Source organism: Artibeus jamaicensis, unplaced genomic scaffold, assembly GCF_021234435.1.
Source record: "Artibeus jamaicensis isolate MK-2021 breed Jamaican fruit bat unplaced genomic scaffold, CSHL_Jam_final scaffold_1964, whole genome shotgun sequence".
In the NCBI taxonomy this organism is placed as follows: Eukaryota; Metazoa; Chordata; class Mammalia; order Chiroptera; family Phyllostomidae; genus Artibeus; species Artibeus jamaicensis.
The window spans coordinates 922,839-1,062,846 of record NW_026522030.1 but is presented as its reverse complement, the minus strand read 5'-3'; the positions used below and the strand labels follow the sequence as shown (position 1 = coordinate 1,062,846).

At 44.8% G+C, this 140,008-nt stretch overlaps 3 protein-coding genes across 3 annotated transcripts; all 3 read right to left on the bottom strand.

Annotated features, from left to right (window-relative positions):
* Positions 1-20,784: 20,784 nt before the first annotated feature.
* Positions 20,785-31,661, bottom strand: LOC119046913 (N-acetyllactosaminide alpha-1,3-galactosyltransferase-like 1). Its single transcript, XM_037142195.2, has 4 exons — positions 31,588-31,661; positions 30,404-30,451; positions 21,874-22,011; positions 20,785-21,451 (listed from the first exon to the last, which is right to left on the bottom strand). The coding sequence occupies exons 1-4, from the start codon at positions 31,659-31,661 to the stop codon at positions 20,785-20,787; spliced, it is 927 nt and encodes a 308-aa protein (XP_036998090.2).
* Positions 31,662-47,179: 15,518 nt separating this feature from the next.
* Positions 47,180-51,827, bottom strand: LOC119046914 (N-acetyllactosaminide alpha-1,3-galactosyltransferase-like). Its single transcript, XM_037142196.2, has 2 exons — positions 51,703-51,827; positions 47,180-47,879 (listed from the first exon to the last, which is right to left on the bottom strand). The coding sequence occupies exons 1-2, from the start codon at positions 51,825-51,827 to the stop codon at positions 47,180-47,182; spliced, it is 825 nt and encodes a 274-aa protein (XP_036998091.2).
* Positions 51,828-76,693: 24,866 nt separating this feature from the next.
* Positions 76,694-128,533, bottom strand: GGTA1 (glycoprotein alpha-galactosyltransferase 1 (inactive)). The gene is made up of 8 exons (XM_037142166.2): positions 128,323-128,533; positions 102,265-102,377; positions 94,309-94,397; positions 91,427-91,462; positions 89,631-89,696; positions 89,018-89,104; positions 83,648-83,785; positions 76,694-79,028 (listed from the first exon to the last, which is right to left on the bottom strand). The coding sequence occupies exons 3-8, from the start codon at positions 94,386-94,388 to the stop codon at positions 78,335-78,337; spliced, it is 1,101 nt and encodes a 366-aa protein (XP_036998061.1). The 5' UTR covers positions 94,389-94,397; positions 102,265-102,377; positions 128,323-128,533; the 3' UTR covers positions 76,694-78,334.
* Between the last annotated feature and the right edge of the window lie 11,475 nt (positions 128,534-140,008).

Genomic DNA, 140,008 nt, shown 5'->3' with positions numbered 1-140,008 from the left:
CCATTGTTCTAGGTGCTTGAGATACATCGGTGAACAAAAATTCCTGCATGGCGGAGCTTATATTCCAGTATTCCTTTTCACATGTATTAGTTTCCTAGGACTTACATAACAAAGGACCACAGATGGGATGGCTTAAACCAATGATTTTAACCCTTTTTTCTTTTTAAAGATTTGATTCATTTATCTTTAGAGGGGAAGAGAAGGAGAGAGGGAGAGAAATATCAATGTATGGTTGCCTCTCGTGCATCCCCCTGCTGGTAACTGACCCACAAACCAGGCTCGTGCCCTGACTGGGAATCGAACTGCAATCATCTGGTTCACAGGCCCGCATTCAGTCCACTGAGCTACACCAGCCAGGGTGATTTTCAACCTTTTTAATCTCAGGGCACACGTGAGCTAATTGCTGAAATTGTGCAGCACACCAAAAAAATATACTTTTGCCCATATGACAAAAAAAGGTATAATTTTTTTCTTTCTTTCCTTTTTAAAAATATATTCATTATGCCATTATAGTTGTCTCATTCCCCCCCTTCATTCCCCTCCACTCTGCACACCACTCCCCGCCATCCCCCCCCCTTTAGTTCATGTCCATGGGTCATAAGTTCTTAAGTTTCTACATTTCCCATACTATTCTTGCCCTCCCCCTGTCTATTTTCTACCTACTGTCTATGCTACTTATTCTCTGTACCTTCTCCCCCCTTCTCCTCCTCCCACTCCCCTGTTTCTAGCCCTCCATGTGATCTCCATTTCTGTGGCTCCACTCCTGATCTAGCTGTCCTCTTAGTTTGTTTTTGTTTTAGGTGTGGTTGTTAATAACTGTGAGTTTGCTGTCCTTTCACTGTTCATTTTTTTTATCTTCTTTCTCTCAGATAAGTCCCTTTAACATTTCATATAAGAATGGCTTGGTGATGATGAACTCCTTGAACTTGACCTTATCTGAAAAGCACTTTATCTACCCTTCTATTCTAAATGAAAGCTTTGTTGGATAGAGCAATCTTGGTTGTAGGTCTTTGGATTTCATGACTTAGAATACTTCTTTTCAGCCCCTTCTTGCCTGTAAGGTCTCTTTTGAGAAATCAGCTGACAGTTTGATGGGAACTCCTTTGTAGGTGACTGTCCCCTTATCTCTTGCTGCTTCTAGAATTCTCTCCATTTTTATCTTGGCTAATATAATTATGATGTGCCTTGGTGTGTTCCTCCTTGGGTCCAACTTCTTTGGGACTCTCTGAGTTTCCTGGACTTCCTGGAAGTCTATTTTCTTTGCCAGATTGGGGAAGTTCTCCTTTATTATTTGTTCAAATAAGTTTTCCACTTGTTGCTGTTCCTCTTCCCCTTCTGGTACTCCTATAATTCAGATGTTGGAACATTTAAAGATGTCCTGTAGGTTCCTAAGCCTCTCCTTATTTTTTTTTTTGCATTCTTATTTCTTCATTCTTTTCTGATTGGATGTTTCTTTCTTCCTTCTGGCCCACTCCATTGATTTGAGTCCCAATTTCCTTTCCATCACTATTGGTTTCCTGTGCATTTTGCTTCATTTCACTTAGTGTAGCCTTCATTTTTTCATGTAATTTACAACTAAGGTCAACCAGTTCAGTGAGCATCCTAATCACCAGTGTTTTGAACTGTGTATCTGATAGGTTGGCTATCTCTTTGTTGCTTAGAAGTATTAGCTCTGGGGCTTCGAGTTGTTCTTCTGCTTGAGCCATAATGTTTTGATCTATTCGCGCCTGTTACGTGTGAGGGGCGAAAGCTTAGGTGTTCACCGGGGTGGGTTTACCCCGCTGGGTTGTGATGCTGTATGTGGGGGCGGGGTTGAGAAGAAGCAGTGGCGTTTGTTCAGCTCTCTCTCAGACTTCGGTCACCTCTGCTGCTTCCCACAAGCCAATTGGGTTCTTCTGGTGCTGGTTCCTGGTTGAGTGGGCTTGTGTACTTTCTAGGACCCTGTGGGTCTCTCCAATAAACTCTCCTGTGAGGCGGGAGCCTCTCCCGGCACCTTAACCCCCAAAAGTTTTTCCAGTTGGTGCTTTTAGGCTTTATTTCCTGTCGCTGGGGCCCTGCGTTGCGTGGTCTGCCTCACTGTCCATTTTTTCACCTGGTTTATCTGTGTGTGAATGTGTGACCATGGTTAGCCAGCCACCTTGTGCCCTCACTGGGTCTGCCCATGCCACCCTGAGCCTGGGATCTGCCAACCGCTGCCTGCGTGCTCCTGAGTTGGTCTGGCAGCCACCACTTTTCCCTGCAGTAACCCAACTCTGCCACTGTGACTCCACCCCTCTTACCGGTCTGTATGAATGGTTCGTTGTTGTTGGACTTCAGTACAGTTCAATTTTCTGTCTGTTTTGGTTGTGTTTTTGTTTCTAAATCTTTGTTGTCCTTAAATTTGGTTGTGCGAGGAGGTACAATATTTCCACCTATGCCTCCATCTTGGCCGGAAGTCAAAAGGTATAATTTTGATTCATTCACACCAGATGGCTATTGTGTTGGCTGTTTTCATTTTTATTTGACAATCTAAGGAAAAGAGGTCAGTGCCCCTGACTAAATAGTCAGGTGTTGCATATTTTAAAAATTAGTACAGTACATTGTTGAAAATCACTGGCTTAAACAACAGAAATTTATTTTTCTTACAGTTCTGGAGGTGAGAAACCCAAATCGAGGTTCAACAGAGTTGGTTTCTTCTAAGGGGTCTGAAGAAGGATCTGTTCCTGGCCTTTCTCCTTGACTTGTAAGTGACCATCTTCTTCCTTCATCTTCATTGTTGTTTTCTGTGTGTCTGTACCCAAATTTTCCCTCCTTATAATATGGATACCAGTCATGTGAAATTAGGGCCCACCCAAATGACCTCATTTTAACTTATTTACCTCTTTAAGGACCCTATCTCCAAATTTAGTCACATTATGAGGTACTGGGAGTTAGGACTTTAACATATGAATTGAGAGAGGGGGCATACAATTCAGCCCATAGTATCACATAAGACTGTGGTGTATCCAAATCTTTGTCTTGCTTGTTTTCTCTTGTCTACATCTCTGAAGTATTCAAACCCATATTTGCTTCCCTGAAAAATGTATCAAGGTAACCTAAAATTATCTGTGATTATTTTCCTAGACGTGATTAATTTTTAAATAAATACTAAAAGTAAGGCCTTGGTTAGTGAATATATTACTCTCTTTGGAATGTTGCTCCATCTAGTGTCCACCATATTCTACTATTTTTGTCAAAATTACATAAATGAATAAAGGGGAACTATGTTGGAGAAGGGGTTCTCTATTCAACAGGCCACAAAGGATTCATGGTAAAAATATATATTTTCCAACCCTATATGTGGGAGGAAAGAGAGGCCTATATAATGATTTTATTTTTAATAATTCAAGTAATATCATTACCATCATTTACCATCACCACCAATTACTGTTTATTTTTATCCCATGAGGAAAACAAGACTAAGTATAATCTCTTGCCTAAGATCTCACAGATTATAAGTGGTGTTTGCCCCAAGTCTTCATGACTCTGAAGTTTAAGTTCTTAACCATTCAGAGTAAAGAAAAAGAAATAAAAAACTCAAGCATTTCATAATGCTATACTCAGTACCCAGGAATAAAACCCAATACTCATTCATCATAAAAACTCTCAAACTAGGAATAAAGGAGAACTTCCTCAACCTGATAAAGAACATGTGCAAAAAACCTACAGTGACCCTGACTGGCGGGACACAGTGGGCTGGGCATCAACCCAAAAGGTTGCTGGTTCAGTTCCTGGTCAGGGCACATACTTGGGTTTCAGGCCAGATCCCTGGTTGGGAGAATGCCAGAGGCAACCAATCAATGTTTCTCTTGAATATCAATATTTCTCTCCCCATCTTTCTTTCTCTCTCCCTTCCCCTCTCTCTAAAAATTAATAAATAAAATATTTTTTAAAAAAACATAACTTAAAAAAAAAACCTAAACTGAACTTCATATTTAATGGTGAGAAACTTGAAGCTTTCCCTTTAAGATCAGTAGCAAGGCAGAGATGATTCCACTCACTACTTTTTTCTTTTTTTAACTATATTTTATTGATTATGCTATTACAGTTGTCCTGATTTTTTCCCCTTTGACCCTTCCACCCAGCACCCCCTACTCCCTCAGGCAATCCCTCCACCATTGTTCATGTCCATGGGTCATGCATTTATGTTCTTTGGCTACTCCATATCCTATACTGTACTTTACACACACACACCCAGCTATTCTATAACTACCTATTTGTATTTCTTAATCTCCTTACCTCTTCATCCATTCTCCCCCTCCCATTTGGCATCTATCTGGTAACTAATTTCTTTTCTCTTGCTGCTTTGGAGAGTCTCTTTTTATCCTTAACCTTTGGCCTTTTAATTATGATGTCTTGGAGTGGGCCTCTTTGCATCCATCATAATTGGGATACTCTGCACTGGCGTGTCTATTTCTTTCACCAAATTAGGGAAGTTTTCTTTCACAATTTTTTCAGATAGATTTCCAATTGCTTGCTCTTTCTTTTCTCCTTCTGGTACCCCTGGCAGGTGAATGTTGGACCTCTTGAAGTTGTCCTAGAGGCTGTTTATACTGTCCTCTTTCTTTTAGATTCTTTTTTCTTGTTGTTCTGCATGGTTTGGTTTGGGTTTTTTTTGCTTCCTTTTGTTCCAAATCATTGATCTGATTCTTGTCTTCATCCACTCTACTGTTGTTTCTGTAACATACCCCAATGCGAGCAAATGTCGGAAGCCTTCAGGAGTTTAAGATGGAACTTTATTGGCCAAAGTTTCAAAGTTTTACCTGTGCAGGGGCGAACTCTCAGGGTGCCTCCAGAGACACACGAGTGCCAAAATGGCTGCAAATGAGAGTCGCCCCGAACGCTTACAGACTAGGGTTCTTGTAGAAGCGAGCCAGCAAGCGATTTCCAGAAGCAAGAGGTGGCCGTTAGCCGTTGGTCAGGGGCTCAAGCTAGGGCTCGTGGTCTTGCTGATGATTGGCCTGCAAGGTGCATGAACAGCTCGTGCTCAGGTTAGCCATTGGCCTAGGGGCTCAGGCTCTACCGACTGAGCTAGCTGGGCTCACGCTAGGGGGTAAAAATCTCCCAGGAGGCTATCCGCTTGACTAGTTCTTATTACTTCATTGTTCTTTTCTTAACTTCTTAACTTCCTGGAGTATCTGCCCGAGGTGGGGTGTGCAGTTTCCCCCACCCAAGCTTGAGCAAGCAGCTAAGGTTGAACAAACAACTTAGTTTTCTTAAGACTATTTCCCTTAGCCCCTAACAGTTTCCCCGTAAATTGTTCTTTATTTCAGTTAGTGTATCCCTCATTTCTAACTGGGTCTTTTTTATGCTCTTGAGGCCTTCACTAAGTTCCTTAAGCATCCTGATAATCAGTGTTTTGAACTCTTCATCTGATAGATTGCTTATCTCCATCTCGTTTAGTTCTTTTTCTGGAGTTTTGACCTGTTCTTTCGGTTGGGCCATGTTTCTTTGTCTCTTTGTTTTGTCAGCCTCCCTGTGTTTGTTTCTATGTATTAGGTAGAGCTGCTTTGACTCTGTGTCTTTGTAGTGTGACCTAATGTAGTAGGTGCCCTGTAGGGTCCAATGGCACAGCCTCTCCTATTGCCCAAGCTGGGTATTCAAGGTGCATCCTTTGTGTGGGCTGAGTACACTCTCCTCTTGTAGTTGAACCTTGGTTGCTGTTGGCAGATCAATGGGAGGGATTTACCCAAGCCAGTAATCTGCAAGGACTGGCTGTCACCACTGACCTCCAACCTCTGCCATCCATGGAGGATCAGCTGTGCAGGGGCAGGTTGGTGGTGCTCTGACATGATCTATAGCTGTCCACTGGGTGCACTGGCCCTGGGGTTTCCTGGATGGTGTAGGCCAAGGTCAGCTTCCCTTTGCATTTTGACTGGGGCACCCTGCCAGAGCTGTAAAGCAATCTAAGATGGCTGCTATTTGTGCTGGGCTTGGAGATTTCCAGGTGAAGCCAAGTTGTGAATCTAATCTGGCTGCCGCTAGGGCTCACTGAAGCCTGTTGTTGCTTGTTTGAGAGGATTTAAGTGCTAAGATCAGCCATTCTTATGGAAAAGCAGCCTGGGTGGACATGTAAATTGGGTGGGGCAGAGCCTCTTCGGATATCTGAGGTGGGTCAAACACTGTTAGCCAGGTTGATGGAGTCTTAGACATGGGCCCAGTTTATTGGCTTTGTGGTGGGAGGGTTTAGCAAGGGACAATGGCCTTTGCTCGCTTTGATGCCAGACACTTCAGTTTTTCCCTGTATACCACTGGTGCCATTTAAGCTGTTGCCCTGGTGCTAGAACTCAGAGGGAGTGAGTCCAAGTAGGTGGGTCCGTTTGGGTTCTTTAGGAGGAACTGTTTTGGGCTCCAGCAATTTCTTCCATGGACTCAATCCCTACTGATTTTTGCAGCCACAAGCTGTAGGGACTTATCTTCCTAGTACTGGAATCCTGGGCTGGGGGGCCTGGTGTAGGTCTGGAACTCCTCGCTCCAAGATATTCCTCCTAAATTTTTATCCATGTGGGTGTCAAACCAGCCCATTCAGCATCTGCAACCCTCCTACCAGTCGGGGACTGATGTGGTTTCTTTAATTCCATAGTTGTCAGACTTCCATTCAACTCGATTTTATAGTTGTCAGACTTCCATTCAACTCGATTTTATAGTTGTCAGACTTCCATTCAGCTCGATTTCTGATGTTCCTGAGTGATGGTTGTTCTATATTTTAGTTGTACTTTTGATGTGGTTGTGTTAAGAGATGAGCCATGTCTCTCCTTGCTGCCATCTTGACTGGAAGTCTTCACTACTTTTTCAATCAATGTCATATTAGAAGTCCTAGCTGATGAATAAGAGAGGAAAAGGAAGTAAAATTTATACAGATTGGGAAAGGAGGAAATGAAACTGTCTTTGCAGAAGACATGATTGTATAGAAAATTGGTATGTGTACTCATGTTATTACTTAAGGTAGCAAAAGAAAGGAGGAAGTTCAATGAATAAAAGGCCTAGAACAAATAGTTGCACATTTAATATGGTGTTTTCTTGTGCAGTTCGTCAATTAATATATGGACATAAGGTCAAATGATTTGATCTGGTATATCATTTGTGACTAGCTGAGCAAAGGTATCTTCAGACTGTCCTTGAAATCTGTTTTCTCGGACCTTCAGACACAAGGGCCTTGGTGCTACTGGATGCAGTTAGTGTATTATTGGGAATTTAAAGGTGCTATTTGTACACTGTGTCTTTATTTTTAAAAAACCTTTTTTCGAGAAGTCAACAATTGTCATTTTAATATCGGCTATTACGTAATGCAAGCATAGTAATGTAGGATTTGATTTTTGTATCTGTTACCTATATTTTTACAGTACTAAATTCTCATAAATCATGACAAATATTCATGTTGCCTTTTTTCATATCAACTAATCTCTTTTTATAGAAATGAGTGACATTAATTACAAAAAATAATAACTATCATGTCTTCAATGCCCACTATATGCCAGGAATCATATTAATTGCTTTACCCAATTATCTCCTTTAATTCTCTTAAAAACCCTGCCTGATAGGTCTCAAATGAGGAAACCGAGACTCAAGCAGGTCAAGTAATTTTGTCAAATTCACACGGGGAGCCAGTGTAGAGTAGTGGTTAAGAGCATAGGCTTTGCGGCCCTGTTGCCTGTAATAGAATCTGTGTTCCACCATTTCCTAGCTCTGTGGCCTTGGGCAAGTGATTTAACCTCTTTTTTTTTTTTTTAATCTGTATAAGAGTTAGTGAAATAATCCATGTAAAATGCTCAGCATGGTGCTTGGTACATGATAAGTACTTCATAAATTATTGGTTACTAAAGTAAATTGTATACTATAAAGTTACATATTATTTTTGTTATTATAATAAACAAGTGACACCAAAGCTCCCTCACTGCTCTCTATTCAATACTGCCTCTGTAAATTTTTAGTCATTGATAAATATATAACTAATTATCTTTAAATTGCTTAGGCTCTGTAAAAAATTTACCAGTTCATCAATCACATTAGAATAGACTCTGCTGCATTAATAAACAACTTTCCTATTTCAATGATATATAACACAAAAAGTTTATTTCTTACTCCCATTTTATGTCTTACATGTCCTCTAACAGTCAAGATAAAGTAGATCATACTACATTAATAAATAGCTTTCAAGCCCTGGCTGGTGTAGCTTAGTGGATTGAGCACAGGCCTGTGAAGCAAAGGGTTGCCAGTTCGATTCCCAGTCAGGGCACATGCCTAGGTTGCGGGCCAGGTCCCAGTGGGGGCCACATGAGAGGCAACCACACATTGATGTTTCTCTCTTCCTCCCTCCCTTTCCCTTTCTCTAAAAAAAGGGGAAAAAAGTTTATTTCTTACTCTCGTTTTATGTCCTTTTTCATCATAGTCACCGAGGCCTCTCAGCTGATGGAGGCTCTATCTTGACACGTGCTTCTATTATCACCAAGGCAGGAAAAAAAAGGGCATGGTGACTTGTACACTGTCTCTTAAAGACTTCTGCTTGGAGGTGACACATGCCACTGCTGCTTATATTTCTTTGACCAAAGCCAATAATATGGCCAGGTCTGACATCAAATGAGCAGGGGAAAGTGCAGTTTCTGGGTTTAGAAAAGGGGAGAAGTAGACACGAGTGAATAGCATTAATGACCTCATACCAGTATGGACCTTTTAGTTTTTTAATTTGATATTTACCCTTTTGATTTCTAAATCTGCCCCCATCCCTTCTTATATATATGAATTCTTCAGGTAAAAACCTAAATATAGTTTCAGAGAAACACCTCTTTCAGAAAGATACATCAGAGTTAGCCGGAGACTGTCTCCCTGTGTGATTCTGACAAAATTACTTGACCTGTTTAAATCTCAGTTTCCTCATTTGAGACCAATTCCCTCTTCTTAGCAACCTAAGCAGTTTCGGCTTTCCACAGCTTTATGCTCCTATGCAGATGAATCTATAAGCCCTTAAGCTTTCATTTATTTCACAGTGTCTCATTTGACCATGGTAGTAGGGTTGTTCGTTCTATTGTTTAAAATATGTATATCTGCGACGGATTCTTCAAAACATCTCAAAGACCCATGTGGACATCCAGGACTCAATTGCCTTCTACAATACAAAATACCAAGTCATGGTATTATCCTTTAACCATTTAGCTTAAAAAAAAAAACATTGGCTATTTAGAAAGAAAAGATACAGTGATTATCTCAATTACAGAAATGTGTTCTGTCCTTCTAGAAATTAAAGTAATTTACGTAATAGGAAAGCTCTCTTTCTGTGGTTTGAAAACACTTTTAAAGTGGTGTCCTGCTTACTTCATGGAGTTCCAGTGATACTTAAAACACTGGGAGAATGTAGCTAATAAATTAATTAAATTGATCTATTTTTCTGGATAATATAAATATTTTATATAAAAATAAAAATGTTACTGCTTTTCTCTTTTTAAATACATGATTGCAGTTGGAGCATAAAAATACTTGCATATTTTGACAAGGAACTATCAATGTTCAGGTCTGTTTATTGATGGAAGCTTACTTCTTAACTTGCCTTGTAAAGAATGTATATTCTGCTGCTTTGGGTGAAATGCTCTGGAGATATTAGTGAAATCCCTCTGATCTAGTGTGCCACTTAAGGCCACTGCTTTCTTGTTGATTTTCTGTCTGGAAGATCTATCTACTGCTGTCAACGGAGTGTTAAAATCCCCTACTATGTCTCTCTTACTGTTGATCTCTCCCTTTATGTCCATTAAGATTTGCTTTATACAATTAGGTGCTCCTATGTTGGGTGTGTAAATGCTAACAGGGGTTATATCCTCTTGTTGGATTGCTCCTTTTATCACTATGTAATGTCCTTCCTTGTCTCTTATTATGGCCTGTATTTTAAGGTCTATATACGTAGAGACTGATATATGTATATAGTATACGTTTACATATAAAGTCTATGTAATACAAAGTATTTTGTCTGATATACGTATTGCTAGCCCAGCTTTTTTCATTTCCACTTGCATGAAATATCTTTTTCCATCCCTTTACTTTTAGTCTGTGCGTATGTTTGTTCTGAGGCGGGTCGTCTATAGACAGCATATTATGTCTTTTTTTTTTTATCCATTCAGCTACCATATGTCTTTTGATTGGAGCATGTGAGCCATTTACATTTAAAGTAGTTATTGATAGGTACATATTTATTGCCATTTTATTCTTTATAACAATGTTCCTCTCTTTTTTCTTCCTTCTTCATGGTTTCTATGTTCTTTTTCATGCTGTTGAAGTTCTTAACTAAGTTCTTTGAGCCACCATTTCATTCAGCTCTTTTTCTGGAGATTTCTCTTATTCTTTCATTTGGGGCATGTTTCTTTGTATCCTCATTTTGGTTACCTCTTTGTGTTTGTTTCTAAGTATTAGGTAAATCTATTAAGTCTCCTAATCTTGGAAGGGTGGCCTTGTGTAGTACATGTCCTGTGGGACCCAATGGTGTGATCTTCTTGATCACCTGAGCTGAATGTTCTAGGAATGTCCCTTGTGTGGGCATGTGAACCCTCTTGTTGTAATTGGATCTTTACTGCTAATGACTCATCCATGCATAGGGTCAATCCTGAGCCTGGCTGATGATGAAGATTGACTCTAACCACAGTGTATGAGCTGCTACACAGGTGCTGACCACGTGAAGCAGAATTTGCCTCAGCAGGGACTGGTGCCTGCTGAGATCTCCCTTTGGATGTGCCACTTGTGCAGCTAACAGATGTTGTCTGAAGTTGACCACTTGGTGTGTCTTTTCTGGGACCTCTTGGGAGGGACTCAAGTGCAGTTCAGTGTCAGATACTGCTTGTGCTAGGCCCTGGGCAACTGTTTGGAGCTACAGAGCAATCCACAGTTTGTGGATTCCTCTGCTGGGCCGTGGTGTGCATGGGAAGGACCAAGATGCACACCAAGGGTGGCTTTTACCAGCACTGAGCCTGGGGTCAGGTCAAGAAAAGGCCCACAGTACCTCAAGATCTACCTCTGCCTGCCTCTGCCTGCTGGCTGCTCATTAGGCTCAGTCTCTCAAAGAGCCTCTGGTGGTACTCCAGTTACATGAGGTAGGTCTCAGTGAGTTTACCAGGAAGGGGCGAGTGGTGTTCACCAGACTGATACAAGTTCAAACTCAGTGCCAGTGCTGGGTCTGAGACCATTCGACAAAACTCGCAAGGTATACCAAGTCTAGCTGCCCACTACCGTGTGCCCTCAGATCTTTGTGGTGTGGTGGGGTCTCAGGGAGTCATCAGGGTGAGGCCAGCAGAGTTTATCAGACCCAAACAGAGCAAGATTCGGCCATGTGAAGGGAAAGCTCTGTACTGGTCAGTCTTGAGAGGGAAAAATGGCCCTCATCCTAGAGCCACATAACTCAGTCTGTCCCAGATTCTGCCAGGAGCCTGATCTCAGCAGGGTGGGGCTGGCAGGAATCAGGAGGATGGGGATGGTGGATCTCCCATGACGGAGAGGCACTGTTCGGGCTTGGGGGAATGTGGGAAGAGTGGCCTCTGCCTCAGAGCCACATGGTTTAGTCTGTCTTGCATTCTGCCCAGATCTCCTGGGGAGCGCATGCTCAGAAGGGCAGTGTCACTGGGATTCAGGAGAGGGTGCTGCCAGCAGCCTAGGAGGGTGGTGATAGGGATCTCCCATGAGTGGGAGGAGGCGTCCATCAGGTTCTTGGGGAAAGTGGTGAGGGAAGATGGCCCACACCCCAAAGCCACAAAACTCAGTCACTGACACTCCCTGAGTCTGCCCAGAGACACATCATGGCCCACTCAGCTGACTCCTCAGGGAGCCCAGAGAGTGGGGCTATTGCATTCCCCCAGGCTAATGCTGTAAGGAGGGGAGTGCTCCACCCAAGAAAGATGGTTTCTGTGGTTTGGGAGAGGGACTCAGCACAAGGGTCCTGGACGCTGTCCCTTCAGCTCTCTCCCCAGAGCCACAGACCCTCAAATGATTCTATTCAGCACTGCCCTCTCTTCACCAGAGCCCAGGGTGAGTGGCTGCAAACAAGATTTTGTGCATTGGCCCTTTAAGAAGACTCCTGTGTCACTCGCAGACTCCAGTCTCTCCCTGGTGGACAGAATCCTTGATGACTTCATGGCCAGGTGTTACGTGGGTGCCTCTTTCCATCTCCGGTGCTCTGGGCTGGGGAACTCGGTGTGGGGCTGAGGCCCCACGCTCCTCGGGGGAAACCTTTGCAGCTGGGATATCCCTCTGGAATCTCAGCCACCGCCTGTGGGAGCAGGGCCAGCCTTTTTCACGTTGCATCTGCCCTTCCTACCACTCTCAATGTGGCTTCATCAGTAAATTCTTGGTTATAAGACTTCTGTTCAGCTACTCTTCAGGTGGTGATTCAGGTTGATTGTTCTATATTCTAGTTGTAATTCTAGTTTAATCCTGGGAGGAGGTGAGTGTACCTACTCTGCTGCCATCTTGGATCTTCTGATGTTGGTTTTATTTTTATGAGTTTGAAAAGTCTTTTTTGTACCTCGGTTACTAGGATCTTTTTTATTATGTTTCTGTCTCAAGAGACTCAGTCAAGGAAAACTGGATGGAGAAAATCATATAATATGCACTATCATAAAAACAAGTTTCTTAGAGGAATTGGCATTCGACTTTGTTAATTCATTCATTAAGTATTAACTAAAAGGGTACTATGGTGCCACGGACAGCCTAGGTGCTGGGGATACAGTGATTAGTAAGACAGACTTATAGTTCCTGCCTCCATGGAGCTTGCTATCTAGTGGTTTCCAGACGGTGGATTGCAGGCAACATGTCCTCAGGGAAACAGTTATTCTATAGTGTTAGGCAAAGCGCAGAGTCCTCCTTTCATACCCGTGATGATAAAGTGGCATTCCATACTACGCAATGTTACAACCGAAACGATGTAATGTATGTATTGAGAATTCTCCCTCCTGTCTCTGTCTGCCTGGTTCTCCATGGCCCTGCCCCTTATTAGTAACCACTTTTATTCGTTTCTTGTGTGTCTGTGGTGCAAGTACAAACATATGTTCTTATTCTTCCCCTTCTGACACAGATCACATTATTTATACTGTTCTGTGCTTCGTTCTTCACTGAATAATAAATATTAGAACATAGAGAATTTCCTTGTTCTTTTTTACAGCTCTGTGGGTGTCTCAATGTTTATTTAACCAGTTCCCTAGAGAGAATGAGTTGGCTTTGTTTGTCACATTTGCCTTTGAATAACCTGTACCACCCTCACTCTGCAGGTGTGTAGGTATATTTGTACATACATTTCCAGAAGTGGGAGAGCTGCAGAATATTGACTTAGTATTACAGTATACCTAAAGTCATCTCTTGTCATCTGTTTTAATAGTCAGGGACAACCAGGAAAATAGCAACCACTTCTAGTAACAGCAACAGAGAAAATTCAGGGGAGTGGTTACCAGTTGATAGAAGAACTGAGTGCCTAATTTAGGAAGGGAAGCAACCCAGAGACTAGTAACAGCAGAGGAGCTACTGCTTATAGCTGGAGAGACAAAAAATAAGGCCGTGTTACTGAATCCCAGAGCTGGGTGTCACCACCTGGAGGCTAGGACCTCTAGTGGGAGCTGGAGCCCCTAAGAAGATGTAGTCACTGTCAGAGAAGGGCCTGAGATCGAAGAGACAGGGAGAGAAGTATCCTGGTGTATTCATTTCCTCCCTTGTCCTCCAATCAGCTGGTAGTGAGCCCATTAATAGAGGTCTGTCCCCTTATAGTACAAAAGAGCAATAGAAGGACAAAAAAATGAATTTCAGGACATATGGTCTCAAAATGTGTATGGTCCACCATGGCTGGTGTGGCTCAATGGATTGAGCACCAGCCTGAGAACCAAAGGGTCGCCAGTTCAATTCCCAGTCAGGGCACATGCCTGGGTTGCAGGCCAGGTCCCCAGTAGGGGGCATGTAAGAGGCAACCACACATTGATGTTTCTCTCCCTTTTTCTCCCTCCCTTTCCTTCTCTCTAAAGAATAAATAAATAAAATACTTTTAAAAAATCTGTATAGTTCACTGCTTTGGCTACTCAGCATTTAAGTTCACCCTCTATTCATGTTTCATACCTTCCTCCTTCTGTCTGAATGTACAAAGACACTCTTTCTCCCCTTCTCCCCAGACAAGTCCTATTAGCCATTGTAACATCAAGTTCAGGATCTACTGGTGATCCTCATTTCTCTTCAGCAGGTCCAGATGTGACTTTTTATGGCCTGAGAACTTATGAACTAAATTGTAAATTAAGTTCCACTAACTAACACTCCATATAAAACTGTAGGAAAAGGGGAAGGAAAAAGAAACTGTTGGTTAAATTGTACATAACGGAAAGGTGCGTCAGTGCTATTATAGTCTTTGTTGCTGTAAGAAGTCACAAGTTGCTATTTATCACTTCCCTCTACCGCGTATTCCATATTTCCTTCATTTTAGCTAGTACTGCAGGTGGTTGGCAGGTTGACTATATTGGGATACATTCAGAACGACAAAAAACACACTTAGTAATTCAACAGAGAGAATTTCGTATAAGGAGTTGGCTTAGCAGTTTTGGAGAGCGGAAAAAGCAAACAAGGAAATACTGAGCTAACCCAGAGATAGGAACTTAAGATGAAGCCACCATGCCTAGGTCAGGGGGAACAAAAGGAAGCTCGTAGGAGGGGCCCCTCAGACCTCTGAGGAGAGGCCACTTATGAACTGTTGCTGATATCTTTGGTTAGGCATGATGAGGCTGATTCCAGAGGGGTCCTCCCCGCAAAAAGCTGAACATTATCATTGATAACCAACAGTCAGGGAAGGAGTGCATGTTTTCTCCCTTATCTGCCTTGCAGAATTGAACAGGAAGTCGACTGGCAAAGCAGAAATGTAGTTCTCATGGTCTGCTGTAGCAACTAGAAGCAGGATATAAACATGGGTTTGGATTAAAGACCTACACTCAGTAAATAGTTGACTAACTGAGACAGCTGATCACTCGGCCTACTCAGTGTCTATACACAACTTTCTACATCTATTTCAACTTCCCAAACAGCATAAACAATTTCCAGCTTTTCTTTAACAAGATGCAATTACCTTTTGTGGAAATAGATACTCTTACCTTTTCCCCCAAAAGAAAAGGTCCCAAATGTTATTACATTAATCTCTGGATGATGTTAATTACTCCTCGAGTTCAGTTAGAGCCCCTTTTGAATATTTGCTAACCTTAAGATGAAATTGTAAAGTTAACCAGTGTTATTGATTCTTAAAATTACAATGGGAAAAGAGAAGAAAAAATTGTTAACATATACACAAATGCATAAACACACATACATTAAATAAAGAAGAAAACAACATTTAGGTATAGACCTTTTTTCTGTCTGGTTGTGAGCCTGTAGTTGATCTTTGTCACTTCCTTCTCCTGCTCATTTCGTGTTCCCTTTGCTCTGAGGTATCACCTGTAGCAGGTGGTGTGATCCAAAGCATCACTCCTGAAGGCTCTGAATCGTGTGGTCTTTTTTTTGTTGTTGTTGTTATAGTAGTTTTCCACTTTTACTGTGAGAATGTGGAGGAGAAAATGAATGTACTTGACACAAAAGAGTTAGATTTGGTGACTGACCACATGTGGAATGGGAGGAGAGAACAAAAGTCTGTATGTGTTAAAATTTTTATGCTATGGGATGCAGCTCTGGTTTGGTTGGAGTGGATCTGGGCTTAATGCAGAGTCCCCAGCTGTCCTGGTTTGCCCCACACTGAGGGATTTCCTGGAACCTGAGACTTCCTATTGCTAAAACTGGGAAAGTACTTGGCAAACTGGGACCAGTTGGTCACCTTAGCCTAAAATAAACTGTCAGGGCAGATTAGCAACAGGAGCTTCTTGGCATGAGCACTGAGCCAGTTACCTCCTGGGATAATCAGTCCTTAGGAAGTGAGCACTAAGATGCCTTTAACATGGCCCAGTAAGAGAGCCCTTAGTGATGCAGGGAAATAGTGAGTCTTACTTAATACTCCATGGTTGCTGCCATTGAAATCTGTCTCCTGCCCTTGGAATCCATGAATCTAGTGTGGTCTAGAGGGAGAGGATGTTGGAATTAAAATCTGTGACTCCCTAAAACAGAGTACAACCCAGAGGGGACATTCTTTCTCACCACACACACCACAGCTCTGGACACATGAGGCTCACACACCACAGCTCTGGACACATGAGGCTTCACTGGGGACTTCAGATGAAGATATGCTGGGGTTGCAAGGGATAGGGAGGAAGAACTGGGTCATGCACCCCACTTACTGCAGCCCTGCAGTAACACTTGGCAGGGCAGAATGACATTTATGCAGGTGGGGCATAAATAGTGAAGTTTGAGGTGTGCAGCAACCTTAATATCAACAGGCTGGGGAGGGCAGAGGAAAGTTGGCAACACTTCCACTTTTCTGGAAGCAATTCCAGTCTGGAAGAAAGGATAGGTTGATTGAAGCGACTTTTTTTGTGATATGGTGCCATCTAGTGTTAACCGTTATGTTCTCCTTTGTCCTAGCTGGATTATTAAATGAAAGCAGATGATTGAAGAATCTGGGAAAGGTTCCAAAGTCATCAATCATTTGTTTGTTTGTTCATTTGATAGGTACTGATTGAACACCTTCTATATGCCAGTTACTTTTCTAGGTACTGGGATTACAGCCGGAAATCTGAATTTGTGGAAGCTTACGTTTTTGTGGGGAGAAAGACAAATCAAATAAGAAAAAATAAGTAAAATATGTACTGTGCTATATAGTCATAAATGTTACAGGGAGAAAATAAATCAAGGAGGGAAGAATTAAGTGTAAAATCGAGGAGGAAGGAGCTTTATAATTTTAGATCATGTGTTCATGTTGGCCTCACTGAGAAGACTACTTCTGAGTAAAAAACAGAGCTAGTGAGGGAGCACCAGGGGAGAGGGAATAGTCAGTGCAAAGGTCCTGGGGTGGAAGTGTGTCTGGTGAGTTGAGGAACAGCGAGGAGGAATGTGCTGAACTAGGGGGAAAGTATTAGGAGGCGAGGGCCTTGGGGATCACAGTGAGCGCTGCCACATTTACTCTGCGTGAGACAGGAAATCATAACTGAGTTTTGAGCAGGGCATGGCTTTACAAAGTAACATACAGGGCAGGAAAAAGTAGGTGCACAGCCCTGAATATGTGAAACAGAGCTTATTCTTGTATCAGTATTTATTAATTATTGTATGTTTTTCATACTGACAACTGGAAACCTATTTTTGCCACACTGTGTATAAATAATGGCCTATGGTATGTGCCTTCCCATAGATGTTTTTATGCTAAATGTTATTCATTCATTTAATAAACATTTTTGCTGAAGTTTTCTATTTTTCATTTATTTTGAGATAATTTGTAATGGCTTGTTGCGACATTTTTTATGATGACTGCTCTAAAAATCTTTGTCAAATCATTTCAGCATCTGATTTCTCTCCATATTAGCATCAGTTGACTGCCTTTTTTTATTTGGGTTGTGACTTTTCTGGTTCTCAGTATGATGAGTGGTTTTTAAATTGTACTCTAGGCATTTTGAGTATTAAGTTTTGAGACTCGGAAACTTGAATCTTTTTTTTTTTCAGCAAGAGAACTCACCTGTTTCTGTTCACTAATGGGGGTTGTGGTTCCAATGACATACAGGTTTCAGAGCCTGTACAACATTATTCTGGTCCACTTCATTTACCTGGTGCCACCAGGGCTCCAGCTTGATCCTGCTGATGCCACCGGCAGGGGTGAAGTGCACATTCCCAGGCATTTCCTGCTAGAAGGATGCTGGGCCATGGGGCAGTGAGTGCTTCCCTGAGCCTCTCTGGGTCACCTGGGCCACCCAGTGCCTGGCTGATCACTGCTGGTACTGCCTAAGGGAAGGTGATTTCCTTGGCTCCCATGCCGGTGCTGCTAGGTGGTGAGTGGAGGATGCTGAGTCTGTGGGACAGAAGCCTTCTCTGTAGGTCGCATGGTATTAAGAGGCTTTTCACTCTATCTCTTTCAGTGCTTCTGAGTGAGGGGAGCATCATCCTGGGCCTTTGTCTCTGCCTCTGGTGGTAGTGGCGGGGGTCACCTTTACCTTTTGCCACTGGGTAGAAGCCCAGGAGATGCTGGACATAGGTCTCCCTGTACTGTTGGGTGGAAGGCCAGGAGACATTGGGCCTGTTGGTGCTTCTAGATAGAATTCTCTGCCAACTCTTGCAGGTGCTCCTGGAGCAGGCAGAGCAGGCCAATCAGTATGGTGTGGGAATGGGGTGCCTCACTTGGTCTCTGCTGGGCTGCCTCTTTCTTGGGTCTTCAACCAGAAAGACCTGACTTTTCCTGGAGAGTTTTTTTTTCACCTATGCCTTTTGATGGTTTTGCATTGTAGGCCACTCCTGCACCCAGTCTGGGATATATAGGAGAAAAAGAAATCCCAGGAAACTCACCTCCATGCTTTCCCTCAAGTACTAAGGTCTCTAGCCAGGCTGCCTTTCTCTTTCCACTCTTCAGAGCCCTTTTATGGTTGTGTCTAATTATGTCCTGGATTCTTACTTGTACTCACAGGGGAGTAACAGGGAAAAGTGAGTCTATGTCATCTTGTCTGAAACCAGAAATCTCAAAAGAGCAGGCTATTTCATTTTATACCTCTCTCCTCGGTCCATCTCTCTCCCTGTATTTTGCTATAAATAACAAGAAGAAAGCTTAGAAGCTTCCTCATCTCCGTAAGGAAGGTACATGCCCTGTTTTCCATATAACCAGAGGAGGCAGTGTTGTCGTGTCTTCTGTCCTTACATAGCAAAGCTTCTCTTCCTCCAGTTTTCAGTAATATGTTCCTTCCTTTTGAGCAGCACCCTCGAAGTCCAGAAGTCTACTAACAGTCTGTTCAAAGAAATTTAGGCTTTCTCCATCCCACTTCAAAATATCTTTTGTTTCCATCCACTTACTGTTTACCTCCAAAACCACTCCCATAGTTTTAGGTATATTTTATGGCATTGTCTCGCTTTCAGGTATGAAGTCTGTATTAGTTATTTATTGCTGCTTAACAAATTATCCTAAATCTTAGTAGTGTAAAACAATGCACATTAATTATCCAACAGTTTCTGTGGGTTGAAATATGGGCATGGCTTAGCTGGGTCTCCTCCAATACTTGTGGTTCTCACAAGGCTGCAATGTAGGCATTGACTTGAGGTGAGGTCTCATCTGAAGACTCAGCTGGGGAAAGATCTGCTTCCAAGGTCACTTAGATGGTTGTTGGCAGTACTTAGTTCCTTGAGAGCTGTTGCTCTGAGAGGATGCAGGTCTCTTCTGTCTGTGGGCTGGTCACTGCCCTTGGTTCCTTGCTAGGAGGGCCTCTCCAACATTTCAACTCGCTTCAGCAAAGGCAGCAAGAAAGAGAGTCTGCTAGGAAGTCAGAAGTCACAATCTTATGTATCCTCCATGATGAAAGTGACTTCCCATCACCTTTGTCATATTCTTAGTTGGAAGCAAGTTGCTACATTCAGCTTACACCCAAAGTGGTGGGGGGAGGGGCATGTAGTTGACACAAGGACATGAGTATCAGGTAGGTGGTCATTGGTGGCCATTGTAAGGTCTGCCTGCCAGTCATTATCAATATTCCTTCTACTTTTCAGTGTTTTAATAGCCAATGACACTTAACTTTTACAGAATGCTTACTAAGCCTTAGTGTTTCTTCCACGGAAGAGTATTAAAATAATAACTTATTGTGACTTCAGACTCTCTAGTTCTTATGATATGCTGTAATTCATCACTAATTTATGAAAATATAGGTGCTATAACTACATAAAGTTTCTCATAGAGGCGATTACTCCCTTTCCCAAACCACCATGATAGTTTAGCCATGTCTTCCTTACAGGTTTAAGCACTTTTAAACTTGCAAAAGAAATATTTATAAATAGTTTTATTTCTCTTGGTAGGCTGTAGGCTGCTTGAGGTCAAATTATGTATATTTTAAAACATTTTTCTATATCTGACTGCACCTAGAAGAATATATTTATCATAAAGTTCAGTAGATACCTATTTTTTTAAGATTTTATTTTTTAGAGAGAAGGGAAGGAAGGTAGAAAGGGGTAGAAACATCAGTTAATTGGTTGCATCTCACACACGACCCAACCAGGGTCCTGGCCTATAGCCCAGGCATGTGCCTTGTCAGGGAATCAAACCTGCAACCTTTCCATTCACAGGCCAGCACTCAGCCCACTAAGCCACACCAGCCAGGATGATATCTATTTTTTTTAAATAAAATTCCTGTAGCATTAAAAAAATGAACTCAATATCTTTGTAACGGTAAAAGTAAGGTACATAGTTGGTAGAATGTCTCTAGTTCACCTTAGTTCAATTCAATATGGACTAGTATACAAATACAAATTGGGGGTATTAATCCCAGGTAGATATTTACCATAACACTGGAAAACAGAGTAGATATTTGATGAGTGAATTAATGAATATTTATCTTTACCCTTACATCTATCCCCTTGACATTTGTGGTTATCTATCTGTATTTTCTGAACTTGAGTCTGGGTGTATTTCTTTATAAAACATTCATTTTGTACCTCCAAAAATATTTCCACATTATTTAAAATACATAGATAATAACATTACTGTACACTAACATTTAATTGTCCATTTATCCAGCATAGGTAGATTTAGATGCTTCAAAATTATGAGGAGAAAAACAACTTATTTTGAAAGATCACACATTTTTGTAAGTTTCTAAAACACTCAAAAATTTAATGTTTGATCTTTAAGTACTCATTGTGATTCACTTATTAACCCATTAAATCTAATGATAATCATCAAATCCCTTTTGACTGCCATGCTATCTTAATATGTCTAATTTGTGGGGGAGTTCTAAAAGTTGGATCCCAATTGTATTCTGGTGATAACAATTTAGTGGGCTTATTGATAAAAAAATACTTGTTTAGGTGACATTCATATGTGCTGATAAGTTCATTTTCTATGTCATCAGTTACTCCCTTTTGATATTCTAAGGTGAAGGTCAAAATCTCATAGGGTGTACCACCAAAAATGGCACTATGATAATAGAAATCTCCCTTTCCAAAAGGGATGAAAGCTGCTGATTTAGATCTTCTTTCATATGGGAAATTTTTAACATTTCTAAAATACCACCATGCATGAAGTTGAGCTACAGATTTGCCCAGGGTTTCCACTCCAAATTCATGCTTGAAGATCTGGTTTACACTCATACTGAAGAGAAAGTCAACTTCATGCTGGATGTATTTTGTGATGTACATATTTAAATTCTTCATGAATATGACATTAAAGTCTTCCCACATCCTATCTTTTAATACAGTCAATAGTTTAAATGTTCGAAGGGGACCGAGCTCTAGGGGAGGTAACCTGGAGAAGTCATCCATCAAGATGTAAAAGATAACATTGTGGCCAATCATAAAGTGCTCATTAGCAGATTGGATGAACTGTTTCAGGTGCTGTCCTGTAAACCTGTGAAACATGAAAAAAAGCAAACAGGAAAAGCTTATTTTGATAAAAATCATCGGGAGAACACATGTCATTTAAACATGCTGTCTAACATATTTGTTATTGTAGGTAAGGGTAGAGAAGGTGGGTCTGTATCTTTATTGGTTAGAGAGAATGTAGTGATCTGGGGGCCTGGGAAGAACCATAAAGTTCATTGTGAAGAAAGAAAAAGAGAGCTAAATGAATATTAATGAAAAGATTCCCAAGTAATGTTAAAGACTTAGCCACAGCAGGAGACAATAACTATGGTAGACAAATAAACATACAGGTCTGCCAGAAATAATGATTGGGGTTAATTATGAGTAGGTCTTTGGGGATAGAAAGTCCTTGGGTGCTTATCGACAATAAACTTTTACAAAATAAAAAAGGCTATTAGTAACACCTACTTTCCAGTAGCCCAAACAACCAAGCCTATGGTAATGTTCAGCCTTTTATAATATTTTTCCAGGACCTGTCTGTTGTAAGTTTCTTCCCAAATGACTGGAGCAAGCCAGTTCGTTGTTGTTATTACATCAGGGCGTTTTCTGTTGAACAAAAAAGAAACAAATTAAGCAGATGCCACTTAATTATGACAGCAGAAATTGTTGTCCAAGTGAATATGCTAATGACTATAAGGTACTTTCTGTGTGCCAGGCAGTTATCGAGTGCTGTACATTTAACCCTTGCAACGTCCTATAGTGTAAGTGCTATTATTATCCTATTTTTCACATGGGCACAGATTGGTTGACTAAATTGCTTAGTATCACACAGCTAATAAATGGCAGAGTCAGGAGTTAAGATCAGCTGGTTGGACTTCAGAATCTGTGCTTTCATCATGGCACCACGTTGCCTTTTGAGCCCGGGGATTTTTTTCTTTGAGCTCTGACTGCAGCTCAAACTTCAGGAGCCCAGGATTTGAACATTTCTCTGATTACTGGCTGACACAGCACAGCTGCCTCCTTATCTCTTCTTTACCACTCCCTTCTTCTCTTTCTTTTCCTCCCTCCTGTTTTCCTAGAAGCTCTAGAGGACTCTCTTTGTCACGTTTTCCCTGATGCTTTAGGCCCATCAATGCAAACTGCAAGAAAGCAATATTAGTCCAAAAAGGGAGAATGACATTAGATTTGGTTCTAATAATAACAATATAACAGCAGAAGTAGCAACATTAGTAGTAATTGTTTTGCTAGAGGCAGGGCATTGAACTAATAAAACAAATTAAGAACTTCATTTTGGAAGGAAATGCGTACAAAGGGAGAAGCCATTTTGCTGTTGGTGATTGCAGGTTTTCATTACAAATCCAGACCCAGATAAGCGTAGGGTTTTGCGATGCTTAGTAGTGTTGATATATTATCAATAATATATAGTAGTTCTCCTTTATCGTCAGGGCATATATTCTAAGACCCCAGTGGATGCCTGGAATTGCAGGTGGTACTGAGCTCTATATGAAGGGGGGGCCCCTCAAAACCCTGAATTTATTTATTAAAAAATTGTGTAGTTATTCTTACATGTTAAAACTTCAGTCATGCCCTGAAACTCATTAGCTCAGTGGATTGAGCACTGGCCTGTGAACCAGAGCATTGCCAGTTTGATTCCCTGACAGGGCACATGCCTGGGTTGTGGGCCAGGTCCCCATTACTAGAGGCAGGGGTGCGCTAGAGAACCACGCACTGATGTTTCTCTACCTCTCTTTCTCCCTCCCTTCCCCTCTCTCTAAAAATAAATAAAAATCTTAAAAAAAAAAAAACCTTCAGTCACCTTCCAAGTCCTCTCCATTTGATGGAATACACCTATTGAGTTGTTTTTTCCCACTGCTCAAAACAGTTTTGAACTCCTCAGTTTTGATGTCTTTAAAATGTTCTTGCCCCTTTTTCTTTCACCTGTTCCACATTGACAAAAGTGTTTTTCTTTGAGGACTTGTTTTTCATCCAGGGAATGTAGCTCTGGGGCAGATCGGGTGAACAGTAGGGTGAGGCACAGAGCAGGTGGGCAAGCTGGTTTTGGGTAAAACTGCTGAACACTCAGCATGTGTGAGCAGGTAAGCTCATAAATCACCTGTGATGAAACAGGCAAACACATTGAAAGTCTCCAAAAACAACATTCACTGAAGCCGAATGCAGCCTCTCACAGCAGCGCTGGGTGGTGCACTGATACTTGGGGGAGTGTGGGGGCGGGGAGGGGGGAGCCTGCACTACAAGGGGCCCGCCCTGCAGAAGACAATTCCAAGTTTTTTTGGTCCTTCATTGTATTTGACTCACAGCTCTTAAACTCTATTTTAAAACTGGCCAGATGTATCCTTGCCTTGGTGATGATACTTAGAAATTACGTACACTACCGATACAAATCAGTGTCTATTTGAGAAGATGAAAGGGTTTGAAGATTGTCCCTCTTTCCTCATTAGATCAGATTAAGGATTTGTTTCCAGAGTGAAAGAAAAAGTCTCTGAAAGCAGAAGGCAATTAAAAACCCATGTTTAGAGCTTGTTTGATAAATGGAAGAGGGAGAAATAGTCCACTGAGAGTCATTAGACTTACATGCTGACCAGAAGTCATCTTCTGCAAAGGAGGCCCTCAGAAATAAGGTGGACAAGATGGCCCACGCTGTGGATGCCTTGTCTACCCCCCTTGTTGGCTTAGTGTCTAATACAAAGTGTCCCTAGCTCCTTGGTGTCCAATGGGGATTGCACATGGGCCCAATGACATGGACATCCCTGTACTAAGATGGAGCGATTAGCCAGTGCTGAGTGCTGAATGTGCCAACAGCAGGGGCCAACTCTGAGCCTAAATATGTCACTGTGTCCCAGGGGGACCAGACAGCCAAGTGATGGCTGCTTGATTATATTAGGCTCCATAATGAAAGGGGCAGCATCTTTGCCTTGGGGGTATGTCTCATGTTCTGGGTGGGGATTTGCTTTCCCTGCCTTCAGATCTGCCAGCTTTGTTGACTTGCAGAATAGCTGACTTATTGGTATTGTATCAAACATGACGTTGCTTCCCCCAGGGTACACATTTCATGGTGAAAGTAGTGTGTCAATTGGCTCTCTTCCATAAAGTTTTCTGGTCTGAATACATGCATCACTGTCTAGAGGCAGCTGGTCTGGTAAAAACCGGAATGGCTAAGAAAAGTCTCAGTTTTGGTGTTAGTTCAGAGATGAAACATAGAAGTAGTGTTCTATAGTACACTGTTAATGCTTTGAGTCAGTGAACGGTGTGAGATGCCATTTCTCCCAAAACTGAAAGACACAGTTCACAAAGCAAGATGGATATTCCTACTCATGGTCATATCTAATAACTACCATATAGAATGTTCACCTGCCATTGTTGTGACCTTGGGTTCAGTGGGTTTGGAGTTCCTAGTTCTCAGTGGAAAAGGTCCTTCCTATAGTAGGAAGTCTTCCTCCACTTCCTGTCTACCTGGCTTGATCACCATATTACCAGCCTAGTTTGTGCCCTTTTCTTTTTCCCTCTGTATTCATGTAATTCTATGGATAATACATATACAATACATACACACACACACACATAAATATACATATATAGCCAGGCTTTTAAAATCCTATTTATTTTAAAGTAATGAGACAATGCACACACTTCTGCACCTTGATTTTCTCACTCAGCACAACCCTATGGAAATCTTCCAGATGATCTGTACTAGTTCTTACTCATTCTTTCTAAAGGCTGAATAATTTTGGACAGCTTGTTTAGCCAGTTCCTTATGAATGGGCATTCATTTTATTTCTGGGATTTTTTTTGTCACTATGAGAAGTGATACAATAAACTTTCTTAATCTTGTATCCTTATGTATCATTACTGTTGTTTTTGCTGGATAATCCCAGGAATGGGATTGCTTGCTATGTGTGTTCATTTTTAATAGGGCTTACCTATTACTCAGTGACTTTTTAAATGGCTGTAACACTTCACATTTCCTTGATTATTTTCACTACACTGTCAGACTGTAGCTCTTTAAAAATTACAGTGTAACGTGTATAACAGCTCATTATTTTTATTACATTTCTCTAATTTTCAGTGAATTTAAGCATCTTTTCATATGCTTGTTGGTTATCTCAATTTGCTTTACTGTGAGTTTCATATTTTTCTATTGAATTGTTGATTTTTTCAGCAGTTCATAGGAGTTCCTTGTGTTTAATTACATTTGTATTACAAACAATTTTTCCCAGGTGATTTTCTCATTTAAATTTTTGATTCTTTTTAAACCAAATAAAAGCTTTTAAATTTTATGTAGATAACTGTAATAGCATAATCAATAAAATACAATTAAAAAATAAATTGTATGTAGTGAAAGGTGTCTTCTTAAGTACCTAGTATGTTTCCAGCATTTTAATTACTGCCCTGGCTGGTATGGCTCAGTGGATTAAGCACCAGCCTGCAAAAAAAAAGGGTTGCTGGTTCGATTCCCAGTCAGGGCACATGGCTGGGTTGGGGGCCAGGTGCCCAGTGGGGAGCGTGTGAGAGGCAACCACACATTGATGTTTCTCTCCCTTTCTCTCTTGTTTCCCCTCTGTCTAAAAATAAATAACTAAATAATCTTAAAAAAAAGATTTCCTTCTTACCTATATTTTACATGTTTTCTTATTGACTTTATAATACGATTTGTTTTTGCCTTTTTACATTTAAGCCTTTAATCTATAGGAATTTATTTTTATATGTGACATAGGATAGGGGCTCCACATTTTTCCCACTTAGATCACCAGGGGTACCAACATCACTTATGAAATATCTATTCTCCCCTCACAGATTTTTTTTAGCTACAAGTATTTATTTAAATAGAAAATGTCAATCCCCCCTCCCCAGATGAAGTAAATGTGTAATGTGTATTCTGAACAGTGAATTTTGGTCATAACTTGGGAAGCTTCACATAAGAGCTCTCTCAAGTGTCTGGAGGACTAGGATCAGACCTCTGTCTTTGGGAATTCTTTTTGTAACTCTCTTCACTGATTTCTAAAAGGCCATCTTTATTATACATCAATTTTCATACAGTGTACACTATGCTCTAATTCTGGACTTACCATGCTTATAATCTATTCCATGTTGATTTGATCACAGTGGTGTTAGGCAAAATTCTCTTATTTTTCACACTTTCTCTGGCTGTTCTGAGATGTTCTTTTATATTTACTTGAAAAACTTACAGGTTTTTTCTAATTAATAAAAACAACAAACGAACTTCTTCCCTGATATCTCCATATTGAAGAGGTCATTTTATTTCAAACTAAAAGCCAACATGATGCTTAATAATAAAGCATAAGCCTTCCAATTAAGAATGCCTTCTACCACAATTCATTGTTATGAAAGTGTTATCATTTCCATTAGATCAAGTGTTTTACGCATCTATTTATTCTACAAATATTGAGCCTCTAATATTTTTAGGCTCTTTTTAAAGCACATTCTAGTGAGGAGAGGTAAATAATAAATGAAGAAACCAGCAAATATATAGCATGTTGGGTGTTTATGAGCACAATGGAGAAAAATAAACTGAAGAGGGAAGAAAGGCAGTGCGGGTGCCATTTTACATGGGGCAGTTGGAGTCTTGAGGGGAGTGAAAGAGTGAGCCATTTGGCTGTTGAAGGATGGATGATACATGCAGAAAGAACAGCAGATGCAAATGCCCTGCGGTGAGAGCATGTGTGGCGTATCTGAGGAGCACCAAGGAGGCCATTGTGATTAGAGTGGGGTGAGGTCAGAGATAGATATGAGGTGGCTATTTTGTCTATAATTATTTCTCACATTTTAAACTCTTTGAATGCCTTAGAAAGCATCTTAGAACAGCAGAGGGTCTAAATATCCATAACAGCAAAACTTAGAAACAGTTTAAGTGCCCATTAACAGGGCAATGGATGAACAAACTGTGGTATAATTCCACAGACAGTTATTATGCAGCCATCAGAATGAATGATTGTAATATGCAATATTTGGATGATGCTTAGCAATCTAATACTGAGGAAAAAAATAAGTCCCTGCAGATGACATACAGCCTGATTCACTCTTTATAAAGTTATAAACAACTGAAATTTAAAAACAGACTTTTCCAAGAATATATGTAGAAGATATGTATTTTTAAAAGAAAGCAAGGAGATGATAAATCAGGATTCCGAGTGGTGGTTGTTACAGGGCAGAGAAGCAGAGTGGGAGTCTTGGAAAGAACACAAAGCTAGATGTTGAAGTTATTGAAGGTGGTAATGTTTTTTTCATTAAAAATAAGTAAGAAAGCATACAAATCAATAATATAAGTAGATTTTGCATGGAATAATGAGATGAATCATGAAGCAAGGATTATTACTGATATAATTCTGTGTATCTAAAATCTGTTTTAAAAATATAAATATGAAAAGAATTCATAGATGTGAAATACATATAAAAAGATGCTGAAATTTAATAGTTACAGAAATGAAATTGAATTGAGATATTTTCAGTAATAGTTTTTCCATTAATAACATACTTGATACTACATGTTTATAATTACATATGTAAAACAAATAAAATTTTACTAACATTTGTCCCCTGTTGATTGGAAAATAAATGGTATAATCATTAAAGGGCATTTTAACCACCCTTTAATCAAAATTTTAAATGTTTGATGACTTCCAGCCAAGATGGAGGCGTAGGTAGACACCCTGTGCCTCCTCACACAACCAAAATAAGGACGATAAAAATTTAGGAACAAAAAAACAACCAGAACTGACAGAAAATTGAACTGAATGGAAGTCTGACAACCAAGGAGTTAAAATAGACACATTCATCCACACCGATAAACCAGATGAGACTGGGGAGTGAGACAGACCGTTCAACCCAGGGTGCCAGCGTGGAGAAACAAAACCTCAAAACACCAATTGAAAACACCTGTGCGGGTTGAGGTGCCAGGAGAGACTCCCAGACTCACAGGAGAGTTTGTTGGAGAGACCCATGGGGTCCTAGAATGTACACAAGGCCACCCACATGGAAATCAACACCAGAAAGACCCAGGTTGCTTGGGGGAAGTGACAGAAGGGACTGAAATTCGACAGAGAGCAGAGCAGGCACCATTGTTCACTCTCTGACCCCTGCCCCACATGCAGCATCATAACCCAGCCACTGGGTTGCCCCGCCCTGGTAAACATCTAAGGCTCTGCCCCCTCATATGTAACAGGCGCATTAAGACACACACACAAAAATGGCCCAAATTAAAGAACAGATCAAAGCTCCAGAACAAATACAACTGAGGAACGAAGAGATAGCCAACCTATCAGGTGCACAGTTCAAAACACTGGTGATCAAGATGCTCACAGAATTGATTGAATTTGGTCACAAATTAGGTGAAAAAATGAAGGCTACGCTAAGTGAAATGAAGCAAAATGTACAGGGAACCAATAGTGATAGGAAGGAAAGTGGGACTCAAATCAACAGTGTGGACCAGAGGGAATAAAGAAACATCCAACCAGGAAAGAATGAAGAAACAAGAATTCAAAAAAATGAGGCGAGGCTTAGGAACCTCCAGGACATTTTTAAACATTCCAACATTTGAATTATAAGGGTACCAGAAGGAGAAGAGAAAGGGCAACAAGTGGAAAACTTATCTGAACAAATAATAAAGGAGAACTTCCCCATTCTGGCAAAGAAAATAGACTTCCAGGAAGTCCGGGAAGCTCAGAGTCCCAGAGAAGGTGGACCCATGGAGAAACATGCCAAGGGACATCATAATTACATTACCCAAGATGAAAGATAAGGAGGGAATCTTAAAAGCAGCAAGAGATAAGGAGATAGCTACCTACAAAGGACTTCCCATCAGACTGTCAGCTGATTTCTTAAAAGAGACCTTGCAGGCAAGAAGGGGCTGGAAAGAAGTATTCCAAGTCATGAAAGGCAAGGACCTAAATCCAAGATTGGTCTATCCAGCAAAGCTTTCATTTAGAATGGAAGGACAGATTAAGTACTTCTCAGATAAGGTCAAGTTCAAGGAGTTCATCATCACCAAGCCCTTACTATATGAAATGTTAAAGGGTATTATCTAAGAAAATGAAGATAAGAAATATGAACAGTGAAAGGACAGCAAACTCACAGTTATTAACAACCACACCTGAAATAGAAGCAAACTAAGAGGATAGCTAGATCAGGAGCAGAACCGTAGAAATGGAGATCACATGGAGGGCTAGCAACAGGGGAGTGGGAGGAGGAGAAGGGGGGAGAAGGTACAGAGAATAAGTAGCATAGATGGTAGGTAGAAAATAGATAGGGGGAGGGCAAGAGTAGTGTGGGAAATGTAGAAGCTAAAGAACTTATGACCCATGGACATGAACTAAAGTGGAGGATGTGGGTGAGGGAGGGTGTGCAGGGTGGAGGGGAATCAAGGGGGGGAATGGGGCAACTGTAATAGCATAATCAATAAAATATGTTTAAAATGTTTTTTAAATATTTATTTCCTCTTAAATTAACGATAGGAATTTATCCTGCAGATAAATTCGTACAACCATGCACAAAAAACAACAACACCTGAACAAGGATATTCATTAAAATATTACTACAATAGCCACCAAATTGCACACAATATAATACCAATAGGGAATTGGCTGAAATAATTATGCTGTATAGCCACAAAATAGGATACTAGATAGTTATTAAAAAGAAAGAGCTTCTCCCCTGAGTGTTAATGCCAAAATCAAGAGAAGTCATTAATGGCATTTTGGGGGCTGCTTATAAAGTGATTTTTTTCTTCCCCTAATAAAACTGGGGATGTTAAACCAGGTGATAGCTTTCTTATTATGACCCGTAATTACCTGACTTTCTGTAAATAAATCCTAGTTTGCTACATAAGAGCCTTAAAAGTAAGAACTCTTAAGTCCTGAAATTCTCTCAGGATAGCTACAATTTGGTGATAGGGGAAAAAATTTCCCCCATTCAAATTGAGTTATACTATTATTACTACATTGTGAGCCGAATTTTTTGTTCTTACTTGGGATTAAACCAGTCTGAGAGCCGAGGTTCTTCTGCTTCATGTTCCCTGGGTACAAAGAGAAAAGCAAGTTAAGAGTAATCCACTCATTCTGCAAACATATATTGCACCCCTATAATGTGACAGGCACTATTTGGTGCTGGTTTGGTAACTTTGAACATAGCTAATAAACTAGTAGGAAAGGCAAGATTAAATAGATAATTATAGTAGAGAGAAATAAGGGCTAATAGGGAAAAACAGATCTCCATGGGAGCATATACATGTAAATGGGGCATCCAACCTAAATTTGGGGTCAGGGGAAACCAACTGGAAAAGAAATATGTAAACCGGGTCTGGAAGGATAAGGACTAAAGACACAGAGCGTGAAGAGGTCATGACCAAAGGCAGGAAGGAAGTGACAGTGTGGTTTGGGTTGGGAGAGCACATATTTTTTTAAATTAACAGAACAGGAAAAATAATGTATATTCAGAGAAAATGCAGATTTAATTCATTTATCAAACATTAGTAGCTTACTATGTGATAGATACTCTGTTATGTGTTGAAATGAAAAGGCTGAAGTAGGGCCCAAATGATTTTTATTAAGAAGGAGCCAGCCAAGGTTTTGTTGTTAACTTTTAAGTTAATTATTTAATTAAGAAGGTTATGAGGGAATTTCCCTTTTGTCGACCCAGGACATTTTGTAAAATAAGAATAACTTTAAGCAACTCCTGCTTCCAGAAAGATGGAATAATACTGATTTTCCCTATTCCTATTGCTAAGTATAGCTGAGACTCCTGCACATTGTACATAAAGACTCTGGAAGATGGAGAGAAGGCAGATCAGATGGACACTGTGGGTCTCAAAAACGGACACGGCAGTGACTTCCCACAGATATCCCAGAATGGGTGTTAGGGAAGCCAGCAGCCCAGGAATGCCAATGGGCAGGCACAGAAAGAGCCTGAAAAAAAGCATGCTCTTCATAGCTAGAGGACCAGGAAAAGAGCAACCTCACAAGACAGAAAAGTTGTAAACATTGCTCGCTGTAGTCCAGCCCAATACCACAGAACAATGGTGGCCCCATGCCCATCCCTCTAGAAACAGCCACGTGGAGAGCTTAGCTTTCCATCTTTACAGACTGTAATGAGGTTGCCTCACCTCCTCACTGGTGTGGAGTTAGAGGAAGCTAGCGGGGTTAGAACTCCCACTGCTGCCGAGCACTCCCAGCCATCCTCCTGCGGTCCGTGTCGGTGGAGACCATGTGGGGAGCCTGGACTCTCATCCCCGCTGTTGTAACAAGGAGCCCCCCGCCCCAGGGTTCAGTGGAGGCAGAGGTGAGCACCTGAAGTTTGACCCCCTGGACTGACCCAGTTGAGTAGGTGCCACTCATGTCCCAGCTTGAGTGATATAAGAGGATACCTGTTAAAACACAGATTTAAATAAGATGCAGTCTCCTAATACCCAAAATGTCCAAGTTTCAATAAAAAAAAAATCACTCATTTTTACCAAGAATCAGGAAGGGCTCATACCAAAAATCAAGAAGATCTCTGAATGAAAAAGGACGATCTGCAGATGTCATGGTCACACAGATGTTAGAGTTATCTGAGAAGGATTTTAAAGCGGCCATTGTAAAACTGCTTCAAGGAGCAATTACAAACACTTGAAACAAATGGAAAAAATAGGAAGTGACAGCAAAGAAATAGAAAGTCTAATCAGAGGTATAGAGGATATAAAGAAGAACCAAAAATAAAATTTTAGAATTTAAAAATACAATGTAAGTAAAAACTCAGTGAAAAAGCTTAACAGTGTAATGGAGAGGATGGAGGGGGAAAATCAGCGAACTTAGAGATGGAATAATAGAAATAAGTCTGAACAACAGAGAAAAGGAAGGAAGAGATGAACAGAGCCTCAGGGAAATGTGGGCCTATAACTAAAGATTTAACATTCATGCGCTTAGACGACCAGAAGGAGAAAAAAAGGATGGAGCTGAAAAAGTGTTTTAAAAAATGGCAGAACACTCCCCAAAATTTGATGAAAGACACAAACATGCAGATTCAAGAAACTGAGTGAACCCCAAACAGCATAAACCTAAAGAAATCCAGGATAAAGCACATGATAGTCAAATTTCTGAGAGCTAAAGGTGAAAAAAATCTTGAAAGCAGTCAGAGAAAAATGATTCCCCTATAGGGAAAGATAATTGATGGACAGTGGGTTTCTCATCAGAAATCATGGACCCAAAAGGGAGTGGAACAGTGTTTTCCAGGTGCTGTAACAAAAGAACTGTCAACCAAAATGTCCCTCGTCAGGTGAATGGTTAAACAAGCGTTGGTACATCCCTTCGTGGAATGTTACACAGCAATAAAAAGAAACGACCTATTGATGTACAGGACAGCATGGCTGGATCTCAAGAGCATTATGCTGAGTGAAAAAAGCTTATCTCAATAGGTTGTATACTGTATTGACTTGGCCCAAAACTCCAAGACACCTTTTTCATTTTCACCAATAACTTTATTGCTTTGGATATTTTGAGTATGTCACCTATCTCCTGCTATTGACTTCTAGTGGTAGAGGCCAGGGGTGCTGCTAAACATCTTCCAATACATGAGACAGTCCCACAACAAAGAATCCTTTGGCCAGAATGTCAATTGTACCAAGAAATTTTGCAAACCACTTCTGATATGGTCCATCAGTCACAGCACCTTCTCCATACATTGCATAAATGCTTTGTGTGTTGCATTTTTATCTTTCTTGAAATAGTAAATCCTAAAATGCCAAAAATATTGCATATTTTCTTCTATTTTCAATATTAAAATGGCTGCACAAAAATTCATCAATTTTGACAAGTTTCTTTAATGCACACTGATATGACAGCTGTCACAGTACAATCTAACAAAATCATTTCAAGTGAAGTTAACAACTAAGCCCCACTAGAGCCATCCTACAGAAAAAGCTAAACAAACTTTTTGGCTGACCCAACATGATTCCATTTATAAACTTTGTCAAAGTGACAAAATTATAGAGAAAAATAGATTACTGGTACTAAGGAGGGTGAGGGGAAATGGTTGATGTGTGTATAAATGCTAGCTCAGAGGAGGGCTTTGTGTTAAAGGAATAGTTTGTACCTTGATTACTGCAGGGGTTACAAAAATCTGCACATGTGATAAAATGTTATATAACTTTCCACATACATTGTTTTAAGATAACGATTTTCTGTTTTGGTATTGTGCAATAATTATGTAATACGTAACATTGGGGAAAATTGGGTGAAAGGTATATGTGACTTTGTACTATCTTTGCAACTTCCTGAGAATCTATATTTCAAATAAAATATTTTTAAATTTATTTATATATTTTATTGATTATGCCATTACAGTTGTCCCATTTCCCCCCTTCATTCTCCTCCACCCTGCACACCCCTCCCTCACCATTCTCCCTCCTTTAGTTTATGTCCATGTGTCACAAGTTCTTTAGATTCTATATTTCCCCTACTATTCTTGCCCTCCCCCTGTCTATTTTCTACCTACTGTCTATGCTACTTATTCTCTTCACCTTCTCCCCCCTTCTCCTCCTCCCACTTCCCTGTTGCTAACCCTCCATGTGATCTCCATTTCTATGGTTCTGCTCCTGATCTAGCTAGCCTCTTAGTTTGCTTCTGTTTCAGATGTGGTTGTTAATAACTGTGAGTTTGCTGTCCTTTCACTGTTCATTTTTTTATCTTCTTTTTCTCAGATAAGTCCCTTTAACATTTCATATAGTAAGGGCTTGGTGATGATGAACTCCTTGAACTTGACCTTATCTGAAAAGCACTTTATCTGTCCTTCCATTCTAAATGAAAGCTTTGCTGGATAGAGCAATCATGGATATAGGTCTTTGGATTTCATGACTTGGAATACCTCTTTCCAGCCCCTTCTTGCCTGTAAGGTCTCTCTTGAGAAATCAGCTGACAGTCTGATGGGAACTCCTTTGTAGGTGACTGTCCCCTTATCTTTTGCTGCTTCTAGGATTCTCTCCTTCATTTTAATCTTGGCTAATATAATTATGATGTGCCTTGCTGTGTTCCTTCTTGGGTCCAACTTCTTTGGGACTCTCTGAGCTTCCTAGATTTCCTGGAAGTCTATTTCCTTTGCCAGATTTGGGAAGTTCTCCTCTATTATTTGTTCAAATAAGTTTTCCACTTGTTGCTCTTCCTTTTCCCCTTCTGCTACTCCTATAATTTGGATGTTGGAACATTTAAAGATGTCCTGAAAGTTCCTTAGCCTCTCCTCATTTTTTTGAATTCTTGTTTCTTCATTTTTTTCTGTTTGGTCATTTTTTTCTTCCTTCTGGTCCACTCCATTGATTTGAGTCCCAGTTTCCTTCCCATCACTATTGGTTTTCTGTGCATTTCCCTTCATTTCATTTAGTGAAGCCTTCATTTTTTTCATCTAATTTGTGACTAAAATCAACCAGTTCAGTGAGCATCCTAATCACCAGTGTTTTGAACTGTGCATCTGTTAGGTCGGCTATCTCTTGGTCACTTAGAAGTATTGGCTCTAGGGCTTTGAGTTGTTCTTCTTCTTGAGCCATAATGTTTTGGTCTGTTCCTGCCCATTGTGTATGAGGGGTGGATCCTTAGATGTTCACCAGGTCGGGGTGACACAGTCGCTGAGTTGTGATGCTGAATGTGGAGGCAGGGCCAGAGAGGGGCAATGGAGCTTGTTCCACACTCTCTCTCAGATTTTGGTGCCCTCTGCTGCTTCCCACAAGCAAATTGGGCCCTGCTGGTGCTGGTTCCTGAATGTGTGGGCTTGTGCACCCTCCAGGACCCTATGGGTCTCTCCAACGAACTCTCCACGAGCCTGGGAGCCTCTCCCAGCACCTCAACCCCCCAACATTTTTCCAATTGGTGCTTTTAGGTTTTAATTCCTGGTGCTAGGGCCCTGGGTTGCGCAGTCTGTCTCACTGCTTGTATTTTTGCCTGGTTTATCCGCATGTGAATGTGTGGCTTCAGTCAGCCAGCTGCCTTGTGCTCTCACTGGGTCTGCCCATTGCCACCCTGCACCTGGGATCTGCCAACTACTGCCTGTGCACCTGGGTCTGTCTGGCCACTTTCTCCTGCACAGCCCTGCTCACCAGCTGCTGACTCCGCCCCTCTTACCAATTTGGCTGAAAGGTTCATTATTTTCAGACTTCCATACAGTTCAATTTTCTGTCTGTTTTGGTTGTGTTTTTTTTTAATTATTAAATTTATTTATTTTTTGAATTGATTATGCTGTTACGGTTGTTCTATTCCCCCCTCCATTCCCCTCCACCCTGCCCCCCCAACCCCACCATTATCCCCCTTTAGTTTATGTCCATGTGTCTCAAGTCCTTTAGGTTCTATATTTCCCAAACTATTCTCGCCCCCCCCATCTATTTTCTATCTACTGTCTATGCTACTTGTTTTCTGTACCTTCTCCCCCCATCTCCTCCTCCCACTCCCCTGTTGCTAACCCTCCTTGAGATCTTCATTTCTATGTTTCCACTCCTGATCTAGCTGTCCTTTTAGTTTGCTTTAGTTTTAGGTGTGGTTGTTAATAACTGTGAGTTTGTTGTCCTTTCACTGTTCATGTTTCTTTAACTTCTTTTTCTTAGATAAGTCCCTTTAACATTTCATATAATAAGGGCTTGGTGATGATGAACTCCTTGAATTTGGTCTTATCTGAGAAGCACCTTATCTGTCCTTCCGTTCTAAATGAAAGTTTTGCTGGGTAGAGCAATCTTGGTTGTAGGTCTTTAGATTTCATGACTTGGAATATTTCTTTCCAGCCCCTTCTTGCCTGTAAGGTCTCTTTTGAGAAATCTGCTGACAGCCTGATGGGGACTCCTTTGTAGGTGATTGTCCCCTTAGCTCTTGCTGCTTCCAGGATTCTTTCCTTCATTTTAATTTTGGCTAATGTAATTATGATATGCCTTGGTGTGTTTCTTCTTGAGTCCAACTTTTTTGGTACTCTCTGGGCTTCTTGGATTTCTTGGAAGTCTATTTCCTTTGCCAGATTGGGGAAATTTTCTTTTATTATTTGTTCAAATAGTTTTTCCACTGATGGTTGTGTCTTTCCCCCTTCTGGTACCCCTATAATTCGGATATTGGAGCGTTTAAAGATGTCCTGGAGGTTCCTAAGACTCTCCTCATTTCTTTGAATTCTTGCTCCTTGACTCTTTTCTGTTTGTCCATTATTTGCTTTCTTCTGGTCCACTGCATTGATTTGAGTCCCAGTTTCCTTTTCATCTCTATGGGATTCCTGTGGAATTCCATTCATTTCCCTTAATTTAGCCTCCATATGTTTCTCTAATTTGTGGCTGTAATCCACCAGATCTGTGAGGAAGGTGATGACCAGTGTTTTAAACTGTGCGTCTGAGAGTTTTGCTATTTCTTCGTCATTTAGATTTATCTCTGGGGCTTTGAGTTCTGCCTGCGACATTTTTGGTCTGTTCTGGCCCTTTAAGTGGGACAAGCGGTGCCTTGGAGTCCCAGGTCGCTGGGTTGTGACGCTGTATGTGGGGGCGTGGTCAGAGCGGGAAATGGCGCGCCACCGCGCCGCCGCCGCCACCACCGCGCCGGTCCAACCGCTCACTCCCTCACTCGTGCGCAACCAGGCAACCACAGTCAACTCGCTGCCACCGCCTCCCCACTGTGTCCTCTGTAGTCGCTCCCCCGGTGGGCTGCTCGGTGGCTCCCTAGGTCCAATCCTGGGTTTGGAACCCGCGCGACTGGATTCGCGCGTCTGGATTCCGCGCCCGGTCCGACCGAGCCCTCCTTTGTAAGTCCTCACCCGACGCCGGTTTCGCCCCTTACCGGTCGGGCTGAAGAATTTGTTGTTAGCGGACTTCCGAAAAGTTCAGTTTTCCGTGTTCTGGTTGTGTTTTCTGATGCTAATATTTAGTTGTCCCTAAACTTGGTTGTGTGAGGAGGCAGGCACATCCAGCTAAACCTCCATCTTGGCGGAAGTCTGGTTGTGTTTTTGTTACTAAAACTTTGTTGTCTCTAAACTTGGTTGTGTGAGGAGGCCCATTGTTTCCACCTACGCCTTCATCTTGGCCAGACGTCCCTCAAGCCTCTCAAATAAAATATTTTTTAAAACCTTTCAAAGTACATCCCTTTTTGACATTTCAGAGGCTTTTTTTAGCCAAAGATATTTCATTATAAGATTTCCCAGGCCTCACATTTATTCAAAATCAAAATTGTCCTAAGGGGGCGGCGGGGGGCTAAGGGGAGAAAAAAATGGGTCAACTGTAATAGCATAATCAATAAAATATACTTAAAAACAAACAAACAAACAAACAAAAAACAATGAAAATTGTACATGCCGAACTTTATTAAAAATATACAGGGACAGGTGAAAAAATTTTTCAAAGTTTATTTTTTATGGTTGATTTCACTAATTTCTCAAGTTTTACATGATTGTCTCTAGTAGAAAACATGGTTGACTAATGAGGCTATCAATCTGAAAAAAAATATATCATCCTGGACAGAGACATTTAAACTATAGCAAATGTCAAAAACTTGTTTGGTGTAAGCAGGTGAATGTGTCGAGTGAGCCAAATTTGGAGATGTACATGAACACACTCACATACGTGTGTGTGCATGGTAGAATGTTTTTGAAGTGATACCCAAGAAATGTGTCAGTGGCTGCCTCTAGTTTTCCATCCTTTCTGATTGCCACCACATTAGAACCTACTTGACTCCAGCCAGTTTGCCCTCAGTGCAGTTTATAAAATACTTATGAAACCCAGATTCTTACCAGCAGAGACTTATCTTCTGTAGCTGCTTCTTTATTCTTTATAAAAGTGAAAAAAAATGCATTTAGTGTGAAATCTAGACAAATCCCCATTGCAGTTAGAATAACAGAAAATCTAGAATTCAGATTTCTTCATTTACTCACTTGTTAGCCAGATAGTTACTAAACTCCTACTATATGCCAGCCATAAAGCTACAGTTCTGTAACTCATGGCATCCAGTTCTGACATGACATTGGCTTTTTTTCTATTAAGGTACAATACCCCAGAGGGAAAATAACATATAGAACATGATATCAAAGCAATGGGGTTAACTATAAAAGTCATCAGCTCCCACAATATTGCTAATTTTTAAATAGCATTCAGTAACAATGCATGACTTTTTTTTTCTAAAAAAAAAAGACTATATGGAGGAAGGCATGGTTGAAATAAGAATTTGAACTTATTTAGGTAAGAAATTTTAGAAGGCTAACAAATTTGTTCCCTAGTACAGCTGTGTTTCTAGGGTAGGTTACTTCGAGTCTTGTTCCTATCAGATGGATCTTTGATGTAGTCTAAAGTACATCTAAAATAGCCCCCAACACTCTCCTTTCTGTTATCTTGCTTTATTTGTTTTTTCATAACATGATTATATAAAATACAGTGCTCCCGACATTATAGTGTAGATATTTTTTTGCTTATTGTCCATCTTCTCCACCTAGAATATAAAGTTTCCTAAGAGAAGTCACTTTGTTTGGGTTACTACTGTTTTCCCACCACCTAGAACAAGGGCCGGTACCAAGAAGGTGCTTGAGAAATATTTGTTGAATGTTGAAAAATGAAAGAATTAGTATATTTATTATTTCATTTGTTTCCCAAAGAGGAGATAATTTTTTAGATTAATTAAGGGAGTGTTTATTAATACTTTTTGGATGAAACACAGTATTTTAGATCAACTCTGCTAATCACTAAAGATAATGACTCATTAATTTTTTATATTTACCGGAAAAGATGCTTAATCAGTGTGATTGATACAGCAAATGAAATCAATAACAGTATTTTCCTTTTAGAATTCATTCTCTGCTAGAAACAAAGAGGAGAAAAGAGGGTTTTTTTTAGAAAGTAAAAGCCAATTTCCTTGCCATCTTCTAATAACAAATTAATTTATGGAAATTTGGCCACCAGGTGAAGTGTCTTATTCTAGGATGCTCAGCCTTAGGAAGAAGGCAGACTTGAGTTAGGGAAACCACCTGTCTCATTGGAAGTACCTATAAAAATCTCCCTTAGGATGCCATCCGATCCTTTCAAGATTAGGTACAAAGTGTTGGTGACGTTCCTTTTGTGTTCCTTTATCAAAGTCCACCAAGATTTGTGGGGGTGACTTTCCCCACAAGTACCCCCATGTACCACAGATGAGAGTAAACATGACTGAGACATGATGTAATCTACTTGGGGAGAAGAGGTGACCAGTTTCCCAGAGGAAAAAGGCCTTGAGCAGTGGCAAGTTTCTCAGGGGAAAAAGGCATTGAGCCCCTCCTCCAAAGGCTTTTATTGGATTGTAATACACAGGAATACAGAGCGGCAAGGACCAAACAGCAGATAACATTTCAAAGAAATCTGAGGGTTTAGTCTGAGTTAGAGTCCATCAGGAAGAGTTTTAGGTTTCTTGCTCGAACCCTTAACATATGAATGAAAGCACTCTTAGCAGAGTAGACTTCACAGGTTTATCAGGAAGTCTTCGTGATGCCAGATTTTCCCCTGGGACACACTCTAGCAAGGGCAGGAGCTGAACCTCTCCCTATCAGGTATTTAGGCTTAAGGGGATTAGAGTCAGGAAGTGCTTCTCCCAGAGGGCATGGGGACTCAAGCTATCTCAAAGCCAGGGGTCGAGAGTCTATTATTCTTTGTTGCAGCCCCCCAAGTCCTTCCATAATGGCCTCCCAAGTGATCATGTCTGGCTTAGGTTGCCCCCACTCTGAGGGGTTGTACTCATCATCAACCATTGGACCATGCTTTGAGGGCAGGGAGGCAACTGAGGCAGCATTTGCTGCCAGAGATAAGCTTTGTTTCTTGAGGCTCGAATTCCAAAGGTCACTGACTCATCCTTAGCCAGAGGGGGTAGAGAGTTACAATTCCTGAAACTAAGCAGAGCAGTCTACAACAATGATTGATTTTATAAAGGAAATTTTTTTGGAAGTTCTACTTCATTTGTGCTTCTGTAAAAATAAAAAGAGGCACTTAATGAAGACATCCTTATGCACTGGGATGTATTCTTTCCCCAGGTTACTGTTTATATATATTTTTTCCCCACAAAGATATTAAGACTAATAATTTATTCAAAGACTATAAGAGTAGTAACTTAAAAATATATGACCCGTCTTAAAGGTATATCCTTGTAAACAGTGATTAAAAGTCCGAATTAAAGGCATTAAGCTCTAAAATGGAGTATTTGGCTCCAGCCAATACACCTTGTGTTGAAGGTGTCAGGATTTCTGTTTACAAGTATAAACTGGTGTTTAGTAGGCATCATCCAAGAACAGGTGCTGCTTTTGGATTATGTATTGGAGTAAATTGAGGTCTCTGATACCTACTTTTTGAGCACTTATAATTAATTAATGAGCAAGGTGTTTTAGATCTGTACCTTCCAATATGGTGGCCATTAGCAATAAGTGACTAGTGAACACTTGAAATGTTGCTTGTTCAAACAGTGGAGTTTGAAGACTCAGCATGAAAACAAAAAGTAAGATATCTCATTGTTTATATTTATTGCATGTTGAAATAAAATTTTGGGTACAGTGGATTAAATGAAATACGTTACTAAAATGAATGTCATCCCTCCCAAATGTCTTTTTAAAGACATTTCTTTAAAGCCCTGGCTTGTGTGACTCAGTGGATTGAGCACCAGCCTGCAAACCACAGAACTGCCAGTTCGATTACCAGTCAGGGCACATGCCTGGGTTGTGGGCCAGGTCCCCAGTGGAGGGTGTGCAAGAGGCAACCACACATTGATATTTCTCTTCCTCTCTTTCTCCCTCTCTTCCCCTCTGTCTAAAAATAAATAAATAAAATCATTAAAAAATAAAAAGACATTTCTTTAAGAAGAAGAAGAGCCCTGGCATGTGTGGCTCAGTTGGTTGGAGCACCATCCTGTAACCAAAAGGTTGTGGGCTTGACACCATCAGGGCACATGCCCAGGTTGCAGGTTCCGTCTCCAGTCTAGGTGTGTACCATCCTGAATCAGGGTGCAAAAGGGTGGCAACTGATCGGTGTTTCTCTCTTGCATCACTGTTTCTCTCTCTTCCTCCCTCTCTAAAAAGCAATGAAAAATGTGCTTGGTGAAAATTAAAAAAAAAAAAAGAAGAAAAATATACAAAATATTAATAATAAAATTGCAGTAAATCCATACCTATCAATAATTGCTTTAAATGTAAATGGATTAAATGCTCCCAGACCCACTTCAGATTGAAAGACACAATCTGAAAGTAAAGGAATGAAAAAAGGTATTTCATGCAAATGGAAATGAAAAAAAAGGCTGAGTTGCTTCTATATCTTGGCTATTGTAAATAATGAACATTTTGATGGTTGCCATATGGAGGGGTGTGGGGATGGGTGAAAAAGGTGAAGGGGGTAAGAAGCACAAATCAGTGGCTACAGAATAGTCACAGGGGTGTAAAGTACAGCACAGGGAATATAGTAAATAATATTGTCATAACTATGGTGTCAGATGGGTACTAGATTTATTGGGGTGATCACTTCATAAGTTATAAATGTCTGATCACTGGGTTGTACAACTGAAACTAAAGTAATATTGTATATCAACTGTAACTGAAAAATAAAAAATACTAAAAATGAAAGGGGGAGGAAAAAAGCTGGGGTAGTAATACTTAAATCAGACAAAATAGACTTTGAAATAAAGACTATAACCAGAAATAAGGAATAATATTTCATGTGCAATAGCCAAGATGTGGAAGCAACCCAAGTGTCCTTCGATAGACCATTGGATAGGAAGACCATTGGATAGACAATTGGTGAACACAAGTGAACCCAGGGAGTATCATGCTAATGGAAATAAGTCAGACAGAGAAAACAAATACCATATGATGATACTTACATGTGGAATCTAAGAAACAAAATAAATAATCAGAAGAAACCCATAGTTATAGAGAACAAACTGATTGTTGCCAGATATGAGGGGAGCTGGGCTGGGTGGAAAAAGCGAACAGCCTAGGAAGTACAAATTTGTCAGTTACAAAATTATCCTGGGAATGTAAAGTACAGCATCAGGAATATAGTCAATAATGTTATAATAAATATGTATGGGGCCAGGGGGTGCTAAACTAATTGGGGAGAGCACTTCAAAGGTTATATAAATGTCTAACCACTATACTGTACATGTGAAACTAATATGATGTTGAATGTCAACTGTAACAGAAAATGTTTAAAAGAATTTAAAAAATAAGCATATTTTAAGCTGAAATAAAACTACGTAATTTGAAATTCAAAAAACATAAAGGTCGGCTGTTTCTTTTTATACTTTTGCAATGGGGTTACTAGAATATTTAAAGTTACAATGCGACTTGTGCTATATTCCTTTAGGCAGCTCTCCTCTAGATAATACCAGACTGGGAAGGCTTCAAGTGGGTGTAATTTTAGTGTCCAGAAATGTGAAATGACCAACTTTTAAATTCAAGAACATTAGAAATCCCCTGTGAATGAGGCAAGATTCCATTTAACCAGATTGCTTCTGACGATACACCCTCAATGACATTTTTTTTAAAGATTTTATTTATTTATCTTTAGAGGGGAAGGGAAGGAGAAAGGGAGAGAAATATCAACGTATGGTTGCCTCTCATGAGTCCCCTCCTGAGAACTAGCCTGCAACCCAGGCATATGCCCTGACAGGGAATCAAACCACGATCCTCGGTTTGCAGGCCCGCACTCAATCCACTGAGCTACACCAGCCAGGGCTCAATGACATTATTCTTAAAGGCCAGAAATCTCTTTATGTGTCACCTACTATACATTTGGAAGGCCCAGGTTTGAGGATGAGCCCTCCTACGATCTCACCAATTTCATCATCTGAACTTTCATACAGTCTTTTCCCAAGAGCCTTACCTTCAGTTGTTGTCTCAGGATGTTTTCTGAGCATTATATGTTTGGGTCTTTAGAAAAAATATAAGAAGATATCATCTAATACTCTCCTGGTGTTCAAATCTTCTGCTAGTGGTGATGTCACCAGACTCTTGGTGATGAAAGCATTAGAAAGTCATAATGATACATTTGGTAACAAGTTCTTCTCATGGTTACCAGATGGTAGAACTTTGTCTCATTTGAAAAAGTAAAGGATTTAAAATATTTTGCTTTTAGGGTTTTATTGTTGTTTTTGTACTTCCTTACCTGTCTCAATGACTGGTTTTTACTTACAGAAGTGAACAGTGTGCTGGGGGGGGGGGGTGTGTGTGTGTATGGACACCACAAAAGTGAAACTTTTTTTATTCTTCAGCCTCTGTTAGGCATTGTCCAATTACCCCAGGTAAAGCTAATCCTTCTTAAGTTTCCTTAGGATGTTTGTTTCTTTTCAAAATTAATCAATCAATTAATTAATTATTTAAAGAGAGGGAGAGAAACATCAATGTATGGTTGCCTCTCACTTGGCCCTCACAGGGGACCTGGCGCATAGCCCAGGCATGAGCCCTGATGGGGAATCAAAGCAATGACCCCTTGGTTCACAGCCCATGCTCAATTCACTGAGCCACACGAGCCAGGGCAGAATTTTTTAAAATACTTATTTTCTCATTATAGAAGTAACACATTTCCACATTATGACATTTGTCATGTGCATAAAAGCTCAAAGAAGAAAATGACACTCAAATATAATCACACTGTCCTGAGATAACCGCCCTTAATTTGAGATGACAGTCACCTTTGTTTTGCCCTTCCTCCTTAAAAATAAATTTGTTTTTTATATTGAAAAAAGAGACACTCAGAGTAAAAAAGCTGTAACAGAAAAAAGTTTACATTAGTGCACCTGACTCTTTCCCATATCCCCATCTCCAGTGGCAACTACTGTTAGTGGTTTGTTGGGTTTTATTTATATTTTATACATATAGAATATGTATATTCCCCCTTCTTTGCACAAATGGCAGTATATTAAAACCACTCTTCAGTACTTTGAATTTCTCACTCCTCAGTGAATATTTTGAAGATCCTTACATTCCATCTCATACACTTAACATTCTAGTGAACTGTATTTCATTACATGACCATATCGTAATTTAAACAGCTTTTTATAGTCAGAAATTTTGGTTGATTATTGTCTTTGATGTTGTAAGGAATGCCACAGTAGACATACTTGACTATGTTCTATGAGCACATAGTGAACTATATTATAGGATGAATTCCCAGAAATGGAATTGCTGGATCAAAGGTTATACCCATTTAAAACTTAAGTAAATGTTGCTAAATTGTTTTTCATAGTGGTTGTTCCAGTTTAACTCATAGAATCAGTGGATGAAAGTACATATCCATTTCCTCACACCCTTATCAATATAGTGCATTGTTAAAACTTTGGTGTTTGACATCTGAAAGGTGTATATTGTATCTTAGTGTAGTTTTAATTTGCATTTATTTTACTATGGCTGATATTGAGCATCCTTTTGCGTGTTTAACAGTCATTGCAGCCCTGGCTGGTAGATTGAGTGTCAGCCTGTGAGCCAAAAGGCCCCCAGTTTGATTCCCAGCTGGGGCACATGCCTGGGTTGAAGGCCAGGTCCCCAGTGGGGCATGAGAGGCAACCGCACCTTGATGTTTCTCTTCTTCTCTTTCTCTCTCTCTTCCCTCTCTCTAAAAATAAATAATATCTTTAAAAAATAAAATGAAGAGCAGAATTTAAAAAAAGCAATGTGGCAGTTAATCACAATTTAAGCACACACCATACAATCTGGCAATTCCACTTCTAGATATTTACCCAAGAGGAAGGAAAACATCAAAAATGTTTATGGTTTTTCATAGCAGTTTTATTGGCAGTGGCCAAAAGGTGGAAACAACCCAAATGCTTGTCAACAAGTGACTGGATAAACAAACTGGGGTAGTGCTCAGAGATAAAAAGAACAAAGTATTGATACGTGCAAGAACACAGATGGACCTCAAAGTCATTATATTGTAAAACAAGCCAGGCCAAAATAAAGAGCAAATGCTCTATGCTTTTATTTATATAAAACCTTAAATATGCCCGTTTTTATGTTTTGGCTACATCAATCCTAAATTCAAGGAGCACCGGTATCATCTGTCCAGTATGGAAGGTGAAATAGGAAGGAATTTCCTCTCCTTACCCCTTGGAGCTAAAACACGGGCACATGTTCTAAACTATCTGGCGTGCTTATTAGATTCTTCTTTCTACCTGGGACTTCAAACCTTAAGGGAGGTCACTTAATGAGAATATTTGTAATATAGTCAAGAACTAACATTATGGCAGATGTTTCCAGCTACAGCAATCAGGACTGCATCAGGCACACATATCATAAATATAAACGTAACTACTATAAGTGTGCATTGTTACATAAAGCGTATATCTTTATATGTAAACTGATGATTTGTCCTTTTCCTCCCCCTACTTACTTTAATGAGAGGTGTTCTTTTCCTTTTCAGTTTAGATCGCTGCTCGCCACGCTGAAGAGCCACGTAGTCCTGAGGGAGAGGACCTCCTGTCATCTGATGTTCCTGGACGTGGTGAGGGAAACTACTTTGGGTTTCACTTTTTGGCAATAGAGTGATTCTTTGTTTGTACATAAGTTAGTTAAATTCTGCAAGATGGAAACATGTTTTATGAGTTAGGTATGAGTAGAAGGGGGAGAATGGGAGCTTCCTGGCAAGATGGGTGGACGGGCAGCCATTCATTTGCTGTACTCTCAGATGGATCTCTGTTTTTCCCCACCCTCTGCTCAGTGTGGCAGAGCCTACAACTCCCAGACTCCCTTGCATCAGGCAATGAAAGTCACTGGCAGAAGAGAGCAGAATAGAAGAAAAGCCTCTGTCTCCTAATCTCTCTCTCTCTCTCTTTCTGCTCACTTGAATGGCATCTTTAGCAGTGACTAGAATTTCTCTTGTCCCAGCTCACGTCAGGCAACTCATGCTGCATTTGAGTCCTTTTTGGGCACTTTACGATGTGTCCTGAAGCCCTAGAAGGGTTATTGCCTTCATTTAAAAGAAACAGTTATGAGTTACCCCACTCTCGCTTGTTGATCCTCTGTGCTTTGATCATCTGTGTGTCCAGTTCACTGTCTCAATTCCCACTGTTTGGAACACTGACAGTAGTAGTTTCCATTTTCCTACCTGGACCCTGACTACCGATGAGTGTGTATGTGCATTTGTGTGATAACTCAGTTTGTGTAAAATATTACATAAGCATACAGCACATGTGTGTATGTGTGTGTATTCATGTGGTAGGCATATAAGTGCATATAAAAGGAATTTGAAGGGCAGGGTTTCAAAGAGAGAGTAAAGGGATACTTTTAATTTTCCCTCTATATTATTTTTATTTTATTTTCATTAGTTTTTACAATAAACAACTTTGTAGTTTTAAAACACATGGTTCTCTTTGAATGACTCAAAGTTTCCTACCTGTCTGTCCACCTGGTGGCAGCTTTAATGTCCTCAAAGTTTTAACGTAGCTTCTTAGTATAGTCCCATGACTTTCCCTTATCCACACCTCTAGACAGTCCATATCCTCAAGTGATGTGAGAAATGTTTATCTACTTGGATCAATGAAAATATTTCAGGTTTCACTTTCTTGTGGAAGGTTCTATTTTGTTCAGTGTGACCCAGTAAATAACATATTTTCAACATTCACAGAGGATATAAAGTCGCTATATCATCATCTGATGTAAATGCATGCATTCTGCTACATCACATGTTAGACGATTCAAATGAATGTGAGAAGTATGAGCATGTTGTGTTGGTGAGCTTGCCATCTCGTTAGTGGTTTTTTTACTGCTAAAGTTTGAAAAGTGCTAATCATCTAAGACAAAGCGACGCTCTTAAATTCATAACTGGTAAGGAAGGAAGGGCTTATTCATTATGTGTTGCTCTAACAATTTTATAATACTTAAGAGCCCAAATTATTTTGATGGCTCTAATTTCACCAGTACGTTGTACACGACGGTCCCAGCTATATTCTGGAGATAAGAGTTTAGTGGGTTTATGGAGAAAGAAATACTTGTTCAAGTGACTCTCATCATGCCACACCGCTTCAATGTTATTTTTCTTATCAGTCATGATTCCTTTGAAGCACTCCCTGGCAATGTTGAGAACCTGAACGGGAGTACCACCAAATATAGCAGCATGGTAATAAAAGTCTCCCTGACCAATAGGTATATATGCTTCCGATAACTGATTTCTCTCATAAGGAACCTGTACAGGATGTGCCTTATACCAGTAACAATGTAACTGAGCTACTGACTGCCCCAGGGTCTCCAACCCATATTTCTGCGTGAAGACTTGGTCCACGTCCATGCAGAAGAGAAAGTCGACTTCGTATTGGATATGATCTACAACATGTTCGCTGATGGTCTTCATGCGCATCATGCTAACATCTTGCCATCTCTTCTCTCGCTTAATTTCGAAAACTTTGATTGTACGGAGGGGACTCAGCTCTATCCAAGGCACCTTGGAGAAGTTGTCTGTCAGGACATAAATTATGACTCTCTGGCCAACCATAAAATAATTATTAGCAGATAACATAAAGTTGAACAAATAGGTTTCAATATATCTGTGAAGTAAAAAAAAAGAAACAATTAAGTTTATTTTCTTATATTTTAGGTCAAGGGTGTCAAACTCGTTTTCACAGGGGGCCACATCAGCCACACCATTACCTTCAAAGGGCTGAATGCAATTTTAGGGCTGTATAAATGTAACTACCCCTTAACAGTTAAGCGACTTAACAGTCGGCACTGCCACCAGGTAGAAACAGGGTGCCAAGTGGGATAAAACAAGGTGGAGGGTCGGATTTGGCCCTCAGGCCTTGTGTGTACCACCTGTGTTTTAGTGGGACACACACTATTTAAATTACACTGACTATAGTTTATCCGAAAATGCTACTAAGCAACCAAATGTTAAATATGCTTCTTGAGCTGCATTTAAGCAGTGTAAAGGAAAGTGAAATTATCCACCTTTCCTCTCCCCAGCGGGGTTCCAAGGATCATGGGAGAGGAGTTCCTCACAAGAGCGAATGAAAGTTGGTGAGATCAGGAAACTGCACGGAGCCAGAGTTTTCAGAGTTATCAGAGCACCAGGACCTTGCTTTGGAGGTTGTAGGCAAGAACAGTCTTGGGTCATTGCATTGATACCTGTGGCTTGCTCCAGGAGCAGTCAGGTATGCATAAAGGGTCAGAGGTGGGGTGATTCATACCCCACTGTCTGCACTGACTTCCTTATTTTGCAGTGTAGCCTTTAATGTGGTGCTAAGATTACTGGATTGGAAAATAAACTTTCTCATTTCCAGTCTCTCAAGCCAGGAAAAGAGTCTCAGGGTAATAAATAATCTCAGGTAAATTTTAGAAAGAAAAGGTAATCATATGTGGCTCAGCTTCAAATAATGTTTATATAATCTTTAAAATCAAGTTCTGGGAATTTATCTAAAGAAAACAAAGACACTAATTGGAAGAGATATATGTACCCCATGTTCACTGCAGCACTATTTGCAATAGCCAAGCCTAAGCGTCTGTCAACAGATGGACGCATAAGGAAGATGTGGTTTATATTCATATACAATGGACTATTATTCAGTAATAAAAAGAATGAAATCTAGGAAGCTAGCAACTGAAATTCAAAGAAGCCCAATTTATTAACATCTCTTTTCTGGTTAGTGCTTTTGTGTCATGTTTCCGAAATCTTTGCCTCCTCAAGGTAGTGAAAATCTGCCATTTTTTTTCAGTAGCTTTATTGTTTGATCTTTCACATTAAGCCTATTATCCATCTGAATTAATTTTTTAGTGTGGTGTGATATAGGGCTGTTTTCTGTCAGTCTCAGCCTATTGATAGGGATGCGATAGCCTAGGAATCCTTGGAGCCATTTACCTGGGCTCCTCCTACTTGCGGTGAGACCCCCACCGACATTTCCCTAGCAACAGTGCCGCTGACCCAGCTCCGTGGTTCTTATTATGATTGCAAGGTGCACTTCAGAACAGCCACCAGGGAGCTTTGAAAAAACAAGTGTCACAAGTCCTGGAGGGTACACAGTGTGCCCCGAACCACAAGACAGGGAAGCAGGGGCGGAGGGAGAGAGCAAACTCAGACCTGGGATTCTGCCTTTGATGGGGTAGGAGGGGTGTCCAACCTTTTGGCATCTCTGGTCCACACTGGAAGAAGAAGAGTTGTCTTGGCCCACACATTAAATACACAAACACTAATGAAAACTGAGAGCAAAAAAAAAAAAAGGTTTTAAGTAAATTTATGATTTTGTGTTGGGCCGCAATCATAGCCGTCCTGCACCTCATGCAGCCCCCGACCCATGGGTTGGACACCCCTGGGAGAGGATGGGGTGCCTGGGGTTTCACAAATTTACTAGCAAATTTAAAGCATAAGAGTGGAAATTAAAGTCTGGGAAGGAAAAAGTGGGATTACTCAAGGGGTCAGTTACCAAGGTTCCCCCGGGCTTTGTAACAGGGAAATTTTGTGGGTGGGGTGGCTGGCTCTTTGTCCAGCTGTTTAGCAGCTACCCAAGGCGCAGATGGCAGTGTGCTTATTGGAGGTGGCTGTCTGAAAAGGGTGCCCCAGCAACCAAAAGCTTCATGTCAGGCATTCATAATCAAAAAAGCTTATGGTCAGGCACTAAACTGCAGTGGAAAACTTAATTTCTTTTGATTTTTTAAAATCCTTCTATTTTGGAATGTCACTAGATTTACTCAAAGATGCAAATATATTATAGGAGGCTCCCACAGATACTTTACCCACCTTCTCCTAATGTTAACATTTTATAAAACCATAGTACATTTTTCAGAACTAGGAGATTATCAGTGGTAAAATACTATTAACTAAACCACAGATTTATTGGGGTTTCACCAGTATTTCCCCCAATGGCCTTTTTTAGTTTCCAGGATTAATTCAGGACGCACATTGCCTTTAGTCCTTATGTCTCCTTAATATCCTCTAACCTGTGTCAGTTTCACTCCTTGTTCATGACCATGACCACGACCATTTAAAGAGTCCTGATCAGGTTGTAGAATGGCCATCAATTCAGGTTTTTTTCTGATTATTTCCTAGTTAAAGTTAATTTTAATAGAGTCACATTTATCAGTCTTCCCCTTTGTTAATATTTTCTGTCTTTAAAAAAAATACATGTATTTATTTCAGAGAGAGGAAGGTGGGGAGAGAGAGAAACAGTGATGGGAGAGAGAAACATCAGTTGGTAGCCTCTCACACATGCCTGACTGGGAATCGAACCGCCAACTTTTTGGTGTGGGGGACAATGCTCCGACCAACAGTGCAACACCAGCAGGAGCTATTTTGTGTCTCTTGATTAAGAAATCCTTTTCTGTTCTAAGTTTATGAAGATAAACTATAGTTCTCCTTTAACTTTTCATCTTTGAACTACCTGCAACTTAATGTTTGTATATACTTTCATATGGTAGGCTATGGAGGTACAATTCTAATTTTCCCACAGTGGCATCGACTTTCTGCAGCACCATTTGTGGACATCTCTCCCTGCAGATGTACAATGTCATTGCCAGGAAGTATTTCTTCTTTCCCTCTCTCCTTCCTTTGTTCCTTCTTTTCTCTCTCCTCTTCCTCTCCCTTTCTCTCTTCCTCCCTTTTCTCTATTTTTTCTTGATAAAGAATACATTAATATCAATACTTAATACCAGATTACTATAAACTTTATAATTTTAATTAGTAATAGATACATTGTTCAACTTCATACTTTCTTGCACTTTTTTGTATGATTTTGTTATCAGGGCAGCACTTGCTTCATAAAATGAACTGGGAAATGTTCCCTCTTCTTCTGTTTTTTGTAAGAGACTGTGCAGCATTGGTGTTAATTCTTCCGTAAATATTTGCTAGAATTCTCCCATGAAACTATCTGGGCCTAGAGATTTTTGGAGTTTTTAAAATTATGAATGCTATTTCCTCATAGCTGTCAGGCTATTCAAATGGTCTATTTCATGTTGGTTGAGTTATGGTGGTTTGTGGTTTATGTTTTGCAAGGTCCATTTTATCTGATTTGTCAAATGTCTGTATATAGAGTGTTGTATAGTATTCTCTGGTCATCCTTTTGATATCTGAGGGTCTGAGATAATATACTCTGTTCCCTTCCTCTTATTTGTAATTCGTATCATTTCTTTTCTTTGTCCGACTTCCTGGATGATTGTGAATTTTATTTTATTCTGAGAACCAGCTACTCGTTTCACTGATTTTTCTCTATTGCTTTTCTGTTTTCAGTTTCATGGGTTTCTGTTCTTTATTATTTCCTTACTTCTGCTTGCTTTGGCCTCATTTTGCTCTACTTTTTCTAGATTCCTAGGATGGAATTATTGATAATCTCTCATTTTCTACACTAAAAATCCTGAATGTAAAGGACATTTGGTATTTCCTACCTTCCCACAGCAAACACAGTTAGCCCCACAGTAATTTTATGATTTGCATAATACTCTTCCAATACTTCTTCTTTGTAAGTGCCATGCCACACAACTGGGGCTGACCAGTGGGTAGTTGCATTCATGGATGCTCTGTAAGAAAGACATAAAAATTACAAACAAAATATTTTTTAAAAATTTCAGTAGATAGGACTTCTGTATAAGTCTTATCTGGTTGCAGCATTCCCTTACTCTTAACCATAAGCCTTAATGGTTACAACTGGAGAAACAGCTTGTAAGAATGGCCAGATCATTACAAAAGTATATGTACAGATTTGTTATATAGTGATTCCAAGACCTTTGAGGACACACAAGTCTAAAGTAACCATTTGTCTTATATTTGGACCAAATCTCGGTCCTAGGCTTTTGGACATTGATTATTTTCAGAAATTATATTTTGAAAACTGAACTTCCCAGTTTTCATAATCTCAAATGTTTTCAATGCTAGTGCTACTATGTACTGCCAAAATCGACTTTGTCAGACCTCTGAAAGATAGCCAAAGTTTTAGAGCAATTAAATGAAGTTAAATCAAGAAAAAGATGATTCAGTATGGTAGGAGTAGGAGAGCTTTGTGATATATTTTTTTTTAACTTTGCCTTGCACCAGTATGACAGTGCGAATTATGAAACAGCAAAGTATGTTCTTAGTGTGGGTATCTGAGTCCAGAGGGAGAAGAGCAGGTCTAACTCTCAAAAGATTTTGCTTGTTTTGAGAGTTTCCTGAAGGACTGGCTATATCACTTAACTCAGAACTCTCTGAGAACAAAAAAATGGCTAAGTGAATGTTTTCGTTGTTCTTTGAAAACATTTTGAAGAGGAGCAATGAACACCTGCCACCTGGGGCAAAAGATTATGGTTTGAAATAAAAACTAGGTATGCTGAAAGCCTGGGAGGAAAAGTCTGTAAGAGAGTTCTTTGAAAAGTAAGGGCTTTGACAAGATCCCATGTATAATGTGGAATTGAGAAATCCATGCATCTGTTCAGGGCACGATGTATGCTCAGAAAAGATCTGGGAAGACCCAGTAATTTCATCTCCTGCTGATATTCAGGCTCAATGTAAGCCAGAAGTGAAGGCTACAGTATAGTTGAAAATTACTGGGCTGTGTTGAAGGAGGGTCCAAATACAGAGCCAATCTTCAAAGATTCTGAGTTTTTTCTTCTTAGTTTTCTTTTCTTTTCCTCCTCCTTTTGCTCCCCCTCCTTTTTCTTTTTCTTTTTTTCCTCCTGCCCTCCAATATTCTACCAGACCCAGCTTTACTGAAATCTCTGTGAAACCATTATCTGACCAAAAGCTAAATAAACAGGGACTTCTAAGGCCAAACAAGACAAAGAATACAATCTTTTAAAGATTGTTTAGAAAGGTTACTAAACAGAAATACCTACAACCCACAGCTAGCAAGAACAACAAACTATAGGGAGCGAAATAATCTGATTTCCAGAGTGAGCGCATTGTAATATTCAAAATGTCTAGTTTTCAACCAAAAATTATAAGGCATGCAAAGAAACAAGAATGTATGGCCCGTTCAAAGGAAAAAAAGTAGCAAAAACTGTCCCTGGGTAAGCCCTGACATTGGGCTTATTAGACAAAGACTCTAAATCAACTATTTTAAATATGCCTAAAGAGCCAAAGGAAACTATGTACAAGGAACTAAAGGAAATGCAGAGAACAGTTTTTCAACAGAGAGTCACATTAAAATTACAAAAAGGAGCCAAATAGAATTTCTGGAGCTGAGATATGAACAAAACTCACGATAGGAGTTCAACAGCAGATGTGATCAGGCAGAGGAATCGTCCATACACAGGGCACTCTAACAATAGAATGCATGTTCTCAAGGATATGAAACATTCTCAAGGATCATATATTAAGCCATGAAACAAATCTCAATAAGCAAAATGGTTGAAAACATACAAATTATCTTTCCATTGACAATGGTCTGAAATTAGAAGTCAATAGCAGAAGTAAACCTGAAATCTCTCCAAATATGTGGGAATTAAACAACACTCTTGAACAACCAATAAGTCAAAGAAGAAAATCACAAAGGAAATTAGAAAATACATTGAGAAAATACAACATACAAAAATGTATGGGGATGCAATAAAAAGCAGTACTCAGAAGGAAATGTATAGCTGTAAATATTGTATTGAAAAAGATGAAATATCTCATATCAATAACCTCACTTTCCACTTTAAGGAACTAGAAAAAAAGGAGCAAACCAAGCCAAAAACAAGCAGAAGGGAGACAAGGACTATAGAAGAGACAACTGCCAGAGAGAAAGGAAAATAATAGAATCAGAGAAACCAAACGATGGTTCTTTGGGAAGAACCACAAAATTGACAAACCTTCAACTAGTCTGGCTAAGAAAAAACCAGAGATGACTCAAATCATTAAAATCAGGAATGGAAATGGGGACATCATATAGACCTTACAGGTATGAAAATGATTATAAGAAAATATGATAAACAACATACACCAACATCTTAGATAACCTAAAAGAAATGGACAAATTCCTAGAAATACACAAACTACAAAAACTGGTTCAAGAAGAAATAGAAAACCTTAATAGACCTATAACAAATAAAGAAATTGAATTGGTAATTGAAAATCTCCCAGCAAAGAAAATCCCAGGACCAGATGGCTTCACTGGTGAATTCTATCAATGATTTAAAAAACTAACAGCAATTATTCTCTAAGTTTTCCAAAGAAGTAGAAAAAAAGGGAATACTTTCTAACACAGTCTGAGGCCAGCATTAAACATCTCAAGAAAAGAAAAATATACACCAAAATCTGTTATGAATGTAGATGCAACAATGTAAAACACTATATTAAGAAAATGAAAGAAAAAGCACAATGTTTCTTCATTGAGGTAGAAAAGGCTTTGACAAAATCCCACACTTTTTCATAATAAAAATACCCAAATAGGAGTAGGAGGGAACTTCCTCTATGTGATAAAAAACATGTAAAACCCACAACTGACATCATACTTATTGTCGAGAAACTGAGAGCTTTCCCTCTAAAATCAGGAATAAAACAAGAATGTCTGTTTTACCCACTTCCATTTAACATTGTACCAGAAGTTTGGCCAGAGAAATTAATCAAGAAAATGAAATAAACAGCATCCAAATTGGAAAGGAAGAAATGAAACTATCACTACTAAGCAGAGAAAATTCTAAGAAATCTGTAAGATCCACATGCAAAAGTCATATGTGTTTCTGTATATGAGAAATGAACAATCCAAACATAAAATTTAGAAAACAATTTCACTCACAATAACATCAAAAATAATAAAATATTTAGAGATAAATGTGACCTAGAAGCTGTAAGACTTTTACAATGAAAATTACAAAACATTGCTGAAAGAGATTAAAGAAGGCCTAAATAAATAAAAAGATATCCCACGTTTACGGAACAGAAGGCTTAATATTGTTAACTTGGCAATACAGCCCCAAGTGATCTACAGATTTAGTGTAATCTCTCTGTAATGGGTTTAATTGTGTATCCCCCCTTGCCCCCACCACTGGAATTCAGATCCACGTGGAACTTCAGAAATTACCTTATTTAGAAATATCTTTGCAGATGTAGTTAATTTTAATAAGGTCATTCCAAAATAGGCCAGGCTCTGTATCCAATGACAAATGTCCTTATAAGAAGATGAAAGGACACATTGAGAAGAGACATAGATAAGAAGGCCATATGAAAAAGAGGCAGTGATTGGAGTTACGCTATCACAAGCCAAGAAATCACAAGCCAAGAAATGCCTGGGGCCACCAGAACATGGAAGAGGCATGAAGAACTCTTCCCTAAAGCTTTTACAGAGAGTATGGCCCTGATGTCACCTTCATTTTGGATTTCTGGACTCCAGAACTGTGATGAAAAAATGTTCTGTTGTTTTAAGCCACTCAGTTTGTGACAGCCCTAGGAAACGATCAATTTTCAACTGCCTTTTTTTAAATATAAAAATGGACAAGTTGCACCTAAAGTTCACTAGGAATTGCAAGGGGCTCTAAATAGCTAAAGCAATCTTGAAAAAGAAGAATGAAGTTGGAGGATTCACATTTCTTGACTCCAAAACTTACTACAAAGATATAGTAATCAAAACAGTGTGGTTATTGGCATAAGGATAGACATAAATTAATGGAATGTAACTGAGTCTGTAATTAAACTCATACAACTATGATTAATTGATTTTAAATAAAGGTCACCCCTGGCTGGTGTGGCTCAGTGGATTGAGTGCGGGCCTGGGAACCAAACAACCACGGTTCGATTCCTGGTCAGGGCACATGTCTGGGTTGCAGGCCAGTTCCCAGTGGGGGACACATGAGAGGCAACCATACATTGATATTTTTCTCCCTCTCTCCTTCCCTTCCCCTCTAAAGATAAATAAATAAAATATAAAATAAATAAATAAATGTCAAAGGCAATTATGGTTAAATAAGGTCATAATGGTGGGGCCATAATCCAAGAGGATTTGTGTCTTTACAAGAGGAGGAGACACCAGGGATGTATGCCTACAGAGAAAAGTCCGTGTAAGGACACAGCAAGAGGACAGCCATCTGCAAGCCAAGAGGAGAGACCCCAGGACAAACAAAACTTGCCAGACACCTTGATCTTCAACTTCCAGCCTTCAGAAGTAGGAAAAAACCCTAAATTTCCATTGTTTAAGCCACACCTTCCATAGAAAAAAATAGAAAAAGCAATGAGTGTTGAGTTTGATTTAGTAGCCTATTAAGAACCTTTTTCAGTTGTAAGGTTTTCTCCTTTGTTCAGTTGTGGGATGAATCATCACCTTGAATTACTAGGCTGTGCTTTACTTCTCTTAGTGGGAATCTGTGTGAGTTATTAAGCTCTTACTATTTTTGATAACTAAACCCACCACCCTATATTCTACTTTATTAAGCTGACCTTGGACTTTGCAAACCACATCCTGTGGGATTCTCGTCTGTGTACTGTTCCTGCACGTCCCGTTCCAGCAGTGCGTCTTCACCACCACGATAGCAGTTCCCTTACAAAGCAGCAGTTGAATCCAGCTTTCTGGTTCTCCAACATTTACAAAACCAGTCTTACTGTGCTCCTTAGAGGTCTGGTTCCCTGCCCCAGCAGGCCTCCCTGGAGCTCCGAGACACCAGCACCAAGTATATGGCTTTGGAGTTTAAGTACCCAGAGCTTCTTTAAGTTTCTAAGGCAGTGATTTTCAACTAGTGTGCCTTAAGAATTTTTAAAACATGCCATACCTGACTATTTAGTCAGGGGCACTGACCTCTTTTCTTTTATTTTAAGATTTTATTTATTTTTAGAGAGGGGAAGAGAGGAAGAAAGAGGAGGAGTGAAACATCAATGTGTGGTTGCCTCTCATGCATCCCCTACTGGGGACCTGGCCTGCAACCCCTGCATGTGCCCTGACTGGGAATGGAACCGGGAACACTTGGTTTGCAGGCCTGCACTTAATCCACTGAGCTACACCAGCCAGGGTGTGACCTATTTCCCCTTAGACTGTCAAATTTTTAAAAAATTGACAATAGCCAACACAATAGCATCTGATATGAGTGAATTAAAATTATACCTATTTTTTTCATGAGATCAGCAAAAATACATTTTTGGATGTGTCACAGAATTTTGGTAATTAGTTTATGTGTGTGCCATGAGATGAAAAAGGTTGAAAATCACTGTGCTAAGGTTCAGTAATCCCAGCTTCTTCCTTTTGTTTGTTCAGCCCTAGGAGAAATAGTTACTGCCTGTTGTTCTTACCTTCACAATGCCTCAGAATTCTCTTTCAAGTCTTTCAAGCTACCTAGTTAACAACTTTATACAAGGTAATAATTCTTTATAGTAAATTATCTGTTTAAATAATTGGTGTGCTTTCTGTGTGCTGATTAGATCTGACAAATGTTATGATGTGGGTTGGCCAAAAAGTTCATTTGGCTTTTCCCATCAGATGGCTGTAGTAGCATCAGTTGTCTTAACCTCATTTGAAACAATTGTGTTTGATTGTATTGTGACAGCTGTCATATCAGCATGCATTTAAAAAACTTGCCAAATTGGTGAATTTTTATATAGCCATTTTAATATTGAAGATGGAAGAAAATGTGCAACATTTTCAGTATATCATGCTTTATTACTTCAAGAAAGATGAAAACACAACTGAAGTGCAAAAAAAGATTGCTGCAGTCTATGAAGAAGGTTCTGTGACTGATTGAACGTGTCATAAGTGGTTTGCGAAGTTTTGTGCTGGAGATTTCTCACTGTGCAATGCTCCAAGGTCAGGTAGACCAGCTGAAGTTGACAGTGAGCAAATCGTGACATTAATTGAGGACGATCAACATTCTACCATGCAGGAGATAGCCCACATACTCAAAATACCACATCAATAAAGTTACTGGTGAAAATGAAAACTGTGTCTTTTATTTTACAGAAAAAAAACAAATAGACTTTTTGGCCAGCCCAGTTGTATGGGAGGATGTCATGGACCTTTATCCAATAATAATCTCAAATGGATGTCTGCTTTCAGATTTTGATTAGTCACTTCATGTCCTTAAGTGCTGTGGCATCAAGCTTGAAAGATGAATGGGTAGAATAAGAAGATGGAGGCAGAGAGGCCAGAGGGAGGGAAGCTGTGGTATTAAAACATGAACTACACAGATACCCCATCTATCTATCTGATTAGGGCTTTGGTTCTCTCCTTGGTGAAACAAGGAGAATCAACCAGATGGTCTCCAGTACGCTCTTACTCCTGTGACCTGCCACCACTCTAGGGCCTTTGAGTATTGTTGTTGTCTACACACTCACTCATGGAGGGTGTTATCTACATACTCGTCTGCTTCCAGTAGGAGGAAGCGTCCTAATGTCCATTCCCAATGGGCCTTAGCCACTGCTTATTTTTTAAAATGTAATCAAAGATCCATCCGCTTTCCCCCATTTGGAGTGCCAGTCATGATATTGTTGCCATCTGTTAACTTCTATGAGCAATCTATGAATTAATCTCACACATAATATTTAACATTCTTACCTGGGAAAAAACCAGTCTGATAGATTTAATTTTGGTTGAGTAGTCACAGACCTACCAAGAAAAATAATGCAAAGAGTCACACTATATCTTATTATAGTTTGAGATAACTGAATGAATGTCTGTCAAATCGTGGGCTGTATTGTAATAAGCTGTAGAATGTGATGTGAGCATGAAGCAGTAAGAAAAACAGTGAGAACTTTGATAGTAGTGGCATGAAAAAACCATTCTCCTCAACCTCAACCTCACTCTGTGTGCTGCCCAGAAACCTTTGCTTCCACAGTTCTCGTTCTTATTAATTCACAGAGGAAATAGCAGGCATCAGATGGAAACTCCCTCAACTTTCTGCCACATCACATCCAAATTTACCCATAGTGCTGAATATGTATCCCTTCCATTGCCCTGGAAATACACACCTACTTCCTGTTTCAGGTTAGCCTTGAACGTCCTATGTGCTCAGCAGCCTTGATTTGATGATTATTCTCAGAAGGCCCTCAATTTGATCAGTTGACAGTCTCCTGGACATTTTCCTGCTTTAAAGTTTTATGTACAATTAGACTTCTCACAGGAATGTAAGACTCGTGTATCCAACAGTGTTCTGAATTTTTCTGCTTGAAGTTTTCGCAGACACCACAAAATGAAGATGTTGAAGTCATCATTTCTTCCCCAAAGTAGGTCCTCTTCACACGCTGCCTTACCTCCCTGGGCCCACTTGGCAGGGCAGAAATATGAGAGTCATGCTCCACTCAGAGCACTCCCCTAGTACCAGCATCAACTCCATCATCAAACCCTGCTGGTTTACCCCCAGAACATCTCTCAGACCCACCCCTGTTCTCCATACCCGGCCGCCTCTTGTCTTCAAGTCACATTATCTGTTCTCTAGGCCACTACTAGAGCCTCCTAATTGCTCCCACTGTACACGTTTTTAAAAGACTTCTTAGTATGAAAAATTTCAAAGGCACACAGTTGTAAAGAGACTAATACAATGTAACGAATGTTCTCATCCCCCACAATGGGCTGTGTGTTACCTGCTTTGCCTGCCCATGTGTTGTCATGTTTCCGTTCTGCTTCCAGTATTATGTTTCTGAAGTTCCAGTGTTACCATGTCACTCTGTTTAACAGAATTCACTGTCTTCCCACTGTCCGAGGATCATGTCCTCATTCCTTATACGGCCATAGTATTCTTCATGATCTCCCTTCCGCTGTTCCAGCCACGTCTCCCACCTAGCCCGGCACTTACAATATTCCAGGCTCACTGGCCTTCTTTAAATTTCCTTAAATATGCCACAAAATCAACCTGCTGATTTCCACATAGCCTTCAGATCTCATTTTAAATATCCCTTCTTAAAGGAAATAGTTTCTAATCTGCTAGATGAGATTAGATGTACACCTACTATAACTGAACTTTTTTTTAAATTAAAAAGATACTACCAGACCCCCAAAAAGCTAACATGAATACTTTGCTAAGTATTATCTAGTTTAATCCACATCTATGAGATAGGTGCTATTATTATTCTCCTCATTTTCTAGATAAGGAAACTAAGGCACAAAGAGTCTCTATTAACCTTGTCCATAATCGCAGAGTCAGTAGCAATAGTTGTGCCTGAGTCTTTACTTTTCCTCCTTGCTATACACTCTAATGGCACCCTGGCTAGGACATCCTTGGAGAGCTGACCCTGGGCTAAGTTAATGAGGGGATTGGGCAGCTGCGTGGCTGAGTCGTAAGTCGTGAGACCGTCTTTGTGCCTATGTACATGATTAAGAGTAACTGCACCATCAGGGGTGCAAATGAGATGTGGTGTTCTACCCAGCACTAGTGTCCCCTGACAATGACGCCTCTGAATGCTGAGCATTAGTATGGAAAGGCTAGAGAATTCTGATGAGATAATAGAATAACTGTTAAATTATACTGCACTGAAGATTGTGTCGCACTGAATACATTGTGCCAGGAAACATATAAATCCATTCTTTCTCCCAGCCTCTACTTCAGCAGATTTTCTTGAATATTCCCACCTTTTCTTAGAGGTTTCCCTGCTATTTTCAGGTGGTTGAAAGTTACTGCCCCCATTAGCCATGGCTGTAAGTCTCCCAGGTACATGAAAACATTCTTACTATATTATTTGCATGCATAGCACAGCTCACCCAAGTATAAAGCCCTGGTCTTAGTAGGGATGTTATAAATTACAGAATTATCAGAGAGGCAAGGCCCCTGGACACAACAAGCATCAGAAAGGCAAGTTGCATTTTCTTCCTCATGTAGGTTCCCATGACTATAGAAGACATTGAAGAACATGTAATGATATTGGGTCTCGCAGTCTTTGGGGAAGTTTTCCTCTCTGCAGACATTCTGATGACATGATTTTGCAGGTGGCATGTGATTAATACAATCTCCTGAGAGTCTTTTAGCCAAGAGTTAATTCCTGTGTGTTTGCCCAAAGCTTTGAAAGGCACAAGGTTCCTAAAGACTGAGTTCTGACTCCTGTAACTTGTTCTCGTAACCAGTTCCCACTCTGGGATCAGAGACAGCGCCCAGCCAGCCTGCTTTCCTTGACTCCTAGTTTTCTGACCTTAAACGAATGTCTCCATGTGTGTTTGTAAAACTGCTTTGGTTTACCCTGCCTGCAGGAACCAGGGATTTGCAGGTTCTCCCTGGCTCTCCAACAAGTTTTGTCCTCAAAGAAGAGGTCATAGCATATTTATAAATACTTACCAGCACCGATACATCTTCTGTAGATTCTTTGTGCTTAAGATAAATAAAAAGCATTACGTTACTGTTAAACATATATGAAGGGTTTCCACATTTAAGATGATTAAGATTATACTCAGTCAATTCATTCATTTTATTACCAATTTTACTACCCAATCTTACCAAACATCTAATGAGCACATAATGGTATGGACAGAATGTCTGTGTCCCCCTCAAATTCATCTGTTGCAACCCTAACTTCCAATGTGATGGTGTTAGGAGGTGGGGGTGATTAGGTCAGCAGGGTGGAGCCCTCAAGAATGGGACCCCAGAGGGTTCCCTAACCCCTTGCGCCATCTGAGGATGCAGGGACGGGATGGCTGTCTAGGAGCCAGGAACAGGCCTTCACCAGGCACCACATCTGCTGGTGCCTTGATCTTGGACTTGCCAGCCTCCAGAACTGTGAGAAATAAATTTCTGTTCATTTCTGTACAGTACCATACACTGTGCATCCAGTGTATGGTATTTTGTTATAGCAGCTTAAGTGGACCAAGACATACTGTGTGCCAGGGACATTGTTGGCTTTAGAGTGCAGTGATAAACATGATAAAAATTACTGAGGTGATTGACTAATAAATATTACTCACATGCTATATCTTAAAAAATAATTCTTTGAGGTACACATGAGAGCACTTACTTAATATCGTTAAAACAATGGAATTTGCTAACTGCAAATGAAGTTCTTCTGCTTGCCTCAAATATATAGAGGGCAAATACCACACACAGTGCCACAAGACACCAGTATTAAGGGTGTTTCTTAAAGACGATGCTGCTTATTTAAAATGGCAGTTTCTCTGTCGTATTTACCAACATTACACTGCCATAATTACACAGGAGTTGCCTTGGCAGCCTAACATTGCTTCTCTGCACACATATCAGCTTGCAAAAATTGCATTTAGCTTTGACCCATTAGAAACAAAGAATTTTTATGCTGAGGGCTACATTTATGCTGATATGTTTGGATGTCATTTGGATGTATTTAGGTATATTTGGATTGATACAGATGGATGGTGATTTATTCAGGGGATGAGCCTATCACTTTCTTAAAGAAAGATTTTCTTTCTTTCTTTTTAGAGAGAGGGAAAGGGAAGGAGAAAGAGAGGGAGAGAAACATCAGTGTGTGGTTGCCTCTCGCATGCCCCCTACTGGGGACCCAGCCCACAACCCAGGCATGGGCCCTGACTGGGAATCAAACCAGCCACTTTTTGGTTCGAAGAGCCTATCATTCTCATGACATAACCATATCCTTACCAAGCACCAGAATAAAGTATTCATTAATTTTTTTAAGTTACCTGAATTGATACTCTCTTTGCAAGGCCCATAGAGACAATAAGAGTAGTGACAATAGAATTGTTTTTCTTTTGTATCTCATCTTTTACTGGGAGGAAAAGGAAACAGATAAAAGTAGATTAAATGAAGTACAATGTATACAGAGTAAGCTGTGTTGAATTCTACCTCTCTATGACTTAAACTACAGGACTTAATAGATTCTATCTAGGATTTTAGACACTTCTGGTCATTGGATGTTGATTTATATGAAAACAGAGTTGAGTTAGTGACAAGACACTACATATTTGAGTCATCCACCCAAAGTCTGAGGATATTAACTGGTCTAAGCTGGTTTTGATACAAGAGATCTTACAAACGTCGTTCATCTTTTCTAAAGTACAAAGGGCTTTTTTCCACAGAAACACCACTTTACCTCCTGAGTCCTTCAGGGTAGAGTGACAGAGAAGAAGAGATAATGAAAACACCTACTTGGACCCTAAAGAGTATCATTATAAAGGAACATATTAATTATTTGTAATTAAATTATATTATTAAGTTGATCATTCCAAGACAGGTGCTAGAACTGATAACAGTATAAAATGTGTGTCTTCTCTCAAAAGTATTCGGATATATAATTGATCTGGAGCACTGAGTGGAGGCTAAACTATAATATTCAGATTGTTTATGCATTGACTTTGGAATTATAGCCATCAAGTTTACAAAACCTCTTTGTAATATTTAATCTGTGGAATATAAAATTGTCTGTGTATAGCAAAAATTAGATAGAGCTTAATTTGGTTGTAATTAGGGACAAACTCTTACCTTCTGTGTTCCTCAGATCATGTAGGAATTTTAGTCAGCTTCTTCCTTGAAGAGTTAACATTCATGGTTAGTGGTTCGGAAGACGTGGAGAAAATTAAGAGGACAGACGGTGTTCAAGCAGGAACTTTTGAGACTTTCGAAAAATCACAAATCAGATAACCTATTACTGACTCTACGGTGCTTTCCAGTTTCGTGTTTACTGTTTCAGTCTTCTGTGAATGATGATGTCATCAGATTCTGTTGTGATGATGAAAGAACTAGACACTCGCAATCATAACAATTCCTACGCCTGTAACTTTGCTTCGTCAGTACCAGGAGACTAGATTTTGGCCCATTAAAAAAAATAGGATCGTAAGTTTCTTTCTTCTCTTGTAGATTTCCTAAAGCTTTATAATGCATTTTAAATGAAGTATAATTTACATAAAATAAAATATAGTTTAATTGTACACTTTATTGGGTTTGTTACCCATGTGTATATATGTTTACTTGTATATGTGTATGTATGTACATATATATTTTATATATATGTAAAAACCACTTTAATTAAGATACAGAACATTTCCACCACCCCAGTAACTTTTTTGTGCCCCTTTGAGTCACTACCCTCTCCTAGCCAAAAAAACGGTGTTCGATTTCTATTACCACAGCTGAGTTATTCCTACTGTGAAACTCTATATAAATAGACTTGTATGGTATACACTCTTTACATTTAGCCTTCTTTACTCCAAAGTTTTGCAACTCACCCATATTATTCTGTGTATCTCACACCATACAAAAAGCTATTTCAAAATGAATTATAGATACAAGCATAAAAGCAAAATCCACAATTAAGGATAAATACAGGAGAATTATCTTTGCAACTTGCAGGTAAGTTCTCTGACACAAGTAAGAGAAAACTAAAAAGGTGATGAGTTACACTTCATCAAAATAAGAAATCTCTGCTCATCAAAATACTCCATTAAGAAAATGAATTGTCAGTACTATTCACCAATAGCTTATAGTAACTTGAAATAATACATACCATACATGACCCATACAGCAAATAAATCCATATCAATGTTAAAAGTTTTGTTGATTTTTTTGTAATGAAATATTAAAAAGTCTTTCTCATTTCCTTTTGTGTATCTTCTATAGCTGTGTTCTTTGTGGTAATCATGAGGATTATATTTAACATCCTGAATTATAACACTCAAATTAGAATTTATATCACCTTAATTTTAATAACATGCCAAAACTTTGTTCCTTTACATTTCTGCTTTTACCTTTTGTGATCATCATATGTCATTAAATTACATCTTTATACACTGTGTGCCCCAAAACATAAACTAATAATTCTTTTAAATGCCTTAACCTCTTAATTATGTAGAAGACAAATTTTGGAGTTGTAAACCAAAGTTATAATACTAGCTTTTAGACTAGAAGTTATTTTTTATTCATTAATTTTAGAGGTGGGGGAGAAACATCAACTTATGCATCCATTTATTTGTGCATTCATTGGTTACTTGTTGTATGGATCCCCTGACCAGGGATCAAACCTGCAACCTTGGAGTATCAGGATGATGTTATAACCAACTTAGCTCCTGAGCCAGGGCTTAGAAATTTTTTAAAAACTATATTAGGGACTTCTGCCAAGATGGAGGCATAGGTGGATGTGCCGTGCCTTCTCACACAACCAAGATTAGAGAAAACTAAATATTAGCAACAGAAAACACGGCCAGAACACGGAAAATTGAACTTTTCGGAAGTCCGTTAACAACAAATTCTTCAGCCTGACCGGTAAGGGGCGAAACCAGCGGCTGGCGGAGCAGGGTTGCACAGGAAAACTCGGTCAGATGCGCGGAATCCAGGAGCAGGATTGGACCTAGTGAGCGACCGAGCGAGCGACCAGGCAAGCGACCACGGGGGAGACAGCAGGGCAGCGGGGCTGCGTGTTGACTGAGGTCGCGCATTTGTGCGCGGGTGGACAGGCAAGGGAGTGGGCGGTTGGACTGGGCCGGCAGGTCCCCACGGCAAGCAGCAGTGGAGGGCACCGCCATTTCCCCACTCTGGCCACACCCCCACATACAGCGTCACAACCCAGCGACCTGGGAATCCAAGGCTCCCCTTCTCACACTTAAAGGGCCCGAACAGACCAAGAATGGCGCAGGAGGATCTCAGAGCCCCAGAGCCAATAGATCTAAGTGATGAAGAAATAGCAAAACTCACAGACGCACAGTTTAAAACATTGGTGATCAGGATCCTCACAGAACTGGTTGATTATACCAACAAATTAGACAAATATATGAAGGCGAAACTAATTGAAATGAATGGAATTGCACAGGACACCAATAGCAATGAAAAGGAAACTGGGACTCAAATCAATGGAGTGGACCAGAAGAAAGCAAATAATGGCCAAACAGAAAAGAGTCAAGAAGCAAGAATTCAAAGAAGTGAGGAGAGTCTTAGGAACCTCCAGGACATCTTTAAATGCTCCAACATCCCAATTATAGGGGTACCAGAAGGGGGAAAGGAACAGCCACCAGTGGAAAACTTATTTGAACAAATAATAAAGGAGAATTTCCCCAATCTGGCAAAGGAAATAGACTTCCAGGAAATCCAGGAAGCTCAGAGAGTCCCAAAGAAGTTGGACCCAAGAAGGAACACACCAAGGCACATCATCATTACATTAGCCAAAATTAAAATGAAGGAGAGAATCCTAGAAGCAGCAAGAGCTAAGGGGACAGTCACCTACAAAGGAGTCCCCATCAGACTGTCAGCAGATTTCTCAAAAGAGACCTTATAAGCAAGAAGGGGCTGGAAAGAGGTATTCCAAGTCATGAAATCTAAAGACCTACAACCAAGATTGCTCTATCCAGCAAAACTTTCATTTAGAATGGAAGGACAGATAAAGTGCTTCTCAGATAAGATCAAATTCAAGGAGTTCATCATCACCAAGCCCTTATTATATGAAATGTTAAAGGGACTTATCTAAGAAAAAGAAGTTAAAGAAACATGAACAGTGAAAGGACAACAAACTCACAGTTATTAACAACCACACCTAAAACGAAAGCAAACTAAAAGGACAGCTAGATCAGGAGTGGAAACATAGAAATGAAGATCTCAAGGAGGGTTAGCAACAGGGGAGTGGGAGGAGGAGAAGTGGGGAGAAGGCACAGAAAATAAGTAGCATAGACAGTAGATAGAAAATAGATGGGGGGGGCAAGAATAGCATGGGAAATATAGAATCTAAAGGACTTGAGACACATGGTCATAAACTAAAGGGGGGTAATGGTGGGGATGAGGGGTAGGGTGGAGGGGAATAAAGGGGGAATAGAACAACTGTAACAGCATAATCAATAAAAAAATTTAAAAAATAAGTAAAACTGCTGGGCATGTGCAAAGGAAAAAAATTAAAAATAAAAATAAAAACTATATTAGTCTCTTAAATAGCATAGAAACAAAAAGTGGAGTTATAAACCATTGTTATAATACTAGCTTTTATTGTTACACTTACTTTTATGGAGATCTTTATTTTTCCATATGGCTCTGAGTTACACTCTAACGTCCTTTCATTTCACCCTGCAAGACACCCCGTCTTGTCCACAAGAGTTTCCAGTGAGAAATCTCCTGAGGATCTTAGTGAGGATTCCTTGTATGTGACAAGTCACTCCTCCTTGCTCTTTTCAAGAGTCTTTCTCTTTATCTCTCTTTTTGAAAAGTTTTATTATAATATGTCTCTTTGAGTTCGTTATGGTTAATTTCAGTGAGCTTCTTATGTTTATTTTCATGTCTTTCCTCAAACTTGGGAAATTTTCAGGCATTATTTCTTCAAATATTCTCTCTCCTCCTATTTTGGGACTCCCTAATGCGTATGTTGCTTGGCTTAATGGTAGCCAATAGGTCTCTTAGGCACTGTTCACTTTTCTTCAGTCTTTTTTAGTATTCCTCAGACTTGATAATTTCCAATGTCCTGTCTTCAGGTTCACTGATTCTTTCTTCTGCCTGCTCAAATTTGAATTTAAATCCCTCTAGTGAGTTTTTCGTTGCACTTATTATAGTTTCCAGTTCTAGAATGATTTGTTTACTTTATCGGTTCACTCTTGATTGACATTTCCTTATTGTTTATAAAGTGTTTTCTGACATTTATAGAGTTTTGAGTATTTTTAAATATATTTTATTGATTATGCTATTACAGTTGTCCCATTTTGCCCCCCTTTATTCCTCTCCACCATGCACACCCCCTCCCACCCACATTCCCCCCCTTTAGTTCATGTCCGTGGGTCATACATATAAGTTCTTTGACTTCTACATTTCCCATACTATTCTTACCCTCCCCCTTTCTATTTCTACCTACCATCTATACTACTTATTCTCTGTACCTTTTCCCCTCTCTCCCCTACAACTCCCCTGTTGATAACCCTCTATGTGATGTCCATTTCTGTGGTTCTGTTCCTGTTCTAGTTGTTTGCTTAGTTTGCTTTTGCTTTTGTTTCGGGTATAGTTGTTAATAACTGTGAGTTTGCTGTCATTTTACTCTTCATATTTTTTTAATCTTCTTTTTCTTAGATAAGTCCCTTTAACATTTCATATATTAAGGGCTTGGTGATGATGAACTCCTTGAACTTGACCTTATCTGAGAAGCACTTTATCTGCCCTTCCATTCTAAATGAAAGCTTTGCTGGATAGAGTAGTCTTGGGTGTAGGTCTTTGGATTTCATGCCTTGGAATACTTCTTTCCAGCCCCTTCTTGCCTGTAAGGTTTCTTTTGAGAAATCTGTTGACAGTCTGATGGGAACTCCTTTATAGGTAGCTGTCTCCTTATCTCTTGCTGCTTCTATGATCCTCTCCTTCATTTTAATCTTGGGTAATGTAATTATGATGTGCTTTGGTGTGTTCCTCTTTGGGTCCAACTTCTTTGGGACTCTCTGAGCTTCCCAGACTTCCTGAAAGTCTATTTCCTTTGCCAGATTGGGGAAGTTCTCCCTTATTATTTGTTCAAATAAGTTTTCAATTTGTTGCTCTTCCTCTTCTCCTTTTGGCACCCCTATAATTCGGATGTTGGAATGTTTGAAGATGTCCTGGAGGTTCCTAAGCCTTTCCTCATTTTTTTGAATTCTTGTTTCTTCATTCTTTTCTGATTGGATTTCTTTCTTCCTTCTGGTCTACACCATTGATTAGAGTCCCAGTTTCCTTTCCATCACTATTGACTCCCTGTACACTTTTCTTTATTTCACTTAGCATAGCCTTCATTTTTTTCCATCTAATTTGTGACCAAATTCAACCAATTCTATGAGCATCCTGATTACCAGTGTTTTGAACTGTGCATCTGATAGTTTGGCTATCTTTTTGTCACTTGGTTGTATTTTTTCTGGAGCTTTGATCTGTACCTTCATTTGAACCTTTTTTTTGGTCTCCATAGACTGCTACATAGTGAGGGGTAGAGCCTGCTATGTTGTGAGGGGCAGGGCCTTAGGGCCTTCATCAGGGCAGGGCAACCCATGTCGCTGGGTTGTGACTCTGTATATGGGGAAGGGGTCAAGAGAGAACAATGATGCTTGCTCCACTCTCTGCCAGATTTCAGTCACTTCCCCTGTTACCCACAAGCAAAGTGGGCCCTTCTGGTGCTGATTCCCAGGTGGGTTGGCTTGTGTATGTTCTAGGACCTTGTGGGTCTCTCCAACGAATTCTGTGAGGCTGGGAGTTTCTCCCCCTGCTACCTCAAACCCCACAGGTGTTTTCAATTGGTCGTTTGAGGCTTTATTTCCCCACACTGGGACCCCAGGTTGCAAGGTCTGTCTTGATCCCCAGGTGTTCCTCCCAGTTTATCCACACATGAATGTGGGACCCCCTGCTCCACCACCTGCCACCTTGCTGGTCTACCAGCTGCAGCCTTGTGTGCCCTGCTGCACAATCCATCACTTTGCTGGGTCCACCAGCCACCACCTTGCCATGAGTCCTCTCTGCCCAGCTGCCTGACTCCGCCCCTCCTACTGGTCTGGGTGGATGTTTCTTCTTTAACTCCTTGGTTGTCAGACTTCCATACAGTTCAATTTTATGTCAGTTCTGGTTGTTTTGTTTTAAATTGTTGTTGTCCTTCTTTTGGTTGTGTGAGGAGGCACAGTGTGTCTACCTATACCTCCATCGTGACTAGAAGTCAGTTTTGAGTATCTTTGACAGTTGTTTTGAAGTCTTCGGCTAGTATATCTGCTATCAGGTCATTTCCAAGAACAGTTTCTGTTTATTTTTTCCTTTGAAATGGCTATGCTTTAATGTTTCTTTGTATGTCTTGTGCTTTTTCTGTTGAAACCCTACATTTGAATCTAATGCTGTCATAACTCTGGATATGAGATTATGTCCCTTCCCAAGGGTTGGAGTTTTTTTGTTGTTGTTATTTTCATTTGTTGTTTTCTCTTTTTGGTCATTGTAAGCTATCTCTGTGCCAAGGATCAGCTTAAGGCATAACTTAAGGTCTTTTCAGATACAGTTCCTGAGCGTGCACAGTCACTTTCTAGTTTTCCCCATATGTATAGTTGTTTTTGAATGTCCTGTTCTTTAATATATGCTCCCAATGGGAGAAACAAGAGGGGAAAAAAGAAAAATTGTGGGAGAGAGGGCACTGGCTCTTTAATTCCCTGGAAGTCACCTCAACTGGAGAGGAGGGGGTGCAGGAACAGTGGCTCCTGCCTCTTTGAACCTTAGTGATCAGAGCACGGATTTCTGATATCTGCAGGACAGGGTTCGTTATACCTGCTCTGGTTTGCACAAGCTGCGTGTAAGCTGCTCCAGGAACACATGCACTAAGGGTTGAAATTGACTGAAATTAACCTTAATTTACATCCAACTTTCAGTAGATTGCAGAATTCCAAAATAGTTACATCAGAAAGATTTTGCCAGTGCTATTATTGTCTGGGTAGGGAAGAAAGATTCCTGGTGCTTCCCATTCCACCATATTCCCAGAATCTTCTTTACCTGGAGAGGTTGTTAAAGTCTCAATGCCCACCCCATACCAACTGAGTCAGAATCTCTGGGGTCAGACCCAGTCATCGATATTTGCTCCGCAGGAAATTCCAGAATGCAGCCAAATTTGAGAGCCAGTGCTTTATGCCTCCTACAACTACGAGAGGCATAACTCCCATGGGGTACTTTGGATGTTAGTTGTGATACCACACATGAGGGTATCCAGCTGCCTCCCATTTTTCTGCTAAATATAAAAGCAATGAACCTCCAGTGGGACACTGGACAAGCAAAGCTCCCCAGGTGGTCTAGGTTGCAGGTAAATTGTCCTGCCACTGGATCTCTTCTGACCAATTACATCTCACATAGTGCAGAGGGTCTGAAGTGGACTGTGATGATGGATGAGGACTGGGGCTAACCTTGACAGAGAACTTACAGCAGAGGCCCAGCTGAATTCCAGAGCGAGGAAATGCCCCTTGAGCAGATAGATAGCCATCATTTTCTTTTTTTAAACAGGAGTTCTTAATTTTTTCCCTCTTATCCTTCCTTGTCTCTCGTTGTTGACTTTATAGTGTTTGGGTGTGAGCTGAATTTTATTATTAATTTTATAGATTGCAGAATAGTCAGATGGGCTTTCTAAGGGGCCAAAAGAGAACCTGGAGATAGCAGACTGTGAGAAGCCTCTGGCATTATCAGTGAACTCTAGGATCTGCTATTAGAAGATGGAGATGTGCTACAGTAGTGCCTAATGTTTTGGGATTATGACAGCAGGCCATATTTTACATATGTGGGAGGAAATGACTGCTAGCCAGACAGCTCTAAGTGGAAAGTGGTAGACATTTTCAGAGCCATCTGCCCAGCTCACAGCAATAGGCCCTTGTCTAAGAAACTGCCGCCTAGAATAATCCACCCTCCAGTGAACCTACCTGATGGCACAGCTGCTGGGAGCACGAGTGAATGCTGTTCCATTTGGTTTCCTTCTCCAGGAATTTAGGGTCCTGAAGGAAGAAACCCTGACACTGGAGGTAGTTGGAAATGGGTCATTTTGGCAGACCTCCAGGGGAATTTCCTAATTTTCCACTACTGAAGCCCTTGAACTTCCCTGGCACTTGCTCATGGGCTGGTTGTAGGGATGTGCACAACTAAAATTTTACACAACTAACTCCTAAAAAAGAAAGATGAAAAGGAAAAAAAGATCTGATTTGTAGTGTTTGCAGACTCCCATGGCGTAAATACTCCCACAGTGGCCGATACCAGGCTGCCAGTGAAGTCACTGAACGGAGAGCTGGGCAGCATTGCGTACAACAGGCCCTCACAGGTTGTCAGTTCTGCCTTTGAAGTTAGCGGAACTCTCTGGTAGCCTCCCAATAGCCTCTTTTGGGTTTAGACTGCTCAAGGGGACTGTTCCTTGCAACCAAAATATCTTTAAACTTCTAGCTACCATAACCCCCTTTTATTCTGAAAAGTTAGAGACAATTCACTCAAAGCGTATTCTAACTTCGGCTGATTCTCCACAACCCCATACTTTAAATATTTGTAGCTATTTTCATTTACATGTAAAATTCATATTCGTTTGATCACATGGGTAGTCTTCACCAGGTCCAGATTTTGTTTTTAATCATTGTGGTTGCTTAGAATAACTTATTTTCAGAAATTCCTGCTCTCCAGTGTCCAGCACAGAGAACTGCTCTATCTGTTTTTCTTAGCTGTGAATGTTATAGGAAGACTAAGGAGTCAGTCCCAAGCTTTTGACGTTCATCAGGGACTATTTCTAGGGTAGACACTAGTGGGTATTGTGCATATTGGCTCTTCCATGTATTTTTAATGAAGCTCAAGGACATTTTTACACCAGGATTTCTCAAGCTCACCACATTTTGAGCCAGACAGTGCTTTGTTGTGGGGGCTTTCCTGTGCATTTGGGGATGTTTAGTGGCATTCCTGGTCTTTACCAGTAGATGTGAGTACCAGCCTTGCCCAAGTTGTAACAACCAGCAATATCTTCAGACATTGCCAAATATCCCTGGGGTCAGGGCAGGGGCTGGGGAAGGGAGGTGAAAAATCATGCTGGTGGAGAACCACTGCTCTACACTGATGTAGCAGCTTTGTCTCAGGTATCACTGACCCTAAGCAGCACCGAACCTTCCACAACACTGGTTATGTACCAGGTTAGAGCCTGAGGCTTAGGCTGCACCTCCCAAGTGCCTGTACTGTGTACTATAGGAGGAGAAGTTCCAGGGGCCAGACATAAAAGTATCCAAGTCCATAATCAGATTTTTTCAACGTTTAGTTAAAAAGGCACTTCTAAGCCCTGGCTGGTGTAGCTCAGTGGATTGAGCACGGGCCTGCGAACCAGACAGTTGCGGTTCGATTCCCAGTCAGGGCACATGCCTGGGTTGCAGGCCAGTTCCCTGCAGGCCAATTCCCAGCAGGGGACACACGAAAGGCAACCGTACATTGATGTTTCTCTCCCTCTCTCCTTCCCTTTCCCTCTAAAGATAAATAAATAAAATCTTAAAAAAAAAAAAGTCTTAAGTACACATGATTTCGCACAAGTTTTAAAAAAAAAAAAGGCACTTCTTTTGAGCCTTGATGGGAGTGGATGTGATGATTCATTCATTCATTCATCTTTGTAGATATCTGTTATGCAGTGCTTCTGACCTAGGTAATAGGTGCTGGAGCTGATGTAAAAGCAGACTATGGCCCTTCCTACAAGAAACTAATTATTCTAGATGGGATCAACGGGGATATTGTCAGTCGTAAGAGAAAGCCCAATTCCGACAGACTTAAACAATAATGGAACTTTAGTGGCCCACACATTTGAAAAGCCCACAGGCAGTGCAGGCTTGAGGTAAGGCTGGAGCCAACGGCTCAAGGGTTGTCATCGGAACTGGGTTTCCTTCAGTTTCCCTGCTCTTCCGATTCTATTGTCAGCTTCATCCTAGTGCTGACCCCTCTGTGGTCACCAGAGGTGTCAGCAGATCCCGTTGTGTTTCCTCGTTTCCTGAGGGTCTGAGATTCACGTTGTTTGGACTAGTTTAGGTCCCCTGTCCACCCCCGAATCAGCACCAAAGGAATGAAAGGTGCTGATTAGCTTAGCCTGGACCACTTGCTCCAACCATAGACATCACACAGACTTCATAGAGGAGGCCAAGCATTGCTGGGAGTGGGGAGGAGAGCCACAAATGCTGGGAGAATGTGGAGTTCTCAACCAGCCAAAGGGCTCCCGTGGCCTTTGCTGCTTTTCACACAGGCTCTGCCAGGTGATTTGATCAGTCCCAAGGCTTCAGCACCATTTGTGTGGGTCTTTAAGTCTTACCACAGTCCTCTGCCCTTTACATGTGCCACCTCCCATCTCATCGCCGGCCTACTTCTCAGTGACCCCCCTTCTCTTTCCAAACTCAATTCAGAGTCAGTTCCTCCAAGACTATTTCCACATCACCAGGCAACCTTCCCTCCTCCACACTGCTTTGGCCCATAACTCCCCTGGGCCCTGTATCGCTCAGCTCTTGACTGCTTGTCCAGCTCAGCTATGTGATGGTTTTAGCTCCTGCAGAGTTTTTGGTCTACTCAGTCCTTTAATGGCTGATAAATGAATTGAGAGCTTTTTATGGTGATTTCTTGCATCCTCAAATTTATAAAACAAGATGGGGTGTGTGTGTGTGTGTGTGTGGTGGAGTGGGGAAAAGTGAGGGAAGCAGACTTGGGCTGTGAAAAGAGCAAAGGATTTCAAGTCAGAGAGTCCTGGGTTTGAATCCTAGCTTTGCATCCTTTTAGATCTGAGGTTTTGACCAATGGATCTATAGTTTAACCCTCCTTTCTCTCCTTAAAAGTATCCATTGTATGTAATACATTCATGGTTTCTATGGTATTTCACACTTGTATGATCATGTGTTATTCACATAAGGTACATTTTATAAATATTTGTAACTCTAAGTATTGCCAGAGATATGGTTCCCTCAATAAATCACAAAGACTTTGGCTGGGAGATCAAAGATGAGTCATTCCAAGAGGGAAGAGAATTCAGACTGTTGGGAACCGCCCTGCCTGGTTTCAGGAGCTGTAACCCAGCCAACAGGCAAAAAGGCCCCAAAGCTGGGGAACCTTGGGACCATAAGCCACTAAGGAGATAAAACTTACCCTCCCAGCAGGGGCGCAGCCTCTGCCCGCTTTACTTCACCCTGCTAGGCCCCTGGAGGATGGCTGGATAGTCAATGATGGGTAAGATTCCTTAAGGGAAGAACAACCTCAAGACAGGCGGTTTTGAAGGGGCCATAAGGGAAGGACTTAGGGGATTGTGGAGGAGGGACGGAAGACCCTCACCCCTCGGCTTCATCACAGCCTGAGTCCTCATTCTATCTGTAAAGTCTCCTAATCTCTTGGCTGCCTTACCTCCCCCACCTGATTCAAGCCTGAAACAATGTCCAAGGGAAGTGCTTCCCTGTGTCAGAGCAGGCCATTCTCAGTGGCGGGTGTGGGGTGGGGGCATCAGCCCTAAGAAAGAATGCATTAAGTCCTGTGAAACCTGCTTTGCTAAGAATGTCCTCAACTTAAATGTTAAGGTTCCAAGCACAAAAGTTTGTTTCCCAAGGTTTTACAGCTGATTGGCTTCATCAGACCCTGACTCAAAAGGACCCCGTGATCCCAGAAATATGATCTGTAAGCCACACCTCCCTTCTTTGATGTGCGTCCCTATGCCAGCTAAACTCAGTAAAAGCCCATTGAGAGGCCTGGCACCTTTCTCCTCCGAGCCTGGTCAGCCTTTCCTCCCCAAGATCATGTCTTGGTAGACTTACTCTCATCCCTGGCGGCCAGGGGAACTCTGTGGAATGGAGACCCCTACCCCAACATCAGACCCTTTTTGCCTTAAAGGAGCTTCTCCCCTTCCAGCAGCATGCGACCCCATTAGAGGTGGAGTGGGAAGAGTTGTCCCTTCCCACCTGCCCCTCACCCCTTACACCCTCTAAGGCAGTGCCCTGGCAGAACAGCTCAAATGCCCAGAGGGCTTCTAGCAGCCCTGCAAGCACTATGTGAAGAGTGAACCTGTATTGTTTTGTTCACATGATACATTCAACTAATTTAATGCATTTGGGGCAGGTTTAGCACCTAGAGAGTGGCAAACTGTAGAGGCAGGAAACCTATCTAGTTTTTTAAATATCCTTAGGGCAGAGATGGCCCTTTACAAGTTCTTTAAAGTTGTGTTTGTCTTGTGAAATGAGGTCCTCTGAGTATTTATGGTATCGACACATTTATCCTTGTCCCAGTCCGATTTCAGCTTCAGCTCAGCACTTCCCAGCTGGGTGGCTTAACCTTTCTGAACCTTAGCTGTTCATCTGTGAAAGGGGAATAATCCTCTACTATGAAGACATTATGCCCTGTTGTGTATCCGGTGCACCATACTCCATGAGATGGTCACCTCTAATCTGTTTATTACAAACACCTGTGCCTAGACTGCTGGCAATCCAGCCTTTCCCCAGGCTTCCTTGGCCAGATATATTCCCCAAAGGTCAGAACTAACAAGCCCAGATATAGTTAAGGCCTTGTTTCTCCCTTTGCCCTGGTGCCCAACCCAGGCTTCAGGAACAAGCTATTTTCTACTGGATCTCCCACTGGCAGGTCATTAACTACTTTAGCGTATCACTTTGGAAAGCTTTGAAGGAGCATTTGTTTTAAAAGTTTGCAAACCTCAACTATGTTCCATCTTTGTAATAGCAAGTGCATTTTTAGAAGGACATGAGGGCTTTTGGTAGTCTAAGAATTTAAAATTATAGAATTGACAATATTCTAAACATCTCTGAGAGAAAATGCACAATCTATGACCAGACCAGACCAGAATATACTGAGAAAATAATTTATTCATTTGTAAGCCAGGAATTTTATTTTCTTTTAATGTTTAAGAATAACTATTCATGAGGTTCTTTGTATAGTAAGGGAGGGGACAGGAGGGAGAGAGGGAGAGAAACAAGGATGTAAGAAACATCCATTGGTTGCCTTTCATATGCACCCAGACTGGGGACAAACCTGCAACCCAGGCGTGCGCCCTGACCCAGAACCCAACCAGTGACCTTTTGGTTTGAAGGGTGATGCCCAACCCACTGAGCCACACGGGCCAGAGCTATTCATGAGATCCTGAGTTTGTTCATTTGGGATTTCAATTTAAGTGAAAAAAGAAAAAAACCAAGATTCCTTCAAACGTAAACATCATCTATTTAATCATTCAGGATAGATCATTTCTTTGGTTCAGGATTTAAACCATTAATTTTTCCTACTCCAGAATGTATTCCAGAAAACTTGAGCTAAAGAGAAACAGGTCCTAAGTGACGTGTGATTTCCTTTCCCTTTAACAAAGTCCACTTCTGGATTTTTGGTTGGTTTTGTTTTGTTTTGTTTTGTTGAGTGTGATATTTTTTTGGCAAGAAGCGAAGAGTAAGAGGCACAGTGCAATGGCAGACAAAATAGGTTTTCTTTGCTCAGAGAAGCCTTTGTGCTGCGCATCAAGCCAATGCAATGGTTCTTTAAATAAACTGCTTAAAAATGGAAACAAATGACTTAAACTGGAACACAAGAAAATTATAAATATGTAAATATTGCTTCCTAACTTCCTTTACATTGAATTGCATTACTTTAAATAATATGTAGGATTTCATAACTTCTCTTAGAGAAGGGAATTGAATGGTAAGCTGTTCAGTCATGAGGAATAGGTCTCTTGTTACCATCCCCTCTGCTTTTGATATAAAATCAATTAACCATTTAATTAAATGTGTCTAGTTGTTGTTACACCTCAGTGGCGCAGGGGAAAATGAGGTTACTTGATGGGAGGGCTTCTCTTCCAATCCACTCCTGATGTTAGGCCTCCAAGTAGGGCATGACTGGCTGAGGGACCCTGAAGGTTAGGGCAAGTGGCAGCAGGACTTGCGGAGACTGCTTGTCATGAAGCCCAAGTCTGGGAAAATGTAACTCCTTGCAAGCCTCTTCAGTCCACTGTGGGTCTGTCTTCTCTGACACCAGCTTGTCTTCTGGCCAAGAATCTGAAGGTTCAAGTTGCAGAATCTGGCATACCGAATATGACCTGTGCAAAACGAGAAGCCTCTTCTATGCAAGTCCCCTCTGCTGTAGTTGTCATGGGACAGAGGAGGCTGTAGACCACCCACACTGTCCCTCCCGTCCAGTGCCATGCTGTATTTAAGTGCCAACCCAGGTCCTATGCTCCTCTGAGGCGGCATTGCCCAACCGTAATCAGCCTCCCTCTCTTTCCACCCTGTCTTTGCTATTTCATAGCAAACTCACTTTGAGGCTGTTTTCACTTTCTTTGGATTCTCTGTGACTCCAAACATTCACCACCGTGATATCTATCCACTGGGAATCTCAACCACTCTTTTCCACAGAAGCCAAATATCCTGAGAAAAGGAAAGCACTACAAATGGCCTGAAGCCACCTGCTATGAAACCATGTGAGGATCGCCAAGTAGATGGTGTCTGCCCGTCGAACTCTCCTGCTGCAAAGGAACCTGTGTTGCTCTAGGTTCAGCACCCTTTTCTACCGCACGTTATTTGGTACGTGTAGAATGTTTCTGGCTTTTTCTTTGCCTATGACAATTTTTTTATTCAACTGGTAGTATTTCTCCCAAACCCAGAATAGGTAAGAAATCATTCAGAATTTACACCTGATTCTCCCATAATACAAAGCTCAAAGTTACAAGGAGGAATAGTATGTACTTGCTGGGTTGGTGTTTTTGTTAGTATTTTTTAAAGTTAAAATTGCGTTACTTTTCTGAGGAAGTAGCCAGAATACTCTCCCCAATTCAGGAATCTACTGGCACAATAGAAAGTCAGATATTATTTCTAACCAAATTATACTCTTTTGTCTGCCAAGAGATCTTGACGGTCTTAATATCTGCAGGCAGGCCTATATGATAATCCCAGCAATACTCCGGGGATAAGATTTTAGTTGGTTTGTTACGAAGGAAATACTTGTTGAGGTGGCTTTCATCATGCCACTTGGCTTCTATGTCGTTTTTCTTGTCCTGGAGGATTCCCTTGAAGCACTCCTGAGTGATGTTCAGGACCTGAATGGGCGTTCCTCCAAAAATGGCTGCGTGGTAATAAAAATCCCCTTGGCCATACGGAATGAATGCTGAGGACTCCATCCGCCTCTCATAAGTAAACTCATCAGGATCCGCCTTATAAAACCAGGCCTGTAGCTGAGCCACTGACTGGCCAAGGGTCTCCACCCCAAAGGTGTCTTGGAAGACCTGGTCCACGTCCATACAAAAGAGGAAGTCGACCTCGTGCTGGATGTGGGCCACAATGTGCTCCGCGATGGTCTTCATGCGCATCATGCTGATGTCCTGCCACCTCTTCTCAGGCCTGACCTCAAACACTTTGAAGGAACGCAGAGGACCCAGCTCTATCAAAGGCAGCCTGGAGACATCATCCATCATGATGTAAAATATGACTCTGTGGCCAATCATGAAGTGCCTATTAGCAGATGTTAAGAACTCCTCCAAGTAATGCTCAATGTATCTGAAACAGAGAACAAGATAAAATGTAATCTCTGGGACTCAACAGGAGACTGTGTGCTGCTATTCTCATCATTCTGTTTGTCTTTTGAGGTTTAGGAGTCCTTCCTCATTCCAGATGCAGTACTCCTGACTGCTGTCTGCTGTTCAGTCCACTGCCTTGGGGCGGTGCAGCGACTCATCCGACTGCCAATTTTGGAAAGGCAAGTGTCCGTGAACAGCCCTGACCCCTCCCCTCCTCCTGCTCTTAGACTGACTGGAGATAGTATGGGTACTGTGGGCCTAACAGTACGTATAGTAGTACAGGCCCTACTCCCATGCCTGGAGCCCTGAAATTTCTAGTGCTATAGTTGCCTGGGTCCCTGAGTCTTTCTAATTCTGTGGTTCAATGTTAGGAGGCCTTGGGCCTGTAGATACAAGCCACACTCTCCAATACCAGCTTCAACTGTAATGAAGACTATGTTTACTATCATCTGCCTTAATTAGCCTTTGGGCAGGCAAAGGGGGTGAAGTTTTTTTTTCTTCTCCCCAGCTCCATTGGTATATAACTGACATATAACATTGTGTAAGTTTAAGGTGTACAAGTGTTGATTTGATACACTCACATTTTACAAAATGATTCCACCGTAGTGTTAGCTAACACCTCCACGTGTCACACAATTACAATTTCTTTTTGTGGTGAGAATATTTAAGCTCTACTTTCTTAGCAACTTTCAAGTATATACAGTACAGTATTGTTAACTATAGTCACCATGCTGTACATTAGATCCCAGAACTCAGGCATCTTACAACGGGAGGTTTATACCCTTTGACTAACATCAGGGGGCAGTAGGTCTTGAGCCTCCTTCAAAAACCCCAGCCTACACCCCAATGTTGCTACTGCCCTACCAGATGCAATCATGATGTGACTCTCAGGTCCTCTGGGAAGCATTAAGCCTAACCATCGCCACTCTGGGACCCAGAGAATGGGTTAAAGGACATGGATATCCTTCTATACTGCAGATTCGCCTGTGAGCCTCCCACTGGTCACCCAAAATCCCAATCCATTTTCCAGACACCACCATTTTAAGATTTATTTAAATACCAAAGCAAATAACCTTGGATTTAGCCTTAACTACCTTTTCTTAATTTTTTTACAACATTTTTAGGTTCACAGAAAAACTGAGCCAAAAGCACAAAATTCCTATATACTCCCCTGGCCGCCCCTCCCTCCCACATCTTCCTCCACTTCCAACATCCGCACCAGGATGGACACGTGTTGCAGTCACCGCTCCGAGCCCATATTACATGAAGGTTCACTCTTGGGTTGTACATTCGTGGGTTTGCACAGATGTATAACAATGTATCTATCATTATGAATGGCATTATACAGAATATTTTTATTGCCCCCCAAATCCTGTGTCCCACCAATTCATTCCTTCCCCCACCCCAGCTTCTGGCCACTACTGATCTTTTTACCGACACCATAGTTTTGCCTTTTCCAGAATGTCACAGTATGGAATCATACAGTAAGTAGCCTTTTCAGATTGGTTTCTTTCGCTTAGTACATGCATGCCTCCTCCAAGTCTTTTCATAGCTTAGCTCTTTCCCTTTTGGAATATTGATACTACTGATAATATATCCCTGTCTGAATGAACCAGTTTATTTATCCATTCACCTACTGAAGGGCATCTTGGCTGCTTCCAACTTCTGGCAATTACGAATAAAGCTGATATAAATATCTGTGTGCAGGGTATTATGTGGACATGGTTTTTAACTCCTTTGGGTAAATAGCAAGGAACACAATCGCTGGAATGCATGCAAAGAGTATGTGTAGTTTTATAAGAAACTGCCAAACTGACTTCCAAAGTCTCTGTGCCATTGTGCAGTCCCACAAGCAATGAATGAGAAATCTGGCTACTCCCCAGCATTTAGTGTTGTCAGTGTTTTGGGATTTGGGCCATAGTAATAGGGTGTTCCATGGTTTTTTAGCTATTAGTCTCCTCATTCAAAAAATATCATGTTGATGCCTTCTGTAACCCAGCTACACTCTCTCTTGTGAAGCCATGAAGATCAGTGAGCAGAGGAAGGAGCAGGAAGATGGCTAACCCAGCTCATGCACACCCTGGACTCACGCTCAGTGAATGTGGACTGAACTTAATGGGCTCGCACAGCACCAGCCAATCACGATGTCTTGTGAGTAGTAGTAACTGGCACTTTTCAGTGCGGTTGCTGCTTGGATTCCCTTTCTTTGCTGCCTAATTAAAGGGGTTTTTAATGGTGGCTCCTGGAAACCTAAGGGTCACAGTATTGAGTCTTTAAATGGAGAGCAGAGCATATAGCTGAGCACTATAAAGTAGGGCTTTGATATGGCTCTGTGGCTGATGGCTGGGAAATTCTTTGGTGCTCTGCACCTTTAAGAAGAATCTAAAGTGCTTTGAGGCCAGGAGACAATACTAAGGGGAGGAAGTGAACTACTGCGTGGTTTAATGTAGTTTAGAGATTAAAGCACTGAGGTTGCATTGCTATTTGACAGTAAACCAAATGCCCCACCTCCTAAAAGTCCAAATCCACTGTCCTGAGGATTTATTGCTGCTGATTACAGTCCTCCCCTGCTTCAGATGCAAAGGGCTTTCACCAGGATACGCCATTTATCCTTTAATCCTGCAGAGTTGCAACCGTGAACCAAAAAGGGGTTCTGTGGAACGTAGGCAAGGTGATCTGATATAAATTCCTAACCGGATAGGTCATGGTGGGCAGTCATGCCCCAGACACACAACTTCCTTAGTGAAAGGTTTATTTTCCACTTCAGCTGGTCCTGCCCATTGTTTCTATGCACATAGGTTAACACGCCTTTGAAATATGAGAACTACTCTCAAGGGAGCACACAGTCCTAATTATCCTGTTCCTTGCCTTCTTCCACCATCTTGTACCATATATTGCTGTGTATATGGGCCTTTTTTGCCCAAATTTTTGAGGGGAAAAATAAGGATGTGCATTATACATGGGTAGTACGAATTCCGTATGTATATAAATGGTTTTAATTCTTTTATTTATGCTTATGTGTTAAAAGTGTAACTCTAGAAAACACTAACAATATCCATATGCAAAATAATACCCTGGAATATGAGCATTGGTTTGGGTTTCTAAAAATAAATAAATAAACAATCGAATGAAAAAATTAAAACGAAAGATTTTTTTCCTGAAAGTTTGGGCCCAACACTTGGATGCACATTACACACAGGAGAACCCTATGCACAGCAAAATACAGGTAATTCTTCTTATGTGCCCTCATTAATTTCAAACGCAAAAAAGAAAGTGCAAAATTGTCATTCTCCAGAGCATTTGAGGTCTTACTTCTGGGCAACTGTCATCAGTTTGGGTCAAATAAATTCCTATAAAAATTCTTTGTAGGTTTGGATGTTTCTTTTGCTGACATAACTGCTGGCTGAGGTCACTGCAGGACAGTGGGCAACATTCAGTTCTTCGGAAACATCAGGATCAAATCAGTTTGCATCGTGGCCAGCTTGTCCCCTCTCTTGCCAAAGGATTAGGGGAGCTGAGTGAGCACTGGCTCCCAACTCATAACAACAGAGATTCTTCCCATAAAAGTGTCAAAACTCCAGGGTTACCCTTTCCTGTTAGAGTTGCTTACACAGGTCCCTGGGATCGGCACAGTTGACGACATTAAGACTTAATCGGTACGGTGCCAGCAATGGCTTCTGAGCCCTGGGTTGGAGGAGGACTTTGGGGAACTGTCTGATCCACACAGTGCTCTCCTTTGGGCCCTATGACGGTAAAGCTCAGGCTCAGATTGACCTTGGCCTGCAACCCCTCTGTCCAAGGCTAAGGGGTCAGCTTCCCACAGGGCTTTCAGAAAAGGTACAGGGATGGAAAGGCCAGGATGGAGGCAGGGAAGGAATAGGAAAATTAAACTTTTGCTTTGGAAAAAAAAATTCTCCAAAAGAGCAAAATGAGTTATATTTTAAAACCAAAATTACAAGCTACCAATTTCAAATAAGACCATTGTAGCTTGGGGAGAAACATTCTAAACAGGGAAATGGACACTGAAAGAGGAACCCATCCAACTTCCGGAAGAGGAAGTCCTGGCCAGCCAAACCCCGGGGCCCGAGTCCTCCAGGACCCGGGAGGGCCCCAGGGAGGAGCAGCCAGCCATGTGCTGACGTGGAAACCGCCGCACTTGGGTCCGTCTGGACCAAGCACTTGCTCCAAGTCCTGCTGTCTTTGGTCCTGGGTCTCGGGAGTGTGGGAGGAAGGATGCTGCACACGTGGGCTGTCTAACTGCTGGCATTCTGGGAAATTTCCAGAGAAAGCCACAGGGGCGGGTGGTGCTGCTTGTGGGTGAGCTGTAGTCTCCAGGTTCCGTGGGTGTAGCAGAGACATTTTTACCTGTACCCTGAGTCCCTCCCCTGGAGGTGGGAAGGAGTCGACTCACTGACTCTTGTTTCGTCCTCGTGTTTCGGGGGCCTTAGCAGCAATGACACTGAAATGGTCCCACTGTGACACTCTCCTAACTGATGGTTCAGATGAGTCAGGAACAGCCTCCATTAGCCCAGGGGGACCCTCACAAACACTTGACAGTTGGAACAAGAAGTCAAGCTCAATTTTAACAGTGACACCTACCTTCCGATAGCAAACACTGTCAAACCCACGGTAATTTTCTGTTTGCCATAGTAATTTTCTAAGATGGCTCTGTCGTAAGTGCCTTCCCACACAATTGGCGCCTTCCATCCAGTCACTGTCAGCACCTCTGGCCGCTTCCTGGTGACAAAACACAGAGCCCTGTAAGTGGGGACAGCTTTGCTAAGGTGGGGCAGAGCCTGGGGAAAGCTGGGATTTGTGGTCACTGTCCCTGAATGCCAACTGTAGCTTGACTGCATATGGGGCTGGGTCCCCATCTGAGGGGCTGCATGTTCCGGCAGTGGGACAGGTGGCCCCGGTGCCTCGGAGGGCTGTCTTGGGGGCCCTTATGACGATCTTACCTGCGTATCTCATGCCCTCTTTCCTTTTTCCTACTTTTCTTGTTCTCTTTCACCTCTCTTTCCTAGTTCCCTGGCATTTCCTAAACTGCCAGTGGCATTTATCCCTGAGTGTTATTTATCCCTGTGGGTACCATCCGAGCCTGAGAAGGTCCTGATCCTTGGCAGGGGGATGAGAGAGTGATACTGAGCGGAAAGAGAGAAAACTGTTACAATGTGCCTTTTACCAGAGAAGGATGTATGAGTTAAGAACCTGGTTAGAGGCCAGAAATGGCCCCAGACTAGGAGACTCTGGTGTTATCATTTATTCTACACCCAAAGAGACAGGGTCCCCCAGAAAAGAAGGGACTCGGCAGAGGCCCCACAGCCAAGGCCAGACACCTGGCACAGACCCCTCCGCAGCCTATGGGGCCACGTCGCTAGGGACCCGAAGGGAAGCGGAAAAGCGTGTTTTCTGCACTCAGAACACTTGAAAGGAACTTGGCAAAGCCAACACAAACACAGGAAGCAACATCAGAGCTCCAACAAACTGTAAAGGATAATGCAGAGAAGCCGAGCAGCAGCTGGGGCCCAGCACGAGGGTGTGACTCAGCCCAGAAGGGGTGGTGGGGACTCGCTCTGACTCCCCTTGGCTCAGGAAGTGGCTGCATTTCCCCCACGGGGGAGCCGAGGCTGAGGCACAGTCATTTAGATTTAAACCCCAGCACGCAAAGGCCTGGCTACAGGTGGGCATTTGTTTGCACTTCATCCGCTGCAGGGAGAAGGCCAGTGTTGGGGGCAAGTCCTGGTGATCCCCTTTGTCAGGTTGCGGCGGGCTGTGTGCCTGTGGCCCTGGGGAGGCTGCCGGGGAGATGTTAGCACCCAGAACCTAGCAATCAGGCCAATGAGAACTTCCCCTCCCATCACACATGGGTGGAGGGCAGGTTTCCACTCAGCAAAGCCGGCTCTTTCCTCAGTGAGGCTGGGCAAGGCTGGGTCGACCCCACCTTGCCCCAGCTGTAGCCCCAGAGAGACAAAGAGCCTCGAAGACTTGTCTTCATACCTCCTGTCCCTCTGTCGCCTAGCTCTGCACTCTCATTCTTGAGCCGACTCTGCCCTCCCACCCCAGCCAGGTGCCCTGCTTCCTTCCGCCCCCAGCACAGCCAGAGTTGCCTCCAGGGATGTGGGACACCCTCAGGCTGCTCTCCTGAACCTGTCTGGTCTGGAGTCTCCCAGTGAGACCCAGCTCTGCCCTCGCACCCAGGCGTGCTGGCCGCATGGAGGACAGCTCCTCCGGAGGTGCACCGACCTCCGCCAGGCAGCCTCGCACCACAGCCCGTTCTCTGTCGGTCCTTGCAACTGGCCTGCCACATCGAGGCTCAGAAAGGCTTGTTAACTTCACTTGCCCATCACGGCTGGCCACTGATGACAGTAACACACACACCGAGTACCTCCATCCTGGGGAACCAGGCACTCTGCTAAGGAAACTAGCACAGAGAGGTTAAATAATTTGCCTGCGGTCACATAGCCAGGAAGGGATAAAGTTGGGGCTTGAACCCAGATAAGCTAATTCTGTAGTCTGTGCACTAAGCCACCATCCTGTATCACTTCCTATGTGGACAGTTATGCGCTATGCTGATGTAGCCAGGGTTAAACCCTGGGTCTGTCATTTTGCCACCCAACTTAGCTACATTAGTAGTTTTATTACTGCAGGATGCTTGCGGGGGAAGGGCAGGGGGCAGAGGATGAGATCAGCTTCCTGGACGAACCTCTGTATCAAGACAACTTAGTCATGAAAACCCACAAACCTCCCCGCCAAAAAAGAAGGGACAGATGACAGGCCACATGTGTGTAAGAGCCTTTGCTGCTCTCAACTGCCAGAGATGTTCAAGATCGCTAAGGTGGGGCTCCAAAAGGAGGGAAAAGTGCTGCAGGAAAAGACTCGGAGCTGCCCCCCAAAACCTCCCTTCCAAGCAGGTCACCCACCATGTTATGCTGGCTTGTGTGGAACCAGAATGGGTCAAAGGCTTCCCACGAGATAAGAGAGGGTCCAGAACCCAGACCCACACCTGCTTGGGATATTGGTAGCTTTTTAAATTTATGTACTTATTTCTGGGAATGCCCTGGTATCTATCCAAGGGTTGGGTGGAGGGAGGGTTAACATTCTGTGAAGTTTACGTTATCCTGTTCCTTGCCTTTGTTGTATCCACAACAAAGATGTGGCATGCATACCACGCATTGTTTACTGAACTCCTAGGCAGCAGCTGCCAGGGAGGATCCGGCAAAGAGCCTCTGGTGAAAGGAACACGGGCGGTGGCTGTGAAACGCACAGAAGACGACGACAGTATGGGAAGAATTTTGGAGGAAGAATGAACAGAACACATTAGAGAATCAGACGGAGGAGCAGATGGCGGAGAAGACCGAATCGGAGCGGTGTCTCAGACTCTGGAGCCTGAGAGGGGAAGTCAGAAGAACCAGGGTGGGGTCGGATCATGCGAGACGTGCAGAGACATCAAGCAGGCAGCGAGAGCAGGCTCGGCTGCAGAGCTCCCCGTGGGAACCATCCGCACGCCGACGGCGCCTCACTCCCTGGAAGTGGTGAGAGGGCACTGGGAGGTGATGCACACCGATGAGGTATCAGGGCGCTGGACTCGACCCTCAGAAGCTCTGATGAGCAAAGGCTGGGGAGGTGGAGAAGCCCCTCGAGGAAACTAAGAAGGGAGAACCGAAAAGCAGGGGGAAAACTGCCAGGTTCTGATGTCACAGAATCTGAACGGACTCGATGTGGGAATGTGGACACAATATCCTGTATGTTTTAGGTAGTCTACAGAAAGGTACACATTTGTGGAAGTATATTTAATCGTTCACTCAGTTGGTGGTCTGATCACTCACTTCTGTGAGATGTGCACTCTGGGGGCCCCAAGAAGGCTTAATTTGGTGTCACTTCCAACCAATATTCAATTCTTTAAATTCAGTTCTTTAAATACCTGCTCACCGTTGCTTCAGAGAGAAGCCGAGCTATGCATGCGGAGAATGACAGCTGGTGGCTGTCATCTGTCCCTCCTCTTTACCCCCAGCAATTCAGCCCTAACCCCACCACCCAAGTCCCATTCGGGAAAGCACAAGTGTCACAGTAAAAGCGTGCCACCCTCCTTAGAAGGGAGCCTGGTGACCATCTCTGGCTCATCAAGCCTGCTCCTTGGGAGGTCTTAAGCCCCTCACCACCACCCCACCCCCCGCCACACACACACACATCTAAGGGGCTTATCAAAGCAAGCATACTCTAACATTTCCAGTAATGGTAACATCTCGCAGATGGCTACTCTTGTCCAACTGATCATATGACACATGGGAATCCCAAATTCCCATCTGCCCTCACTGGCAGGATCCTGTATCCCAAAACAATAAAAGAACTTGCCAGAACATACTCAGTTTTTCCAGAGTCCGAGGTCCCTCACATTGGAACGGCTTCTCTCCCACCCTCCTACCACCCCTACAGCTGTGTCTCCCACTTCTCTTCCTCCACCCACCCTCGACATGCTGACGTCAGGCAGGACTCAGGTCTGTCCCTCTGCCTGGGTGGCCTCATCCAGGCTCACAGATCCCACTGCCACTTGTACTCTGAGGGCTCCCCACCCTCCGTCTTCGTATCTGCTGCCGAGCTCAGGCACTGCTAACAGATGGGACTGTTCCCCGCCAAATGTGTATGTTAGAACCTAATCCCCATTGTGGGGGTATCTGGAGGTGAGGCTTTTGTGGTTACTAGGTCATGAGGATGAAACCTTCATGAATGGGATTAGTGGCCTTATAAAGGAGATCCCAGAGAGCTCCCTCCCCCCTTCTACCATGTGAGGACACAGTGAGAAGATGGCCAGGTATGAGCTAGGAAGTGGGTCTTCCCCAGACACCAAATCTGTTTGTGCCTTGATCTTGCACTTGCCAACCTCCAGAACTGTGACGGAGAAGCTTCTTGTTTATCAGCCAGCCAGTCTATGGTATTCTGTTAAGGCAGGCCAAAGAGGCCGAGACAGGCACCCTGTGAATCTCCGTCTAGATGCCCCCACGGACCTGAACTCACACACATCCCTCACTGGCTCATCACCTCCCCTCCAGGCCCTTTCCTGATGGGCGGCACCCCCCACTCCCACACAGCCTCTCGGGCTTCATGGTCGTCCTGGACAGCTCCTGCCTCCTCGCTCCCCAAGCCACATCCTTCTAAGTCAGGTTCATCATACCTTCTTTTACTGGTCTTGGCAAGTGCCACTCTAAGACCGTGAACTTCTTGACTATACCCACATTGGTGAGACTGGAAGACACACAGGTGACCTACAGATGACTGATTCTTCTGTTTACTGTGTCTAACTCAACGTCCAGTGCAGAACATGTGAGCACGCTTCACAGTGGGAAATACACTTGACGTCACACCCAAACACATGCTCATATACATACAGAAACAAAAATTCCACTGAACAGCACATCCTTCCCTCATGTGACACCCTCTGATTTTCTATTTAACTTCAGTTTTTTGTAAAAAAGCTGGTGTTAACCCTTTACACTAAACATATTGATGATAGTGACCAGTGGTTTGAAAGACACCAGCTGGCCTGTCACAGACGTTTGATAAACATCTGTTTATGGGTGCTGAACGGTGCACACATGGTCCCTCAGATTTGGCATCATCGTTGCCATTTTACAGATGAGTTAACTGAATCTTGGAGGGAATTTTCTTGTCCTGACTCTGGATCCTGTGGCTCGTCACAACACGCCTCGGCCAGTAAGGCCCCTCCTGGCCGCGTATTTTGTGACTCATCTGCTCCCATTGGCTGGTTGCTGTCAGTCACCATGTTACAGCTCCAGCATTTGAGTCAGAACATCTAGACTCTTAGTTTCTCATTGAATCTGTTGTTAAAGGTCCAGCAGAGGCCAGGACCCTGTCTCCCCACTCAGGGGTGTTCCCAGCGGCACAGTCGCTGACACGGCCCCCCGCCACCTCCGGCTAAACCGTGGATTTATTGAGGGCAACGCCCTTTCTTACTGTGGATTAAACCAGTCCGACAGCTGAAGCTCTTCTTCGTCTTCCTTCTCTTTGTTTTTGTCTTCTTCCTCTCGGTAATCGTGGGTCCTACATACAAAGGGAAAGCAAGCTGAGTAACGCAGGGAGGGCTGTCGACTGTGTGGGGACAGTCAGTGAAAACGCGTCTGGAGGCAGGAACACCTGCAGCAAGTGACTGGGTTCATGACACTGGCTGGTTGTTCACAAGGACGTGCTGAGGGTTAAAAGGCACAGCACCTATTCTTTTTGTCCTCCGTCCAAGTCAGCACAGTTAGCAGTTTAATGGCCCAGCAGCCCTCAGATTATTTGGGGAGGGGGGGGAACTTGATGAAGCAGTCCTCATAAGAACATTTTATCTTATGACAATCTTTCCTGCAGTCTGAACTTCAGCCCAAGCCCCACTCACCCCCAACTTAAATGGAAAAAACCAAACCAAAAAACCTTTAATGTTCTAGTTCCAACCACGAAGTAGATACCTTGTATGATTTCAATAGGCCAGAGAGATGAATGGCCGAGAAGGTCATGACCATGAACTGTCTCCCTGACTCCGCAAGCGTTCAGTGGGGGAAGCACAGACTTTCGTCTCACCCCGTACCTGTTGTTAAACCACCTCGGAAACCACCAGCCCTGCTGACTGCCGCTGTCACCAGGCTCTGGGCTTCTAAGAAACAAAAGAGATGAGAAACATTTTTAGAAAATGAGACTGTCCCAAACTGGGGGGTTTTCCAAACTCTTTTCATGACAGAAAATCATTAAAAATTTTACTTTAAACTGCCAGCTGGTAGAACAGACAGGAGTGAAGCTGCTCCGGCAGAAGGAGCGGAGCCGGGCCTGACGGTGCCGGATGGACCATGCCTCCCCGGGGGGCCCCGGCCGGCAGCTCAGCTCCTCATCCCGGGAGAAGGGCAGGAGAGGGGAGAAGAATGACAGACATCTTCCTCCTCTGAATCTTGATTTTTCTCCTCCAAAAAGTCACATAATAATACTCACACGGGTTGAGGCAAAAGTAGGTTTACAGTTGTTCGTATGGAATATAGTACAATCATTAATGAACAAACTGTTTTGTGTACTCACAATTGTAAACCTTTTGCCCAACCCTACATAATAAATAATAATAATAATAATAATAAACCTACTATGCAGGTATCTTTGAAAACTAAGGGAAATAGCATACATCAAAGAGCTTTATAAGTTGAAAATAACTAATGAGTTGTGATCTTAATAAAGCGACCAGCACACCCTTCCAAGAATGATGTCTTCTGCTGAACGAGGAGAATGCAGGCTGCCACAAAGTCAGCAGCTGCAGCCTCAGGAAATCTGAGGGTCCCTGAGCCAGAAACTCCAGAACCTGTTACCAGAAACCACCTTCCCTACCCACATGCGGAAATTTCCACACTTGTCATGAGAGTCTCCCCAAGGGAGGGGCCTTCTGGAGATGGGAAAATAGGGGACACCAATAGATAAGGCCTTCCGGTTGGACAAATTTGAGTGGTGAGCCATGAACAGGCATTAATAAATCTGTTTGAAAGCTCATCTCCTTTCAGAAAGTGTTCAAGATGGTTCATGATTAAGAAAGTATGGTTACAGTAAGCAGAGAAACAATACAAGAGTACAACGAACAAAAGGGAACAGAGAAACATTTACTTAGTCATTCAGGTAGGTATTTTCACATGACCTTGGTCATCCCAGCAACACGTGAGAATAAAGGTTTTGCCTTTATTTTCATTTGTAGCTAAAATATGACTGAATGGGCTTGGGAAAACTGCCAAAATCCCATGGCACTCTGCACACATAAAAGCTCAGATTTAGTGCCAGGGGATAAACTCTACCAGAAACGAAGGCCGAGGAAAGTGCAAGCGGTTAAAGCACAACACTTTGCTCTGAGGTTTCTGGCAACCAAGCCAAAGACAGAAAAACAAAGGCTTACATAGTTCTTACTGCCAGTAATAATAGTGACAATAGACCCACAAGTTCATCAGAGTCCCTAACTTTTTTTTCATGACCCTTTGTCTCCAAGAAATTTCTCGGAAGAATATACAGCATATGCTGGGCAGCATAAGGGACACTATCTACCCTGACACTTTTTACTGGGAAGGCAGGAATGCTCTCCAACTGACATCACTTAAGAGATAACTTCATGAGAAAAAGCAAGGGCGAAACACAGCCATGGTTCTCTAAGGGCTGCCTGGGAGGCCAGAGGCATGCGGCTGCCGGGACCCCCAGGAAGCCCCACCCTGCCCTCCGCCTCTGACCAGAGCCCCACCGCCAGCTGCTGCACAGGCTGCAGGAACACAGGCTGCAGGAACACAGGCTGCAGGAACACAGGCTGCAGGAGGTGCGGTAGTGGTCGTGGGAGCAGTTCCAGAGCCATCTAAAATTCAAAGCACTTACTTTGAGTGATATATCCACAAGAAAGAGCCTTCTGGGCTAAAAGCAAACAAGAAAGAAAAACATATCGAGTTACTTTTCATTCTGAGAAAAGCTATTTTTCAACCATTACGGCCTGAGTTGAGAGCCTTGTTTTAGCTACTCAGGTTTCCACCTTCCTTGAGATACAACCAAGGACCTTGGGAGACAGGGATGTTCTGCTGCAGCCACCGCAGTAACTCCCCACAGCAAGGAGGTCTGTGGAGACTCAAATCTGAATGAAAAGGCGCCAGCTCTTCACTGTGGCTTCAACAAGAAGAGGTTCACAGGTGGGTCCCCTCCCAGGACCTCCTCAGGATCACCATAGCTCAGCCATCCTTCACATGGGACCTACTGTCCCTCAGAAAACAGGACAAGGAATGACCGCAGAGCCTAAGGCCGCATCCAGGTCGGAGCTTTCGAGACGCCGTGTTCCTCATCCAGAAGCCTCCTCGCAGGGCTGCTGGAAGAGCTGGAGGCTGTGCACACAGGTCCTGGCACACATCGACACTCGTCACTGGTAGCTGCTGCCATCACAATTGCCATCGCCATCATCCTTTCACTTAAACTTTCCACCAGCTCTGAAATTCTAAGATCTTTTTTTCATCCGGCCTCAAACCAAATGCAGTCCTGGATGACATTCTTTCAGGATGCGCAGCTGAGACCAGTCGATGTATTTGGTGAGGTTATTTCAAAATTCTTTCTAGCCTAGCACTGATCACCTGTCTAAGGTTGGTGCTCTCAGCTCACCTTAAATAGCCAATTCACAAGGTGGCAAAGGACCTGCTGCCTTCCAAGCCCCTTGCGGGTATTCAAGCAGATTCCTCACAGTGAGTCACAGTGTGGCCACAGTCTGGGTGCACAGGGCCCTGGAGAGCAGCCAGCACCTGCTCTGGTCCCCGAGCAAAGACAGTGTGCCCAGGACTGTAAAGAGACCCTCTCTGTGGAAGGCCAATGCCAAAATGCACATTTGTGCCTTTGGCTCCATACTTTAGTTTTGTGAGCCACCCAAAATACGGAAGCACAATTCTGGCTGCAACTCAGAAGACCAAGGTTATCCAGGCAAGCAGTCGCAGCTTGAAGGTTATCCACACAAGCGTCCCAACTCAGGGCAGGTCCCACAAAGGGAACTTGTTCTTCTGCTGGATTCTTCCAACTGCTAGAGCTCTTCCTTCAAGCCGCCAAAATCCCCTGTCCTGGTCTGCTGTCTAGGGCAGAGGGTGTTGGTAATAGCCATGATGAAGATGATGGTGATAAACACGGCAGCTAGCACATCCCGAGTGCTTATTAAGTTCCAGACATTGCCCTAACTGCTTTATAAGCAATAACTAATTGAATCCTCCCAGCAATCCTGTGATGCAGGTACCAAATTATCCCCATGTTTAAAGATAGGGAAGAGGAGGAACAGAGTGGCCATGCAAGTTGCCCAAGGTCACGGAGGAAGTAAGCGGTGTCCAAGGACCAGCCCCGGCAGCCGGGCTCCAGACTCCAACCAGGGTATTTCCTCAGCTTTGAGTCCCTGAGGCAGGCTCGAGGTCCCTTCGCCCAACTCCGGTCCGGCTACACTCCACACCAAGTATCCCACCAGTCTTCTCAATTTGAAAGATCTGGTTAGCTGACCCCCTACCTTGGTCACACTGGTGAGCTGTTCCGAAGGAAACGGAGAGATACTCCAGAAGCAGTTAGATCTATGCAGTGCCCCGGGGTCGGGGTGGGGTGTGGTGTGGTGAACAGCTCCCAATTCTGGAGCAACTCTCTTTTTCCTGATGCACCTCAAGGTGCAGTTCCCTTTTTAGTAGCCAAGATGGTCCTGTTGGCTCATCAAGTCTTAGAATTTAAGAATTGGAAGACCCTCAAATGTTCATTCAGGCTGTCACTGTGAACTTGGTGGCTACTTAAACACTGCACCACGACAATGTTAATGGCGCCAAGACCGCCCTCCCCACCCAGAGGTATACAGTGGATTTTTTGGATGAACTACACCAGTGCTTTTTTAAGTCAAAGGCATGGCGCATTTTTGTAGCTGCTTGTGGAGACTTCTTTCTATCAGAAGCCTTTCCAGCTGGAACCTGCAAAGCATTGTAGTTCCCAAAAGCACAGAAGCAGCTTTTGGGGAATGCACCCAGAAACGTTTAATTCACTTTGCTTCCAGAATTTAAAAAAGAAAAGTTTTAGCCAGGCACACATAAATCAGCAGCAACTCGAGTGTATTTTGCAGCAAAAGTCAACAACTTGAGTTGCTCCTTTAAACTCTGCAAATATCAGAATTGCAAAAATCAGGATGGATTTCTCATGGCATTTGTGTCGGAAACTCCTTAACCTAATTCCTATATCTGGCCATATGAGTAACTTTAAATTACATTTTGGGCTTAATAAGACCTTACTATTCCTGGATCTAGCCTGCCCGGAAGTGCAAGAGCACAAAAATCAAGACGTTAGGAACGTGGCAGGAAGACAGGTGATTAGCCAGAAGGTACTTGGAGCTCCGATGCTTTGAAACACAGCTCGGCCTTGCACTGAACTAACGAGGAGGATGGGGACAGACTCATAGATGGACAGCTGGACGACTGGTGGTTGGCGGAGGTCAGGGAGTGGAGGGATTGAGCAAAAAGGAAAAAGGACTCACGGACATGGACAACAGTGTGGTGAATGCTGGGGGGAGTGGGCATAAGGGGACTAAATGGTAGTGGAAAAAAATTAAGATTTAAAAAAATGAAGACAGTTCAGGGCTCAGGGATATAGAAAAGGTGGAATCTCTTCTTTACGGTTTCAGGGAAGTCTGCCTTTAATTCAGCCTGGTGGTTTGGCTGATACTAGGAGATCAGAGTAACTTTCACCAACATCAGTTCATCGTGGTTCATAATTACCTGTTGATATATTCCCAAAACACAACAATTACAGTTGAGATAACCAGCATTGACAGAACCAGTTTTCCTTTGACATTCATTATTTCCTCCTGGAAAAGAAAAAAAAGACGAGGAAAACAGACTCAGTAACTCCCGAGCAACATATGATCTTTAAAAACTGCAGCTACCTATACACCCTCTCTCAAAGGAAATGTTCATGAGTGCGTAATTAGACCTAAGGAGTGTGCTCTACCTGAAACTGCACAGGGCTGCAACGGCCAATTAGACCAGTTCGAGGAATCGACAGGGCTCTTGTGTTGGGTATGATGCTAAGGCCACTCTGGGGCTCAGAGGGAAAGTACCCAGATGATCGTGAGGTCCACCATGGATGGGAGGCGTGAGGGAGTAACTGTAAATGGTTCCCATGACCGCCAACTGCCTGAACTCAGATCACCCACCTCTCAGCAAATGACAGGGGGGACCATTCATGTCCTAGCTTTGCTTCCCTTCATACACTGACCACACGGCTGGTGCTCAGAGGGGGAACCACTTGGGCCTCGGCAGTCTACACTCACCCACTTCCCACCCCACCTGGCTTTTCCCCTCCACACCCCCAGCAAGCCAACAACTGGTGTATAGTAAGCACCGGAGTATTTCTCGATTGCTGCATTAGTTGTGGTTGAGGGGGAAGGGTGCTGGGTGGGGAACAGCAGGTGGGGAAGTACTTTAATTATGGTGGCCAGGGAAGGCCCCATTGGGGAGGTGACTAAAGCTGCCCAAGGAGTGAAGACAGGATGGAAAGGGGTGAAGAGCCGTGAGTCAGGATGAGAGTATTTCAGAACAGCACCTATGACAGCCTGACAGGAGACAGAGCTTCTCGTGTTTGAAGAAAAGACAAAAGAAAAAGCCTGCATAAGAAAAAAAGAGTGACGTTCTTTCACCTGAGTAGCTGGAACAAGGGCGGGGTGGGCAGGGCAGAGAGAGCCTGGGAAGGCACGACAAGGGGGTGGGGACCCACGAAAGCACCTGAAGCTGGGATATCGCCTGCTCCGACTGCATTCAGAGACCCCAGTGGGTGCTCCGGAGTGCTGGGGCAGGGGATGAGTGTGGGGACAAGGGCAGACGCAGGGACGTGAGGGGCAGGCTGTTCCCATGGCCAAAAAGAAGGGGTGTCCTTGCTGAAAAGGAGGAGAGGAGGTGGAGAGAAGTCAATTAATTCCTATACTCTGAAGAGAGAATTGATAGGATTTGGCTGGCAATTTAGACATCAGGGATGAGGGAGAGGGGAGAAGCAAGGGTAGGTTGCAGCACTGCCTTGGGTGGGATGGAGGAGGACCAGGTTTGGGGGTGAGAGTCACGGACTCCGTTTTGGATGTGTTAGTTTCGAGAAGCATGTGAACATCTAAATGGAGGTGGCAGGTCTGAAGTTCACTGGAGAGATGTGGGCGGGTCATGCAACTGGAGGCATCGTGCACATTAGGGTGAAGGGCAGGAATTCCATCACCTAGGGAGAGGATGCAGAGGGATGGATGTAAAGGAAGGAAGAGGGCCCTGGGCTGAAGTGACACTCAAAGGTAAGATGGAGAAGGAGGTGAGGAGAGGGCCAGGAGGCAGGAGAAAAAGCAGGAGGGCGGACACCCAGAAGCCAAAAGGAGAGGGCGGCCCGCTGTGCCATTCATCAAACATCATGGGCCTTTGTGAAGCCACTTCCTACCCCTGCCCCGTCTCCCCTCTGGCTCCCCCGTCACTATCACAGTGCCGTGCACATCCCCGGGAGGCGGCTCACACGGCAGCATCCACACTGGGCCCGGTCTCCTCCCAGCCGGTCTGAGCTTCCCCAGGGCCGAAGGAGTGTCCTACTCAATCCTGAATCTCCAAGACCTCTATAAATGTTGGGTGAGCAAATTACATAAGATGAAAGTGACACTGAAATTCGTCTTTTCGGGAGAGGGGATATTTTGCAACTCTTCTCAAAGGGGGCCTCCCACGATTCCAGTCCTGGACCTCGTGCTACATCACTTTTACTTTAAATTCAGTGAAAGGACATGGTTATCAGCCATGATGCTCTAGTCCTCCTTGCTTAGAAAGTGCGGCCTGTTTGGAAACAGAAAAACCCGTACGGAACTCAAGGTCACAGCTCCATCAGCGTTCAGATGCGCCTGTGCTCCACAGGCACCCGAAGGGGGCCCGTCGGGCCGGGTAAACCTCGCTCCTGAGTTTCTGCCCATTGAGGACCTCGGGAGCCCGTTGAGGACCCTGGGAGTGGGCTGGCCTGGGGCCTGTGGCAAAGTCACAAAATGCAACAGCACGCAACTCCACCCCCGTTGGAAAAGCCACTTGAAGTCTCCATCAACAGCACTGGCACTGCGTACCAGAGAAGTCCTGGGTTTAAACAGATCAGGATTGAGATGGCAGCCACCTCTCCACACAGAAGTCTTCACTCCCGGAGAAGAGAGAGTAACCAAACCCATGGGCTTTGGGGTGAGGTGGGGGCTGGACCCCCGGCGCTGATGCGCACGCAACCAGGCAACCCTGCGCGTGTGGCAGTCCCTCATCCACGTCTCCAGAAAGCTCTGAAAACCAACAAACCTTTTTGTCATTCAGTTGACCCTGTCGTGAGGCTACTTACAATCCTTACCCCACTTAGTGAGACTGTTTAAACACTTCTTTGCGTAAACACGCTGCATGTTATCGTTTGGTGCTGCTGCACTGGGAGTGTTACATAATGTATGATCTACAGTCCATGCCTCCTGCCTTCCAGGCCCCACGGTTCCAAAAAAGGGATTGCGGGTTTGTTTCCTTGTCTCTAAAATGGAGATAAAAATGGCCATGATCGCATGAGATAAGGTCCATAAAACGCTTAGCATTGGGCCTGGTACCATATAAACATGGAAAAACTGCTCGTTCTTATTACTAGTGTCCACATGGCAAGCTGTCGGGAGGACCCCATGCTGTAGCACAGTGGCTGGTATTTAGCCAGAGCTCAAAGCACATTTAATGGACAGAAATGAGGGTGCTGGAAGAATAACACACGAAACAACAAAGTGCAGGGAGATGCAGATTAGCGGCTCTGAAGGCTATCCATCTGCTCCCGGCCGCAGCATCACAAAGAGCTCGCGGAAGTGGGAGGAGGCTGGTTTTCTTTGATGGAGGCGAGGGCCCTGCTACAGGGCCCTGCCGGTCATGGTGCAGAGGAGGCCACCACGCCGCACAACGTGGGCCCCAGGCTTTATCAGTCCCACCTGCGGAGGATCAAATGCAATTGTCCCCCAGCGGAAAAAATGTTAAATGGAGAAACATGCAAACTCTCACCGTAGAAAACATCAAGACTACTGCCAGGAGGGGCTCCAACCACACACATCTCCTAATGGCCGCCCATGCAAAGCGTTCATGATTTTTCATTTCAGAAATTCGCATGAGGCGAATTTCTTCCTGGACTTCCCAGATGGCTTGACCGGACTTTTGCTGTGGCCAGTCGTCACTGTTGTTGGGCACTTAGGACTGGAGGCTGTCCACATAAGCCAACATCACGTCCTTTGGCGAAGCGCTAGAAATGGGTGTGGACTTGCTTCCCGGGATCTGGAATGCACGTCTCCAGAGACGGAGGGGTTGCCAGGGTGGCCAACAAGTCTTTAAAAGCATTTTTATATTTCTCTCTGGACAAAAATGAGGCATCTGGCAGCCAGCGTGGTCTAAGTCTTTCTCCTATGTGTTTGTCTCTTGGAATTTTCAAAACTGCGAACTTCTGAAGATGGGTGGTTGACCGTCTTAGCCCCCAACTAGGAAACAGCAGGTTGCTTCTCAATTCTCCACTTAAGGAGCAGAGCGCAGAATTAGGACGCCAAACACTGACACCCAGACTCACGCGGGAACCTGGAACTGGCGACCCTCAGGACTTGGTGAACATACCACGCCCAGTCCTAGCAGAGCCCTCCCACCATCTCTCAGGTGCCCCAGGTCCCAGTGCTCACGGTTTCTCCCTGAATCCATCCAACCTCCCACATGGGCAGCTCCTGGGCCCCTCCCAGAACTCGGCCCCCACACAGGTTCCCAGACGAAACCACCTGTCACGCAACCCTCTCCCGGAACAGTGCTGAAAACCTGGGGTGCGTTTCTAAGGGCAGGGCCACCTTGTAAAGCCTGTTAACTTCTCTGCCTTCCCCGCTTCCCTTTCCTCCTCTTCCTTTTCCGCTGTGTTTCCCTGGAGTGTCACTTTTCCATGTGGCTCATACATTAATTCTTCCTCACCTGTCCCATAAAAACAACACACACACACACACACACAACAACAACTTGAGTCTGGGCTAAGTGAGGGTATTGCTTCCACACAGAAACCCTCTCTGAGAGGAGTTCTATGGAAGGTGGACCCCGTTTTCTCCATCTCATGTCAGGGGAAGGGGAGCGTCTCTGCTGAACAGCAGTGGAAAAGCCATTAACTCTGAGAGCGGGATCTGCAGGGGGAAAGCAGTGGCAGAGGAAACCCAACCTTCCTCTCTGCCCGTCTTTCCCCGCCACCCCGCCCCCATCCCGTGCCCCTGCTTGCTCCAGCCTCAGCCACTCCTGCATGATTGAGAAGGGGGTCAAAGACTCTGAGTGACAAGTACTGAGTGCAGGTAAAGGGCAGGGGGGCCACAGGAGCAAACTGGGTGTTACAGCCCCTGGACAAAACGCCTATCTTCTGTCCTCCACACCCTCCAGCGTTCAGATCTATCATTCGGGGGAGGAATCAGGCCAGCACTGACTCTTAAAGCAGCAGTCCCAGCCTAGGGCAAGTCCTCTGACCCTGTGAACTCGGTTTCCACGCACGAGCACCCTCCTCCGGGCGCCCTGAGAGTTCAAGAGGAGACCACGTGTATGGAGCGCCCTGCGCCGTGGTCAGTGAATGCTCCACAGGTGGCTCTGAGGGCGGAGAAGCAGCTTCACCTGGGAGAGGTGTGTGGGTCCCTGGGGGCGGCACCACCCAGACGCAAAGGGAAAGCCTCCCACCGCCCCCACTGTGACTTCGTGACAGTCAGCTGCCCTCCCACTGTCCACGGCTCAGGACCCAGCTGGGTGGGTAAGAAGCCAAGGCTGACCAGCCCCACCTTCCACCAGAGCAGGTGTTGCAAACTGGGCTCATGGAGGTCTCTGGCCTTAGTCTCCCCATCCTTGAAAGAAGTCACCCAGACTTATCTTTCCATGACAGGCTTTCCTGATTGACCCAGGACGTGCAAGAGAAGTCAGCCACTGGCTGGAGGTCTCGTTATACGCCACCCAGAGCACATCTTACTGCAACAGCCTCACAGATTCCTTAAAGTGATGATCAAATGAGGTTACCCACCAAGGCAACTGTGACTGAACAACAATTAAAAAAAAAAAGTTTACCCACTAACACAAGTTGAACACAGAGGCCTCCTGACCCAGCAGTGAATGAAGCCGCCTAGGTCCCAGTAACAGCCGGCCCTGGGTGGACTTTGTTGCGCACCCAGGAGCCTTCCACTTTGATCCCAAGGAGAAAGAGCCCACCTGGGTGCTGCTCTGCTCCCTGCTCAGGGCTCAGAATGATGAGGACGCTGCAGGCTGGCACCCATACCCTCCACCCCCACCCCCAAGGCTGGACCAACAGCTGAGTTCCCTGGCGCTCTGGCTGGAGCTGCTGAGCAAGAAACTGCCAAAGGACTTACAGATGCACCACCACCAGTAACAAGTTATGAAGCCGAAAGGAACTTTTCTAAACTCTTGGCAATAAAAAGCAACCGCTGATTGACCATGCTAGGGGCAAAAGTGATTTGTCTTTCTCTCGTCTCTATCAAAAAATGATACTACAAAGTGCTTGTTGAACAAAGAGGAAACCCAGGGGTATGCCGCAGAAATATGACAGGTGCATCAGACACCTGAGTTATACCATTTTTGCATTATTTTCACATCATTATGCTTTCTAAACTTTGTCCTGTTTGGAGTGTTTGTCGGTTTTTTGTTATTTGTTGTGATACATCTCCTCCCATTTTAAATACAGTTGACCTTGAACAAATGTGGGGCTTAGGGGTGCTGGTCCCCCTGCAGTTCAGAATCTGCACATAACTCCTGACTCCCTGAAAACTTAACCACTCACAGCCTACCGTTGACAAAGCCTGACCAATAACATAAATAATCAATTGCACATATTTGCATATTATATGCATTATATACTATATTCTCACAATAAAGTAAGCGAAGGAAAAGAAAGTGTTAAGGAAATAATAAGGAAAAAGTATATATATAGTATTTATTAGAAAAAATCCATTTATAAGTGGACCTGTGCAGTCCAAACTCGTGTTGATCCAGTACCCATTCCATGCCTAATGTTGTGTTTACCACTTTGCATTCTTTTCTAAAGAGGGCCCTGAAAACTGAATAAGCTTCAGGCCCTAACAACACCTGGATGCTCCCCAAATGAACCGGACCAGGCCTGGGCTAAACACTTTTAACAGGAGTCTCTCAAGCTAAGCCTCACAGCAATCCTGAAGTCGTTCCAGAATTATCCCCACTTTAAAGGTATGAAAACGGAGGCTCAGGGCGGTTAAGTAACTTGCCTGATATCACACAGCATAAAGTGGCGGAGCCAGGATTCAGGTTCCAGGCGCCGGCCCCTGGCGACCACCGTTGTTACCACTCTCTGCTCAGAAAACACGAGAGCCCCCCCGTGGACTCATCACTCAGGTGTCTGGGACATCCTCTCGTTTTGCCTGTCACGATGATCACCTAGTGACTGGCTCAAAGCTAGCCAACCGCAGGCTAGCCTGGCTGAGGGCTGGCTTCCCCTCTGCCCGTCTGGCGAGCACTGGCTCTTCCGCCATGCCAGGCCTGGTGTGGGTCTTCCTCTCTATGTCTGGTAATCCCTCAGCATGGTCAGTGCTGCGGCTTTTTGATGAGGAAACCGAGCTTCAGTGGAGGCTGAGATGGCAGGGCTTGCCCAGAAGGGGATGCCAATTTGAAAAGCAGACCCTCTGACTCCCAGGCCCAGCTCCTGGCAGGGGGCTGATGCTGGAGGTAAAGAGGGAGCGCGCTGCTTTACCCAGAAGCCTCTGAATTGGTGCGCATAGGCCCTGGCTGGGTAGCTCAGCTGGTGAGAGCGCTGTCCCGATACACCAAGGTTGTGGGTTCCATCCCCAGTCAGGGTATGTCCAGGAATCAACCAATAAATGCATAAGTAAGTGGAACAACAAATCGATGTTTCTCTCTCTCTCGCCCTCCCTCTCCCCACACTCTCTAAAATCAATCAATCAGTATATATTTAATAAATAAATTGGTAGACATTACAGAGAAATACTCCCTATTGGGTAAAAGAAACACAGTACAAGTCCTGGGGGGAAAAAGTTCAAGGAAGGCCGTTCTCAGCTCTGTTTTTTTTTTCAGGGCAAACACAGACGGAGGAAGCTAACGAACGAGCAGACAAGTCGCAGACTAAATATGTGGCTAAGCATCGCTCCCGCCGTCACAAACGGAACAACCTGCTCTCCGGGGTCCATGTAGTCATGCCGTTTCTTGAGTCCCTTCAGGAAATCTCAAGCCTGGATCCAGCCCGATTGGCCTTGCTGCCTAGACCAGACACTGTGCGAGGGTTTTCCCAAGAGACATAAGGTAGGATCAGTGAAGGGGCTCCCGCCCGACAGGGCTGCGCATCCACCCACGCACGACGTGGCCCCTGGGCCAGACTCATGCCGGGCTGCACCGTCACCCTGAATCCTGCAGACGAAACCCCAGGCCGCAGCCACAGCCCCAGGAGGTACTGCCAGGGGAAGCAAAATCCACAGGCAGCATCCTGCCAGCTTCCACTTCGAGATCCCATGCCAGGGAGAGGACTTTGGCTTCTTCCAGAACTAGCGAGGGGGGACCAGCAAGAGGTTAAGGGCACAGCGAGGGTCCTCCCCCCCCAGGTGGATCCGTGCCACAGCCAGCTCGAAGTTCCCACTATGACCCCGACATGGCAGAAGTAAATCATTTCAACATTTCACATACCTCATCGTCTGCTGCTCTCCCCGCAGAGTAAAAGGCAAAACAAAGTTCTGTCCAGATCCGTTCTGCAGAAGGAGGCAGGGCTGGGAGGAAGGGAAGGTGCCGTGGTCCAACTCCTGTCAAAAGAATAAACAGCTGTTTCAGGAACACGGGGGCAGACAAATCCCAGAGCAGCCAGGGGCTTTGTTCCTTGCAGGCGCTGGGAAAGGGGCTGTTTATCAGGCCTGTGGACTCAGGCCAAGGGCAGAGATGTTTCTCTCTGGGTCCGTGAATGGCCCACCCTCCTTCAAGTGAAACTGCAGGTCCAGGCTAGGCCAGCTGGTGGTGAAGGGAAGGCCACCACCCCAGAGAGGGACACACAGGTTGCCCCCATCTCCTACTCCTTTTGGGGACTGTTCTGAGCCCAAACAACCCCAACTGACTACTACCAGGAACAGCCAATAGAGAAGTAAAAAAAAAAATTAAAAATTATAAAATATAAAAAAACTTTTAAATGCAGAGGGTTGGGTGAAGTATATTGTCCTTAAGACTCCTGCTGAAATGCTACCTAAATGCTCCTCAGAGTGAAGCTTGTCCTCTACATCCTTCTGCCTTTGGAAGTTATTTTGTTTGAACACTATTTTAATAGAATGTTATGCGATCTCCCGCACCGCAAACCAAGCTATAAGAACTTTAAAAGGTCATGAGGCCCAACCTGGCTCTTTGGCTGAATGACGCTTAACCCTTCCCACACCCACCTTCTGCTCCCAGAACAGAATTTTCCAGCTGGAAGGGACCTCAGAGCAGTGCCCTGTCAAACACCCAACAAAAACTCTTTCAAAAACACATGAAGTCATTCTCAACTCCACTGAGTGAAACAGAGGCCACGGAGGGCTACGGCTGAACCAGGGGGGTGACGCGCAGAGAGCCCCGCGGCCCCAATCCTGGACACCTCACGGGAGTGCAGTCCAGAAACCGCAGGCTGAGAGGGGACAGACACTAAGGAGTGGCGGCCACGTGCGTGCACGTGGAAGATTGTGGGCAGGAAGGTGGCCTGGGGCTGGGCTGCCCGACGTGCTCGTGCCGTTTCTCGGAGCAGCCGGGTGTCTGCAGCGCTGAGGTCTGCTTCCTGGTGACCCCGCTGGCACCCAGCACACACCCCGCCAGGAGGGTGCCGCGTCATCCACAGGGTGTTGAAAGAACAAAGCCTTGGTGTCTGTGAGGGGAGCTACTGGGTGCTCTTCTCCTGCCGCCCTTGGACAGTCACCGCTGTGAGTGCCACAGGAATGACGGCTCTGCGCAACAAGGCAGAGGGCCTCCGGATGGGAGCCTGCGCTGGGCACTGGCCTGGGCCAGCACGCGACGGACGAGTAGCAGTGGGGGCCTCATGACATCGCCCTGTTGTCACACGCGACCGAGCAGGTGTCCCAAGACTAGGGCCTTGCACTAACAAGTCTCTTTATTTTTATATTTTTTTAATTGATCGATTTTAGAAAGACGTGGGGGGGGGGCGGTGCCGGGGAGATCCACACCATGTTCCATTCATCGGTTGCCTCTTCTCTGTGCCCTGACTGGGCATCAAACGCGCAACCTTGGTGTCGCTCTAACCAGCTGAGAAACGCAGCCCAGGCAGAGAGGCCTCCAGCATTTGAGTGTCAGTGATCTGCCGCCGGCCCATGTGTGGAAGAGACCCTCCGCCCGGTGACAGCGCTCCAGTTAGTGGAAGTCCGTGGACAAGTCTGCCCAACCGACTGGACCCCGGACTCTCCGATGCCCGAGCCACCTCCCACTGGCTGCAGAGGACGCTGAGAAGGTAAATCATCCCACCTGCACCTGCAGCGTCACAAAAGAACCGCAGGCGGAACTCATTTTAGCATTTCAAAGATGTTGTGTATAGAAGGCAAAAAATCAATTATGCTTGCATTGGTAAATATTAGTCTAAATTCTTTGTTTTTGTAACACTGACCACAGCTTTTTAAACATAATTACAAAAAAAAACAAACCCCTTAGATCCGTGATCTTGTTGGGATACTACACACAGCGCTGAGAATGAACCAACCTCAGCTACCAAAATCAACAGGGTGGACCTCACACACAGCACTGGGTGAGAGAAGCCGTGGATGTTTCCATTTATTTAAAGTTCAAATGTAGGCAGCCCTGTCTGTGGTGCCAGGAGACGGGATGGGCGTGGTAGAGACTGGGAGACAGCCCAGAGGTACTGGGGGGAGCAGTCATGTTCCGTGAGCCGGGTAGTGAGTGGTTCTGCAGGTACGTCCACTTTGGGCAAACCCACCACCTGTGGGCCTTTTCTGAGCGTAAAGAATAAAAGTGATTGGGAACCTTCCTGCTGAAAGCTGCTTTCCCTTGGACGTGGTTTTCCCAACACTGGCTCCAGGGCCACAAGACCGTGGACGGCCCTGCCTTTTCCTCCACTCGGGTCCTCTGCGCAATGCCAGGCACCACCAAGCACCTCACCAGGGGTCAGGGGAGAGCTGTTGCATTAAACGACCCAGGAAATGTGGACTCATGGTCAATGGGAAGGGAAAGGCAACAGCGTTTGGAGGCTAAGGAGCTGGGCTAAGGTAGAGTGGTCCTTTTGACAAGCAAGCACTGATCGTGGGTCAGAGGGGTCTCCCACTTCACCGTTTACAAAGCAGCCTCTCCTTTATCTCGGTGATCCTCAGCATCACCCACGGGTGGTCAGGGAACACCGGGGGCTCTGGGAGCCTCAGACACTTGCTCAAAGCCACCGGCTGTGGGTGTGGTACTGCTCTTCCCCTCGGCTGCTTCCAGACGACGTTCCACAGGTCCGTGCAATTAGAGACTCCGGGCTGTGTGACCACAGCCTGCAGACTGGAAGTCAGAGAACTGAACTTCTAGAGTTTCCAACGTGATCTTCCTCTTCCCTGGCACTCCCCCATGCTCAGATTCTCAAAACGAAGGAGCCCACACTTGCAGCCATTCCTTAACTGAGGCGAAGAATTGTAGCAAGCGAGCTTCAGCCAGGCAGCTCTGCTCATCAGAGGAGGCGAGAGACTGCCCAGGTGAGTGTGCGGCATGGTGCCCGGCAGCGCTGACCAAGCTCACCATTCGGTGAGTCGCTAAGGCCCCTTCCAGGCCTAACAGCCTGTGGGTCTGTCAGATAACAGCCAGCATTCGGTGCCTGTCTATCTGCCACACACTGAGTCAGAGGATTGCAAGGCCTGGGGGGTTGTAGCCAAAGGGGCTATGGCCTGCGTGCGCCCTGGCTTGGCGTCCCAGACTACCTCCTAATTGAGAGAAATGAAGGTCAAGTGCCCCCACCCCCATCCCCCATACTTACTGCTGTGAGGCTATTTCTTAGCAAAGAACACTACAGACCAACAGGTTGCAGGCGGCCACTTTGTTTAATCCTAAATATGTTTAGGGCACTCACAAAGGCCAGTCTGGCCGATGCCTGCATGTGGTAGAACGCTTTGGTTGGTTTCCTCCTCTGTGTGGGGGGGGCTAAACATCACCCCCACCTCCCGAGGCGGGTGAGGGGGCTGGAGAGTGTGGTGGGTACAGGCACACACTCTGGGCTGAGGCTGGTGGGTTTGAGTCCCTGAGTCCAAGCTCTGCCCCCGAGGCTGGGCCATCCTGGGCTGCTTTTCTCCACTCTGCCTCTACACCTGCAGCCAGGTGCCAGACTGCGGTGGCCACGGAATGGACCTCAGCTGAGGAAGTGATGTCAGTAAGCACAGGGACCTCTTTCTTTCCAGCATGGGAAAGGGCTGGGGAGAGGGTGCCAGCTAGAGAGACCCTGGAGAGAAAGAGAGATGAGCCCCTGCGTGCACTGCTGGCGGCGGGAACCCCTGTTGAGACAGAACCGAGGAGAGGACAGGTGTAGGAGAGCAGCCCTGTGGGGGCGGGGGGAGGGTGAAGCTTCTTCCCCCTGGGAAGCAGGGAAGGAGACAGGATGGGTGGGTTGCTGGTGAGTTTGGGAGAAAAAGCAGGCAGTGGACAAGTTCTAATTAATCCACAGCAGCTGAAGTATGGAGGACAAAACGGGTGGGCTGTAGGGGCGGCAGACAAATGGGGGGGCCGTGCAGAATCGTTACTGGGACCTGGAATCCTCGCTGCGCTGAGGAATCCTTCGGTGACAGGAGGCCAAGGGAGTCACGTGATTTGCTTTATTACAAAAAGTACGTGGCTGCCGGCTGAAGGTGTGTGGGAGAAGAAAAATCTCCAGCCGGGGGGCGAGCCGGCGGGGCTGCTGGCTGGTGTCCAGGTGCAAGAGTGGCGGCCTGAACCAGTGGACTGAGCTGGAAGACAAAGGGGCAGCCGCCTGAGAGAAATGAAGGAGGGGCTTCTTGAGATCTCGGGTTACACGAAATCACTTCTCGTTCACACTTAGCATGTCACCTTCTCGGGTAAGAACTTCCTGGATTTAAAGTGACTTTCCTTTTGTAGTTTAGTTATTTAACTTTTAACTTTCTTTCTCTACCAGAACGTCAGTGGTATGGGTGGATGCTTTTGTATGCTTTGTACCATGTGAAAGTACCTATTACAGCACCTGGCACTCATACACCTTCGCAGGCTAAACACATGCCTCACACAGTACTTGGCACCCAGGCGGCTCAAGACTATGAACTATTTAAAATGGATGGCAGTAACGATATCAACAATAATAGTGAGCAAGGGGACCGAGGGATTCAGACAGACAGAAGTCCAGTCCGGAGCTACTCAAAGTGCGGACCCCGAGTGCATCACCTGGGAGCTGTTAGAAATGCACAGCATTAAGAGCCCCCAGCCTCAGCCAGTAGGGATGCCCAGGGTGGTCCCGGGAATCTGTGTTTGCAGGTCTCCAGGTGGTCCCTGTGCTCCTCAGATTTGTCAGACTCTGCCCTGGGCTGGTTCTCAGGCTCCTGGTGGAAGAAGGGGAGAAGATGGTGTTGCCGTTGGTGGGAACACGGAGTGGAAGGGATTGGGAATGGGGGCAGCTGCTGAGTTCCTTCCTAGATATGTTGACTTTAAAGAACCTGCTGGAGCCAGTTCGGCAAAGGCATCTTAGAGAGACAGCCCAGGGCGCGGCCCGATTTGGAAGTTGCCAGCAAGAGGGCAAGAACTGGCAGGTCTGATCTGTGCTTAATGAGGGCAAGGAGGAGCATCCTTAACGGGCACCTCCCTGAAACCTGAGTGAGGGGCACAGAAGCAGGAGAGCCAGAACAAAAGGGACAAGGTGGGAGAGGCTGCCAGGACACGTGTGCGTAGCCGAGTCCAGTCTAGACTCTGAGCTCACCTGCCTCCCCACCGCAGCACTCCCGTGGGACCGCCTCGGGTCCCACGTGCCTCCCGGAGAGGAGGCCCGGGCCTGTGCCTGGCAAGGGTGCAGCTGCGTGTCTGAGAACTTCAACGATTCCGGGGCCAACAGAGGTGTGGCGCAGAGAGCTCCTGTTCCCAGCTCTGCCACCAGCTCCAGGCAGCCCCTGCTGCACCCGAGTGATCCCCACCCCGCCCCCCTCTGCTGGGTGAAGAAGTTGGGCTAGTGTGTCTTCCTCTGCACTGTGTCTCAGTTCTGGGGTTCACGTCACCTTTCCCACCCAGCTGCAGACTCTGGGCGAAGACGCCTGAACAGGATCCGTTGGTGGCTTTGGACGGAGGGAAGGCACGGTGGGTGGGGAGCCCCCAGCCAAAAGGAGTGCCGACCCTCGGCTTCTCCATCTTATTGGGCTGCCTTCTGAGCTGCTGGGAGTCAAGTTCTAAAGACGCCTTCTCCCTCAGCCAAAGTGGGAGGCCCAGGTTGGTCCCTATCCTCCCTCCAGGAGCTGCTAGGAGGCAGATACAGGCTCTCAAGGGGCCAGCTCCCAGTCCCAGCCTTGTTGCCCATCCCTGGTGCCCTCCTGGCCGGGCAATGGCACAGTCTTCTAGGTGATGGGGGGCTGGGAGGATAAGCACGTCCCTCTCGTAGCAGGCATTTAAGCTGCAAGCCCTCAGACTTTTACAGCAGTGGTAATCGGTTAACTCTCCCAGTGTCCCGCTAGCCAGCCTCCCAAAGGTGGTCACTGCATTTGCGGAATCCGTGCCAGACAGCCTCTGCTTAAAGCCTTCTAGTGAAGAGGAACTGCCACCTCCCTGGGCCCCCTGTTTCATTTCTAGACTATTCTGATTGTAAAACACATCTTTTCAGCGTGGAGCGAACCTCTGCTTCCCAGAACATTATTAATAATACTGAGCCACACCAGCCAAGACGTCCCTGCACTTTTAAGGACCCCCCCTCCTATTCTTTTGTTTTACCGGCCTCCTGGCTTTGCTATTTGCGCTCTGCTTGTTTATAGTAACCCCTCTGGAGGGAAAATCAGGGAGACCATGCAGACAGCTTTCCCTGGGGGGCCTTGGTTCACACCTGTCGCAGATCAGCTCACAGGTTACTGCCTTGCTGCCCCCTTCGCTCCCAGAGGTGTGCCTGTCTGGAGGGTGAATCACAGAGCCGCTCTGTAACGTAAAGAGGTTCAGCCCTGGCTGGTGTGGCTCAGTGGGTGGAGCACCGGCCTGTCAACTAAAAGATCACAGTTCGATCCCTGGTCAGGGCACATGCCTGGGTTGCGGGCCAGGCTCCCATTGGGGGCATGTGAGAGACGACTCATTGATGTTTCTCTCCCCCACTCTTTCTCCCTCCCTTCTCCTCTCTCAAAATAAAGTAGATAAGTAAATAAATAAAGTCTTTAAAAAAAATAAATTTAAAGAGGGTTCGGTGAAGTCCTCTTCAGGATCCTTTCCTGATTCTAGGATTCGGGGCTTGGGTCTACCTCCTCCTGGCCCCTTAGGTACCCATCTCTGGCATCCAGAGTCTTTCCTGCAGCTGCTCAGAGGGTACAAGCCCCATCCCTTCTGATGCACTTTTTGTCCCCGCTCCTCCCTACACCTGTGATGGGAGTGTCTCAGCACTCGCTGCTTCCTGGTGCGGGCCAGGAGGTCATCGAAGTCTAAGAATTGACTGGAAAAATTTGAGGTTGTTTTGTCTTGGTTTTTTTCCCCTCTACTGGGTTTCTTGTAATAAGCTGACTTGAACATCAAAGGCCTTCCACGAATTAGTCTCTAATGATTAGTTTCCGGTAGCCCTAGCAATAAACTCAAAACCAAACAGAACAGCTCTTAATTGAGTCCACCGTGGAGATGGCTTTTCCCCACCTGTTTCTGAAATGAAAGAGACCTGGGTCCAAATCCCAGTCCCCCTACTCGCTTGCTGTGTGATCTTGGATAGATGACCTCATACTTTCTGAGCCTCAGTTTTCTTATCTTTGAACCAGGGATAATAATTCCTTACACCTTGGGTTGTTGGAAGGATGGCCGGGAGCACCTGTAAAGTTCCTGGCACCTAGTAGGCACTTAGAAAAAGGCAACTTGTACCATGAGCAGTGTGCGCCTCATCGTGGGGCGGGACGCAGGAGCGCACAGAGGTCAGAGCCTGCCTTTGAGACAGGCCTGGGTGTCGATGAAATGCATCACGGTGGGCAATCACTTGAAGCTTCTGGGCTCAGTAAAGTGGGAGTAACAGTGCCCCCCGCTAAACTGCTGTAAATGAGATGGCCACATAAAGTGCTTGGCATAGGGCCTGATGCTGGAGCAAGCGGCCCATAAATGGTAGCTACTCAGTTCTCATTAAATGATTATTCCAGAACTCTCCACCTCGCGGGCTCTGGCACCACCCGCTCTATGTCCCCAAAGAGTCCACTATGTCCCCGTGTCCTAAAAACAACAGCTCACTCCTTGTACAGAGAGTCTCAGAATCCTCCAGCCAGCTGGAGCGTCTGCCGCAGCCCGTGAGGCAGGGCGGGCCCCACTCTCACCACACGCAGGGGGCAAGCCTGGTGACTTGCCCGAGGTGACTTAGCTGGGACTGGAGCCACGAATTCTTCCAACCTGCTCCTGCCCCACAGGAAGTCTGTGAGTCACTGATTCAAAGTTGAAGGGAGTTATGTGTTCATTTGTTCATTCATTCATTCAATAAATATTGTTTTAGTGCCAATACTGGCACCTGCCATGTGCCAGGCACTGTTCAGGCTGGTAGGTCTACAGGGATTAGCCAATATGTCCTCCTACGGGGAGCTAAACCCAGAACACAACTTTTACACCACCAAAGGCATGCTGCAACCAAGGTCAATGTCCTGTGATGGCAATGACAAAGGACACCTGGACATTCTGGCGCTCCCTTACTCTAAGCCCCATGAACCACACACGCCACCTTGTCCATGAGGCTGGAGGGACGTCCTCACTACCCAGGTCCCTTTGTGTTACAGATGAGAAAACTGAGGCATGAAGGAAGAGAAATGACCTGTCCAGGCCACTCAGCAATGACAGGAGGAGCCGAGAGCTGGCACCTAGGTGTATGAATCTCTCTTGGACCAGCTGCCTTTTAACCACAGCACAGGAAATCAATGAGCTCGGGGAAGGGGCCAGGGGCTGCAGGCAATGGTCTCCTTCCTGAGTTTCCACATCTGGGCCCACCTGAAAAAGTCCCAGAAGCATCTGCTGGGGATGGCTTCCCTTGCCCACCACTCTTAAATTACCTGGGGACACCACGGGAGCTTTCTGATGTGTGCGTAGAAATGCCACAGAAAATAAGTGACCACTGTGTGTGGACTGAAGATAAGCGAAGCATTCGATGCAGAAAGAACACCCCTCACTAAACATAAACATAAAATCGCCCACAAATGGAGTAAAAACACCTAAATACCTGCCCCCCCTTGGGAAACATCGCATGGGTCTGTTATGAAGAGTGTAGTTTGGAAGCCCTGATTGGACCCCGTTACCTCTGCCTTCCCCACGGGTTTAGCACCTAGAGCTCTGGGTACCGCCTTCCCTCTTCATGGCTTCTGCATTCTTCACTGAGGTGCTGGCAGCTGTAGGTGCCCTATTGTTCCTCTTGCTTGGCACTTGAGGCTGAGAGGTAGCTTTGGAGTTTTCCCCCTCTGGGTGTGGTTTCTTGGCACTCACTGTGGAAAGTCTAGAGGCTGCTCTGTTTGTGCGGCCCAGGCTGGTTACAGCAGCAGCTTGCTGAGCTGACGTTAGCATGCTAGGCACAGAAGGGCACATCCTACCTGCTGTCCTATCAAACTTTTATGGCTCTCCGCCTTCAGGGGAGGATGTCATTTCCTGGTCCCCTTGTGGTAGGCCCATGTTACTAGTCTAACCAATACAAGTGAGCCCGAGCAATGCATTGCCATTGCAAGACCCCCTAGGGTCCTCCTTCTCTGTGCCATTCAAGAAGGTGACTGCTCCATCCGCTGCCTTCTTGAATGAGGAGCACAGCCCCCAGCTGATCCAAGATGCTCATATTAATTAGAGTAGGAAATAAACCTTTGTGGGTTTGGCCCTTCAGATTTAGGGGTTGTTTGTTACTGCAGCATAACCTGCTCCATCCTGACTGATACACTGCCCGTCTCACACAGAGTAGGGTATTCTCTAGATATTAGTTCACCCACTTCCCTATAAAGCCTTTACCTTCCTCATCATGCGATGCCTGCAGGAATAAAGGAAAGTGGAGTAGAAGCAAGAACATTTCTCCAATGTCCTGTATAAATTTTTTCTTCTAAGCCCCAAAGAAGGGTAAACATTCGGCCAAATTTGAAAGGTATGAGAAGGAAGCTCAGAGTGTTACTCTCTATGGCCTCCCTTTCCTATGAAATAAGAAGCAATGTCATGATGAGAGCAAGTGGGGATAGCAGCTGGAGAGAGGACCCTGACCAGAGATGAGGACATAGGGTGCCAGGCAGCCCTGCAACCCTGCTGAGGTTGTAACAGAGCCAGCTACACGGTCCCATTCAGCAGCCCAGGGGCAATGGCAGTGACAGCAGCTTGCTGGATTCACCGGCAGTGGGGACTGACTGGTGTGGGGGTAGGCCAGAAAGTCAAGGAGAGGGAAGTGGTTAAACATGTGAGGAGAGACATGTGATTTAACTGGCTGCTGGGAGGGAAGGAGGCAGAGCTCACAGCATCTCTGTCAAGTAGATTCTACTATTATCCCAATCTACAGAGAAGAAAACTGAGGCTCAGAAGTGGTATCACTTGCTTAGACAGCCAAGGTCAGAGCCAGGACTACTCCAAGTCCAGCTGGCACAAAAGCTTAGCCATTCCCCATTTTACAGATGAGGAAGCATCTCAGTCTGAGCTGCCATTCTGTTCCCAGTATTGTTATTATAGTAACTATAGTTCAGTATGATTGGTTCCCTCTATAATCCTGTTTATTTTTTCCATTTTGAGACATTCTCCGAAGGGGTGTGTTTCATCAGAGGCCACAGGGGCTGTGCACATGTACAGTCAAGGTTGGGGACACCAGTGGAGGCAGGCATCAGGGTTCCAGGTTCTGTTCGCCATCTGTGCCACAGAATGCAGAGCTGCACGCTGGTACCAGGTGAGGGGCCCTCTCCCACCTCCGTGCTGGGTGGGAGTGACTAAATAGCTACTTTAGCCCACGTACACAATGTAGGTCCGTGAATATCACGACGGCTCTGATTGCAGCAGTGTGAGCCCATGTGCCACATTCTTCATAATACACAGACCACTTGTTTCCCCAGTTACAAAACACATTGCAGCCCTCTGTGTACTAGCCAGAAAAGCATCAGTTGTTGATCACAACTTGGGGTGGGTGACAGAAGGGTTTACAGTGGCCACATCTGGGTATGGTGCTGGTTGGCCCCCACCCCAGACTCTGCCTCCTTGAGCCCTGATTGGCTGACCACTCCCCACTAGACTTGCTTTCTTAGCATCTGCACATTGACTCAGGCCAGGTAGGAGTCACATAATATCCCCTACTGCATATGTTAGAATTTTATAAAGTAAATCTCAGGCATCCAAACAGATACACCAATCCAAACCAGGCAGAGCCCTCTGGATTTCAGACAACCCGGGCTACTGAGGGACACGGTAGCTGGGGCCAGTGCTCTCTGCTCAGACCAGACAGCTGCTCTGCTTGCCAGCTGGCCAGGGCCCAGGGTGGAGCCTCAGGACAGTGCCGGTCTTGGAACTGCCCCGATGGGCTGTGTGACCTTCTGTAAATTGTTGCCTGTCTGAGCCTTGGCTATCTTATCCTCCAAATATGGGGCTGCACCAGATCTGAGTCTAGTCAATAAACAACCACAAAGCACCCACTGTGTGCTGGCACCACAAGGAAGGCAGAGGAGCCTGGCCTTGACACAATTAGCTATCACACACAACAGAAAGAAGTGCTGGGCGGAGCTGCAAGTGCCACATCGTGCTCTGGGGCCACAAAGGGGGGAGTCAGCAGTCCCGCATGGGGCTGTGCAGCCCAGCTTCAAAGGGGAAGAGGCTATTTTTGAACTAGGTCTCAAAAGAGTGAGTAGTTGTTCCGTGGGTGGGGTCGAAGGACCAGCACCTGCAGAGGCAGAGCTGGGATGGCGAGCACCTTGCAGAGCCACATCCGGTGCTCTGAAGTCCGAAGGAAGAGTTCTGAGAACCTGTATTTTTAACAAGCTCCATAAGGGACTCCGGCGTGCAGGCCGTAGCTGCTGTGTGTTGAGGAAAGAAATGAAGGTGTGTACAAAAATGAACTTGACCCCAGGGAAGTCCCTTTCTCTCTCCAGCTGTCTACCCATCTTGAAAGTGCTGGATCAGCCTGGTGGCTTTCAAACTGTGTTCCAGAGAAGCCCAGAATGTCGCTGGATCTGCCAGACTCCCCCTGTCGAGGAGGGGGCAGGTCAGGAGGGCAAGTCTCGGAGCCCCCATCCACTCTTCTTCAGACCTCCTCTCCTTTTATCTGCTTGTTATTATATTGTGCTTTCATCTGGTATTTTGTTTGTAGTAAAGTATCCCTGGCTACAAAGAACTTTTAAAACCACTGCCTTGGATGACCCCCAAGAATCCCTAGGGAGAAATTTTTCAATTCCGTGAAGGCAGGAACCTGTTTTTGTTGAGGATTTCTCTAACAAGTATGAACAGAGCATGAGGCTGTTTCCCAGAAGCAAATTATTTTATTATCATGATTTAAAATGTTTTGCTGTGGTCTAGAAATCAATGAGCAGAGTGGGGGGAAATTTGGCACAATGCAATGGGTGGGAAGCAACCTTTAAAAAAACAATGTTTTTGAAGAATAGTTAATAAATGGAAAATTAAGTGAGAAAGTCACACAAAACTGTACCCAGACTTTGGTCCCAACTATAGGTGTTACACATCGAAGTTACCAGACAAGATGGCGGTTCCTCCAAAAACTCCACACAGAATGACCACCCGCTCCAGCAGCCCTACTTCTGGGTGTGTATCCAAAAAAACCAAAGCAGAGACTCGAAGAGGCATTTGTACACCAACATTCAACCTGCATTATTCACAACAGCCAGAAAGATGGAAAACAACTCAGATGTCCATGGGTGAATAAATGGATAAACAAAATGAGGTACACGCATACAGTGGAATATTACTAAGTCTTAAAAAGGAAGGACAATCTGACAAATGTTTTACCATGGAGGAATCTCGAAGACATTAAGCAGAGTAGACTAAGCCATCACGCAAAAGGACAAATATTGAGCGATTCTACTTTGATGAGTTACCTGGAGCAGTCAAATTCAGAGACAGAAGAGCATTGGAATGGTAAATCTTATGTTCTCTGTACTTTACCGCAATAAACTAGACGCTCGTGGGAACAGCGGTGAATCCCCAGCAATCAGACTGTGGCCACGTGGTCCACTTACCCGTTTTAACCTCTCTGCTTTTCCCAACAAGAATACATCACTTCTAAAACCAAACACAAACACTGTTCAATCAGATAAATCCGGCAGTTCTCTGATGCGTTCCAGAAATATATTGTTGTCATTTATGTAAATGTAAGCAACACTTTCTGTACTTAACAGGAACCAAGTTCAAGGATGCCAACTAAAGTATGGCCCAAACAACTCAGTCAAATCAAACGACAGGCGGAGTGGTCCTCCTGCTGAGATTAGTTGTTCCCGTCCATATTTAAATAAACTTCAAATAAAAACGGAACCAAAATAAATCATCTAATAAGTCTCCTGAGAAGCTGTCTGGCTTGAAAAAGCTCAAGCCCAAACAGAAGAAAGCAAGCTACTAAAAAGTGGGGAACGGCCCATGTTTTTTTAGGTCATTAACTCACTGCAGCTAAGAAAGTGAATTCGTCAGTGACTTTCTATTCCCCGGCTTCTGGAAAACGCTCGTGTGTGGAATGAATTCGGAATCCAAAAGGCAGCCCACCATTCACTGCAAACCCATTTCCTCCAACACGCTCCCCCCCCAGATAAATGTGGAACAGGTATTTAAAGAATATTGCTTTGGCCCTGGATGATGTGGCTTAGTGGATTAAGTTGCCAGTTTGTCAATCAAAGGGTCACTGGTTCCATTCCCAGTCAGGGCACATGCCTGGGTTGCAGGCCAGGTCCCCAGTAGGTGTGTGAGAGGCAACCACACACTGATGTTTCTCTCCCTCTCTCCTTCCCTTCCCCTTTCTCTAAAAATAAACAAATGATCTTTTTTAAAAAGGGTTATTGGTTTGCAGGGCAGCCAGGGTGTCTGCCCTCCGTCGTTAGCCACATGGGGTCCCTCTACTCAGGGCACACAGACCAGAAGGTACCCTCCAGGATAAGAATGCTGCAGCTGCACCCAGGTGCGGCCCCCCACTGCCAGTGTGGCCTTAGACAGTGTCCTTTGGGGCTTCGGTGTCCTCACGAAACCAATGGGAAGGGCGTCGTGCAGGGTGGTCGTTGCCCGATTGTTGTGAAGGTTAAATGATGCTGCCCGAGTAAAAGTGCCTACTAAGATGCTGGATGCACAGTAGGTGCACATAAACTTCCTTCTGTTTCCTGGATGTTCACCGTCCAAGATTCCTTTGTGTCTTGGCGGGTCGCTGGAGGGTGCTGAGTGAAGTTAATGCTGAATGTAGTTAATGCTGTGCGGCCGCATTATGTAGTACTGAGTACTGAGTACACGTAGTACTCAGTACATGTAGTACTGTAGTACATGTAGTACTACTGAGTGTAGTTAATGCTGAGCGGCTGAATGCAGGATTAGGGTGATTCTCAGGGATGGAGAGAGGATCCCTCAGACCTCCGGCCCAGAGGACGGGAGGGGAGCCCGCCTGCCAGCCCCATGGCCGACACCGGCTCCCACCCTGACTGGCAGGCCCAGGGCCCTTTCACAGGCAACCTGGGTGAGATTCAAGAGCAGGAAGGTGGGCCCACTTCACAAACGAAGAAACAGAGGCTCGGAGGGGCTGTCCTATTCAAGGTCACACAGTTAGGAAGCAGTCAGTTTTAGGGTTTTCTAAAACCCCCTTGGCGTGGGCTGGCAAGATCTCCCAGTCACGCCGGCTCTGCCACTGGCTCCTTCATTCAGTTAGTTGTTTACCTCCTGCCTCTTCCCTTTAAAAACAATAAGTTTCCAATGTCATCTACAAAACAAGGGTCTTCCTGCCTGAAGACCTTCCCACGTGTCCTTTCCTTTTCCTGGGACGCATTTGCCCAACCCCCTCACAGCCACTCACCTGCCTTTCAGTTTCAGCCACAGTCGCTTCCTAAGGAAGTGGCTCAGGACGCCATATTCTTCTAATTCTCCTGGGTAACACCTGTTTTTGCCCTGTAGGGCACTGACTACTCTCCGGACACACATGTCCGATCATCTGAGTCACAGAATCCACAGTATTCGTTGTGTGTTGATTGAATACATGATTCAAAGTCCAGCTCTGTGGGCTTCAGTACCCTGCCCTCCCCACCCACCCCACCCCCATTTTCTAAGGTCCTCGTCTCTGAAACAGGGAAGGGATGGGTAGGCTGGGGTGCCTGTTAGATTTCTGCCGGCTCACACAGTCTGTGACTCTATCATCTCAAAAAAACAAACAAACAAAAAATCAGCAACACAGAAAACAAACCAAACCAAAACCTCGATGATTCTGGCATGCTTCTGAGCTGACAGGTTCTTCCGTGCTCTGGGCCTCAGTTTCCCTATCTACAAAACACTTAAGCACACTGTTCTAGGCTCTTTCCATCTCTAACAACTGTAATTCCCCAAAGGAGGGCTCTGCCTTCCCCTTGCCCTTCACCTCAAGCTCTACCTCAGTCCAGGCACACAAAGAAAAAAGGTGACGCCCAGGAGCGCCGTAGCAGCTAGTTTCTGTGCAGCACTGATGGCTGAGGGCAGAACAGAGTTTCTGAACTTTGCAGCCAAAGCCAGGACTCCGTCCCCAAGACCCTTCTCAAACGGTTATGGGGGGAGCGACCTTGTTGGGAGCTGCTGGGCCTCCCAGGCCACTGGCATCCGGTGTATTCCCAGAAGGCCCCACAGCAGATTCAGTAGGTCAGCGGTCTCAGGGAATGTACCATGTGACTTTACTCTGACACTTGACTGAAGGTGGTAAAACCCCAAGATAGAGCAGAAGGTGAAGTGCAAGACTCCTGGGCCCCAGCAAGGCCCTGTGTGACCTTAAAGGAGGCCCCATACCTCCCTGGGCCTGGGTTTCCCAGGGGCTCCAGCTGGGGCTGTGCCAGCTGCCTGCTCACTCTGATGTCTTTCTCTCTGAAGGGAGCACAGGGCCGTGATAAAGGGCACCATCTCCTTGCTCGTGTCCGAGTCCCAAATCTTGCGCTCAACCTGTGGCCTGGGAAATCTCTGAATCTTTCTGTGCTTTGGTATCCGCCTTCACAACACTGGGGTTTCTGGGTGATGAAAAGGTGGGGTCCCTGTTGAGCTCCCAGAACAGTGACTGGAGTTCAGTGAATTGCCCAGGAGGCGTGAACTATTGTTTTATAATTACTCTTGGTTCCGCACCGTACGTCCAAGTCCCATCCCTCAGAGGAAGCAAAGCATGATGAGCCTCAGTGTGAGCCAAGCATGGCAGGAAACAGGAACTACAGGGGAAGGCAGAGAATCCTGGGACGCTGCCCCAGAGCGGACGGATTTAGGGGCAGCCGTGGCCTCGGGCTGCCAGGCCCTGGAGCCTCTGCCTGCACTCAGACTCAGTTCTGCAGGGACGGTCCTGGCCCATCCCCAGCTCGCCCTGGACAGGATGCCCCTTCGGAGAGGAGGGCACTGAGACACCGAAGATGCGGGTTTGTTTACCTCTGTGGCTACTACCTCCGCCCTGTACCTTGTAAATAAAGAGGAGGCTGGACTTAGTCATCTCAGACCCAACAGGTGATTCTGTATGATGGGACTGTTGGCTTCTCACCTCTGGGGACCTGGAGGTGTGGGCAGCACCCCCTCCCTTGGGCCCTCAATGGGAGGGTCTGGATCCCTGCCCAGATTGCGAAGGCCAGAGACTTCCAATACCAGCTTCTGCCAGGCCGGGCGCTGGGAGAAGGGAAGGAGCAGGGAAGATGTGCCCAGGGCATGCCTCTCAACAGGGGCTACAGACAGATGCTGTCTGCTTCTCCACCAGCAGGCCTGGAAATCCACAGTGATTCATTTTTATTGTATTTTACCAAATATCAGTCCACGGAGGATTGGGAAAAAAGGAAGGGGGAAAAAGAGGGGTCTTCTACCGCAGTCTTTAGACACATTGTTCTCCCCTCTGGAGCCCATTTGGCTCCAGTGGGCTCCACGTTCAAGGCGGAGGTATGGGTCCCTGACTGGCTAGAATGACTCCCCCGGCAGACAGAACTCCCTCCTGGACCCTAGAGCACATCACCCAGCGGCGAACGCATTGGGCCTTGCTTTTGCTGGGCACAGCCCAGAAGGCTGGGCAGGGAACAGGCATGGACATTCAGGGACGCCGTCTGCCTTCAGTGTTAAAAGCTGTCCACAGAGGGAAAGAATAAAACTGAAGAACCGATGCACTGGCTCCGACCCTGGAAGAGGCTCAAGTGAGGCTCTGTTGAGCCCCGCTGTGTGGGTCTCTGTCAGGCACAGCGGAAGGAGGCTTTGGGGGTCTCTGCTCAAACCCTTTTCTTTTACAGATGAGGCTCCCAGGCCTCCCCCCCTTCATTCAGCTAACCTGCAGTTCCTGAAGGCCTACTGTGTGTGTGAGTGTTCTAAGCCCTGGAATTTGGTGCTGAACCAAACACGGAAGTTCTCTGTTCTCACAGAGCTCACATTCTAGCTGGTAAATAAATAAAATTAAAGATGAACACATAGTTACATAAGGAAATAATTTGAGGCAGTAAAAGGGGCTATAAAGCAAATCAGAGACCCTGACACATGGGGTGGCCGGGGCGAGGTGGGGCGCTGCTGTTCCGGGGAGGTCTGTGTGGGCTGGAGCTGGCTCGCGCTGGCTTGCCAGAGCCATTGGTAAATTTTCAGGAATTTGGCAAGCCAGTCGTTAAACAGGGCCATTATTAAAAATTAAATGATATAAACTTACACAGCCATTATTAAAAATTAAACTTACAACTAAATGAATTCTGTTCAGAAGAAAATCTTCAAAACTCATCGCTTCCTAATTATTTCCCCAAACGGTCAACTCTCGAGGTTGCAAAACTCTACTGTATCCAGACCGCGTGGAAAACACACACAGCATGCTCCAGGTTCCTCAAGTGGTGGCCAGAGACTGGTCACGGCAGAAATATTTATATTGCGAAAAGTGACACCTACCACCCACCAGGACTCTCACTTTTTGAAGAGCTGGTCCTGAACCGGGAGCAGGCCCCCACGGCCTCAGGCACGAACTCAGACCCCCCGTGTTTAGTTCACCCGTGCCTTCCGGCCGAAGGGTGTGGCGGTGCAACCCAACTCTCTGGGGACGTGTGTGGGGACCGGGCCTCCCGTCACGTGAGTGCGAACTTTCCTCTTCCTTTTTTCATGCTTCCACGGCGAGAAAGCAAGTCTGGGGCCTCTGAACAGATCTGTCTCTTCCTGCAAGAGAACTCTCTTCAGCGCTACCATCCAGTGTGTCTGTAAGACAGTGATTCATCCACGTATGTATTCTTGATAAATTAAGTCCCGTGGTGAGTAGCCAGGCATTAAAAAATTTAAAGGGACCCTAAGGAGAATCTCTTTATAAATCTGTGTGGTCACTTATGAATTCCTCTGGATTTCCACAGGCTGGGTTTTCTTCCTTCAAGGCGTAACTGTTCGGCTAGCAGCTGAGTTACTGCTGTTTCTCCAAAGGTACTGTTATTGCTACTACTACTGATGATGACAATAGCACCATTTCTTAGTACCACATGTCAAGCACTAGGCAGTTATGTTATTTCTAAAATTCACACCAACCCATTTTACACATGAAAATACTGAGGTTCAGTGGTTCAACAACTTGACTAAGACCAGGCTGCCCCTGCAAGAGGTCCCCAGAAGGCTTCTCCCTCTTGCACTCAGCCCTGCACTCCTTACACCTGCAGGATTCTGTGGCACTCACTACAGGCTCCCCCATTTCCGGTGGCTTTGGTGGACTTTGTGACTGCTGAGTTTGGTGGTGGCAGGAGCCCCCCTGCCACTCCCACCAGAGCAGAGCGAACCAGGCGTACTTGGAATGTAGGAAAGCAACTCAAGTTTGGCAGCTTTGCATCTTAAAACAGCAGCAAGACCCTGGCCGTTGTGGCTCAGTTGGTTGGGTGTCATCCCCTAAAGCAGCCGGTTCCTGGTCGGGGCACATGCTTGGGTTGTGGGTTCAGGTCAGGGTCCACTCAAGAAGCAACCCATCAATGTTTCTCTCCCTTCCCCTCTCTCTATAAAAATACAATAAACAAAAGTCTTTTAAAAAATTTAAAAAGTGGCATGAAGACGAGGTCACCCAAACTACGATGGAATTAAAAGTATTTATTAACTACATTAACCAGTCACACGACCTGGCCTCTCTCTCTGCAGCCTCTTCCAACCACAGCTCTTCACTCCCCCTGGCTGACTTCTATCTGAGCGGCGACGGGCAGGGTCCCTGTCATGAATGGGCCGGGCATGGATCTGTGTCCCTGTGAATTCTCCAGAGCCGCCTCCACCTTCAAAACCACCTTCCCTCCCCCCCGAACCCCACCCAAGTTTCCAAGCCACACTGGAGTCAGAATGGGCTCTCCTGCCTCAGTTCCGCCACTTTATTCTGGAAAGACTTTGGCCAAAACAGTAAATCTCTAGGCCTGGGTTTCCCCGTATATAAAGTAATTCCCAGTTTGCAGACCTCACAGGGTTTTTGTGAGGCTCAAGCAAGACGGATCTATGACCTCGCTTTTCAAACTGTCGACTAATATAAGGAACTCTAGTAATAATTTTGTCATTATTTTTCAGTTTCCCCCAGGTTCTTGCTGTCTACCCATAGCCACCAGTCCCTGTCTCCCAGGGCCCATTTTTTTCTACCCAACCTCGAGACACCATTCCACCCTCCTGACCACATCTGCCCGGAAGCCTCCCATTCATCCCACTTCCCAGACATGTTCCCTCTGGGCTCTCCTCCGCCACCTCAGATCCCTCCCTCTGCAGCGAGGACCTGACCCAAGTGGCAGTTTCATGGTTTTCCCTCCCATTCACATCTGCCAAGATCACGTGGGCTCAGAGAAAAACCACAGGAAGCTCTCGCCAACCACCCAATTCCCTTGTAAGTGCTTGCGTGGGGTTTCTGGGTCCTCAGAAACATGAGCCCCAAGCCTCCGATCTGCACCCTGCTGCCATCACCACCTCTCCTTTATAAGAGGCAATTTGGGGTGAAGATAGTGTAATGACCCCAGGAGCTCAAGTCTGGGCAAGTGGCGCAGCTGGTCTGCATGGCGTGCAGCCGAGTTCCGTGGCCTCCACTGCGGAATTAGACAAACAGAACAGACCAGCTCTCGGGCTGGAGATTTAGATGACATATATTTACTTCCTCTTTTTAGAAGTAAAGGGCTTTCGTTTTTTCAGTAATTTTTCTTATTTTTGCAGGGGGTTTTATTGAACTTACTGAATTTATTGGAGTGACAGCGGTTAATGCCATTGTATAGGTTCCAGGTGTACGATTCTAGAACGCATCATCTGTATGTACTGTGCACTCACCACTTCAAGTCAAGTCTCCTTCCATCACCGTTTCACCCCACTTTACCCTCGTCTACCTCCTCCCACGTCCCCTTTCCTCCCCTTTCCGGCTGATAAGCACCATGCTGTTGTCTGTGTCTACGTGTTTTCTTTCTTTGCTTTTTGCTTAATCCCTCCACCTTTTTTGCTCAGCCCCACAACCTCCAACTGAAGGACTTTTAGCAATAATTCTGGATTGAGTATACGAAATGATGACCCCCTTGCTTTCAATCCATGGACCAAATCTACACCACTCCGACTTCCCCAACTAACCCACCAAGGCTCCCTCTCTAAGAAGTGAAAGTAAAGCTCCTGCCAGCAGCCCTTTCAGCCTAGGCTGGAAGTGAGGTGCCTCGCCCCAGGTCTGACAGCCACGAAGGATGCAAACCCAGGCAGCGGCCTCCAGAGCACGCTTACCCCCCAGAGCGGGTCACGTGAAGAGTGCTGTGGTCCTGAGCACTGTCCACTGCTCTGGCTGCAGCGGCTCACAGTGGAGGAGGTAAGAAGGCACAACATCCAACAGAATCTGACTGGGGCGGTGGATTGGAGTGTGCCCGGGGAGCTGGGGGAGGGGAGGAGGGGGGAGTACCTAATTCATAGGAGGCAAGATGAGAGACCGTTTCACAGAGAGGAGGAGGAGGATGCTAGCTCTTGAAGGGTGAATGGGAACAGCAGGTGGGTTGGGGAGAGGTGAGGAGAGGAGAGCATTCCAAGCAGAGGGAGGGGTGGGGGGGAATCCCAGAGGCATAACACCAGGAGAGGGGTTCAAGAATTACAGTAGAAGCAGTCATTCTGTAGACTGAGGCTGAAGCAGAAATTCTAAGGAGGGAGGTGATGAGGTTGATGAGAGGTTTAGAGAACAGCTCATTCAGGACCTTAAACTCACCTGAGGGAATATATGCTTTAACCTGAGGAGGCTTACAAAGACTGAAAAACCCGATCAGTCTGATGGCTGGAAAGAAGACTCGGGTAACAAGAGGGACTGGAAGGCCTAAGGCTGGAGTGGGGAACAGGGAAGGCAAAGAGCAAGGGTCTGGGTTGGAGAGGAGTGCACCTCGACTAAGCAGGGGCGGGGGATGGAAGTGAAAGCACTATCTGAAGAGTTGATGAAGAGGTAGGATTAACTGAACCACAGCATAAACTTGACGACTTAGATGCAAGAGGGGCAGGGCAGGCCGGTGTCTCCCAGGTAAAGGGACCATGTGTGCAAAGATACAGAGACTTGAAAGGGCACTGCCATACTTGATTAAAGAACAACTGTACCAACTTGTAGTCTGTATGATGGGGGTTGGTTTAGAGAGATAACAGGGGACCTGTAACAGGGAGTTAATAACAAATCTATGTGGTCAACTGGATTAGGTTCCCAAGCGTCATTCCCTGCTATATCTCTGCCCCATTGATTTTGGACTTGGTCGAATGACTGGCTTTGACCAGTGGAATGTGGGTGCATGTGATAGTGTGGAGGCTCCAGTTCAGAGTGGAGGCTTTAAGAGGCATCACATCACCTCTTTCCACAAGCTCTCACCACGGAAGTAACATGTACTAGAGAGAAGTAGCTCCGCCAGCCTGAGTCTTGGGATGAGACAAATGGAGCAGAACCACAGAAACCACGCAGCTGCAACTGCCCTACAACTGTCTTGCAATGTGAACAATGACTAAACCTTTGTGGTCACATTAAGACCTGGAGGGTTGTTTGTTATGCAGCACAGCTGCTCCAAGAGCTAACTGATACACACTATCTGTGTGAGATAGGGAGCAGATGATGAAGAACCTTAGTCATCCTGATTAGGAGTTATGCACGTGGAAAGTCAACAGAGAATTGTGCAGATGTGGAACTTCCTCACCTCCATTCGCTCACATCTAATCTCAGAGGTGGGGACAACCACCCTCCTTTCAGAGCTGACCCTCCCCATTTCCTCCTGCTCCTCTAACACCTTGCTTTACGGGCCACCCCTCCCCTCTCCTGCACCGGATCCTTCCCTGGAGCCCATATCTCACTGGTCTGATCTATCCCGAAATTATCTCCTTCTTCCCGTTCTCCTACAGCTGTACAGCTCAGTCTTCTCACTGGCCTTCTCAAACTTCTGGACAGAGTCGAGAATATACTTACCATCTCCATGTTTTTCCCTCTCACCTATCAGCAATCTAGCTAGCCTGCCCCACATTCCAGCGAAACTGCTTTCAGTATATATTTTGGTAATCTCCAAATCGCCCAATGCACTTTCCAGTCCTTATCCTCCGATTCTGCTCCACACCATTTAGCATGGAGGTAAATTCATTATCTCCCAGCCCTACACATTCCTCTTTACGAATCCTCTCAGCTAGCGGAACCATTCTTCACCCAGTGGCCCAAGGCAGAAAGCCAACACGAGATAATGAATTCTGTTCCAGACTCGCCAAGTCTGCAGTGCCTTTGAGACATTCAAAGAGGGAGATGCACAAATGGCAGTTAATCAGGTGAGTTGGGGGCCCCCAAACAGAGATCTGGAGATAAAGATGATTGTTAGAGAGGTAGTGTTTAAAGCCATGAGTCTGGATGAACCTGCCTCGTTTACAGAGTACAAATACCAGGCCTTTAAATCTCAGGTGATACACAGGGAGCTCTCCTGAGTCAGAAATCCCTCCTCCCAAAGTCGCTTCTCCAACCATCATTCGATTCCTTCCCTCCTGGGTCATGGCTCCTACTGACCTCCCGGCCATCATTTCAGCTCATATTCTGTATCCTGCTCGTGTTGTCCTCACCAGTGACTCTTAAAACTCCATCACAAAATAAAAGGTATGAGCTACCACTGCCCAATCACTGAAATAGCTAAAATCAGAAAGACGGACCAACACCAGTTCTTGTCAAGGATGTGGAATAATCACGAGGCTAATACTTGCTGTGGAAGGTAAAATGGTGTACTCTGTGACCCAACAGCTTTATCCTAGGTGAAAACAAATTCTACAAATTCTAGATAGAGAGTGGTTAACAGCTAGTGGGGGAGGTTAGGGGATAGAGGGATTGAGCAAAACGGAAAAAAGGACTCATGGACATGGACAACAGTGGGGTGATTGCTGGATGGAGGCAGGTTTATAAGGGGACTAAAAGGTAATGGAAAGAATAAGTTTTACAAAAAAAAAAAGAATTCTGTAAGAAAGAATAGCCAGCCCTGGCTGGTGTGGCTCAGTGGACTGAATGCTGGCCTGTGAACCAAAGCATCACGGGGTTCAATTCCCAGTCAGGGCAGCACATGCCTGGGTTGCAGGCCAGGTCCCCATTAGGGGGCACATGAGAGGCAACAACACATTGATGTTTCTCTCCCTGTCTCCCTCCTTTCCCCTCTCTCCTTAACAATAAACAAATAAAACCTTAAAAAGAAAAGAAAGACAAAGAAATAACAGCCAGACTGAGAGTAACCCAAATGTTTATTAACAAGAGAGTGGATAAGCAAATCATGGTACATCCGTGCAACGGAATACTACTCAGCAATAAAAAGGGACCAACTACTCATATATGCGGCAATACAGCTCAATTTGAAAGACATTATGGCCAGTGCAATAGTGTCTTTCACTGAGCCAGACATGTAAGAGCTATAAGGTATAAGTCCATGTATGAGAAGTCCAAGAGCAGGCAAAATTAATAAATTGTGAGAAAACAGTAAGTGGTTACCTTGACGGGCAGAAGGAAGATTGGAAGTGGTAACCTTCTAGGATGTTGTCATATTTTATATCTTATTTTGAGTGGCGGTTACACAGGTGTAAAGAACTGTCAAAACTTTTAAACACAACACTTAAGATTTGTAGATTTTCTTGTATATCAATTACACTTTCAAAATTTGAAAGGCACATACTTTTAAAGAATCCATAAAATAAACAATAAAGTGAAAGTACAGGGCAGAACACATTCATTTCAAACAAAATTGTATTTATGCTGTGAATTCACCTGGATGAGTGCCAGTCCCTCACACTCAATGCTGCCCCCCCCCCTTCAGTCATTCTCCCTGCCTTTGTTCTGATCTCAGGGACATCTGTCTGTCCAGTCTGGTTCGCAGGCCTGTGCTCAATCCACTGAGCTACACCAGCCAGGGCTCCAGCTGCGATTTAAAAGCTGACCAGTGAGCCTTCACTTCCTCAACTGTGAAATGGGTTAATGACACCTACCCCACCCTGAGGGGCTGCACTAAGACACAGCCCTGTGCTGACCAGCTGCTGGGGAACCTAATTCTGTCTGACCTCAGCCCGTGGAACCAGCTCACATGTGAATATCCCCTAAAGTCCTGGAAAAGCTCAGAGGCTGAGACGCACTGGCTTCTGCTCACAGAAGGGTAAGGAGGGTGGGGACCCTGGGGCCCTGGAGTTAGGGTCTAAGTGAATTGGGGCTGAGAGCTAGAGAAATGACTGCTTAGCGCCACAGTGGCCAGGGAAACGTACCCCTGGCCTACAGGTTTTAGGAGGTAAGATCCTACTAAAGGAGCTTGCCCAGATCATTGTGCACCCTCCTGGCTCAGTTTCTGCAGGCTGGGTCTCAGAAATTTGGTATTAAACATGGCCCCTCCCTGGCCTGTGGGGCCGGGTTGATTTGGTGTGGTCCAGTAGACCGAAAGGTCCCAAGTTCCATTCTGGTCAGGGCACATGGTTTCAGGTTCAGTCCCCGGTTGGGGCACCCCCATGAGGCACTTTGCAACAGATGGACATTTCTCTCTCACATTGATGTTTCTCTCCCTCTCTCCCTCCCTTCCCCTCTTTCTGGAATCAGTAAAAGAAAAAAAAAATGTTAAAAGACAAAAAAAAGTTAAAAACAACCACCACCACCTCTGGGAGTTATCAGCATATAGAAGAGATAAAGGCAAAACTGAACCGGTTCTCCACCGTCTAGGCCCTTGAGCCAGGATCCTTGGGCATAATTTGAAATCCCCTGGACGCAGTAAACCCTAGGGACTCTTTCCCCCGCTTCCAACCTGCCTTATTCAGCCAATGACACCTGTTACTTGGAACAGTAACTGGGATCTGCACCTGCCCCCCATCTGGTAAGGGAGGCAAGGTATACCCTAGAGATAACTCCGAACAAGGGCTTAGTGTAGCCAAAGAAGCACAGACGTGCACAGGAACAACTATAATCCTCTCCCTGACGCCCCTAACACACAGGAGCCCCTCCGCACTCGGCTCGTCCTGACTCAGGGCAGTATTCCTTTTCCCAGTCGAGTCCTGGAAACTCAGGCAGGGTCTGGGAACGCGTCTCCGGGACAGGAGGCGGCAGGGCCAGTGGTTCCCTCCTGCATCTCCTGCCTCCTGAGACACACCCAGGTGAATGACTGCAGCAACGAGGCCTGCTCAGGACCCTGAAAGAGGGCAAAAGTCCTGCGAAGCCACGAAAGCAGCCGCCTGGGTCTGGGTTCCTCCTGAGGGGAGGGGCGACGCTGACACCCTCCGCACGGCCCTCCTCCTTCCCCGAGGGCCAGCGGGAAGATAGGGGAATCTCTGGTCGCTCGTCTTCCCCCCCCCCCCGCCGGACATTTTTTTCCCCCCCGCTGTTTTTTTGGCCGCCTTTCAAGAGTTTGTGTAGTCATTCCGTTTGGCTGTTTTTCTGCCTTTTCCTAACGTGGAGTGGTGTCCTTTCGTTGCAGAGTTAAAGGGGCCCTTTCACACCCCATCATCCCAAGAAGCATGCCCTTTGCTGCAAAAGTTACAAAACCCGAAACTTTCCTCATGCCCAGTGTTTGGCTTGGTGCTCGCTCTGTGAGCGCTCACTTCTTCCCCTGCATCCATGCACCCCTCGCTCTACGCCCGGGCTCCCCTTCCCAAGACACGGCCTCTTCCCATCCAGTCCTGGGCGAGAGCCATGCTTCCTTCCTGTCCCAGAGACGGGGACAGACTCCTCAGTGCTTTTGAGACTTCTTCGGTGGTCTTACCCCTGCCCCCTGAGCCTCCTCCCTTCCGCCCTCTCGCCGCGGACCCGAGTCGGAGGCCTCCGCCCGCAGCCCCTCAGGCCCCAATCTGGAAGGCTGAGCAGAGACAGCGACGGGGACCGGATGGGGACAGTGATGGGGTCCGCTTGGGAAGGCAGAGACGAGAACAAAAGCAGGAGCGCAGGGCAGAAATCGGGCAGGGCCGGAGCGGCAGCCCTTCTCTCCCCACTTCTTCCGCGCCCCAGCCCACAACCTGGGGGTCTGGCCCTGCTCCCGGCCTCGGGGACCTCGGGCGGAGCCCTGCGGGACCCACCTGATCCGCAGAAGCTGGGTGCGCCCCGGAACGAACCGCGCCTCGGCTGTCCGGACCCGCGGTCCGCTTCACGCCGCCTCGGGCGGAGCCGGCCGTGTGTGCCGCCTGCGCTCCGGCAGCACCGCCGGCGCTCCCTGGGGCAGCGGGGAGAGCGCAGCGGGCAGCAGCGCGGAGCGGCGGCGAGCGCTGGGCGGCGGCAGAGCACTCGGGGAGTGGCGCCGCCCGCGGCTATTTATGCAAAGCAGATCCCGCCCCGGACACAGACAGCGGAGAAGCTGGCGCGTCCGGGCTCTGAGGCCAGTCGGTGCGTGCGCGTCCGGTGGCCCGGAGGCTGAGGGGGTGTTTGTTTCATTTCACTCAGGCAGAAAAAAGCCTGAAATCAGCAAAAAAAGAGAAAAGAAAATCCCTGGTGACGGTGGCAGGCTGGGCCTTTGCTACCCTGGGCCGGCACGTGGTGGGGGTGGGGGTGGGGGTGGGGGACCCGGCGTCAGAGGGGGTGGGGTCTGTCACCCTGCTCTTTAAGGAGTGGCCTCGGCGCCCCGGCGCCCCGCCACGCGGTGAGGAAGCGGACAGCCTGGGAGGTCCGAGCCACCATTGTTTCCTGGGGAAGGAAGCGCCTAGACGTGGCAGCGACAGGCTAGAGGGCTCTCGCTGTTCTAGCCCTCCCCTCCCCCCGAGGCCAAGTCCTGAGCTCGAGGAGTGAGGGTTTGTCCTCCGGCACCTGGTGCGTGTCCGTTCGGTGCTGGTGCACAGACGTAGCGATCTTTGAGCCCAGGGTGCCTTAAACTGAGCTCTCCACGCCCCCTGGGGTTCTCCACTGGAACTGTTTAGAAGGGGCCCCAGCGGGGTATCTGCGCTGGTTAGAGCATCTTTCTGCGGTACCAAGCGAACGGGTAAGGCCGCGCTGTTTGTTGCGCAGGCCATGACTTTGTTAGGCATGACTGCCATTTTACTGGTCTGAGCTTCTGTGGACTGGAAGTAAGCGGTGGGCAAGAACACGTCGATACTGACTGCCCCCCACGGCCGCAGGCAGAAGATAACATTGGGAGGAACTGCAGCCTCGGCTTACGTCACCTCAACAGCCCGGGGACAACCCAGCAGCACCCCCCACCCTTTTTAAATCCAATTATAATCCGAGAAAATCTCAAAGCCTCAACCCCTCCAGGCCGGTGCATCTGTCCACACCACTCGCCTCTCCCTTTCTTGGAGAGTAAATAAAACTTTACTCTCTGCACTTTTTTCTCTTTGTGAATTCTTTCACAGCAGCCGGCACCCACCACCCTAACACCGAGGTTGCGGGTTAGAGCCTGGGGCAGGGAACATACAAGAATCAGCCAATGCATGCATAAGTAAGTAGAACAACAAAGCAATGTCTCCTCCCTTCTTCTCTCTCTCTCAAAGTAATAAATAAATGATTTCATTTTTTAAAAAGTTGTTAAGAAAGGCACCAAGAAGCAGTCTGTTGCAGAGCGTGTGCCTCCGTGCCCAGTAGGACCGCGATGCACTTCCCGTGGGTTGGCGCGGGCACCTCAGGCCGCCCTCTCCTGGTTTGTGTGCATGGGGAGGGGCCCCCCGGTGGCCCTCCAAACTCAGGGACCTAAAGTAACCACATAGGATGGGCGAAAATTAGAACTTTCTAACTAAAAGCAGTTCATGGCGGATAGTCTGGTCCTTGGCAGATACTTTTCTCTAACAAAGGTCAATCTTTACCTTAACTGAGCCTGTGTTTTTCTGGTTTGTTTGTTTGTTTGTTTTTTGGGGGGGTTGCATCTACATACCATACCTGATAACAGTAACTTTAAAATATCAAAGTAATTTTCCTTATTTTTAGACCCCTTAAAGAAAAACCAGAGACCACAAGTCCCCTCGTAATTATCGTTACTGTGTTGTTAATTGTTAACTATCCTGTACACACAGATGTAAAAGAAGTACGTGTCTCCTTTACTTTTTACCCAGCCCCAGAGATTCCTCCTCTTTGCTTTCTCCTGCCTCCCTAAAGTATGGCCAACGAAGTTCCCTTAACCCCCTCACACCTCCTCTTTTTACTGTAATGTATAAAATAAGCTGCAAAACGCCATTCTCTGCAGCGTCTCCTCAATCTGTTGAGGTTTTGCTTCCCAGCAGTTGTCATCGGTTTGGCTCAAACTCATACCAGTTCTTACTGGTTTGGATGTTTTCTTTACAAGTTGACACTTGTAAGGACAAAAGTCATCTCAGTCCCAACCTTGGGCTCAGGATCCTCTATTGTACCAGTGAAAACTCAAAGCTTCCTCTTGCCAAGATCATTTCCAATGAACATCAATTTCAGAGACTAGGAGATTAGCTTCTTAAATATTTTAGTGCCTTGGACATGTAATTTGACACCATGAAAAGTGACACGGAGCACAGACCGCAGGAAAAACTTTAATGGTTTCATGCTAATGAGAAAAGTGAAGGTCCAGTTAGATACTTGAAGGATGCACCCGAGGCCGGAGGTGGGCCGGCTGTCATCTTGGGCTTGGGAGAATGGTTTTCTTATGGGTCCGATGGAGTAAAGTGGTGGGAGAATTGAATTGTCGAGCCCACATGGTGCCTCAGGAACGAGCCTTGGTGAGCACAATGGGTGCTTTGCCAGAGCATCAATTGTGTCTTTATTGTCTTTGGTGGACACGCTTGTAGTACTTCACTGGTAGTGAGTATCGCAGTAAACATACACTAAGCAATGTCATACTGAGTGGCTTGTTTCCCACTTTTCCTTACGGAACTTGAGAATGCATTGTTGAAACTGCTTGGCACATCAAACTGAATTACAAACGAGTTTTCATAGTTTAAGAAAACAATGACCAACGCTGATGGTGGCTCAACTAATGTCACTCATGATGCAAATCAAATATGATGAGGCAGGAAACATAAAACATGTCAGAGCATCACTCTGCTCCCGTTAAACCCGACGTCAGGGTCTTGACTACAGCAACACAGGATCGGCCACATTAATTTGATGTTGTTAATTTGCATTTTATTGGTGTTGTGGTTATGTTTGTATTAGAAGATTTATTTCGGTTTTATGGTTGGTTTATAGAACTCTAAGTGTGAAGACTTCATGCTTAATTTTAGGCTTATGTCTATGTCAGTAACCCTAAAATAAAAATAATTTAAGTCGACATCGTGTCTGGACTGTTTTGTTTTGAGAGGAGGCATCTAGTTTACAAAATCTAACTGGAAATTCTGCGGAGTGAAGAACTAGAAAACACCTTAATTATGTGATGTATATTATGTTATGTTACGTAATGGAATTATATATACATTGGGTTTGGTGTTAGGAGTTAAAGGCCTAAGACCTAAGACGGGTTCGTCTTCTTTTCTGAGACACACTGGTCTCTAATGCAAAACGGGGATAAGATGGCTAGTTTGCGGGAGCAGTGAAATCAGGATGGGTAACTGGTGGTGAAAAGGCTGCGGGCCTGTGAGGCTGAAAACCCGTGGAGGGGAAGGGCAGGGCGGGAAACACAGGCAGCTCTGACAGCTGGGCGGGCTTTGCTCCAAGAACTGCACACACCCCTGTGTTCAACTTCGCCCCCGAAACAGCCTAATCACACCCCCACTCCCTAGGAAAGGACATGGAGTGATGCCAAGTAAGTCACTTTGTTTAGCATCTCTGTGGGTATGGCCAATGGGCTCCTGGGGCAGAAGGACTCCCTCCCTGTACTTCTTTCATTCTTTTAACAAATGTTTATTGGGATTCTGCCACCTGTCATCCGTGTTCTTCAGGCTGAGGACACAGAGAGAATGTTATGGCCCTGGAGGAGTCTGCAGCCCAGACGTTAAACCAAGAACCACCTAATCAATGATTTCTGGACAATGGAGCGGGGCTTTGAGGGAGGAATAGGAGGAATGCAAGGTGCAGAAGACCCTGAGATGGGAAGAAGGAGTTCACTAGGTGAAGAGTTGGGGGCAAGTGACCCAACCAGAGCCACGTGCAAATGTCTTGGTGTGCATGTGTCTTTGGGAGAGAGCCCATGAGCTAGACAGCTTCAACATCATAAATATAGCAGTTCTCCTCAAATCAACCCAGAACTCAAAGCCCAAAAGAGTTTTTGTGAAATTCGATGAGCTGCTCCTAAAATTCACATGGAAGAGCAAAGGGTCAAATTTAATCAAGGTGGTTTTGACAAAGCCGGGAGAGGAGACTGGGTGTTGGCCCCCCAGCTCTCAGGACGCACCACGAAGCTCTAACGATGAATCTGCCACACAGCGTTGGGGACGGGTGGATTAGCAGGCCCACGGAGCAGAACTCGGAGCCTAGAGAGAGCCCCACTCCTGAGTGGAAAGTCAGGGTCAGACAGATCAGAACAGACTGTTCGGCAGGCGTTGCTGGACTGCAAAGAATTGGGCAAACAAAAACTCGTGTGGAGATGTTCATAGGGTCACTGGCAACAACAGCAAAAAATGGGACCGACCCAAATATTCATGAACTGATGAACGGATGAGCCAACTGTGGTACAGCCACACCATGGAATATTATTTGGCACAAAAAGGAATGAGAAATACACAAGGACACATGCTACCACATGGATGAACCTTGAAAACGTCATGCTAAGTGAAAGGATGCCAGACACAAAAGGCTACATATTACATGATTCAATTCACATGAAATAGCCAAAATAGGCGAATTCATAGAGACGGAAAGCAGCTAAGTAGCTGCGAGAGACGGGGGAGGGGAGCGGGAGCGGCTGCCTAGGTGCAGCACTTCCTGGTGGCTGATGAGCAACACCCTGGACCAGGCAGGCACGATGGCCATGCAACGTGAATGTGCTAATTGCCACAGAAACGTACGCTTGAAAGTGGCTCAGCCATTTGCAGTGTAAATTTTATGTTATATGAACTTTGCCACAGTTTTTAAAAAGGTGTCTCGTGAAATTGACGGTCCATACAAAAAATAAAATAAAATTAGTTTCCTGATACATATCCACACACACACATATACACGGCCCCCACATAACAGATGAGCAAGTGACCTAAAGATGAAGAAAGTATAGAGGACTTCCGCCAAGATGGAGAAGTAGGTGGAGGGTCCACCTCGCCTCTGTGCACAACCAAATCTAAGAACAACTATTTTTAACAGCAGTCACAACCAAGCCACACGGAAAATCGACAATACGGAGTCCAAAGGACAACTAGATACTCGGCTGGACCGGTACGAGGAGCGAGGCCAGAAACAGAGCAGGTTAGCAAGAAAAAATTCCCGGGGCTGTGCGCAGGGCGCGCAGGCAACTGAGGGCTGATCGCCAGCGAGCTGGCTGCCGGAGCGCACAGGGAATAGGCGCGATGGGTCGCTCAGTCGCACGCATTTACGTGCGGAGAAACCAGTGAGAAGGGAAACCCGCGCGGTGCAGCAGGCTCGCACAATTAGGATCGGATAAGCAAGCCCGAGGTGTTTGAGTGACTGGATGCGCTGGGCTAGCGGAGAGGAACGCCATCGCTCCCTCTCTGACCCCGCCCCCACACACAGCGTCACAAACCAGTGACCTGGGTCGCCCGTCCTGGTAAACAACTAAGGCTTGCTTCGCTCACTAAACAGCACGAATAAACCAAAAATGGCTCTAGAACAACTCAGAGCCCCAGAACCGATAGACCTAAGTGATGAAGAAATAGCCAGTCTTTCAGATGCACAGTTCAAAACACTGGTTATAAAGATCCTTACAGAACTGGTGGATTTTAGTCACAAATTAGAGAAACATATGGAAGCTAAATTAATTGAAATGAATGCTGATACAAAAGATACCAATAGTGATGGAAAGAAAATTGGGACTCAAATCAAGGGGAGAGGACCAGACAGAAGAAAAAGATGATCAAGCAGAAAGGAATGAAGAAATAAGAATTCAGAAAAATGAGGAGAGGCTTGGGAACCTCCAGGACATCTTTAAACGTTCCAACATCCGAATTATAGGGGTACCAGAAGGGGGAAAGGCACAACCACCAGTTGAAAAATTATTTGAACAAATAATAAAGGAGAATTTCCCCCAAGATGGCAAAGGAAATAGACTTCCGAGAGATCCAGGAAGCTCGGAGAGTCCCGAGGAAGTTGGACCCGGGAAGGAACACACCAAGGCACATCATAATTACATTAGCCAAGATTAAAATGAAGGAGAGAATCCTAGAAGCAGCAAGAGCTAAGGGGACAGTCACCTACAAAGGAGTTCCCATCAGACTGTCAGCTGATTTCTCAAAAGAGACCTTACAGGCAAGAAGGGGCTGGACAGAGGTATTCCAAGTCATGAAAACCAAAGATCTACAACCAAGATTGCTCTACCCAGCAAAACTTTCATTTAGAATGGAAGGACAGATAAAGTGCTTCTCAGATAAGATCAAATTCAAGGAGTTCATCATCACCAAGCCCTTACTATATGAAATGTTAAAGGGACTTACCTAAGAAAAAGAAGATAAAAAAGATGAACAGTGAAAGGACAGCAAACTCACAGTTATTAAGAACCACACCTAAAACAAAAGCAAACTAAGAGGATAGCTAGATCAGGAGCAGAACCATAGAAATGAAGATCACAGGGAGGGTTAGCAAACAGGGATTGGGAGGAGGGGAAGGGGGAGGAGAAGGTACAGAAAAATAAGTAGTATAGACAGTAGATAGAAAATAGATAGGGGGGAGGGTAAGAATAGTAGGGGAAATACAGAATCTAAAGAATTTGAGACACATGTTCATGAACTAAAGGGGGAAATGGTGGGGGAGGGGTATGCAGGGTGGAGGGGAAGGGAGGGGGGAATAGAGCAAATGTAATGGCATAATCAATAAATAAATAAATAAAACTACGGTGCACTTAGATGTCTCTAAAAAAAAAAAAAAAGAAAGTATTAACAAATGTAGGGGAAATATTACCTCAGAATAATTAAGGTTTATTTAAATACATGCACCACTCTGACCATAAAGAAAAATACGGATATTTTTAACTGCAAAAAAATGCAAAATACCTTGGAAAGATATTGCAACAAATTAATAGACAGACAAAACAGAGATTGGGAGAAGATATTTGCAACCTAGATAACTAACAAAGGATAGATACCTAGAATATACAAGGAATTGCTGCAAACATAGAGGCAAAGACAAGTACTCTTCAATTTCCATACCTGACTCAAGGCCTGCATGAAACATCCCTGGGTCAGAGTCGCTGTTTGTGCAAAGTACATTGTTGGGAACTGCCCTGCCTAGTTCTGTAAACCCCCTCCCCCCCATGGCTAAGGCTGAGTGAGCGACCTTTGGACCTGAAGCCACTAAGGAGACAAAGCTTATCTCCCTGGCAGAAGCGCCGCTTCCACTCCTTTTTCCATAATTGGCCTCCAGTGCTTATCAGTTAGCCAACGACAGGTAAGATTCCCCAAGGGGGAACAACCTAAGACAGGCATGATCACATGGAAGCCCCAGGGAAGGACTTAGGGGGCTATGGAGAAAGGGTGTGATGGACCCTCGCCCCCTGGCTTTGACGAAACCTGAGTCCTCAGTCTGTCTGCAAGAAGTCCCCCAGAATTCCTTGGCTATCTGCCTCCTCTGCCTGACTTAAGCCTGAAAACAATGACAGAGGGTGGTGCAGCCCGGTGCTGGGAATGGCAGGCTCCCTGGGCGATCAGGCCTGAGAAAGGATATGTAAAATCCTGTGAAGTCTGCTTTCCTAAGAATGTTCTTAGTTAAATGATAAAGGCCCAGGCAGAAAACTTTCCCCAAAATTTTGTAGCCTTTTAGCTGATAGACCCTGACTTAGAAGAAGCCCTAATAGTTCTTTGTATGCTATCTACTGTTTACTGCCTGACAATGATTAATAAGTTGTACCTGAACTCCTGTGCAAAAAAAAAAAAAACAATAAAAGCCTGTCTAGGCAAGGGTTGGCGTGCTCTCCCCTTGAGAGAGTTGCCAGGCCTCTCCCAGGCGCTCCCCCCTTGAGGGAGTAGCCGTGCCATCCCTTTTCCTCCACAGGACTCGGTAGTCCATGTGAATTTGTCTCATGTCTCATCCATGATGCTGTGGGCACTGCGAGCCAGTGTCCGAGCCAGTACATGTGTTAACCAAATGGAGAAATGGATGCCTAGATAGGTGGACAAAGAACACAGTGAGATTCCTTCTATGCTGCCTCTACTAGACGGTGAGCTTGCCTCCTTCCTCTGACCCCGTCCTCCTGTCTCACCAATGTCCCTTTCTTCCTCAGGTGCTCCCTGTCAGAAACACGGAGGTGAGGTGACTCCTGGCAAGCAGGGTTTGGAAGGCAAATCCAGAAGGCTCTTGGCAGGGAAAATTGCCTCCTGGAGGCCTTGGGAAGGGAAATATCAACAAGGGTGGGCTGGACTGGGGTGGGGATGGTGGGTCAAGGTTTCCAGAGTTTGCTGAGCCCTTTGCACAGGGACACCAGGTCAAGGAGATTAGAGTTCCACCCTGGAGCTCCTAGAGTGGTGAGTCACGCCCCTCAGTTTTTTTTTTTTACCATGAGGAACTGAGATTCAGACGTGGGTGTGAGTTTCTTAGAATCGCCAACTATTAATTTTCCAAGCTGGGTTTCATTCATCCTCAACTCTCCCTCGTGTTCCTTAGCCCTAGATAAGTGAGGAAATCCCCAGGTCCAGAGAATAGGAAGGTGTTTTAAAGTAGTGACCAGAAGGGGTAGACTGAGTCAGGAAAAACAGAAGGTGAGGGGAAGGGCTGAGTCTTGCTGGAAGTGGGCTGAGCCCAGAGTACCAAGGCGGAGGCAGCAGGCAGGGCGTGCTGCGCCTGCGAAAGCAAGGCACGGAGGACCAGACAGATGAGGTCCCCGCAGGAGGCCCTGGCCATCAGCCCCGGGGCTCAGGGGCCAGGCTGGAGCCAGGGCCCAGAGACTTTGAAGGGGAAGACCGGGGATCGGCATTCTTTCCACAGAAGGATTCTGGGGAGGGTCGGGAGAAGGGCATGGTGGAAGTTGTGCTGGACAGGTTTACACCTGCCCCCTTCTCTCCCAGTCACCACTAAAACATGAAGCCTGGATGAAAAGGAATTCAGCGAGAAGGACCTTCATTATACGACCTCTCATAAATTCCTGCGTGGGCAGGCCGTGGTGCGTAGCCTCGCCCCAGGCCACATAACTTCTTAATTAAAAGATTTAACGTGGCTGTAACAAACGCTGTGCAATGTTCCTCTGCACCTAGATGCACTTGCCTTTGAAATAACCAGCCTCAAGAGAGCACCTAATCTTGTAAATTATCCTGTAATCCCATCCCTGCCTGGTATTCTCCCACCTTCAGGTAATTTTCCTTAGTCCCTTTCCTCAATTTCAAATGCATAAAGGAAAACCACAAACTCCATTCTCCAGATCATTTGAGACCCTGCTTCCTGGCAGTTTGACTTAAATAAAATCTTCTAATAAAAATCTTTATAGAGTTTTGGACATTCTTGTGACCACAAGTCAAAGGGAAGGAAATAAAGTAGGGAGGGAAGGAAGGGGAGAGCGAAAGTTAGGAAGAAAGGAAGGAAAGAAAAAAAGGAAGGGAGGAAGGGAGAAAAGAAGGCCGGGAGGGGGGGCTTTCTGACTTGGGGCGGGCCTCGGAGAATTGCCTTCATTCCAGCCGACCCATAAATAAGATGGGAGGAATCGACAAGCTCAGGAGACAGGAGGCTGACTTGGCTCCTTAGAAGCCCATCAGCTTCTGTCCTTTACTGAACCGAGGGAACGCTGTTAAAATCATTTCCAGGGAAGGAAATATTTTTCACTTGATTTTGCAATTGGAAGTCAGTTGTTTTCTAACGGTGTTAAATTCCACCTCTGTCATTTACATATCTCTAGTTGGAAAAGGCAGAAAAGTCTTTTAATGCTGTCAGGTCCATTTTTTAAAATCTGTTCGTGCTCCCAGGGCCAAAGAATTCTACCAGCTGAAACACGATTTTATCTACCCAACCAAACTGACATTCCAGCGGTATTAAAGTATTCTCCTGATCTTCAAACGAGGTCACGGAGGTCATCCACTCGGGAGGAGCATTCTTGTTCCAGGAGAATGTCTTATCTGTTTTTCAAATTAAATACAAAAATAAGAGAAAAACACAACTTAAGAAAGCTCACTTGCTGGGTCTTCTCAAGGGTTCCAAGGCGAACTTCTGGGCATTAGAAATAAAATTTGTCATAGAACAAGCCAGTTCTGTCCCTGTGATTCCCCAAGTTGTGTGCCCTTGAGGGGGAAGGGTCACTTGAGGTGACGTCAGTTATCTTATCTTTAAAATAGGGATAGTTATCTTGACCTCTCGGGGATCTGTTAGAATTAAAGAAATGAGATAGCTTGTCCTTGCAAAAGGGGCTCTAAATTCAATGGACACTCAGTAAATGTAGCTCCTATCATCAATTATGTAAACAGTTTCCTGGAATTCTTTAGTCTGTAAATTTAACAGAAATGGGCGGGGCCCTCCTACCTGGCCCCACCCAATCCTCAGTTCCTAGTTAACCCTTCCTCACCCTGAAAGTCTCAGCCCAGGTCTCTCTCTGCCTATGGATAGGAAAACTCAAGAGTTAAAGATTTTAGCTCTGACTGCTGTGGCTCAGTGGGTTGAGCCTAGTGTTGCAAACAGAAGGGTCACCAGTTCAATTCCTGGTCAGGGCACATGCTGGGGTTGTAGGCCAGTTCCCCAGTTTGGGGTGTATGAAGGCAACCATTTGATGTTTCTCTTGCATATCAATGTTTCCTTTCCTCTCTTTCTCTCTCCCTTCCCCTCTCTAAAAACAAATAAATAAAACCTTTAGAGAGAGAGAGGGAAAGAGTTACAGATTTTAGTTATGGTTGCTAGGCTTAAGCGATTAGTGCTTGTGGAAAGTTATTATTCCAGAAACTGAAGTGCGTGACTCTGGGATGTCATCAGGGAATTCAGCCTTTGTGCTCCAGGGGGCCGGGGCCGCAAGAGCTGGAGACCGCGTCTGAGTTGCTGATCACAGATAAAGAAGTACCAACAGATCACTGCTGGACTGCAACTCTCATCTGATCAATCTTTTCTCCAGCCCCTTACCTATTCTTTCTCCTCCTTACAAAAAGGTGGGCTTGAGATGAACTGTTTGGGCGCTTTGGGAGGGTACATAATGTTGCATCCACTAACTCGAGAGACAAATTGTCAGAAACTTTCAGGATTCAGAGATGTTATTTTATTGGCCAAAGTTTTAACCTGCGCAGGGGCGGACCCTCAGAGTGTCCGGAGACACGGTGCTCATAAGAGCTGCAAACGAGAGCCGCCCTAAGCGCTTACAGCTAAGTCTTTTTATAGACACGAGCAAGCAAGCATCGTATAGAAGCAAATGTGGCTGTTAGCTACTGGCTACTCAAGTGGCGCGAGCATGACCTAAGCTTTTTGGGTTTTGAGTAATGGAAAAATTTTAATCTAGACACTTGAACAGGTGGTCCTCTACTTGTTCAGCCCCATTGGTTTTGTAGTTCCGCCTTCTCCACTCCCTATGTTCTTTCCTTGTGGTTTCTGTCTCCAGGCCAAATCTCTTTAAGGCAGTCCCTATTTTAACCTCTATTTTTCTGGTTTCAACACATAACCTGCTGTCTTCCAGATCACCAGCAAGAAAGTGCCCATAAAGATTCGATCCTTGTCTCTACTTCACGGTTCTGGTAGAGACAAACAGCATCGAGGCTGACTTTCCCAGTTTCACTACCACTCTTCTCTGCCCCTGGGCTCCAGCCGCACTGACCTTCAAAAAGG

Coding starts and splice junctions, on each gene's coding strand:
- LOC119046913 (XM_037142195.2), bottom strand. CDS start 31,661: ATGAGAGTCCAGGCTCCCCACATGGTCTCCACCGACACGGACCGCAGG. Junction 30,452..31,587: donor GCTGGGAGTGCTCGGCAGCA/GTGGGAGTTCTA, acceptor CTTTGTACCCAG/GGAACATGAAGCAGAAGAAC. Junction 21,452..21,873: donor GTTGTTTGGGCTACTGGAAA/GTAGGTGTTACT, acceptor CATGTTTCACAG/GTTTACAGGACAGCACCTGA.
- LOC119046914 (XM_037142196.2), bottom strand. CDS start 51,827: ATGAATGCAACTACCCACTGGTCAGCCCCAGTTGTGTGGCATGGCACT. Junction 47,880..51,702: donor ACTGTGTTTGCTGTGGGAAG/GTAGGAAATACC, acceptor TTTACTTCACAG/ATATATTGAAACCTATTTGT.
- GGTA1 (XM_037142166.2), bottom strand. CDS start 94,388: ATGAATGTCAAAGGAAAACTGGTTCTGTCAATGCTGGTTATCTCAACT. Junction 91,463..94,308: donor TTTTGGGAATATATCAACAG/GTAATTATGAAC, acceptor GTTTGCTTTTAG/CCCAGAAGGCTCTTTCTTGT. Junction 79,029..83,647: donor ACAGTGTTTGCTATCGGAAG/GTAGGTGTCACT, acceptor TCTCTGTTTCAG/ATACATTGAGCATTACTTGG.